Source organism: Apium graveolens, chromosome 5 (genome assembly GCF_009905375.1).
Source record: "Apium graveolens cultivar Ventura chromosome 5, ASM990537v1, whole genome shotgun sequence".
Classification (NCBI taxonomy): Eukaryota; Viridiplantae; Streptophyta; class Magnoliopsida; order Apiales; family Apiaceae; genus Apium; species Apium graveolens.
In genome coordinates this window covers 15,275,864-15,419,612 of record NC_133651.1, presented here as the reverse complement: position 1 = coordinate 15,419,612, position 143,749 = coordinate 15,275,864, and the positions used below count along the sequence as shown (strand labels likewise).

The window sequence follows — 143,749 nt, the reverse complement described above, 5'->3', positions numbered from 1 at the left end:
CTCACCTTCTAAGATGGCACTCCCTTCACTCACTTTTGCCATGCTGGAAGAAATAGCATGCATATGGTGACTCTCAACCTCTCCTTTTGCCTGGGAGCAACCCAGCCTCTCACTCAAATTATCACTCCCTTCCCTCAAACCTAAAAGTGATTGTACAGTAACCATGTCCTCTACAGTTGGAATTGTTTCTGTTATATGTGTAGAGACCATCAACGGATAGGGAGTATCCGTTGAAGTGGAAACTGATGGTATCAACGGATAACTGCTGTTAAGCTTATCCGTCGAAGAAAAACCACTTGTCACGGATGAGAGATATCCGTTGAAGAAGGAAAAGATGTAGATATAAAAAGTGACATAATTGTTGAATCTGTGTGAATTGATTTGAAGTGAGGTGAAACAGATTCTTCAACTATATCTGAAAGAATTGGCTGATGATCCAACAAATCATCTAAAAGATGATGATCATCAGGTTTTGATTGGGGCTCCTCCCTGAGTTTTAATGAGGGAGAATTAGGAAGTGATGTGAATATCATATCCACATCCAGAGAGGGTGATGGAGAGTTTGATGATGGATGTGTTTCTATTATGAGAGAATGGGGCTGTGACTCCACATTTGCTGGAGTCACATCAAGCTGAATTTGAGAAGGCAAAGATACAGGTGGATGTATCTGTGCTGTATGTGCCTCTTGTGTGGAAACTAGGGTCTTGGCCTTCTTCTTCCTTGAAAAGGCTTTGATTGGTGAATTTGTGGCTTTAGTGTCCCTCCCTCTTTTGTTCTGTGTCCCTGGTTGGGGACTATTTTCAATAGTTGCACCCTTTTGGGAGGATGCAACTAGGGATGTGTTTGACTCCTTTTGAACCACCACAGTCTTTTGAGAGACAGTGGCTTGGCTGGCTGGGGTACCACTCACCTCTCCCACCTTATCCTGGGGGGTTTCTTGATGTTCACCCCTCCCCTCACCACTCACACCCTGTTCACTCCCTTCAGGGTTTATGGTAGTTGTTACAAATGTTGTCTTTTGAGAGACAACAGAGGTGGTTTTCTTTGGCTTGTGTTTTGAAATTTTAGTTTTGGTGGCTTTGGTAGGAACCTGTTTGGACAAAGACACAGATTCCATTGCCACGCTGGAAGGCAAAGAAACAATGGGGTTGAAGCCAGTAGGAGTTATAGAAGTGTTTACCTCACTTACCTGTGGTGCATTCATGATTGACAAATATACCAATGGCACCTGGCTGTTGAGGTTCATTCTCAAAAGGTCTGCAAGGACCCTTTTCTCTTGTGCCCAGCATTTGAGTTTATTGTTCCATTAGATATAACCAATCCTTCAGCAACATGGTTAGCCAATAACATAAAGAATCTAGCATAGTAGATGTTATATGGTCTATTAGCTTTGTTACCTAATCTGGAACCTAATTCTAGCATGACACAGTTGCTAAAATTAAAGTACCTATCAGAAACTAGCATATAGAGCATATTAACAAGAGATGAAGTTATGGCATCAAAATTGTTAATCTTCCCAGAGAAAACCTTGATAAAGGCATCTCCAAGAAAAATCAATTCTTTCCTAAGGCCCTTCCTTCTAATACTACCTAAACTAGCAGAATCAAAAGCATAGCCTATGGAATCTAACATAGCAGATACATCTTTATCAGTGTGTGGTGTCATGGCATTATTCTCAGGCAACTTAAAGCAAGAATGTATATCATCACAGTTAATGCAATAATCCTTACCTTTGAGAGAGAAGGCAATAGTCATATCTGTGGAGTTGAACTCTGCAGTTGTCCAAATCTCCTCAATCACCTCACAGTAGATGGTTGGATAGCTTAGTTTGCAGTTTTTGATGAAGTCCATCATCTTGTGATAATCAAAATGGGCTTCATTCTTTTCAACCAAGGCTACGAAATTATTCTTTTCATAAACAAATCCAGATTGAGACATGATTTTCACTACTGGTGCCATTGTTGTGAGTAGAGGTTGCAGAGAAAAACTTGAGAATTTTGGGAGAGAAGGAGAATAAAAATTACAAGAAAGCTTAAAGTGAAAATTAGAATTCAATGGGCTTTTATACTTTCTTGAATTAAAACGTAAATAAAATGATTAAATGATACTTTTAAATAAATTACAGCCGTTTAAGAATAAAGAAAACTGTAGAAATTCTAAAAACTGCCTTTAATACAAATACATACAACGGTGTATATCTGTATCAACGGTTAAGTAAAAGAATCAACGGCTGTGACTCACTTAAAGTAACTGATGTGACACTTCAACGGATAAGGTAAATAGTTATCCGTTGATGATCAACATTATTTTATCCGTTGAGGGATAAAATTACCAGAAATATATTTGTCTTTAAACGGATAATGAACATCCGTTGATAGAACAATTTTGGCTTTCAACGGATAGGGAATATCCGTTGATAGAATAAGTCTTACTTAAAGCCAACTTTGTTCTTGCAGCAAATTCATTTCAGGCTTCAAGGCAAATTATATAGAGGACATAAATTTATGAATAATTAAGCATACCTAGCTCACTTACTAATCTTGTGAATGTTGATTCATCAAGTAGCTTGGTAAATATGTCTGCAATCTGCTTTTCACTTAGAACAAAATGAAGTTCCACTGTACCTTTCATCACATGTTCCCTAATGAAGTGGTACTTGATGTCAATGTGCTTGGTTCTTAAGTGCTGCACTGGATTTTCAGTAATGGCAATGGCACTTGTGTTGTCACATAATATAGGTATTTTGTCAACAGTTAGTCCATAGTCAAATAGTTGATTCCTCGTCCATAGTATATGTGCACAACAACTACCAACAGCAATGTACTCAGCTTCAGCTGTTGATGTAGAAACAGAATTTTGTTTCTTGTTGAACCATGACACAAGCTTGTTCCCTAGAAATTGACAGGTGCCAGTTGTGCTTTTCCTGTCTATTTTACAGCCTGCATAATCTGCATCTGAGTAGCCAATTAGATCAAAACCAGACTCTCTAGGGTACCAAATTCCTAGATTTGGAGTCCCTTTGAGATATCTGAAGATTCTTTTAATAGCCACTAAGTGAGATTCTTTAGGGTCAGCTTGAAATCTAGCACAGAGACATGTAGAAAACATTATATCAGGTCTACTAGCAGTTAAATATAAAAGTGAGCCAACCATGCCTCTATAACTTGAAATGTCCACAGACTTTTCAGCCTTGTTTAATTCAAGCTTGGTGGCAGTGGCCATGGGAGTTTTTGCAGATGAACAGTCCATTAAGTCAAACTTCTTTAAAAGATCATAAATATATTTAGTTTGACTAATGAAAATTCCACCACTAACTTGTTTAACTTGTAAACCAAGAAAATAAGTTAGCTCTCCCATCATGCTCATTTCATATTTACTTTGCATTAACTTAGCAAACTTTTTACAAAGCTTATCATCTGTAGATCCAAATATAATATCATCTACATAAATTTGAACAAGTATTGTAGAGCCATTAACATTTCTGAAGAAAAGAGTTTTGTCAACAGTACCTCTTGTGAAGTGATTATCTAGAAGGAATTTTGACAAAGTCTCATACCAGGCTCTAGGTGCTTGCTTTAGTCCATAGAGTGCTTTCAACAGATAATACACATAGTCTGGAAAGTTTGGATCTTCAAACCCTGGAGGTTGGCTTACATAAACTTCTTCCTCCAATTCCCCATTTAGAAATGCACTCTTGACATCCATTTGATAGACTTTGAAATTGGCATGGGCTGCATAGGCTAGAAAGATTCTGATGGCCTCAAGTCTGGCAACTGGAGCAAATGTTTCATCAAAATCTATTCCCTCTTGTTGAGAATAGCCTTTAGCAACCAATCTGGCTTTATTCCTTATGACAATGCCATTTTCATCCATCTTGTTTCTGAATACCCATTTTGTGTCAATAGAACTCTTATTCTTTGGATTGGGTACCAGCTTCCATACTTTGTTCCTCTCAAATTGGTTTAGCTCCTCTTGCATTGCTAAAATCCAATCTGGATCCAATAGAGCTTCTTCCACTCTCTTCGGTTCCTCCTATGATAGAAAGCTACTATACAGACATTCATCTTGAGTAGCCATTCTAGTTTGCACTTTAGATGTAGCATCACCAATGATCAGTTCAAAAGGGTGATTGTTAGGTCCCAATGTGTTTGTAGAAGGGGGGTTGAATACAAACGTTACCAAATAATCGAATAAAATGCGGAATAAAAAATGTGAAACAAAATTCAAGTTAAATAAAAATATTATTAAACTTGAAATGTGTTACAACAACTGTATCGATTACAAGGTATTAATCTCAAATCAATTATCACAAATTTAGAATAAATTCGACATGAACTTTTTCTATTTTTGCAATAATTAGAATCAAATGCTAAACGCGATTTGAGATTAAGTTCTAGGGATTTTAATCCGCTAGATTGATATACAAGAACAAGATAAAGATTTCTAGTGGATTAGATTTAACATTACAATCTAGAAATTATGATCTTTGAAATAAGCAGATGAAAATAAAATGTTTTGCTGCGGCTGCTGTCTCTTGTTCTTGAATAATGATTGAGATAATTAAAGAAAAGTCTTCTGCTTCTTTTTAAATCAGCAAAACAATAGAATTGAATTGGCATGACAATCCTATAGCTTGTATGACTTTCGGTAGGACAATTGAATGAACTAGCAAGACAATCTGAATGAACTAGCAAGACAATCAGAATGAACTAGCAAGACAATTACCCTCCTAGAGTAACTTTCGGTATGACAATGGAGAATGGCCTAGCATGACAATCGGTATGACAATCCAGATTGTCATGCTAGTTCATTTCCATTTGTTTTGCTGATTTAAGCCTTGAATTTAATCCAATTAAGCTTCTGAAAATTCCTAAAATTCCTAGAATTAATTCAGAATTAATTAATCAATTAATTCAATTAATAAATAAATTATTCTTCGCAGATATAATTTATTTTCTTAATTAAATTAGATGACTTAATTAATTAATAGAGAATTAATTCTAGTCTTGAGCAGCAACCATTCTTCTGCAAACCTTCTGAAAATCACTGAAAATTATGAATCAATTCCACCACTTCAACGTTGACACTCGATGTACTGTCTGGTTCATGAGTGACTAACTTCCGTGACGTTTCTTCATGTCTTGACTCTGACACTTTGATTTTCTTCAGATTAAATCCTTGTAATTTAATGATACCCTGACGAGATCTCTGTCACTTGATTAAATCCACGATCTTGATTTATTATCACTGAGGCATGATCAACTTCTTGAACTTCTTCCAGTGAATTAACTCCTCAAGTCTGTAGATGAACATTGTCTCTGAATCCTTTGACAGATATTACTTTGCGAGATCTCTTTGACGGTCGATCCACTATTTACTTATTACATTCTTATTTGAGTTGAGTTGAATCCTCGAATATACAAATAGGTCTATGACATATGACTTACAATCTCCCCCTATTTGTTTGTTAGACAATAACACACAAATACCTAGAGGATAACTCAACTAACAAATAAGAAAAAGATATAAACATACATGCAAAGTAAATAGCAGAAAATTTCTGGATGAGATTTAACATTTTCCAGATTCCAAGTAGATGTTCCTCTAGACTGAACATATCTTCAAGTAGTTCCATCTTCATTTGTACAACCACATTTCCTGTTGAGAAGCCCATATCTCTTGCTTCTCCCCCTATGAGAATCAACTGATTAAAGAAGATCACCTTCGTTTTACCACCTCTCCCGTACAATAGGATCCGCAGATAAAAATCAATGGTACTCCCCTAACCGCTTCTTCCCTTATCAGAAAATCACCTTGTGTTTACCACCTCTCCTGTACAATAGGATCCGTAGTTACAAACAACAATGGTGTGGTGTAGTGTACATTTTTAGGATCTTTTTCTTCCTCCTTGCTATTTCTCCCCCTTAGTTGAGGAATCCTCCAAACTATTTCTTAAGCTTTTATCTCCCCCTTAAAGAAGGAATGTATGCCGTCGTCTGAAGGAGTTCTCATATTTCACTTGGTTGGAAAAGAAATAACAAGTAGTTTCTCTTTCTTCCTCACTGTGAGTGTGTGATTCTGTTTAGTGTACCTCACATGTGTTTCACTCTTCTCTCCACTCGTGTTTACACTCATTCTCACAAGTGTATCACTCCTCTCATAGCTCCAAAAATCAGCTATACCTGCAAGGAAAAACACCTTAGCCATCCTTAAGGAGGTCACAGGTGGTGCAATGGGAGTTCACAATTCCCCATCCTTGTTAAACTCGTCAGATGAATCTGAGTCATAATTTACAAGTTGCTAGTTTCCCTTTTAGGGTTCCAGATTTGAATTCTGGGAAGGTAAACAATGATCCAACAAATTTAGCATAAGGATCAAAGTTCCCTTCTAATGTCTGTGAAGACATTTCCTTGTGACTTATCAGGTAATATCTGAATCATTGTCAACAAGTTGCCGATCTGCACCTATGTCAGATCCACTATCCGCAGATGCATCCAGGGGATTTAAGCCTGGGGAGGTAGACACTGACCACTGACATATGGCTTTTGGATCAGTATCCTCTCCTAACACCTGTAAAGGCAATTGGTCCACTAACGAACCTTGAACAATCGAATCTGACCTTAAAATGGTCGAAACTCTTATTTCCGTCAACTCATCCTTTGTGTGTGTAACCTCTCCTTGTGCATCAAGAATTGATTATGTTTGAAGTGGTGACACTACATCGGATACCTTGGCCGACAGGCAAAATTTCAATAGACGCACCCTGTTGAGAGAATGAATCTAGTAACTGTTTTTGTGCCTTTTCAGCCATTACATCTTTTTGAGAAGATGTATGGGGGCTAGCAGTTGTCTCGGTTTAAATACTACTCATCTATGTAGGAGACAGAGCTACTGGGTTGACTACAGAACCTTCCTTATGTGGTGCACTAGGCACTATCTCCCTCACGCTCATTCATACTACTTTTAGTGGTAAAAGAGTGTTGGTTGGTTCTGTTTTTGTGTTTGTCTTTACAGTCTGGGATAGACGTTGTGGGTTTTCAACCTCATGACTGTTAATGAAAGAAAGTCATTGGAGACTGAACCTGTAACACAGAATATATGGTAATAGAGAGAAAATGATTTACAATAGTGATTTCAAAAGATTTTACATGAAATAAGAAATCACTAATGTAGAAAGAAGTTTAATTTTTGTTTTTCAATATGAATGAGTTTTTGATAAAACATTGATCACTTAGGGTAAAGTCTAAGTAATTCTCATTCATGTCAAAAGCTTACAAATATCTGCAACATAATGTTAACAAGATATCATTGACCGATACTTGTCAAGTACTTTAGATACTAATTGTTATGTTGCATAATCAATATACCACTGCACATATAAAACAATATGATTGTGCTTATTGATAAGATAGTTATAAATATGACGACTCTACTAGTTCATATAAAATTATAACTTCTGTTAGAGTGCCATACCATGTCCTTGACGATTGCTTGAGCAGTATACTAGTTCATACCAACCTGAAGTGAGATTGTGAAGAAGAAATTGCATAGTCCAATAGATCTGCAACTGCAAAGTCCATGAACTGTGGTGCATTGACTTCCTCTTTTGACTCACCAACCAGGAGTACACTTGTACACATCTTACTAGAGTACAATTCCAAGTGTAATGTGCAGCAAGTGTCTGATATGTCGTAATATTCTCAAGTCTCGTCACTGGTGCTATATGTTAGATACTGCTTCCTGATAATAACCTAGCACAATATACAAAATTACAATGATAACATTCCCAGCTTGCAAACAGCCATATCCCTCAGATAAACCTTTGCTGTTATCTCCAAAGGTAATCAGGGGGGCCAGCTTTCTCAATCCACATTTGATAGCAGGGCTCTATCTCCGGTCATATGTCTTGATGATCCACTGTCAAGAATCCACACTACCGGTTACACCTGTATACTACCCTGCACTTCAAATGGATTAGACCTTCTTCGGAACCCAAACTTGGTTGGGCCCGGCATACTTGTAGAATTGTCCTTTGTCAGGCAAAACAACATTTTTAATTTCAACGATCTCAACATCCTTAATGACTGAACATTTGACCTTGTAAATAGCCTTAACAAATTTCTGTTTAAGCTTAGGCACAAATGTCTCCTTTCTAGCCTTAGAAGGACTAGCAGTCTTAGACCTATCATGCTTCTTGTTATTCACATGCTGACGAGGAGTAGTCTTATTATTAGACACATGCTTACCATTAAAATAAGCATACATCATATTAAAAGCACAAGACATACAATTAGCAACACCACATGCTTTATGAGAGTGATTAATAGCAGGCAATTTATGCATGGTAGACATGGCATTATTGTTATCCAACTCATATGTGTCTGAGTTAGTCTCAGTTGCTTTCACAACTTTGACTGGAACTTTCGACTCACTTGACTTGGAAACAATCTTCTCATAAGCATGATCTTCAGCACGTATTTCTTCTTGAATAACAGAAGAGGTCGCATCAAATGGTTCAGCAATTGATGCTTTATAGAGGGGTTCATCAACACCCTTAAGCACATGTGGTACTTCCCTCCCTTTAGCACATACATGAGGAGGGGAGTTTATGCCTAATTCTCCAATAGCAGCATTGTAATCATAACCTATTCCAGATGTTTGATTAACAGCTTGCTTACTGTAGAACTCTTTAGCCTTCGAACAAGAATTGAAGTAGGCTCTAACCTTAGTCTCAAGACCGGTGATCTTGTCTTTGAGAATAGTTTCGAGTTTTCTATAACAGTCAACTCTATTCTCTAGAAAAGATACCTGTTCTTTTAATTTGTCTTGATTAATGTGCACAAGTCTTAATTCATTGACCTCTTTCTCAAGGTCTGTGATCTGTAAACTTAACAGTTCATTATCACGACGTGCACAATCTAAGTTACCTCTTAGATGATAAACCATTTCAGCATCAGAAAGTTTTACCTCTATTCTTGATGATGAAGCTTTTCCATCAATAGCCATAAGAGCAAGATTTCCTTCATCTTCATCTTCACTGTCAGTATCATCCCAGCTTCTTCCCTTTGCCAGATAAGCCCTTTCAGAGTTCTTTCTTACTTGCTTTGGCTTCCTACATTCTGTGGCAAAGTGTCCCAACTCATTGCAGTTATAGCATCTAATGGTGCTTCGATCAACCATCCCTGTTTTGTACCCACCACTGCTGGTGTTAGAGGATGAAGATCCACCTTTCTGGAATTTGTTGTAGTTGGACTTGTACTTAAGCTTGGGATTCCTCCTGAATCTGACATGGGAGAATCTCTTGACAATTTGGGCCATTGACTCGTCTTCCAATTGCTCCAGCTCTTCCAAGGAATAAAAATCATCACTTGATTGATTTGTAGTAGGAGGATCATATTCTGCTACTAACTCATTTTCCTTCACCCTTGGAAAACTGTACCATTCTTTCTAACTGTTGAGATTGTTGTTGTTGTTGACCTTCAGCTACAAGTGCAGTAGATGTGCTGACCATTCTATCCTTCCCGTAGACTTCCTTCTGTTGAATCTGCTCCAACTCATAGGTTTTTAACACTCCATAGAGCCTGTCCAAAGAAATCTCACTCAGATCTCTAGCTTCTCTAATGGCAGTGATTCTATGTTCAAGATGAGCTGGCAGTGTTAAAAGGAACTTTTTGTTGACCTCCCTGATTGAATAATACTTTCCATTGATGTTCAGGTTGTTGATCAACGCATTGTACCTCTCAAACACTTCAGTAATTCCTTCTCCTGGATTTGATTTGAAATGTTCATATTCAGAGGTTAGGATTTCCAACTTGTTCTCCCTAACTTCCTCTGTGCCTTCATTAATCACCTCAATAGTTTCCCACATGTGTTTGGAATTTTTACAGTTCATCACATGTCTGTTCATCAAGGGATCAAGGAAATCAATTAATATTAATTGAAGGCTGGCATCCAAGGAGGCTTCTTCCTTCTCAGCAGGAGTAAAATCTTCAGGCTCTTTTGGATAGGTTCTAGCTTCAGTAGTCACCACACCATCTATTATTACCTCCGGTTCAATAACCATCGGAGTTTTTATACCCTTCTTTAACAAGTTTGAATATTTGGGATTTGCAACTTGTAAGAATAATAGCATCTTCTTCTTCCACATGATATAATTCTCTTTATCAAATTGTGGAATTTTAACGGTTCCAACTTTATGTGAAGTCATTATGAATTTTTGAATAAATAAAAATTCAAGGAGTTGAAAAATCACAAAAGTCTAGGATCTTGATTTGTTCGTTAATCAGAAGGCTCTGATACCAATTGTTAGGTCCCAATGTGTTTGTAGAAGGGGGGTTGAATACAAACGTTACCAAATAATCGAATAAAATGCGGAATAAAAAATGTGAAACAAAATTCAAGTTAAATAAAAATATTATTAAACTTGAAATGTGTTACAACAACTGTATCGATTACAAGGTATTAATCTCAAATCAATTATCACAAATTTAGAATAAATTCGACATGAACTTTTTCTATTTTTGCAATAATTAGAATCAAATGCTAAACGCGATTTGAGATTAAGTTCTAGGGATTTTAATCCGCTAGATTGATATACAAGAACAAGATAAAGATTTCTAGTGGATTAGATTTAACATTACAATCTAGAAATTATGATCTTTGAAATAAGCAGATGAAAATAAAATGTTTTGCTGCGGCTGCTGTCTCTTGTTCTTGAATAATGATTGAGATAATTAAAGAAAAGTCTTCTGCTTCTTTTTAAATCAGCAAAACAATAGAATTGAATTGGCATGACAATCCTATAGCTTGTATGACTTTCGGTAGGACAATTGAATGAACTAGCAAGACAATCTGAATGAACTAGCAAGACAATCAGAATGAACTAGCAAGACAATTACCCTCCTAGAGTAACTTTCGGTATGACAATGGAGAATGGCCTAGCATGACAATCGGTATGACAATCCAGATTATCATGCTAGTTCATTTCCATTTGTTTTGCTGATTTAAGCCTTGAATTTAATCCAATTAAGCTTCTGAAAATTCCTAAAATTCCTAGAATTAATTCAGAATTAATTAATCAATTAATAAATAAATTATTCTTCGCAGATATAATTTATTTTCTTAATTAAATTAGATGACTTAATTAATTAATAGAGAATTAATTCTAGTCTTGAGCAGCAACCATTCTTCTGCAAACCTTCTGAAAATCACTGAAAATTATGAATCAATTCCACCACTTCAACGTTGACACTCGATGTACTGTCTGGTTCATGAGTGACTAACTTCCGTGACGTTTCTTCATGTCTTGACTCTGACACTTTGATTTTCTTCAGATTAAATCCTTGTAATTTAATGATACCCTGACGAGATCTCTGTCACTTGATTAAATCCACGATCTTGATTTATTATCACTGAGGCATGATCAACTTCTTGAACTTCTTCCAGTGAATTAACTCCTCAAGTCTGTAGATGAACATTGTCTCTGAATCCTTTGACAGATATTACTTTGCGAGATCTCTTTGACGGTCGATCCACTATTTACTTATTACATTCTTATTTGAGTTGAGTTGAATCCTCGAATATACAAATAGGTCTATGACATATGACTTACAGTGATTCTTGGTCCAGTTCCTTAGAGGTGGTAGATTAGCTCTAGATGAGGTTGCCTCAGTATTGTCATGATGTGAGATAGAATGTTGATTGGTTGAAACTCCCCCTGAGTTGTTGATCCTTTGAAAGGAATTTGGAGCTCTATCAACTGATGAAGTGAATTGATTATCCTTTGACAGACTGTGATCAACGGATGCTTCATTATGAACTTCAATGGATGATGCACTTTATCTTTCAACGGATGCTGCATTGCTTCTTTCAAAGGAAGCTGAATTATGACTTTCAACGGATGCAGCATTCTGTGCATTATCCAAAGGTAGATTTTGAATTCTTCTTGAGATGCCTTCTTCATCATTCTCATCTTCACTATCATCACAATATATCTCAATATTGTCAAATTTGAGTCCTTCATGATGTCCCTCATCTGTTAGTCCATCAATCTTTTTATCATCAAACACAACATGCACAGATTCCATGACAATGTTGGTTCTTAGATTGTAGACCCTATATGATTTTCCAGTAGAATAACCAACAAATATTCCTTCATCAGCCTTTGCATCAAACTTCCCTTTGTGATCAGATTGATTCCTTAAGATGTAACATTTGCAACCAAAGACATGCAGAAAGTTTAAAGTTGGTTTTCTTCTCTTGAATAATTAAAAGGGAGTCATGCCTTTTGCCTGATTGATTAGAGAAATATTCTGAGTGTAACATGCACAGTTAACAGCCTCAGCCCAAAAGTAAGTTGGGAGTTTTGACTCTTCAAGCATTGTCCTTGCAGCTTCAATTAGTGATATGTTCTTCCTTTCCACCACACCATTTTGTTGTGGGGTCCTTGGAGCTGAGAACTCATGCATGATCCCATTTTCTTCACAGAACAACTTCATGGTTGAATTCTTGAACTCAGTTCCATTGTCACTCCTAATATTCCTTACTTTGAAATCAGGATGATTGTTGACTTGCTTGATATGATTGATAATGATTTTACTAGCTTCATCCTTTGATCCAAGAAAATAAACCCAAGAAAACTTTGAAAAATCATCTACAATCACTAGACAATATCTTTTTCTTGAAATTGACAATACATTGACTGGTCCAAAGAGATGCATGTGTAGCAGTTGTAATGGTTCATCAATTGCAGATTTAAGCTTCTTACTGAATGATACTTTCTTTTGCTTTCCTTTCTGACAAGCATCACACAGTTCATCCCTTGTGAATTCTACTAGAGGCATTCCTCTAACTAAGTCCTTTTTGACTAGATCATTCATTGTCTTGAAATTCAAATGGGACAGCTTCTTGTGCCGTAGCCAACTTTCAACTGAGCTTGCTTTGCTGAGAAGACAAGTAACAGATTATGCATCTGTAGAGTTGAAGTCAGCTAAGTACATATTTCCTTTTCTAACTCCAGTTAGAACCACTTTATTGTCCTTCTTACTTGTGACAATACAGGCTTTAGAATTGAAGGAAACAGTATTCCCTCTGTCACATAGTTGACTGATGCTCAATAAGTTGTGTTTGAGACCATCAACCAATGTAACTTCATCAATGATGACATTTTCTTTTGAAATCAAGCCATATCCCATAGTGAATCCTTTGCTGTCATCTCCAAAGGTTATGCTAGGGCCAGCTCTCTCCTTAAACACTGTGAGCAGGGTGAAATCTCATGTCATGTGTCTTGAACACCCACTGTCCAAGTACCATAGGTTCCTTCTTTTTCCCTGCACACAACAAAATCAATCAAGTTGATTTTGGTACCCAAGTTTCCTTGGGTCCAGCCTTGTTAGTATTTTTCCTAGACTTCATTCCTCTGCATCTTTTGACTTAGGTAACTTTGGGTCAACCTTGATCTCAGATGTGGTTAGTTGAAGTGTAGGGTTAGTCACAGAATCATTTAGCACATTTGATTGAATTTGATAAGGCATAGATTGTGCAAACATGTTATTCCACATAGGCATATTGTATGGCATTTGAGGCATACTAAATGCAGTAAAATAAGGATTATTAATATATGGCATGTTTGCAAAATATGCATGGGGATTCTGATGAGACATAACAGGCATGGCATGGAGAGGTGACATAGACATGTTAGGCATGGAGGGATTTGAAGGCATGGGAGCATTTTTAACAGATTTGCAATTATCAGATAGGTGATTAACACTTTTACAATGCACACAGCTTTTTCTAGGAGCATACCTATCAGGTGTGTAATTGTTATGTTTATTAATCCCTACCTTCCCATTTCTTTTAGATTTTCTTTTAGTTTCCTTCTTATCCTCAACCAACTTAAGCCTATTTTTCAGCTGATCCAAAGTCATGTGTCCTATATTCATCTTACTGGCATCTTTGGGTGTGCTAGCTCCTTCTTTGACAAAGTTCTTGAAAGTTGAATCATCCTTCTTATTGAGATTTTTATTTTTAAAATTACTTGCCTGTTTTAATTGATGAGCCTTCAACGGATGCTCTTTTTCTTCCTTCAACGGATAACTTTCATCATCCGTTGATTCCACATACGTTGACAATCCATCAATTAATTCTAACTCCTTTTTATTTTTCTTCCAGGCATCCTCACAGAATGATTCAATTCCCTGAACCTTGGCAATCTGAACACTAATATCCCTAGATGTTTTCCAGGCCTTGATTACCTCTTCCTCACTTTTTAACTGTTTAGAAAGAATTTCTACTTTCTTAACAGCTTCTTCTAGTTCACTCTCAACAGTCAAGCATTTAAGTTTAATCTTTTCAAGCTCAATTACCTGATCCTCTAACACATCATTCCTATAACTTAAAAACACATTATTCTCTTTGATCCTAGTATTTTCTTTAGCTAGTGATTTAAGGGAAACACGCAAATGATATAATTCATTGGACATATCATTTATGGCTTCATTGCATTCATTTTTAGAAAGCTGAGAGAGATCAGTAGTAATTACCTGGTTGCTTGATGAACTAGTTTCATTTTCATCAGAATTAGCCATCAGGGCTAGGTTGACATATTCCATATCATCATCTTCATTGACTCCATCTGCTACCCAATCATCTTGAGTGAGAAAAGCTCTTTCCTTTTGTTTGAGCAAATTAAAATACTTCTTTTTGTAATCAACTTGCTCAAATTTCTTCTTATCAGAGGTTGGCTTCCTACACTCACTTGCAAAGTGTCCACTAATGCCACAGTTATAACATTTGAACTTGGATTTGTCCACCATGTTTTTGTTTGGCTTAGTGAATTTTGTATTTTTCCTGAACTTCATCTTTGCAAACCTCCTGGACAGAAAAGCCAGATGTTCAACAACATCATCAGAGTCATCCTGACTGGAATTGTTTTCATCCTCAGCTACTTGCTCTTTACCCTTACTTGATTCTGATTTGCTTGTGCCAATTTTGAGACTTGGCATTGTCTTCTCCTCATTCCTGGCTTCAACCTTCTCACTGTCAGCTACAAGTGCAACTGATCCTCCTTTTCTCTTCCCTTTTTCCAACAGCTCATCTTGCTCCATCTCAAGTTCATATGTCTTCAAAATTCCATATAATCTTTCAAGTGTGAAGTCCTTATAATCTTGAGAATTTCTTAGAGAAATAGTCATAGGCTTCCATTCCTTTGGTAGAGACCTTAGAAATTTTAAATTGGAGTCCTTGACTTGGTAAATTTTGCCATACAGCTTCAATCCATTCAACAGTTTCTGAAATCTGTTGAAGGTATCATTCAATGATTCTCCTTCTTCAAAATGAAAATATTCATACTGTTGAATGAGAAGCTGCATTTTGTTTTCTCTAACTTGCTCAGTGCCTTCACAGATAAGCTGCACAGTATCCCAAATTTCCTTAGCAGTTTGGCTGTTAATGACATTGTCAAACATATCTTGATCTAGGCCATTAAACAGAATGTTCATGGCTTTCTTGTCCTTGTGAACCTCTTCAATATCTTCAACAGTCCATTCTGTCTTTGGCTTGGGAATAGACTGTCCAACAGCAACTGTTGCAGTAGCAGCTGTGGCCACCTTGTGAGGGATGTGAGGACCATTTTCAATGCAGTTGATGTAGCTTTCATCTTGAGAGAGAAGATGTAAATGCATCTTCACTTTCCATTGATGATAGTTATCTCTTTCCAATATTGGAATCTTTACACCAATATCCTTCTTACTCATGATGTTAGCAGAATAGATCTTTAAACTCTTTGTATGTTAAGAGCTAGCTCTGATACCAATTTTTATTCCCAGTGGACTAACAATGAGATTTACAGAAGGGGGGGTTGAATGTAAATCTCAAAACTTTTTCAAGTTTTGAATAGTTTCTAAGGCTAAGTGTTTTAGTGAGCAAATGTGTGTGAATGGCTTGAAGCTAATACAGACAGATATATATTCAAACACAAATGTAAAGAACACAAAGAACTTAAAAACCTTTCTGGTGGATTTGTTGTTCCACCAGAGATGTGTTATTTCAAAAAATCTGTGATTCAAAGAATTAAATCACAGCTGCTTCCTAGTACAAACTGGATGATTTTCTCTCTGGATTTTTCTAAACAGCTCTGGAAAATTCACATCTAATTACTAGCTGCTACTTGGTTTATATATCACCAAGTTTACAAGTGAAGACAAAACTGTAAAATACAATTAAAAAGGCTCTTCACATGTTTCTTCTTCATTTCTCTATTCAATGCAATTTAGGCTTAGCTGTTAATCTTTGAATACTTCCTTGTTTGCACCAGAATGGAATGGTTGCATTTTCTTGATTCCTCCTAGAGGCTTCCACATTCCAGTTTGTCTCTGTCAACCCATGTGCCTCTGTCAACTTATGAATTGTCACTATCAACTGCTAATGAACTAAACATCCGTTGAAGCTTTCATCCGTTGATGCCTTATCCGTTGAGGCTTTATCCGTTGAAGCTTTATCCGTTGATGCATTATCAGTTGAAGTCTTTATCCGTTGAAGCACTTATCCGTTGATGGATATTATCCGTTGAAGCATTAGAGACATCCGTTGAAGCTTTGTTTCTTATCCGTTGAAGGTCTTCAATATCAATTGATACTTCTTCACTTATACAAAATTACAAGGCATGAAATATTTACAATTAGCCCTCCTATTTGCATATCCACTAGTAGTCAACATGACTGATACTTTCCTACAACATCTAAGAATTACAACTTGAATCCAGAGAATGAAATGTGCTACAATACTAAACTTATTGCTAAGTAAAGCTACTCCTTAAACGGATAGACAAGATGGTCTTATCCGTTGAGGCTACAACCAAACATAGTATTATAATTCTTCGATTAGATCGAGATGGTGAATACTTGAATGGAGAGTTTCTGGATTATCTCAAAGTAAATGGTATAGTCTCCCAGTGGACTCCTCCAGATTGGTATCTGAAAGGAGAAATCGAACTTTGTTAGACATAGTTCGGTCCATGATGAGCTATGCAAATCTTCCAGTATTCCTATGGGGTTATGCATTGGAAACCTCAGCATATTTACTGAATAAGGTGCCTTCCAAATCTGTTCCTCAAACTTCATATGAGATATGGAAAGTAAGGAAACCGAGTCTTAAACACATTAAGATTTGGGGATGTCCAGCTTATGTCAAGAAAGTTGACCAGATAAGCTGGAATATCGATCCGTAAAATGTGGTTTTGTGGGATATCCTAAAGAGACTTTAGGGTATTACTTTTACACCGATCATCGGGTGTTTGTCTCCAGACATGCTACCTTCTTGGAAAAGGAGTTTATCCTTGAAGGAAACAGTGGGAGCAAAATTGAACTTGATGAAGTTCAAGAAGCACAAACTACTTCAGATCGAGTGGAAACACCTGTTCTGACTGAAAAACCATTTGTGGAACAGCCCATTCATAGATCAGGGAGAGTGTCTCGCCAACCTGAGAGGTATTATGGCCTTGTCATTGAGAATGACAATGAGTTGTCGATCATTGATGATGACGAACCTGTGACCTACAATGAGGCTATGAGTAGTGTTGACTCAGAGAAATGGTATAGTGCCATGAAATCCGGAATGAAATCTATGTATACGGTATACAAAAGATAGATTATAGCAGATGGCCAGGTGGAGACCTATAAGGCCAGGCTTGTGGCAAAAGAATTCAAATAAAGGCAATGGATTGACTTTGATGAAGCCTTTTACCTGTAGCCCTGTTAAAATCAGTTCGGATTTTGCTTGCGATTGCTGCTTACTACGATTATGTGATCTGGCATATAGCCAGATGGTTTTCTTTCCAAGGGAAATGAAAACCTAGTGTGTAAGCTACTGCGAACCATATATGGTTTAAAGCAAGCTTCTCGTAGATGGAACATTCATTTTGATGAGACAATCAAAGAGTTTGATTTTATCAAAAATGTAGATGAACCATGCGTCTATAAAAGGGTTAGTGGGAGCGCGGTAACATTTCTTGTATTGTATTGAATTAGAGTTGACATACATAACAACACAGCAGGCCCACTCACAAAGCTACTTTATGAAAGTCACTTTGATCGTCATGAAGACAAGATGGGTATTAGATACCAGAGTGATTGGCTTTAGTACAAGTGGGAGATTGAAAGGAATATATCCTAAGTCCAATCAGGTATTAGGATTTAGGAATAACTCTTTATGTAATCTGTTTTGATTTCATTGATATTAATAAAAGACTTGTTTTGTTTTTATTACGGGCTCTATCTATTTAAGTGTTTAAATAAGATATACCATAGTTTAGAGTAAAGCTTTTTATGGATTATGATGAGATCATAATAGTGAGACCTAAAAAGATGATAACTCTAAACTTAAATAGTTCCTGGTCATAGGATTACTAACTGGTAATTAATAATCCGCAAAGATCGGTACATACTATGCTTACTTCATTATAAAGGATGTCTGTTCTCATAGACATTTGTGTGGTGACACTATAGCTAGTATGTAGGTGCTTATTATAGAATAAGTTCACTGAACATGACTCGCCCAGCCGAACAACTGATGGAGTTCACTCACGTGTCAGCAGTTGTTCACATAGTGATAGTTGTACAAGTATCCTTAGACTTGAGGTCATCATAGTCATCTTGTGTACACTGAACTATGCTTTGGTTTAGTTCTTAGTCTCCAGGGACAATTATTAGGGCTCTTCTGGGTATAGGAATTTGTACACGAAGATAGTGTATGATCAATAAAGGATCTACCCCTTCCAGTGAAGGAAGCGAATGTTCAAGGCTGATCCACTTATGCTAGTTCAGGAATCTCTGGCCAGAGTAAATGAAATTAGAAAGGAGTTTCTAATTTGCATAGAACTACACATAGTAAATGGTAAGCAAAGTGATTGAATTAGATAGGCTTGACACGAGATCCATGCCTTGTATTTAATCGGGACATTGTAGGGTAGAAGGAGTTTATTGTACGGTAACTATTCACTGACAGGTTCTTGGTATTCTAAGCAGTGAATTCATATTATCCGGATAGTCGCGATATGTTGAGAAGCATCACTCACGATGTAGAATAAATGTGATTAATTAATTAATCATATTTAATAAATTAGAGAATTTATATAAATAATGATAAAATAGTTTTATTATTATTTATTTCTACTACCGGCTTAATATTGAACCTACAGGGTCACACCATAAAAAGAGAATGATTTAATGGTGGAGGAATTAATTAATAATGGCTAATAATTATTTATTTGTGAAATAAATAATCAATTGGCAAATTTAATAATTGATTAAATGAGATTTAATTGATTATAAATTAATTAAGAAAAGTTCTTAATATTATTAATTAAAGGATTTAATTTTTGGAAATTAAATCAAGAGAGAGAATTATTTCTAAAGTGTTTAGAAAAAGGATTAATAATTAAAAGGTGTTTTAATTATTAATAAGAATAATAAATGGGATAATAATAATAATATTTATGGGAAAATTTCAGCTGAAAATTTTGCCTATAAATACTCTATTATAGACCCTATTTTATTCTAACCCACATCGAACCCGAAAACCCAAAAAGTTTGGAAAACCCAATTCTCTCCACCTCCTTCCTCCTCCTTAACATCGTTTTCTTGGTGGATACCGGTGGAGTGCTTCACACTTGAGGAGCAACTGCTAAGGATCTCTGATCGTTGTCTCCGAATTATTTTTAAAGGTTAGATTCGATCCCTCGAATTTTTATTCACGATTTATATGCTTTTATTTGGATTTTGTATGTGTAAAAGTGTTTTTCCACGCCCCCGCTGCGCTAAAAATCCAACAATGGTATCAGAGCATAGGTTGTATGCATATAGATCTGTGGTAAAAATTTCGGAATTTTATATGCTTGTATGAATTAATTATGATTTTTACAAGTTATATTATGGATTAATTTTGTCTGATGAGAAATCGTTTCTCAGAATAATTTTGAATATTGATCTGGGTTCTACAAGTGTTGTAGATCGTCTGGGTATTTTTTTCATAATTTTATGATGTATAGATTTTTTATTATGAATTTTTGAAGTTCTTGTAATTAAATTCGTAATTAAATAAGTATAAATATATGTATATATAGTATATATATATGTTTTGTATCATCTGCAATATTTGTAATTGTCTGTGTAATCTACTGCTGCTTGTCTGCTGTTGTACGCGGAAAGAAAGAAGGACACAGTCAGTTGTCAGGCACGTTAACCGAGAAGGAATAAGTTGTCGGCTGCTAAAAAAAAAAAATATAGGGGTGTAACGCATTCCGGGAATGCGTTACACACCTGTGGCGCATTCAGGGAATGCGTTACACCCTTTAATGGCTTAAAAGGGGTGAATGCGTTACAGCCCGTCTGTTGATTTTAAAATTGATTTTCTGGGAGTTTCGTAACTCCGTTTTGGGCGTGCAATATACCGTTGGATTCGTTTTTTCGAGACAGATCTAATGGAGTGATCTATTTTAGTTTATATAAAAGTTTTGAACTGTTTATATTCCATGAAGTGTTTTAAAGCTGTTTTTGATCGTTTGAATTGATTTTAAATGCTTCTTGTGATACATAGAGATGTATATTGCTTAGAACAATGTGCTAGATGATGTAACATGACTACCTTGATGTTTATTCATGTTAATATATGTGATATATGCTTAGTTTATCATGCGATGATAGATTTAGGTGAACTTAAATAAACATAAGGCGTTTGTTAGACAACCTAGTATAGTGAAATTGTTTCATAACCTTAATAACAATATTATGAATACAATCATGAGATTCTTGTGTTTGTGAAACACGTAATTGAATATGAATTTTGGATATGAGAGAATGGATGATTATGTCAACAACAGATTTCTATCTGTAAGAAAGGGTTATTAAGTGACGCCTCTTGACAATGCTCCACCCGATCTGGGAATCATCTGATTATTGATTTGAAATATTTAATTTAAAAGGAAGAATTTATTTATAATATGATTATGATTGTAACGTAATATAATCCCTCTAAAATTAAATAATATCAAGTAGTAATTGGCCAATGACACAACGGGCTTGTGTCGGTCATAGCCTTCCAACATGATAGAAAAGTAGTTCTTATTTTTGAATCATTGTCGGTTCGTGCTACAGCCGAGGGCTTTGATTTCGAAATAAGAAATACTTGTCTATTACATAGAGATGTGTACATTGAATAAGAATCTAAAGGTCGGTACGTGCTACAGCCGTGGGCCTTTGGGGACTGATTCAACTGTACGGAATGTTGGGTTAGACTTGACTTAGAATATTGAGTTTGTCATGCTACAGCCGAGACTCAATTATTCAAGAGGCTAAAGTTTGATTAGGGAATAACATGAGATGTAATTGACAAGAGTTGTCTGCCTATTGAACATTACATGGCGGTTCGTGCTACAGCCGGGGTCGTGTAATGGAATGTAGGATCCCTATTCCCACTAGCATTATGAATGCTTAATTTTTCACGTAGGGGGTTGAATAAATTAGGAAAACTAGTGGGAGCCACTTATGAATAAAAACCCGATTCATATAGTATTTTGAAATGAAATCGAATATTTGATAAGTGTTGTTATGTGTTTATCATTTACAGATTTACTTTGTACGTTATGTGTTCTGCACTATCACTCAGGAGCATACTGGATGCTCACAAATTGACTGGTCCTAATTATGCTGACTGGCTTCGAAACTTGAGAATTGTTCTCAGGATTGAGAAGCTGGAATACGTGATTGACTCACCTAAGCCTACTGAACCTGCTAATGATGCACATAATGATGAACATGTTGTGTATCGTAAGTGGATAGATGATGCAAATGTTGCTCAATGCATCATGCTAGCTTCTATGAACATTGAGCTACAGAAGCAACATGAGCATATGGATGCTCACACTATCCTCATGCATTTACAAGAGTTGTATGATGTGGCGGGGAGGACAGCTCGATATGAGATATCGAAGGAGCTGTTCGGTTGTAGGATGTCTGAGGGATCATCTGTGAATGACTATGTACTTAAGATGATCAATTTGATTGAACGTCTTGGACAACTTGGTTTTGCCATGGATGGGGAGCTGAGCCAAGACTTGGTCTTGCAATCACTTCCAAGTTCGTTCTCGCAGTTTGTTGTGAACTTTCACATGAATAAGTTGGATGTCAGTCTGCCTGAACTCCACAACATGTTAAAGACTGCGGAATCGAATTTTCCCCCTAAGAAGAGTTCTGTTCTTCTAATTGGTGAAGGTTCCAATCCTAAGAAAAGGAAGAGGAACTCTTCCAAGAAGAAGAAAGTAGGTGAGAAAATGCCGGTTCCACCAAAAGCTGAAGACCCCAAGAGCAAAGTTGTTTGCTTTCACTGTAACAAGGTGGGGCACTGGAAGAGGAACTGCAAGGTTTACCTTGCAGAATTGAAGAAGAAGAAGGGTAGTGAGACTACCGCTTCTGATTCAGGTATGTTCATGATAGAAGTGAATATGTCATTTCTACTTGGGTATTAGATACCGCCTGTGGTTCTCATATCTGCAATTTGTTGCAGGGACCAAGGAGAAGTAGGACTCTTGAGGAAGAGGAGGTGATTCTACTGATGGGAAATGGAGCAAGAGTTGCTGCTGAAGATGTAGAATTATTTTATTTACATTAGCCTACGGGCAAGACTATTGTTTGAAATAATTGTTATTTTGTTCCCTCGATTGTGAGGAATATTATTCCCATGTTAGACTTGGATGGATTTTCATTTATTATTGAGAATAATGAATGTTCTATTCTTAGAGATAATATTCTTTATGGACGTGGTGCTTTAAATAATGGTCTGTATATATGTGACATAATTTACTTCAGATTGAACAAACTAATAAAAGAAAAGGGATGATGAAAATCTCACTTCATAGTGGCACTACAGTCTCCATTTAGTGGACATGGAGAGAGGGCTGCAGATTTGCTAGGAATGGTACACACAGATGTATGTGGACCAATGTCTACGCAAGCCATGGGTGGATTTTCATACTTCATTACTTTCATAGATGATAGATCTAGATTCGGATATGTGTTTGATGAAACACAAATCTGAAGCCTTTGAAAAGTTCAAAGAGTATAAGTATGAAGTGGAGAAATAACCAAACATAGTATTATAATTCTTCGATTAGATCGAGATGGTGAATACTTGAATGGAGAGTTTCTGGATTATCTCAAAGTAAATGGTATAGTCTCCCAGTGGACTCCTCCAGATTGGTATCTGAAAGGAGAAATCGAACTTTGTTAGACATAGTTCGGTCCATGATGAGCTATGCAAATCTTCCAGTATTCCTATGGGGTTATGCATTGGAAACCTCAGCATATTTACTGAATAAGGTGCCTTCCAAATCTGTTCCTCAAACTTCATATGAGATATGGAAAGTAAGGAAACCGAGTCTTAAACACGTTAAGATTTGGGGATGTACAGCTTATGTCAAGAAAGTTGACCCAGATAAGCTGGAATATCGATCCGTAAAATGTGGTTTTGTGGGATATCCTAAAGAGACTTTAGGGTATTACTTTTACACCGATCATCGGGTGTTTGTCTCCAGACATGCTACCTTCTTGGAAAAGGAGTTTATCCTTGAAGGAAATAGTGGGAGCAAAATTGAACTTGATGAAGTTCAAGAAGCACAAACTACTTCAGATCGAGTGGAAACACCTGTTCTGACTGAAAAACCTTTTGTGGAACAGCCCATTCATAGATCAGGGAGAGTGTCTCGCCAACCTGAGAGGTATTATGGCCTTGTCATTGAGAATGACAATGAGTTGTCGATCATTGATGATGACGACCCTGTAACCTATAATGAGGCTATGAGTAGTGTTGACTCAGAGAAATGGTATAGTGCCATGAAATCCGGAATGAAATCTATGTATACGGTATACAAAAGATAGATTATAGTAGATGGCCAGGTGGAGACCTATAAGGTCAGGCTTGTGGCAAAAGAATTCAAACAAAGGCAATGGATTGACTTTGATGAAGCCTTTTACCTGTAGCCCTGTTAAAATCAGTTCGGATTTTGCTTGCGATTGCTGCTTACTACGATTATGTGATCTGGCATATAGCCAGATGGTTTTCTTTCCAAGGGAAATGAAAACCTAGTGTGTAAACTACTGCGAACCATATGTGGTTTAAAGCAAGCTTCTCGTAGATGGAACATTCATTTTGATGAGACAATCAAAGAGTTTGATTTTATCAAAAACGTAGATGAACCATGCGTCTACAAAAGGGTTAGTGGGAGCGCGGTAACATTTCTTGTATTGTATTGAATTAGAGTTGACATACATAACAACACAGCAGGCCCACTCACAAAGCTACTTTATGAAAGTCACTTTGATCGTCATGAAGACAAGATGGGTATTAGATACCAGAGTGATTGGCTTTAGTACAAGTGGGAGATTGAAAGGAATATGTCCTAAGTCCAATCAGGTATTAGGATTTAGGAATAACTCTTTATGTAATCTGTTTTGATTTCATTGATATTAATAAAAGACTTGTTTTGTTTTTATTACGGGCTCTATCTATTTAAGTGTTTAAATAAGATATACCATAGTTTAGAGTAAAGCTTTTTATGGATTATGATGAGATCATAATAGTGAGACCTAAAAAGATGATAACTCTAAACTTAAATAGTTCCTGGTCATAGGATTACTAACTGGTAATTAATAATCCGCAAAGATCGGTACATACTATGCTTACTTCATTATGAAGGATGTCTGTTCTCATAGACATTTGTGTGGTGACACTATAGCTAGTATGTAGGTGCTTATTATAGAATAAGTTCACTGAACATGACTCGCCCAGCTGAACAACTGATGGAGTTCACTCACGTGTCAGCAGTTGTTCACATAGTGATAGTTGTACAAGTATCCTTAGACTTGAGGTCATCATAGTCATCTTGTGTACACTGAACTATGCTTTGGTTTAGTTCTTAGTCTCCAGGGACAATTATTAGGGCTCTTCTGGGTATAGGAATTTGTACACGAAGATAGTGTATGATCAATAAAGGATCTACCTCTTCCAGTGAAGGAAGCGAATGTTCAAGGCTGATCCACTTATGCTAGTTCAGGAATCTCTGGCCAGAGTAAATGAAATTAGAAAGGAGTTTCTAATTTGCATAGAACTACACATAGTAAATGGTAAGCAAAGTGATTGAATTAGATAGGCTTGACACGAGATCCATGCCTTGTATTTAATCGGGACATTGTAGGGTAGAAGGAGTTTATTGTACGGTAACTATTCACTGACAGGTTCTTGGTATTCTAAGCAGTGAATTCATATTATCCGGATAGTCGCGATATGTTGAGAAGCATCACTCACGATGTAGAATAAATGTGATTAATTAATTAATCATATTTAATAAATTAGAGAATTTATATAAATAATGATAAAATAGTTTTATTATTATTTATTTCTACTACCGGCTTAATATTGAACCTACATGGTCACACCATAAAAAGAGAATGATTTAATGGTGGAGGAATTAATTAATAATGGCTAATAATTATTTATTTGTGAAATAAATAATTAATTGGCAAATTTAATAATTGATTAAATGAGATTTAATTGATTATAAATTAATTAAGAAAAGTTCTTAATATTATTAATTAAAGGATTTAATTTTTGGAAATTAAATCAAGAGAGAGAATTATTTCTAAAGTGTTTAGAAAAAGGATTAATAATTAAAAGGTGTTTTAATTATTAATAAGAATAATAAATGGGATAATAATAATAATATTTATGGGAAAATTTCAGCTGAAAATTTTGCCTATAAATACTCTATTATATACCCTATTTTATTCTAACCCACATCGAACCCGAAAACCCAATTCTCTCCACCTCCTTCCTCCTCCTTAACATCGTTTTCTTGGTGGATACCGGTGGAGTGCTTCACACTTGAGGAGCAACTGCTAAGGATCTCTAATCGTTGTCTCCGAAATATGTTTAAAGGTTATATTCGATCCCTCGAATTTTTATTCACGATTTATATGCTTTTATTTGGATTTTGTATGTGTAAAAGTGTTTTTCCACGCCCCCGCTGCGCTAAAAATCCAACACCTTGCACGGGGTAAAGAGCTAGTATAGTATAGATGGTTAAAGATTTTTAACGTTATATCACATATATCTTTAAAAATTTCAATATAAATCTTTGTTTACGTGCAGTTTTAATCATTTTATGAAAACTATATATTTTATAATAGTTACCCATATTGTTAGAATCAAGAATAAATTCTATTATCCGTGTTTAAGGCTCTGTTTGGGATTGCTGTTAAAAATTGATGTGCTGTTAGAAAAAGTGCAGCTGGAAAAGTGCTGTTGTAAAAATCAGATGACTGTTTGGTAATTTTTTTGATTCGTATATGTTTTGATGCAAAAAATTAAAAATAATGATGCTTTTGGTAAGGTTTGATGGTGAAATCAGCATCTGCTTCCCGCAACAGCTGAAAATCAGTTTTTTTAAAAAGCATGGGGGGACTTGCTTTCTCTAACAGCAGCTTTTAAGCCAAAAGCACTTTTCAGAAAAGCAGCTTTTAAATTTTACCAAACAGTTTTTTAACTTTTTTCAGCGAAAAGCTGTTGTTGCTGTCTGCAACAGCAATACCAAACACACCCTAAGTCTTCAAATACCAGTCTTAATTTTTCCCTTAAAATTTATTTAATCTATCTATATATAACTATTAATTGTTAATATTAAATAATGAAGTTGTATTAAATACACGTAATAATGAGACAGAGTCTTAATATCTACATATTAAATTAGATTTAATTAATATATATGCATATTAAATTAGGATAATTATTAACATACAATTATGAGGGGCATTTTAATAATTTTAATATGATTAAATTGTCTCATGAACCCCCCACTTGCTCTATTATATATATATAATAGATGAATGAATATAAACAAGGTAGTCATTGTACGTTTAAAATGAAACAAATAAACTTAATATGTAGAATGTCGTTGGTATGTTTACAAAAAAAAAGTTTAAAACTGACATATATGTTGAATACAGAGTTGACTAAAAATTTTGAATTTCATTTAAATAAACTATATAACTGGTCTATATTATTACCGAGTTCTCTACTAACTTACAATTAACTTACTCAATTTAAAAATATAAAAAATGAATAACTGAATTCAGAACTACTTGCAATCATAATATAAAATAATATAAAACTTACACTATTGTTAATATAAAAATCGATTTTAATGAAAAATGTTAGTTTTTGAAATTTAACGTATGTATGTTTGGAAAAATATTAGTTTTTTTTACACTACTCTTAACAAAATAAGATTAAATTATATGTGTCTATGTTACCATGTGAATTATCGTATGTTACATTTCTTAGAAAATTACGATAGTTTCAATTATTTATATGCTAAATATCTGATTTTTATACATGTATAATCATTATTAATATCTAGTGAGACAATTGATTACTTAAATAACATGTATTTATAATTATTCAAAAATTAAAATTATGTAATAGATAAATTGCAATAATTTATATATGATATTCACATTATCACTGACAAACAATCCATATCTGTTGTTTACGCGACCGAGTATCAATCATGTAACATAAAAATAAATTATATATTGTAAGACTTATTATTGATGTTCATGATTTTTTTCAAGAATTGGAAGGAAAAATTGTAATTAGATTGTTATTTAAACTATTTTTAAGTTTCTTTCATTACAACTCTAATATTTCTTCATATAATAATTTGATAATAGTATACTATTTTTCTAAAATTAAATATTTTTCAATTCGATAAAGTTTTATAAATATTAGTTGAACTGGTTAATTCCTTCAAATTATTGAACAATATATATATATATTTATTAAATTATATAAAATGTATTGAATCAAATGCTACAATATAGTATAGATATAACTTTTATTTGAATAATTCAAAATATTTGTACAATATTATCTTGATCAATAAATATTGTTTATCTAAAAGAATTCTTTTTAAAATGCTAGTTTTTTTAAAGTGAAAAATTAAAAATAAATCGATTTAATATATCATTGTAGTTTTAACAAATCTCGTGAGATCTCATATCAAATTTCAAATATTTTTAAAATCGGGACAAGTCCCAAAACACTATTGCGCTATCAGTAAAGTTATTAATTTTAATACAAATAATCAATTGACTTCATCCTATAAATACCTAAAACACATTAATTTATATTAATATAAGATATCAAAAAATTTCACATTATTGGTAAGATATTCTCGTCGATTTTGTAATTTAAATTTACTAAACGTAGAATGTGACAATGTTTTTCGGCTAGTCATGTAGTCAAATTTCGAGTATATTTTGAACAATGGGCCAAATTCTGATTTCAAATTCAAAATAAACTAAAATTTATTGACTAATTATAATTCTAACTTATCTAAATATTTAATACCAATCTAGATTATTTATATATAGGCGATTCTATTTTCAATATTTTCTTTAAAAAATATATATATATATACATTTTAATTACTTTTTATAATAAAAATTTATTAAAAATATATGAGATATATCTTTAAACTAAAAAATAATAATAAATAAAATAATAATCCATTTATGTATTATGCCTAACTTTATATCTGGAATTCAGTTCTTTAAAATTAATTGTACAAATATTTAAGTAACTATCATTTTTTTTGCGAAATTCAAGTAGTTATCTTTAAAGTTAAATAAAATATTCATTTAGCAGACTTATGTATTATGTGTTTGATAAAAAACACATGTGACAATATGGTGTGGTGGTACTAGATTATATTAAAGAATGAACAGCCCGAGTTCGATTCCCACAAAGCACAACTTTTATATAAATATTAAAAATAGAGATAGTTTAGTCTTTTTAATGAGACTTTTAATTCACATCCTGCGTAACAAATGATAAATCGCTTACCAAATTATTTATTAGCAAAAGTATTACTCAAATATGATATTTTGGAGTTTCTGATTTGTGTCTGTATTTAATTTTTTTAAAATATAATTGAATCTCAATAAAAATATAAGAAATAAAATAATAAAATTTATAAAAATAATATTTTTTAAAAAAATAAGAAATAATATGTTTTTATTTTTGATGAAATAATAAAGTCGATGAAATATTTTTTCTGCCGGGGTCCTAAAATTATTACCTTAACACGATTTAAGTCTGTTGCGAGATAAAAACCATGAAATGTGGCCTCAAGTCAAAATGCAGATTGCATACACACAATGTGAACGGACCCCATCCGACAAAAAAAAGATGTGAACGGGCCCCATAGTTATTAAAGAGGATGGTATTATGGGTAAATCACAATTAAAAAAGGTTATCCATTTGGGTAGATTAGATTAGTGTGTGTGTCATTGCCCTTGTGGATGATGAATATACAACCATAATTAATCAAGGGTTTGCCTCGTCATACTCACCCACTCAAATCTCGACACCTGTCCTCTCTCCTTTCTTACCCCCCGTTCACGTGTCACATTAAAAACCCTACTCTCTCCAAATGCCCATTGCTTTTTTGTCTGTGTGGGCATCATCGTTTTAAAACCGTTGGATCTACATCTATCCCCCTTTTCAAACTTCAACTAGTTGCTGCTTCAGATCACTACCTGTACTAAAAGTACTTGCCCCCAGATTATTACATCAACTCCAGATTTCAACAACTACTCTCTCCTTCTCCAAACAGGTCATCTCTCTCTCTCTCTCTCTCTCTCTCTCTCTCTCTCCCTCTCTCTCTCTCTCCCCTACCCCCCTCTCTCTCTTACATGTATGTTTAGCTGATTTACTGTGAGATTTGAACTGTGATGATTTAGCTTGTTATGTATTTACAGTTATTGAGTTGATATAATAGTTGTGTATTTCCTGGGATTTGATTTTGTTTGTGTACTTGAACTAGCTTAAGTATGTGACTGTATTTCAGCTGCTAAGTGTTAGCTTTGGAAGATTTAAGTGCTATTTCGTTTAACTTGGCTGCGAAAGCTAGCTCGTAGAGTTTGGAGATTTATCGTATTTATAGGACAGTATAGTTGAACCTAAATGCGGGAATTGCAGGAGAAGAATTAAACGAAAAATGAAGAAGAAATGATAGATTTAAAGTGAAAAATCAGCTATTAGTTTAAAATTGATAATTGTAGAGGAGGAGAGCTTATTTGGCATTCCGTTAAGCTTGAATATTCAGAGTAATTTGGAAGTACTAGTCAAGTCTAGGTTTAAGCCAAACTACTGTAAGCACTAAAACAACTTGCAACATATTTGCGACTGCCAAATGGCATAGAAACCTTTTACTTTTGACGGTATTTGTGGGAATTTTATATGCCTTTTGGCTGTGGTTCCAAACGTGGAAACTCCAACATGTCTGTTTGATAGACTCCGATTCACTTGTGATATTCCTAATATTAATTGTAAGTTAGTATGACAAAAGATTTGACGCAGGTTCCCTGAACATCAATTGGGGGAGCTACAAGTGTAGGAAATGGTAGGTAGTGTCTAAGTGGTTATAAATCTGATTATTGGGGTTCGCTGCCTAGTCATATACGTAAGCACCAAAGAAAATATAGAAGTTAGAGAAAAAGGAAGAGTACTATAAATTGTATGTAAATTTAGTAAAGACTTAAACTATATAGTTAACCAGTTCTGCTTAAAATATAGGAAGCGTCTATTCTGGTACACGTGTTGAGCATGACCGGTAAAGTAAGATAAGAGTTATTCCATCACAGGGATTAGGCGTGAGCGTGACAGCAGACAGCTGAGACAGAGTAACCATTTCCTTTTAAAAAGGAAAAAAGAAAATAAGTTTACTTTAGTCCAAAATTAGCCTTGAAAAATATATAAACCATAATCCTTTAAATATAATTATAGCATGACTGGTATTTGCTAAAATATCTGTTTATAGATTAAAGAAACTGAATTTTGAAAAAACTATAACTGAATAAGCCTCGATCATTGAATTACTGTGACTGCGGATATCTGAATAAGATTATTAATTATTACTTAATCTAAAACTTAGGATTTGGTAAATTTATTGTCAACCCAGGAGTAAATGTTATTATAAGTGAACTATTCCTAGTTTTAGATTTACTATATTAACTTGATATTGCTTTGATGAAAAGAAAACTGATGTCTTTAGGCTCTTCATGGATCTTAGTTGATGGTAATTTGATATACAGGAAATTTAAGGTGGAGTTGCTATTTTGATTCTGATCACATGGGGGCTGGGGAAGAAAACACGCCTTCGAAGCATTCTAAACCGACCGCTCCAGTTCAGGTCCCTCCCTCCCTCCCTCCCTCCCTCCCTCCCTCCCTTCTTACACACACACACATTTTCGTGTGCTAAAAGTATTACGTAGTTTCCACATAAACTAAAAATGACGAATACAAAAATGCTTTTGTTTGCATATTATATGGTTCCTTTATTTGGAAAATATATTTGGTAATAATTAATAAATATTTGTACTCTCCAACTCATGATTTATCTTCCCTGTGAAGTGTGATGAATTTCACACGTTTTCTTATCTAGTTAAGGAAAGATTGGGGAGATGAAGCCCATTATGTTGAAAGTTTTCCTGTTTTCGTCAATAGTTAATTATCTCGAAACTGGCTTGAAGATGTAATTGATATTACATGTCTTCATTATTCTCATTACAGGAGGTACAAACACCACCTTCATATCCAGACTGGTCAAGCTCTATGCAGGTGCATGACGAAAGTTGTCTTTGATTTTTTTTTCAATTTTATATTTTTATTTATGTATCTTGAGATAAGTCGTAAAAAGTTGATAGTTCTAATTTCAATTTAGGCCTATTATGGTGCTGGAGCTGCTCCTGCATTCTATGCGTCAACTGTTGCTCCTCCCACTCCCCATCCCTATATGTGGGGTGGTCAGGTAATTGTCGTATTAAATCTACGTGGATACAAGTGCTTCCCCCCCCCCCCCAAAAAAAAAAAAATTAATTTAAAGATATCCTGCTGTTTGTCTAGAGGACTAATTTATATCATTTTAATGCTCAGCATCCTTTAATGCCGCCTTATGGGACTCCTATTCCATATCCAGTATATCCTCCGGGGGGAATGTATGCTCATCCTAGTATTGCCACGGTAAGAACTGATAGTTGTAATCTTTTGGCATGTAGTTGTTTAGTTTATTGCCTATTTTGTACAAGGGCCCCTTGTGCAATTCATCCTTGATGAACTTGCAGTTTTGAAAACTTTGAAGTTCTCTTTATTCGTTCAGTAGCTTCTGTAAACTAGGGCCTTAAAGAATCTAGTGTCTGGACACACACACATATTTACATACTTATGAATTGTACACTTGCACACACTTCTAGAGTTGTTATTAACTCTATTAATGTTTTCTTCAGAATCCTGGCATAGTGCCAACGGCGGAATCAGAAGGAAAAGCAGTTGACGGAAAGGACAGAAATTCAACTAAGAAATCAAAGGGTGCTTCAGGAAATGGTAGTTCTGGCGGTGGTAAGGCCGGAGACAGTGGAAAGGCTGCCTCAAGTTCAGGAAATGAAGGCGGCACACAAAGGTGTGTATAACTTAATTTAGTACTACTCCCCCCTTCCCACTCATTTCATTACAATTTTTTTCTCATGTTTGGCACGCATTTTAAAGCTACTATAAAGTATAGTTCCATAATTTATTTTTTAAATTTACTTTTTTGTATAAAATTTAAACATTATATTTTTATTTAGAAGAAACAAATTAAAATAATTTAGGGAACTATACTTTTTACAAGCCTTAAAATGTGTGCCGAGCTCCCGTCCCCCAATGTAAAAAACCTGGAGGGACGGAGGGAGTAATACTTATGTTGGAAATAAATTGTCGCCTTATTGCTTTTTACTTTTTTTTGTTATATTACTCACTGACGGAGTATGGGGAGTGTACATAATTGTTCGTTTGCTGATCATTTGATTCTTTGTTAATATGAACCAAACATAGTGCGGAAAGCGGAAGCGATGGATCATCAGATGGAGGAAGTGATGAGAACACTAACCATGTATGTTTTTCTACTTATATATTGAAGTCAAATGATTTGAATTCATAATCTTACATGCCCATCAAATGGATCAACATGCAAATTATTTCGCTTTCTTGTTCAACTAAAAAGTAATTTCCTAAATATAATTAAGCTGAATGTATTGAGATTAGTATATAATTTAGTCAGAAGTATATCTACTTAAAGCTTTGCTTACAAATTTATACTTATCCATGTCTTCAGGAGTTTTCAACTGGTAAGAAAGGGAGTTTTCATCAGATGCTTGCGGATGGTAATCTATTTCACTGTCAAACTGATTGCTTCTATTTTGTTATATATATTTCATAATAATCCAGTACCCTTTTATTTTTAGGAGCCAGTGCACAGAATAGTGTAGCTGGTTCAGTCCCTGGGAATCCTGTAGTTTCTGTGCCTGCAGCCAGCCTTAATATTGGTATGGATTTGTGGAATGCTTCTCCTGCTGGAAATGGAACTCTAAAAGTGCGTCAAAATCCTTCTGCTGCTGTTGCCCCAGGAACAATGATTGTTCGTGATGGCATGATGCCTGATCAATGGGTCAATGTATATAACTTTCCCTAAAATATACAAATTGCTTCAGTATGTCAGCTTTTACATACAGTTTTGAATTTTCTAACACGTCAATCTAGTGTTCTTACCAGTTACCATGTGTAAATGCGAAAGTGAACTACATGAATGTCTTAGATTGCATCCCCATGTTTCTTATTCTCAGCCATTATGATGTAGCATAAAATATGTACTGTATTGATGCAACAAGATAACTGTTTATTGAAGTTAAGATTGATACATAAACATGAATGTGTGCTATATTCTCCGTGGCTGCCTTTATTGTTATTGTACATGGAGTATTCAATTTTTTGTGCTTCACTGATAAGTGATATTATTGTTAAAACTCATATGACTTGTGAGTCACGGGGCATGGAGCCATGGACAATTTCTGTGATTATAGATGTTCTGTTTTATGTTCACACCTCAACAAGGGGGTTCAGGTGATTAGGAACCATGTACCTGATTTGTTTATTAACTCTTGGATTAGCAGGATGAACGTGAGCTGAAGAGACAGAAGAGGAAGCAATCTAACAGAGAGTCTGCTCGGAGATCAAGATTACGTAAGCAGGTAATGTGCTTTATTTTGAGGTTTATAAATATTAATTACTGGATGCTCTCTCAGTTTATGTCACCTTATGCCAAGAAAGTTACTATTACAGAATGTTCTATAGTTGTTTGATTTTATGGTCATTTATATCGGGCTTACATCTCTTACTTAAAACAGGCTGAGTGTGAAGAGCTACAGGGAAGGGTGGAGACACTGAATAATGAAAACCGCAATCTCAGAGATGAGCTGAAGAGGCTTTCTGAAGAATGTGAGAAAGTTACATCTGAAAATAATACAATAAAGGTATTCCAGTTCCTTTTTCTTTTCTATGAGAAACACCTGGTAGTAGATTATCATTTCTATTAGACAACTGCTTTCAACTTGATCCATAGTTTTGGCACGAGTAAATTATAAATTTCTCAAACAATTTCGACATTGATCTGCCTGGAATTGTAGTTTTCAATACAGGATGATAATTAACGGTTAAAAATGTGATTCAGAGAGATTCCCCTGCTGTCTCCCAACTCTGCTTAGTACTATTACATGTTTAAAATTTGATTGCTGTTGTCATTTTGCCACAAGTACACCAGACTGATATTGTATCGACTAATTAAATCTGATCCCAGAAACCTTATTTACGGCAACAAATTATTGTTCTTTTTGAACAGGAAGAATTAATCAGAGTTTACGGCCCAGATGAAGTTTCTAAACTTGGTATTCAATCTTTCGATGATGGAGGTGACAGTTAACACATAAGTTTCAGTTGTTTTACTTCGTCTGGTGAAGCAGAAACTTCTTTGAAGTTCATTGCAGAATCTATGGCTTAGATTTAGTCAGTAGGCAATGCTTGTTGTCCTTACTAATACATGAACTATTCAGTGTAAATTTGTTTTTACTACTCTGAGATCTAACATGAGAGAAAGCTCTCAACTTATGCTTGGTGTTGTAATAGCAATTAGACACGAGAAATGAGAAGACAATCGTCTCATTTTATAACCAATTTTGAAGCATATCTTTGTTGCATCTATTTGATATGCTCATCAAGCATTTGTACCGTTTGTGCCTATTATATGAGTGCAACATGTTGGCCTCTTAAGATGTTGATGACAACGATATGCATTGTTGGCTCAGAGGTTTGGAAATGTGCATTTTTCTGCTCGTGAGTTAATCCGCAGAGTTAAATTTTTTAAAAAAGATATCAGGTCCATGGTTCCAAATATGGACTATGGAGTGCTAAATTGTATTTTTGCTAGAACTGGAGAAAAAAAGGTGTTTCAGCAGGTTGAGCAAATGAGCTGACATGGCCCGTTCTAGAGTAAGGTCTGATTCAGTTAAAGAAAGCCTTTTTTAGTTTTGTGAAGATTTAAAAATTCTAAAAAACAATACTACTATTGTGAAAAGTACTGTCTAACTAGTCACTTGTAATAAAGACAAACCATATGATTTTTTACCTTTGTTACTAGTCCCCCGTAAAATGGACCAAAAGTGCCTCATATATGTTGATTCTATTCACTATAATATGTTAACAAATTTGCAGTAGCAGCAAAAATCAAGTTTACCCTGTTAGTCTCTAGCATAATCACCCGTACAAACACTGAATTCTGAATAGTATGGAATATGTGATAAATTATCATGCTACGTGCCCTAATCACTTGTACACACACTGAATTCTGAATCGTATGAAATATAGTGGTAACAATTATCATGCTACCGTGCTGAGACAGACTTGTCCAAATTCTGGAATGATAATGCATTTCACATTCCATGTTATGAACTCTTCTCGTTTTCTTCTCCAGAATATTCGGCACCAGAAAACGAAGTTGCTGAGGCTGAGGCATTAAGACTAGACATCATCAATGCCGTCAACCTTGTAGTCTCACCATCACCAGCAGCCCTACCCAACCCCAGAAAATCGAGTGTAGTGTGTTTGGGACCAAAGATAGATGAAGTTCCCATCATCAATTCCTTCAAACCAGATACTTCACCATAAGGCACCCCCAGTCCGAGGCCTGCAGCCAGTAATGCTCTATCTGACTCAACTTTTTGTCCGTTCCATTCTTCCTGTCCAGTAGGAGATGCAGACGAGACAATTCCAAATCCCCCAAGTAAAGAGGTATTAGGGGCAGTTGCACCCATCTGAGCAGCTCTCTGTAGTAACGCAGTTGCAGACATTGCTGGTGGGGGTGGCGGCGCATACTGTTTATGCTCTTGCCTGATATTATTGCATATCGATGACTCATGATTGGCTGCAAGGCAAAGAGATATGCTTTCTGCTGATGAAGGTGGTGCTGGTTCAGATTGAGCCATCGCTCGAATTAAATCAGTAAATCCAGTTGTTTGAGACTGCATGCTTCCTGAAAATTTTGATGATGAAAATAAGCTTGCAAACACACTGCTGCTTGTACTTCCTCTGCTACTTGAGCTGCTACAGCTTCCACTTAAGCCAACTACCAGTGGTGGTGCATAATTTGAAACCTCGCCAGGGTTGGGAATTGAAGCTTCTTGCAACTCTGTGACAATCACAAATAGAAACAGAACAATGGGACAGAGATACCTTTCTTAATATGTTAAATAATTCTTGAGGGAAAAGGGCAATCCAAAATTAGTGAGAAGCATTTTGGGATTTTATTTGTAATTTAAAGCATCCTAGATACACCCTTGTAAAAAGCTTGTTCCACAATTTTGTACTTTGAATTTCAAACAAGTTGCTCTAATACATTGAGTACTAAATCAAGACATATAATTTGTTGAGTACCAAGCTCAAGTCCAAAATTCTACTCAAACCCTACAAGGCTACAACTTCAGAGAATACCATTTTGGAAAATTTACCTGGACTATCATTAGGCAAAACAGCTGGAATCTCAGCAGTTGAAGTAGGAAGTGTAGGTGGGGATGGAGGTAATGAACCAACATTCTGAGGCATCAGATTTTCTCCTAAGCTAGAAGTATCGATTACTGGCTGTAGTTTACCAGTTTCTGCTGCTAGTGCATCACAGAATGCTCTGTGTGTGATAAAACTATCCCTCCTAAAACGAATGAAACATTTATTCAGCATTTCAGAATCTTAAATACAAACAAACAAAAAACAAAGATGTAAAATGGAGAAGCAGAACATAATGAACTGACCTCGAAAACAAAGTACCACAGTCACACTTATAGTCTCTTGTTCCACAAACTCTCAAATGAGCCTTCCAATCTGATTGAACAGCATACTTCTTTGAGCAATTGTCACATTTCCACTTCTTTTCTCCATGCTTTCGGAAAAAATGCTTCTTTATCCCAGTGAGGTCACCTAAAGCTCGCAAAGGATCATGATGAACACATGATTCCTCTGGACAGACATAGACCCGCTTGCTAATTTCTTTGCTCGACCTATGCTTTAGCTTCCATGGAAGGTTGTGTCCCCTTCTATGGAGCTGCAGATTTTGGTCCCGCTTAAAGCCCTTATTGCATATCTCACAAATAAATCTATTCGTAGCCATCAGAGACGCTGGGGACATAGCAATAACCTCAGCATCTGGATCTGCTCTTACAAAATAACAATTTGAATAAGTTCTCATTCCATTTTCACTAGTCCTTTGTGACACTCAACAAATGAGAAAATTACTTCAATCAATTTCTATATTGAGCTTAGATGAATCTGCATTACATATCTACATTGACCTACACACGCACATATACAGAATCATGTTTCACTGCAAACCATTTTAGCATACAATCTCAATTAGTTTGTGTAAGAACGAACACGTAGAAATGCATAAACTGTGAGCTACAAAAAAATAATAATACCTGGCATTCCCGGCAGATTTCGCTTCTTTTTCTCTGCTTTTTTAGGAGGTATCTGATTACCGGAAGATGAAATGCTAGCTTCACCAGAAGCTGTGGAGTCATTCATGGCAGATAAATTATCTACATCTACCAGCATAATTGTGATGACTTTATATATGTATTTCAAACTTGAAAGAGAGAAAAAAAACTTTAGGCTAATCTGAACTAAAACTTAAAACTAAAACAAGTTTAGCAAGAGTTTCAGCTCAATCTTGTTTTCTTGAATTGAGTCTACACTCTATTCTAAAAGCTACATATATTCATTCTGTTATCAAATTCCAACACCTACCCAGATAAAGAAACAAGCTAACAAACAAAACCCATGTACAAAAATCAAGTTATTACAAGCTGAAAAAATCAAGTTATAACAAAACTCGCCGGAGACATGTTGTAGCTTATACAAGTGTTAATACAGAGTGAAATACCAAATCTTTGTCTTCATTATGGAATAGTTGGTTATGTTTTTTGGAATGGCATGATGTTTGACCAAATATTCAAAGAGTAAGATGCCAAAGTAGAGCTGTCAAGTAGAAAAAGTCAAACTACTTTTGTCTTTATTAGGGGACTTTGGCTACTCGTACCAGTGATAAATTGACACGTGTTGTAGTTGTCTGAGCTCGTTTGCAAACTTCAATTAAACCTCTTTCATTTTTATCAACCATTTTTTATTTGAATAATTGAGATAATATTAAATACTAGTAAATTATATTTTTGTCAGGCTAAGCTCTTTATTTCTATTTACTTTTCTCAAATATATTTAAGTCCTATTTCAGGTAACTAGTCATTATCTGAAAAAGTGTTGATCTAATTTAAAGTTCAAATATTAGAAATATACATAACATATTGTTATCATATGCTATATTTTATTCCTGTTCTTCTCTTCCCAGTAGAAATATCCCCAACATATTGTTTTATTTGGTAAATCTACAATGGCACAAGCTAATGTGGTGTCAACTAACAAATGGGCCTGTTCGAAATAAAGGTTTGTAGATCAACTGCAGATAAGAACCATTTCATTTTCAGGTTGGTAAGATGAGAAATGACCAAAGGAATCCTGTCTTCATCAACACGGTAAATGATTTCAAATACTATGTATGAACTAATTCCTTAAACTCAATACATACACCATACGACATTAAGAACATAAACAAAACTTGAGAAAACATAAAACAGTACCTAAATTTCGATATAATGTATAGCAGATTGCTCGACATGATAGATACAGTGATGATTTAGTCAACTTAGTTACAAGCTTTGCATATAAGAACAGATTGAATTGTCTAAAACTGAAACATTACAAGCGCGAGAAATTGCTTTGGCACTACATGGCACATGCACCCATCAGCGTCCACGCCAAGCAACTACTAAATTCACCATAGATACCTGAGATGAAAGAAAAAGACCAATCAACAGAAAAAAAAACATTACCAGGTGGAGAGTTCCGAGATCAAGCGAGACTATGAATTAAAATCTTCAAGATAATAAATTATGCAGAAAGCAAAACTTACAAACAAAATTTATCTGCAATAGTAGTAACATAAATAACAGAAGAGAATAAAATTATTTGGGAATTCATTTCTTGGAATTCTTTTATGATAGGTAATCACATATGCATTTATCAGGTTTCAGTGATATCATTTATACGTTTAGTCCTTTTAGCTCTAAGTCAAATTATACATGCCTGGTGGAGAAAACAATGCAAGACCAAGAAAAGTTTTATTACTTCTATTATAAATTGATTTTTTTTTTTACTTTATTAAATATTAAATTAATTTAAATTACTTGCTCAAAGGCTTTGAATTCATGTAATTGTAATGAATTTTGCCATAATTTCCTTAAATCTCAGATGGACAAAAATTGTTTTATACTGATGAGTTTGGAGTGCATTAGTTCCGCAGGAAGTACGGCATTTTAAGTAATGGATTGGAAGCTAAATCAAGAATAGTTATTGTCCTCGCCTCTAACCCGACTATTAGGGGCAGATTGGCCCCTACCACGACTTCTGAGATCTGCCCCTATTTCATTAGAAAACATTTTTTAAAAAAAATTCTTGTTCATTTTTAATGATCTCAACAATAACCATTCAAGCATTATTCCATGAGGGTCAGTTACAATGCTATTTTCTCACTAATTATAGCTTAAATTAAGGTTTCTTACATTTCTAATTAGCTGTATCTAAATAGATATAGAGATATTGAACTAAAATATCATGTTTCTATAAAGCTTCGGTTCAATTAATGGCGAGACCCTTCTAGTTTTATGCTTTATTCTCTTGTTCTTCAATTCTATATCAACTGCTTCATTAATTTGCTATCGGATTTAACTAATATGTCTATCGACTAAAGACCAAGCTTGACTTTCGTCTCTACAAAGAGACTCGGCTATAAATGACAAATTTATTAATTCCTAGTTCTATGATTTATTGTCTCGTTTAACCTTTAATTTAACTCATATGTTTAATTATACTATTGAATGTGTCATCTAGTCTCTGGAAAATTCTTATTACACGTGTCATAGATTTGGTGAACTTGGAGCATATAATAAAAAAAAGAGACGTGAGATGTGGCATACATTGCTTTTAAACCAGTAGAAAATACAGATTTTAACAAGAAAATTGTGAGCAAATTATTACATTGATTGATGCTTGCATGATCCTTAGATCTACGTTGAGTTCAATTGCTTTCATCTTTGTTTTCTTAATTAAATTTCATATGCACCGCTGCAGCTATGCCTACTACATCCCACCAAAGAAAAAACTTGAAAATCATGGCTTACATAGCTAAGATCCTGATCCCTTGTCCGATTCTACATTCCCACTTGCTTACTGCGTTAAGCTCCCCTATAGTATTTTAAAGTTGTAATTTGATTTGCAATTAAAACAAACACTACTATCTAGATAATAATTTAATGAGGGGAAAATTGATTTAACTTTTAGTTGTATATGTGTAGATCAAGGATATTTAGTATTAGGTGTGGGATACTATTAATGAATTGGAACAAGTTCTCATCATTCATAATTCCATACAGATGACTCTGGTACTCATTATATGTAAATTATGCCATAATCCACTCACCAAAAATGGCTTTCATGAGTATTATTCCTGAATTTATTGGCATCCTTACTCTTTTACACGTTAAGGATCCTATTATATTTCTAATTCTAACTGACTTGGGTTTTTTGTTAATTTCAGGTAATTGTTAATTTCATTTGTAACTTTAGATCTAAATAGTGTTCTACATCATACAGGCATATGAAAATTATCTTGCATATCTCACAAATCAATAATCCCTATTCAAGACTTGATCCTATTTGCCTAAAAAAGCTGTAAACAGAAAATCAATACCCTCGAGATCCTAAGCAAAAAACAATATTACAATGTCAAAAACACAGAAATAAGCAAACAATCTATTATGTCGAGACTACTAACTCCAAATCCCAGCCTAATCCACTCCGCAACATAGCTAATTATTTGGTTCTCAGGTACCTAATTTAAGTATAATACTTGCATCGATGACAAAAAACAAAAAACAAAGTACCTGGTGCCGAGCTGAGAAAAGAAGCGAATCCCATTGTAACACATGAACCACAAGAGCACAAGCACAATAGTATCTAATCATAAATCAAGGATCCACAAAATGAACAACACCTTTTCACTTAAACACTCACTTCAACAATCAATTATAAAAATCAAACCAGTAAAAAAAGAGGATACTAAAAAGACAACGCTCCCACCAATCTAACATGTAGAGGCCGAAAGTAACATTGTAAAGATAGATTTTGCGTTGAACCCAGTTCATCCTCTGTCTGGAACAAAACAAAAAATAGAATAGCGGATTGATTAGTAAAGATAGATATACATCAGTAAATATATAGATGCGTGTGTATATATAGGATCAGTCAGAACAGAGTAGAATGTTCTTACCCCTTTGAAAGTTCCAAGTTTCAAATCAAAACAAATCTGTAACTGCGAGTAACTCAGTTCATTGAAACAGCCGGCTCTGTCTTTTACTTCTTTTTTTCTTTCTGATTAGTTCTTTTTTAATATTAAAAAACTAATTAACACGAGAAACAAAAAAAAACTAATAAACATAATTCATTTAAATATATATCTTCTTTTTTTAAGTGTAAATCATGTTGATAGAAATCGGTCGAGTTTTTGAAAAATTACCGGTAAATCGGTCAAAAATATATGACTGATTATTTAAATTCATGATAAATTATGTGATTTTTAAAAATCACCCGATAAATTGTAAATCAATAATTGAGTCAAATAATTCTGATTTGTAAAATCTGTAAGTAAACACTAAACTATACGAAGAAACTATTTTATTTTATAAAATGAAAATTATAGTAAATGTTAAAATAACAAAATAATTTTTTAATTATACATGATTTATAGTTAAAACTCGTTAAAGTAATATGATTAATACTCATAAAAAATATTATTTTAACAAGTTTATTGTTATATTGAGAGTTAAAATACACCGCGTCCATTATGTTGAAATCAAAAAAATTATTTTATCAAGATTATTGCTTTATTTTAGCGAGGTTCAATTGTAAAATGATGATACTTATTTTCCTAAAATATATTTTACCATTAAAAATAGGATTTGTTGTTTCTAAAGGGTACAACATAAATTTTTTCTATTAGTACGGTCTGAAATTACATTTATCGAAGATTTTTACACAATCCAACCGCACAAATAGGAAAATCTAAGTCAAAATTTTATTAGAAAAAAGGTTCATGCAAATACAAGGGGTATACTATCAATTTTATAATAATTTTATTTTTTATATAGTGTGAACGGTAAAAATTAAATGATTATTTTTTGTTATAAATTGATTAATCCAAATAACAAAATAAGTTAAAAATTTATATACTTATCTATTTTTAAATGATATTTATATTCAACTTTTTTGAATTTAATATGTAAATATTGTGAATTCAAAGTGCACTAAATTTTTTTTTTGTGCTGCGACATTCTTTTTCCCCTAAAATAATAATCTTTTACTGATTGAGTCATAGAAATATTTTGATGAATATCTTGAGCTCTGTAAAAAACAAAAACTGCCAGTAAGAAGAGTGTAAGCAGGCAATTACCACTCACCAACGCTGGTCTCAAGTAAGAACCTCTGACATCCTTCTATCTATACTTTCATGTTTTATTTGAAACTATAGACTCATTTGCGTTGATTAATCTATGAAATGATCATTAAGGTTACTTGTTAAGGTTCTACTGTTAGTTTGCGACAAGAGTTTCTGAAATTGATGATGCCGTCATCTTTATATTGTTATAACGAACAAAACAGACTTAATTCGTGGTATTTTTAATCACAGACGTTAAGTATTTGATGAAAGTTCCCTGAGAGATTACTCAACACTTAAAAACAAACTGTTTAAGGACTACGTACTTTACTACTTTCATTGCATTGCTATCGATTATGGAACGGACTCGAGAACATTAGGCCAAGATATTTATATTTTATTTAATGATATATGCAGGGATTAGTGCTTTCGGTGCTTCGATTATTATTGTAAAGGTTTATACCATATGTTTCTCTGAAATTCTGCTGGTTCTGTTACTCCTCGGTTTGGTTGAAGATAACAGAATCGGTTTAGTTTATGCCATAGATTTAAATTTAGCCGTCACATTTAGAAGTATTGCACCTTGATCATAAGACATATTAGATATAAATGTAATATTGTATATTCATTGTTTGATTTCAATTTTGTTTGATTTTTTTTTTAAAATCAACTGAACCAAACTTCGTTTTTTAGTGCTTAGTTTTACTTCCAGCTCACATTTTTATGCTTGCCTCACTCAGTTTTTTTCCCCCGATTAGGCTGTCAAGATTGCTCTTCTTGGTACTAGCTATTACTCGTATGCAGTGATGAGATCAATAAGAGCACCTAAACCTCTCTTGAACCTCGTGTACTCCCTCCGTACTATCACAACTGAGGTAAACACCGGTTCCCAACTCACCACACCCTCACTCGCCCAAGTTAACTCAGACCATCTACTCCGAATCTGCACAATTCTCTACCAACAACAAAACTCCCCAGTCTCCAAACTCCACTCCTCTCTAACTCGCTCTGATTTCCAACTCACCCACGAGTTTTTCCTCCAAGTATGTAACAATTTTCCTTTTTCTTGGAAGCCTGTTTATAAATTCTTCCATTTTACCCTCTCAAACCCTGATTTTCAACACACTACAGTCACATTTAATAAAATGTTGGATATTTTTGGGAAGGCTAAAAATGTTGATATATTGTGGGACTTGATTCAAGAAATGGGGCGTCGTCGTTTGGTTAATGATCAGACGTATCGTATTGCGTTGAAAGCTTTGGCTTCATCGCGAGAAATGAAGAGGTGTGTTGAGTTTTTTCACTTGATGAATGGTTATGGTTATGATTATAGTTTGGTGACATTGAATAGAGTGGTGGAGAGTCTTTGTGGGGCTAAGTTGGTTGAGGAAGCTAAGTACATTGTTGCGAAAATGAGAGATTGGATAAAACCCGATGGGGTCACTTATAAGTGTTTGATATTTGGGTTTTGTGATAAGGGTGATTTGGTTGAGGCTTCAATTGTTTGGAATATGATGGTTGATGAAGAGGGCGTGGTGAATGTTGATGCCTTGGATAAAATGATGGATACCCTTTTTAAGACTAATCAGTTTGATGAAGCGATGAAGCTTTTTCAGTCGATGAGGGCAAAGAGTATTGATGTTTTGGGTGGTTCTAGTTATAGGATTGTGATTAAGTGGTTGTGTAAGAATGGGAAGCTTGGGGGAGCTCATGTGATGTTTCAAGAAATGCAGCAAAGAGGGATTGAGCCGGATAGTGAGACGTTGGGATCGCTGATATATGGACTTGTTTGCAAGGCGCGAGTTAGGGAAGCGTATTTGCTTGTGGATGGCATTGAAAAACCGAATATAAGTATTTATCATGGGTTAATCAAGGGGTTTATGAAGTTAAAAAGGGGGAAAGATGCTACCAATGTTTTCAGAGAAATGATAAAGAGAGGTTGCGAGCCTATAATGCATACATATATTATGTTATTACAAGGGCATTTAGGAAAGAGAGGTCGAAAGGGTGCGGACCCTTCAGTTAACTTTGATACCATTTTTGTTGGTGGCATGGTGAAAGCCGGAAAGTCTTTGGAAGCAACTAAATATGTGGAGAGAATGCTGAATAGAGGACAAGAGGTACCCAGGTTTGATTACAATAAGTTTTTGCATTGCTATTCAAATGAAGAAGGCGTGGTTATGTTTGAGGAAGTGGCGAAGAAACTTAGAGAGGTTGGATCGTTTGACTTGGCTGACATTTTTGCAAGATATGGTGAGAAAATGGCTACCAGAGATAGGAGGAGAAACAGAGGTATCGAGACATGAGAAGAGTTCATTTGGTGCTACTGAAGTACACAGTCGAACATCAGTACTTAAAAGTATCTTTAACTTGTAAATACGTCTGATTTTGTGTTAGAGCAATTTACCAGGGGCCTCACACCCTGTTTTATTGTTTATATGGTGGAATTACTACACAGTTGTTGGAGTAAGATGCATTATCTGTATCGCCTGTGCCTCACGCTGCTATATGCCACTACCTCCATCCTCCAATAATGGATTACAATTCTTTCTTTTACTTAACAGACTACACTTTTAATGTTATATATTTTCGAAATTCTAAAATTCGATTCAACACTAGTATTAGTTTATTCATGTAACTAGTTTAACTTTAAAAATTCGTTTTTTAATATATATTAAAACGGTATGGTAGTCCATATGAAATACTACAGTCCGAATTAAATTATTCTGAGAGAACTCTGTTATATAAATTTTATTCGGCTTTACTTTATGCAATATCCATTTAAGGCCTTTTGGTGTCCTTACGAGCTGGTTGAACGATGACAAGAAGTCTGTATGGATCTTCTATAGCATTTATTATATACAGAAACAAACACACACATATATCATGTCTTAATGTTAGAGCTTTGCTTCTGTATTTTATTGTAGGTAAAACTGAAACCAGCATCCTACAAGTTAAGATTGATTTGTTAAGTGATCTTGATTCAAAGAACTATGTCCCTGATTCAAATACCGGAGTAAGGTTGACAAAGCAGGTCTTTCTTTTACATAACAAAGTTATGCTGCCGAATCTTCTTCCCTTTTGTTAAATGTGAAATTTGTTGTTAAATGTGAAGTTTGTTGTTTGCTACCGTAATTTGCTTAAATTTGGTATAACTAATAAACCATTGTCTATATAACAGTTGCTTATGTTAGACAAACATGCTGTAGATGGATAAATAACTTTGCAGTTGATTTGAACCCTTTTTTCCAAAGCACTTGCTACTAAATACAACTTATTTTTCTATATGGTGATTTTCTGTTGGAACACATCAGAAATTGGTTATACTATTATGTTGATGCCTAATGATTTAATTACTCGATGTTCAAAAGATTTCTTGAGAGGTCTGCTTGTAATTGGTTTGTGATTTAGATTTTAAAATATTCACGGAGCTGTGCGTGCTTTGACAAACTATTTATTAGTAACTGCAGTTTCATAGTCCATACTAGCTGGCCACTGCAACCCGCAAAAGTGTTTACTTTTTAGGCATAATGTGTGTTCTAGCTCGTTTAGGTATATCAATGGTGGCAGTGGGTATGGGAGGATTGAAAATTGTATTTATGATATATCACTATTGATGCAAAACATGTCTTTTATGCACTGAGTACCATTTAGCATAGGTCCTCTTGTTAAATTTTCAGTCATCCTGAAACTGTATAAGAGACTACAAGTTTATCACTTTAATATCCTATTTTCGTAGAAACATCACATCAACCAGTATTTTATAGCAACAATTTTATCTTCCACTCCAAAATGAATGTTTTCTTTTTATTGACTCTTTTTAAAATTTATTCTTTGTAATAGCAAGGAAAAGAAATGGAAAGGTATTTTCGACAAACGATAGTTGATGGCATAATAGGCAATGATATATTCACTGTCTCGTATTTGCCAGTATTAGCGCATGACATATTCACTCTCATCTTTGCCAGCATTTATTGCATGACATATTCACTCTCATGTTTGCCAGCATTATAGCATTATACTATATACTAGAATTTTTAAAAAAGAGAGAATGCACAGACAACTATCAAAGCTCCCAACTGGGATTCCTCATACTCAATATTTTGCACGTCTGCTTCCCTAAGCTATTCACTGGGGCCCAAGCCATCTCCCTATTCATGGTGTTATTTGGTAAGCATACACAGTTCTTTCATTTGCATGTGCAGTAATAAGGTCATCCATCCATTCAGATATATCTTTTTTTAGTGAAATAATTATGAAACTAAGAGAATTTTTGTTTGTCTTGTGTTTTGGTGTTTGTTTTATTTGTTCTTTGTCTTGTTTTTTAAAGAAGGCATTTGGCTACTGGTCTCTCTGTGCAATGGGGGTGAGTTGACCTCTATAGCTTATATGCACAAGGGAGAATTACTGATCTGGTTTGATGGATCGTACAACCGAGAATTGCTTGGTTTGATAGTTTAACGAATATTTCCGCTAGTACTTGAATATGATGTATTTTCTTCATAGAAAGGCTTTGGCATTAAGATATTAAAATTTGATTAATACTGAAATGAAAGGTTGGTTATTTGTATCAGTTGTGTTCAACATAATGAATTGGAGAATATTAAAGATTATGCTTTAACACTCTTTACCCTTTTACAGGCCAGATTATGGGGACCACCCCGGCCATTCCTGGAATGTTACCAAACATGTTTCCTATAACACCAGGACAAGTAAATTATCAGTATAAACTATAAAGTAATGGCTCATAGTATCTTATTGAATGCTTTGGATTGTAATTTCAATTTTTTTGTGCAGTTCGGAGCACTTCCTCTGCTATGCCAGTTCAGGCAGTGACTCAGCAGGTTAGCAAGGAAAAAATTTACTGATCTATGTTATAAATTAATAATTGCACTATTCTTCTTTTTTGCTAAAAATAATTGCACTATTCTTCAGTTAGTACCATCTTGAGTTATCTCTTAGATTTGTTGGCTTGATCCTGGCTATGTTTACATTAGTCATTTAGTAGTGATGTGTTATTTTACTGGTACCGCTGCTAATTTACTGTTCACGGTTTTAAGCACTATAGCTATTAGTATCTTGAAGGAGCAGTGTTAGTATGGCAACATAGTATTGAAAGTGTAAAATGTAAATTTGCTTAATGCTTTTTCCTTTTTCAGTCGGGTGGCTACCTTATTCAGTCATGTAACTGCAATTGGAGGAAACACAGCCGGTCCAAATTAGTAAGGGTATTTGTTATCATTTTTTCTTAATGTAACCTTTAGTTTGCTAAAGTTTTATTCTCTGCTTCTGTCGGAATGGTCAGGAGATGCTGTTTTTAATGTTTACATGAACCATGAAAACAATTTGCTTTTGTGGAAGTGAGATCTGTCAAGGAGGCGAGTAATGCAATGGCATTAGATGACATTATCTTTGAGGTATTTCAATAGTTAATTTCTCTTATTTTTTAGGTGTAGCATACATTTTTCTAAAATTTGGTTGATGGTATGTATTGACTTGTTATTACAACTAGTGGCTTTTCTTCTCTTATTGTGGCAATTTTTATATCCGTTATCTTTGAGTAGAAATGGTACCTTTACTGCACAGGACACTACATTTTTCAACTACATGATGAGGCACCTGGGTGGTTGACAACCATTGAACCCTTTTCCACCATTACTCAAAAAAATTCGCAGCCTATGGGAAGCGTGCACATCAGATGCCACATTTTTAGTAAAAATAATGTTGTGGCATTGTAGTAAGAAAAGTATATCTGATCTGTGATGCTCAGATGCTGGGTATATTTAGACGAGTTGTTAGAGAAAAGTGGTAGATATTTTGATTGTCTTGTATAAAATGAACTATCCTAAGCTGACTGTAATTCCATAACCAGGGAAGAGCACCTGTGAAGGTCAGGGGACCTAGTGATTACAACCCTTCGCTGGCTGCTACTCTTGGTCCAAGCCATCCTAATCCTAATCTAAATCTTGGTGCTGTAGGATTAACACCTGGTTCAACAGGCGGGCTTGAGGGTCTTGATCGTAGTTTTGTTAGTGGGCTTCCGTATTATTTCATGGAGGCACAGATTAGGGAGCTTTTAGAATCTTTGGACCTCTTCCTGGTTTTGGTTTGGTGAAGGACAGAGAAACTGGAAAGTGGAAATTGTAAGTGTTATGCATTCTGTGTCTACTAGGATCTTTCTGTTACAGATGCTTGTGCCGCTCTGACTGGGATCAAAATGGGTGATAAAACTCCTACAGTTAGGTGTGCTAGTCAGGGTACCATACGAGCTAAACCTGAGCAAGAAAGTGTATCATTGCATGCACAAAAATTCGTTTGCCGTAACAATTCTTCGACGGGTTCCCTAATTTCTGTTTTTTTATTTATATAAAAAAAACTTTTTTTTTGTGTTGGTTTGAGGTTTTAGAGGCTTATGTTACAACCTCCTTCGGTCTGCTGCTAGCAAGGTTCTATGCTTCAGCTTAACTCAAGCGGTTACTGAGGATGAGCTCGATGATGAGGCCTTCAAGGAGACGAGGACATACTGGAAGATATGAGAACATAATGTGGAAAATTTGGTAAGCTTTAAGCAATGCATTCCCTTTCAGTTATATCTATCTAATCTATAAAGCCTGAAGGCTGTTTTAGAGTGAAATTACCGTTTTGTCCTTCTGTTCTATCGTGAAAAGACGGTGCTGCCCTCCTGCTTTATAACCGCTCGCGCCTCCTTCTCCTTCTTCCGCCAACTGTTTGCTCCTACCCCTATTGTCCAGCTGCAATTTTGTTCTGCTACTGTTTGCCAAATTCTTCCCGGTCTTGAGCTACAGAGACGGTTGCCTTGCGCTACAGAACCGGTGAGTTTCCAGCTACAGTTCCGGTGATGGACCGTTTTGTTGACTTATCTGTGGCCGAAACAACTCGGCTGTTCTTCTTGTGCCTCAGATTTCTTGCAGCTGTCCATCTGTGCACGTGTAAGGGAGGGATGTTAAGGCTGTTCTTCTTTTGGTGGGCACCTCTCCTCTCTTTATTTAGATTGTTCTTTCTTCGCTGCCTCCTTTCCATTTATCTCTCCGTGAGTCCGTGTATAATATCACAAATTTTTAGACTTACTATAATACAATTGCTTTGTTTTCAGGATCTAATCCCCATGCTCAAGGTGCAAGATTTATGCAAGATTCGGGAATCTCTTTTTGCAGTCGAAAAGAGGTATAACAAAGGTATGATTAATTTTGTTTCAAAGTTTTGGGATGACTACATATATGCGGATCTGAGAATTTTGTACATTAGTTGTTGAGTTGAAGTTTTATGTATATCTAAAAGTCTGGGAGAGCTTTCAACTGTATCTTGTGATAGTTAGGACATAGTTTAGAACTGATGAAGTACTCTCTCCACCAAGTGTTCGATACAATGTGTCAAAGAATTATAATGTGTCATATAGTTTAGCATGCCTTTAGTTTCATAAGTGTATGATTTGCTCAGTTTTTTAATGCTAATCTTATAGGTTTTATAGCATTCTAATTCTATAATTTATTTCTTAGAATTGATTCACTGTATTTAAAAAAATTGGTTGAAAGTTGATATAATTTTCTTTAGTATTTTGATGTTAAGCTTATAGATTTTATAGCATTCTATTGTATACTTTGTTTTGTAAAATTGATTCACTCTATTTTTGAAAAGATACAATGTTGAGAGTTGATGTAATTTTTTTGATTTTTCTGAATTTTGCAGGAACTTAGTGTCATAGCCATGTAATTTACAATAGTGCCATCATACTCATAAAACCTACAATGTGATTTAGCAATGCTGAGAAGGTACAAGAAAATATGCACTCTTTGTATTTCGTTTGAGTCAACCATTTAATTTTATTGCTAATTTCTATTTCATTCTTTTTATTTTACAACTTTTTATATTTTATTCTTTACAATTTGATTTTGTAATCTCAAACTACTGTGGTTTCAATATTTCCTTCTCCCATGCACTATGCTGGTCCAACTGAGGTGCAGTGGCATGCAAAGGGACGAATCAATGCAGGTGCAAACTTCTACATTGAGCGGATACGATGATTATGTTTTCATACTCTAGAATACTATCAGCTTTGCCCAGTATGCTCCTTCATTTTCAGCTGTGATACGATGATTATGTTTTCATACTCTAGAATACTATCAGCTTTGCCCAGTATGCTTCTTCATTTTCAGCTGCTACTTGATTTTATTATTATTCTATCAAATATTTCGCAGTTTTTGCATTATTAAGCTGTCAGATATATAGAATATAAGCTACAGATTCTGTTTATAACTGAAAATATTCCAAACTTTGTACTAACAGGATGTTTTATCCACAGTTAGTACAAGAAATGAGTTAACAACAACAAAAAAAGCAAAATATGAATTAACATCTTCTATTATTGTTAACAGAATTTTATATATCTTAAGGCTCCACTTGCTCAAAAGCTCAATTCTGGGTCGAAAACTGAATAAAATTTTTATATTATATCTTAACACTTCGCTCCCTCAAAAGCTCAATTTTGGGGTAAAAAGTAGCATGTGTAGGATACTATGTATACGTCAGTTGCCAACTGCTATGATAAGAAAAAAGCCTGTAGCATCAAGGAGTAAAATCGACTAGAGTCTAATATACACAATGGAAACTAGAGTTTATGGTATAGCTTCAACATTATTTCTGTTCAGTGTTCATCACAAACTCAACATGAGTTTATTCAGCATCTGCCAAATGATACCTGGAGAGAACCTAATTATTTATACATCTACAACTACCCAGTCCAATTTAATTCCTAACCAAGCTTCCTAACGAATCTAAGTCAGGTGTACATGAAAAAATGAAAACAATCATTCATCTAACCAGGGACCGGGAAAATAAATTAGATAAGCTGCGGAAGCAATGGTTGTCAAATGGGCATGGTGAAAAGAGTAAATCTGTAAATAATTCGTCTCAGCAACAAGGTATGTGCTGGAAGTTATTGATACATACAAGAGTTTACCTGGATTCATACTTGCATAAAAATCATTGTGTCTCTTGATTAAGGTGTGACAACAAACATACCCATGGCTGTTTAACTTTTAAAGCCTGAAGGCTTTTTATTTTGCTCTTCATTCTCATCTCTCATCAAATTGCAAGCAGTAGTAAATTAATTACTGCTGACATGATATGCTGCCAAAACAATCTTCATTAGTCATTTAATTGTGATGTTAATTCTCGTGGTTCTCAATTTGATACTGTGGTTTTTAATTGTATAAGGTTTTGAGTGTATAAGGTTTTCGTTCTTGAGTTTCCCGCTGACAGGATTGTGGACTTTGTGCGATTACTTATCGTATAAAGGATCAGGCTCTTTATACATATCTGCTGGTTTTTTTGGTTCATTTTTTGGTTATTGCAGCACAGTATGAGGATTGTAAGTTATTATGATCTGTAATTGGATATTCTACTTATATATGTTCGCCTGATTAAGTACTTCAAACTTGAATTTTTAGTTCAACTGCACTAACAATTAAGAATTGAGACATAGGCTGCTACTTGAAATATTAAGATTATAGGAAGCTTTTTTTGTTTGTTTTTACTTAATACGCTGAAATATGCAGGTTCACTTTGTCGGATTGGACCAACTCCAGAAGAACCAATCATTGAAGACGCCCATACAAGCTCAGAATTCTGTACGCTGTGATGAAGAAGGTTTTGCGCAGATTTAAAATTTTCCAGCATATTAAGTAAATTATATCAACTGTGAACATGGTTCCTCTTTGTTACGATCTCTGTTTTATTTGCTCTCTCTTTTGTAGATCATTCTTTTTGTTTACAGTGAAATCATAGTCTATAAACTCATGATTTTTCATTGTTCCAAAGGATATGATATATAATTATACCAAATTTTTGATATAATGTTTCTGATTGCTTAATATTTAAGTTCTGGATTAGGGAAATTTCTTGACATGTAAATAATATATGTATCATTTGCTAATAATGATCGTTCATTATTTCCGAATGATGCTGATTAAAGTTTAGAGGATATTTTGACGTTAATAGGTAATTCTATCCATTCGTTCTTCAATTTTTTTGTTAATTTTTTATTGTAATCTTTAGGTTAGTATACCAATCACAAGTGTTTGATATTATGCCTAAACGAATTTTGTATAGTATTCAGATTTTGTCGCAACTTTTAATGATTGATTGTTTGATTTCATATCGAAAATTGTGCAGGATTCAGTCTATTACATTTGGTTAGTTTTTCTGATTCTTATCCCACTTTCTGTTTCATAAAATATGGACTACACATTTCATATCTTATGCATCTACATGTTATGCACAATATGGACTATAGATTTGATAACTTCAATGATACTTTTGTGATATATGTGATATACTATTGTTGTTGTATGTTGATCACGATTTGGTAGGAAAAGGTTAGATGCCCTTCTATTTTACGTGTTATACTGTATTAGTACATGTTATACCGTAAACATATATTCAAAACTAATATTAGTGCTCCCAGATTTCTACAGCTTCTCACACGCATTGTCGATGAGCCCGTTCGCAATTCCTCTGCACAAGTATCGAGTTGTCAATTTGAAATTTGAATCGAAAAAAAGTACAACGGATGCCAATACAACCACTTTCTTTTTAATTCAAAATTTACGTATGCCTCTCTTCTCTCTCTTTCATATTTTTATGTGGTTTGAATTTTTGATACCATTTCTCTCTCTATTATCTCTTTACACTTCATTTATTAAATTAGTTATACTGAAATCATAAGTTAATTTTGATTGTAATGTTATTTCAGATGATTATATTTAAAGATTTGCAGCCATCTCGGATTCTATAAGATAAGTATCTCGAATGTTCTTGATTTTTTTTTAATACTCTGAACTGCTATTACGTGTTTGTATATCAAATGATTGTTTTTCAGTATATTCATTTACATTGTGGTTTTAACAATTATTTGAATGATATTCTGATTATTGAATTTGTTGTGTTCTAAATGTATGGCAAAAGTTCTCTAAGAAGTATAATAATAGGTTTTTAATAAACACCTTTTTTTACATTTTACCAAGCAGCAAACTTTTTCTTATTTCGTGTTTGCAACTGATCTAAGATAATGTATTTCATGTATTTGTGTTCGAGTTAAATGTGCCTAGATATATTACAAATGTGTGTTAAACTCAGAGTCGATGTTGATGCTTATTAATGTATTAATGTATGATGTCAACTACAAAATGCAATGTATTGATATATTTGTCAGGTAATATATGACGTTGATTACTAAAAATGTTTATTTTTAACTTGCACGGGGTGGAGAATTAAAGTCTTCGTTGATTTAAGAACAAGCAATCTGATTAGCAAAAGGTTAGGCTTCAAGATATGTGTTTACGTTTCATTTTGATCCTGCAATGTGCTTTACACGCTATTATGTTACATCAGCTATATATCTTTTGCTTTAATCCTTAGTAGAGTTGTATATGCAAGAACATTTAATTACTTTTACATAAGGTCTTGCACTTTAATCACTTGATATATAATTTATTGTTCTTTATTTGATTATAAAAATTTGTAATGGCGATTGTTAAAACTCTGATTGAAAGTAATGTTTTTTATTTATTTGAATGATGTTTATAAATAGATTTGTGATAAGTTTAAATTAATTTTATTCGATACTGAAACTTTGGATTGACGTTTAAAGTTGATAATGGCTATATCACGCAGATTCGCGTGATACATAAAGTCGTAGATGCCCATCAAACTAGAAAAGTCAGAGATTTGAGTGCTCGGGATGGTGGAAACTCTGAAGGCTCGGACTCTGAATCAAATGGTAAAAATATATAAAGTTTTCTCTTCACATTAATGTATTGGAAATACTGATACAGTAGCATCAGGACCTAACCGACCAAATACTGATGCACTAGCATCAGGAACTGACCGACCAAATACTGATGCTACACTAGCATCAGGACCTGACTGACCAAATACTGATGAACTAGCATCAGGACCTGACCAGCCAAATACTGATGTCATGTTAATGTAGCTGGTTTGCTTTGTATAAGTACATTTAGCTTAGACAAAGTGCAGCAGATTGTTGCAGTTAGCTTGCAGACCTCATAGCTGAATTGCTGCTGAAATTAATTATTCCCTGAATCAGTGAAGTTGTATTTTTTATGTTTGCATACCCATCCAATTAATAAGGTCTTAAGCTATGTAATATGGTGTTACCTAAAGTGATTGGTATAGTTACAAACTATTAAACTACTCTTTTTCTTGTAGGGATAAATTCTCTTTTTTCAGAAGGATTTAAACTGGTGCATTAAAGAACCAAAAGTGTTAATAGTTGAAACAAGGTAAACCAGAGTTGGTTGCAATTCTAGAATAACTAGGTTGGTTGTGTTGACTACAGTTTAATGGTTCCTCAATTATAATCTGCCTAACCCCTAGAGTGATTTCAGTGAACTGCAGAAGAAGCAAGTTGCCAAATTGTACACACTGCAAGCTTAGGTTTTCTTATTTGTTTTCTTTTATATGGGAGAACATGTTATTCTCTAGAAAGTGCATATCTAGGTTGCTAAGTTTGTGGCAGAACTTCTATTCCTATGCCGTAATTTTGCAATACATGTTTTTAATTTTCTACTAGGTCGTATTTATGTGTCATACATTAAAACATGTTTAGTTTCATTTTAAAAGTGACGCACACTATAGATGTTTTACCTTTTAATTGTGTGGTGCATGTAATATACTGTGTCGTGATAATTTGGACTCCCTGCTCCTGAAATGATGATATTAAGGTCATTTTCTTATATATGTAACAGTAGAATCTACTTGCTATATTACCTGGAGAAGAATATAGAAATTTCTGTCTTGGCTCTGCACTTGAAATATAAAATCCTCGACATTAGATAGTTAATATCTTAAGACTTCTCTGATCCGATTGAGGAATTGAACAAAATTATATCAAGTCTGCAAAAGGTACAGAGATCCTCATTTCAGCATTAATATCCCAAAATTTAAAAATGTAGCTGAGTGCATAGAAACTTTCTTTCAGGCATGTGATTAAGGAAGCATACGGATGTTCTGTTATTCTTGCTCATATGCCATTACATATGGGCTTTCCTCTCAATCATGAAGTCATCTGTTCTTGAAAATCCTCCGGATAAACTTGCACCAATTCTGATTCGAGATATGAGGTAACTCTTTTGATCTTGCTGCTTAATGTCTCCATGTCACAGGATATTAAGTATCTATTCTTGGGATTTTAGGCTTAATATTTTAGGTTAATTCCCTTTTGATGTACATTAAAAAGAGTTCACAAAATTTGAGATAAAGACAAAGAACCGCATTCCTTACAATCTTTCGAGCGAAGTTTCATTTTTCGATGTTCTGTATCTAAGTGAAATTTTACATGATATTTGTGTGGTGTTGTTGCACATCTATTCTCTATTACGCATGAATAAGAACCTACATTCATTTCCCAGACCTATCTTGAAATTTAAGAAGTTATTTTCTGTGACTGGACTATTGTTGTGGAAGGATAAGATGAGCTCCGCTATGGAGGTGTTGCACTTTTAGTTTGATGATCCATGCTCTTTAAGTACGAAAAATAGTTGTAGAATTGCAAGATTGTCACCCATTCACAGAGATGTGAGTTTTCTATATTATGCCAGAAATATATCCTGATGTATTGTTGTATTACGATTTACATTATCTGTTTATGCGAATGAATGATACAGGCATCGGAATCAGATTTAACTGTCTACTGTAATTGTGATGATTATTCTGGCCAGGGTGATAACGCTGTTGAGACCGACCAAGTACCGGAATATTTACAGGTCAACTTCATGGACCAACATTCAATGTTGCTTCAGATTAATAAAATAATAGTCAAGTAGTATGATGATAAATGGTTAGATGCAATTTAAAAACTCATTTTCAAATGCTTAGATGCAGTATTTACTTTGACTCGTGTTGCAAGGAATTAAGGTGGTTAATCCAGGTGATCCAGATCCAACCATCAAGCTCTGTGTTGAAAACCAAGCAGATCATGCAATGTGACTTGCATGATCTGCTTGGTTTTCATCTGTCCAATCCACTATGATTTTTGCAGAGAAGCTGTCTCAGTTTTAACCAGTTTAATTATCTGTAAGTACAAAAAATACCCATTTTTGCAGATTATGTAAGTGTATATCATTATAAAGGCATCAAAATTGATTTGATAGAGTCTCTGCTGTCTTGAATTTGCTAAAGTTTCTAATTTACTACTGACTCAACTTTTTATTTGCTTATCCCTGTATGGAATTCAGTGTGAAGATCAGGAATGTAGGTTAATTTGGACATGGGTTTTGTTTTCGTAAACAATTGTAAATAAAGTTGACATTGATAAATTAAGCTGCGGTTTCTTTAGGGATCTTCATATAATATTACTGTGTTCAAGATTATTTATACATTCATTATCTATTGCTGTTTCTGCAGAAAAATCTATTTATATTTTTAGTTTCTCTATCGTAATTCTCCATCGTTTAAGGTAATTTGTGTTGATCAAGTACCTCAATTGGGTGTACTTCATCAGGAACTTACTTGATCAGTTGGTTTTATGCATATAGTGCAAGTTTCCATTTCTGATCATATTTTAAAATTTGATCAATTGTTTCTTGATGGAAATTTTGTGTTTTTATTAGTCTTTTGATAGTTTTGAATCATGGGGTTGTTAAAATTTTATGTGTTTATGAATGGATGATGTTTTTAGTTCACTTTCTTTTGTTTCTTGATGGAAATTTTGTCTTTATTAGTTTTTTGATTGTTTTGAGTCATGGGGTTGTTCAAGTTTGTGTGATTAAGAACTGTTTTGGTGTCAAATTATATGTTCTTTGGCTATGTACCGAGGAAAGGTGAATTTTTAATGTTGTAGATGAGGTGTCTGTCAAGTGATACTTTTGGCTAGATAGGTGGTTGCTGATTATTTATTGATGGATCGTCGGAGCTGGTTGTGGAGGAGGAAGTCTTCCGATAAAAGTCTAGGTGAAACCGAAAGCTCTGGATTGTTGTCATCACACTCCGAAAGATTTTCTGATGAACAGGTTGGTTGGTTTATATCAAATTGTCTTCATGATGATTGCTTTTTGTTTGCATTCTCATTGATTGCCTTGACTTTTATGTATCTCGAAACATTGTTATTTGGCATAGTCCTGTTTTATGCAGTAAGAATCTTTTGTTCTGTATTTTGATTCATATTCATCTGCTTCTGCTAATACTACAGTTGCAGAATTGTTAACGTGCTTTTACTTCTTCGATGGAGTTCTAATGCTGTCATGTACGGAAACACAAGTGGCTACGTGATACCAGTGGGTGCAATTATACCATCTCAAGAAGGGCATCATCCTAATGTGGGATTAGGAGAAAGCAACGAAGGATTTGATGACTGCTTATGATTAAAACAACAGAAAACAACCATTTGGAAACACTGTATACTTCCAGCCAAACTTGGAACCATATTACGGATTATAGAAAAATAATCAAATACGTTAGAAATATAATACATATAATGTTGTTTCAAAATGTTTACTATAGCAAATTTAATACACTTACTAGAGCATTTTTTTATTATTTTATGTTCGGTTACTTTATTACCGCATTTTACACGACAAATTTATTTAAAAAAATTATTTTCATCGATAATAACCTTGCGAAGCGGGCAATACTTCTCGTTATATATATATATCAAGTTCTATATGATCATTATGTGCATTGATTGTCTTAGTGGCAAACTTTTCTATTTTACAGTGTAGTCCCTACGTTCTGCTATATATAATCAATTCACTACTTACATACAGAAGACAGATGACTTCTAACCCTGTAGTCATTCGCATACTTGTTTACCCTTACGCTTTATATTTTGTGTGTTGGGGATCATGACTTTGTATCTTTGTATGCTTATACTTCTTGCAGGTGATTTGCATAATGTAGTATTCTGCGCCAAATCCCAATGGGGAACCATCCCCATGGGTGGAATTAAAGTGGTTGACATAATTTTAGCTTTAGTTTTGATTTGTACTTCTACTAATAACTTTACAGTTTTTACTTTCTACGTTGTTTATACATATTACAAAAACGTATTCATTTCATTTGTCTAGTGTGATTCTATGGTAAATTCAAATACCTTTTGGGATATGTATGTGCAATTTTCTCGAACTAGTGTGCATTGCATCACACCAGGCACAATAACCACCGTATGAATGAAAATATGAAGCATAAAAACGTGTGTATTTTGGAATTAGTTACTCTTTTTTTTTGACAAATATGGTTTATAGCCTTACAAATGAGTATCTGTTCTCATAAATTCTCGGGGTGAGCGAGGACCGGGGACGTTAGGGGATAAACTTTTAACCACTTGAGTTATCAAACCGTGCTAACTGGCCGCATAATTTGGCTGAAGTAAGTGCAGTAAGGTATGGAGTAGAGGTAGCAAGGTATGGAGTAGAGGTTGCCAGACGATTAAGTTACGGCAATGTGGTTTTGGAATTTGATGGGTTAAATGTAGTTTATGCTTATATGCAATTAACAAGTGGGACTAACCTATATATATTCTTAATTCTCGATGAAGGGCTGACAGTTACTTTAAAAAAGTAACTTATTTATTTATATTTATGGACGAGTGTTTGTCGACCCAACTTATAAGCTTGATAAGTTGAATCTTAGTAACGATATACTTTTTCTCAACTTATTTTATTATTTTTTCACTTTTTTATTAATTTTAATTTTAAAATATATGTTTTTAAATGTTTTTCTAATTTTAAATCCACAAACTAAGTTAATTGTATTTAAACATTTTTTATTATAAATTATTTAAATAAAAAAATTCTATCTTTTAAGTAAAATTATCTAAATACTTATATAACTTATAAATATTTATCTACCTAACACTTATAATAATAATTATAAATCACTTATTTATTTTAAGTCATAAATTACTTATTTTAAGATTTTTCAAACGGGTAGGAAGTCTCGTGTATAAGTGGGGAGTTCAACCGGTCTAGATGTTAGTTATGTTAAAGAGCAAAGAACACAGCTACACATTTAGTTACTAGGTGGGATATGTTTTTGACGAAATGCAAATATATATTACTCAAACTTATCGGCCAACAAAGTATCCATCATTTCAATAGGAACAGACCTCCTATCGAACACTCGACCGGGGAAAGAACATGACTCCCTCGCTAAATAGTGAGCAGCCATGTTAGCAGATCGTCTAATAAAGAACAATTCAATGTTTAAATCACGAAGCATCCTACGACACTCCATAATAATGCTACCAAAAGAGGAGTTCAAACGAACATTACTTCTAATAGCCTGGACTACTGTTAAACAGTCCGTTTCCAGCACTACCTCCCTCCACTCCATTGCCTGCACCCAGCTTAAAGCTTCTTTTATTGAGATAGCCTCTGCATACTCCGGCCGTGCAACTCCATTGAACAAAGCTGATCGACCCTGAATCACCTCACCTTCATCATCTCTAGCCAACAAACCAATCCCATATTTAGATTGTTCAGTAAAAATTGCAGCATCGACCGTTACCTTGACTACATTCCGTTTTGGTTTTACCCAAGAACCTGCTCCATCACCATGAATTACATCATGATACAGGGCCTTAGTCGAATGAACTTGAGCATCTCTCCATTCTGCAAGGTACTGCTTCGTCGAATAAACTACAAAATTCACCTCTCTTTTGATAGTTCCAGACCATATTATTTCTAGCCTGCCAAATCTTCCAACACAATGTAACAATCTCCCCATGCTCGCTCTTTTCTGTTTGATTCAGCATTCGCTTCAGCCAACTTTCGAAGCTAACCTCTCCACCATTTTGATATGAATTACTCCTCTGTCTCCAACATTGAGCTGCAAACGGACACAGAACGAAAACATGCAAAATCGTCTCCTCCTCGCCATTACAGACTGGGCACACAACATTTACCGGAACCCTCTTTGCAGAAAGAACTGTCTTCGTTGGTAAACACTGAGACAAAGCCCTCCATATCATATTTAAGACTTTTGGAGGGGCCTTTATCCTCCATATATATTTCCACAGGTTGCTGTCATCAGAAGTGTATCGTGGTCCCTTTTGAACCTGTAACAACCGATACGCACTCTTGACTGTATATTCTTCCGTAAAATCCTCGTGCCAGTACAACGCATCCTCCTCCCCAACATCCCTTATCAGCGTATTAAGAATACAGTGTTGATCTCTGTGATTAAACAAATCCCCTATAATCTCTCTGTCCCACTGCCTACCCTCCATACTCATTAACGAAGAAACCATTGCTTGATCTAATCCCTGCAACTCGCTTGTTATACACGGATTCCTATCATCATTCAGCCATGGATGCCCCAATATTCTTATCTGACTTCCATCTCCTATCTTCCACCTAGCTCCTACCATCACCACACCTTTAGCTTCCCAAATACTCCTCCATATAAAAGATGGATTATCACCCAACCTCGAATCAAAGAAGTGACAGTCCGGAAAATAACGCGCTTTAAAGACCTTGGCTGACAAACTCTCTGGCCTCTTAATCAATCTCCAGCCTTGTTTTCCCAGAAGTGCTAAATTAAAATCACGAAAATTTCTGAATCCCACCCCACCATTCAACTTGTGCTTGCTTAACCTCTCCCAATTCATCCAAATAATACCCGACTTAACATTCTCCTTAACACCCCACCAGTAACGTGATAAAATTCTCTCAAAGTCTTTGATAATTTCCATAGGCAACAGAAACATACTCATAGCGTAAGTTGGTAAAGATTGCGCCACATTTTTAATCAGTACCTCCCTACCTGCTTGTGATATCCAACTTTCTTTCCAGGACATAACTCTTTGCTTCATTCTATCTTTCAAAAAACCCAACACTTTAGACTTGTTCCGACCCACCATATTTGGCAGACCCAAATATGTTGTTGAGTCATTTGCCTCGTCCATCTGCAAAGTCTCACAGACCTTCACCTTACAAGCCCTGTCAACATTCCTGCTGAAAACCACTGAAGACTTTGCAAGATTAACCTGCTGCCCCGAAGCTTCTTCAAAAGTCTGAAGTAATTCCATCATTCTTGAAGCTTCATCATCATTCGCTTTACAAAACAAGTAACTATCGTCTGCAAAAAGAAGGTGGCTAACTCTGGGCGCATTCCGACAAACTTTTATACCTTGAATTAATCTTTGAGATTCATACTTTCTCAGTAAGGCAGACAAACCTTCAGCACAAAGTATAAACAAGTACGGGGACAAGGGGTCCCCTTGGCGCAGCCCTCTACTTGGCAAAATTGGTCCCATCTCTCTCGAGCCATGAATTATATTATATGACACTGAATTCACACACTGGAGAACCAGATGAACCCACCAGCTATGAAATCCCATTTTGCTCAGAAGCTCTCTAAGATAGTCCCATTCAATTCTGTCATAAGCCTTGCTCATATCTATTTTAAGGGCCATACAACCATCCTTACCTCTCCTCTTCCTTTTTAGATAATATATCATCTCATAACCAACCATAATGTTATATGTTATCAATCTTCCTGGTATAAATGCATTTTGACATTGCGAAACAACATTATCCAGTATAGTCTTCATTCTATTAGCCATCACTTTAGTAATTATCTTAACCAATACATTACATAAAGATATAGGCCTCAAGTCCCCCACACTAATTACACACTTCTTTTTTGGAATGAGAACCACCTGAGTTTCATTTATATCCTCTTGCATTATACTGTCCTCAAAGAATTTCCTCACTAGCTGCACCACATCATGACCCACAATCGACCAATGTTTCTGGTAAAATGCTGGAGTCATCCCATCTGGCCCAGGAGCTTTGTCTGGGTCCATTTGAAAAATAGCATTCCTCACTTCTTCTTCTGTTACTTGCTGCAACAACTCCATATTATTTGCTTATGTTACTCCAGGGTCTATACAGTCGATAACTTCATGCCAATTGGTTCTTCTAGACTTAAACAAATAGCTAAAATGCTCTGCAATATGATCAGCTAAACCATTATCCCAGTCAACCTAGTTCCCTTCCCCGTCTTTTAGCCGATGAATCTGATTACTCCTTATTTTAGCTGTTGCTGAAGCATGAAAGAATTTACTATTCTTATCCCCTGAGTGCAACCACAATTGCTTCGAACGTTGCCTCCAAAAAATTTCTTTTTGTTCCAGAATTAACAACAGCTGCTTCTTCACCTCATCATATGCACGAACTGAATCAGGATCCCTGTACTTTCTCAGTCTACGCATTTCTATCTTGCATTTCTTTAATCTTTCACTAAATCTGCCTGTTACTTCCTTGCCCCATTGATACAAATTCTCACCACACTTTTTAATTTTACCCCGAATGTCCTCACCGCCACTCCCATCCCAGCTTTCTATAACCAATTGTCTACACATTGGTTTCGTTAACCACGCATTCTCAAACCGAAACCTCCTTTTCCAACCAACTTATTATCCACCTCAGGAACTACCAGTATCGGACTGTGATCTGAAACAGCACCTTCCAAGTTATATAACTTTGCCAACGGAAATAAATTAAGCCACGATACCGTTGTTAAAGCCCTGTCCAACCTCACCTCCATCCACTCTGCAGTACCACGTCCTTTTCCCAAGTAAATTGGTGTCCAACCAAATCCATATCTATGAGTCCAGTATCTGCTAACGTCTCATTAAAACCTTCTATCAACCAGTCAGGATACGGAGCACCTCCTTTTTTATCTTGGTGAGATATCACATTATTGAGATCCCCTATAACACACCAAGGAAGATTCGAGTCTCTCGCCAAATTACGGAGTAACTCCCATGTTTTTCTTCGTTGAGTTCTATCTGGTTCCCCGTAGATCCCAGTCAGCCTCCATTTATCTTTACCTTCCATGCTAATTTCCACATCGATATGATATTTAGACAGACTACGTAACTGAACCTGCTCTTTATCCCTCCACATTAGAGCTAAACCGCCACTTTTACCTATAGCATCTACTGAAATTACCCCATCAAAACGAAGAGATCTTCTCACTCTCTCCACTTTGCTTTTATTATCAATAGTTTCACATAAGAAAACAAAAGATGGCCTCTCTTGTCTCACCATTTTTTTAAGGAACTGAATTCTCGAGGGGAGACCTATACCTCGACAGTTCCAACTAATAGCACTCATAATTCTTGGCGGGCCTGCCTTGCAGCACCCGCCTCTAACTCATTTTTTTTGTTTTGAATGTTGATATCTTGTGAGTCCAACATCGTAATATCCAGCTGTGTATTTTCTACAGTCAGCCCATTTGTTTCACTCACCCTTCTCCTTTTTGGATCCCCAACTTGAAGCCCATGTTCAATTACATCTGTAAGCCCAATTCCCAAATTATTATTTGCCGCCATCTTATCTTTTGGGACTTGTCCACCTGTTTTTGAATTGAATCCCGAAATTGCCGTTATATCACTCCCTGCATAACCTCCCCCTCCTTTCATTCTGTTATCCTCAACCGTTACGATCTCATTGCCTAAAATTATGGGATTGAGTTTACCACTTTCCTTTCTCTCACCATCAATGTTTTCCCGCCCAGTTTTTCCGTCCACCACCGTGTTTGTTCCCGGAAACTGCCTACCCTGATTACCCCATTTCGACCCACTTCCTTCTCAATATTACTAGGTAACGGTTGAGGATAACAGCATGCTAGGTGGGATATGTTAATTCAGAGAGAACTGTGTGAACTCTTTTTCCCAGAACATACATGATGGATCTTGATTTTAGTTTGTGAAATGAAAGTTTGGATTTTGAAAAAAAATAGTTTAGAAAACTTTGATTTTATTTCACATTTTTTCTTACTATTTTTTGTAAGGACCGACCCTAAGTTTTGAGATATCATATACCATCTCATTTGTCCCAACTGAATTTACTTGGCAAAAAAATAAACTAAGCAAATTTTTTTTTGATAAAAATGAGTATAGAAAAAATACTAAACTCTAGAAAATAATGGAACTCGTAAAGAACTCATTTGATTATGAAAAAATGCCCCAAATGTCACTATTTGGGTTGAAATGTTCATCAATATCATTTTTTAAATAATTGGCCCCAAATATCACTCTATAACAGAGTTTCGTTTTCCGTTTTTATATAAACAAAAAACGTTATTTCGGTTACCGATTTCATATAAACAAAAAAATTGCATCATGAGAAAAAAACTCAGATAGAAACTGACGTTTTTACGAAAAACTAAGTTAAGTTTGAAACCCCGTTTTTATATTCATAAACTAAAGACGAGACTGCGTTTTTTACCAAAACAATTTATGAAATTGCGTTTTCATAAAAAATACAGTTTGAAACCATTTTTCAAACAAAAGCCTAAAACGAAATTGCGTTTTTTTTAAAAAAAGAACAGAGTTTATTTATCGCTTTAAAAAAACATGACTTCAAGTTGTGTTTTGCTATAGAAAAACTCAACACGAAACTACGTTTTCGTTTATTTTAAAAAATTTCAACCGAAACCCCGTTTTGAAGTGACATTGGGGGCAATAATTTAAAAAGTGACATTCAAAATCATTCTACCTCAAATAGTGACATTTAGGGTCAAACACCCTTTGATTATATAACAAAACAAATGATGACTTAACACTTAAAAAATTATTTTTCTAATATTTTACTAGTAAAATCTTTAACTAGTACTTTAAGAATCTGTTAGTATTTCCTTTCGATAAATTACATAACCAACTTATTTAGTCATTCTTATAACATAGAACAGATATTCGACCTAATCTACCTCAAATTTAAAACCATAATTTTTATTTTCAATTTTATGATCGGAGAAATCTCGCTTACAAAATCATAGTGATCGTATCCATTATCAGAAGATTTTTTTTGTTTGTTGTGTGTATGTGTTTTTTTTCTCTCTTTGGGTTTTATCCACTTATATATATGACTCATCTTGAAGGATTTTCGGAAGGAAAACCAGGTTTGTTTGGCTAAAATTAGGATAGGTGACGAGGATAACCTAGTGAACAGATGTGTTATTTCCCGAAATTTTGAGGATAACTGAGATAAAACGATTAACAAATAACAAGTAGGGGACGTGAATTTCAGAGTCTAACAGGAGGTTCATAAGTCGCAGGGACGAAGTCCACAGGAAGGGAGGCAGTAGGTTGTAGAGATGCACAAAAAGCCCGGACCCGAAAATCTGGCCCGGTCCGATCCGGTCAAAACCCGGTCAAGCCCGGCCCGGTCAAGCCCGGCCCGGTCCCGGCCCGGGCTTCGGGCCTCGACGGGCCCTATATTTTTAGGCAAAACCCGGCCCGGCCCGGCTAAAAGCCCGGGCTTCTGCCCGGCCCGGCCCGATTAAAAGCCTGAAAAAGCCCGGTTATAATCTGATTATTCTAATATATTTTTTATATATTTATAAATTCACATTTATTATAAATATAAATAATACTTTAAACACATATATATTTACATATTTGTGATTAATAATATTATTTATATACTTCGTTGCATAAATAATGAAAGAAGATATAATAAGTACACTTTATATATTTGGATATCATTGTTATCATAACAATGATATCATTGTTATCATAACAATGATAAAATATATTATATAAACATGTTTATTTTTTGCCGAACTTAAATATTTTCAACGAAGTAATGTTTTCATAAAATATTCCATGTAAACTAATACATTTTTACGATGATCTAGTTGCTAACACATATATTCTTCGGAATCTCTAATAATACTCGATCCGATTTAAATTAGAAAAAAGCCCGGCCCGAAAAAAGCCCGGTTAGGCCCGCCTCGAGGGCCCAAACGGGCTTTGACATTTCCGGAAAGCCCGGCCCGGTCCGGCCCGGCCCGGTCAAAGTCAAAGTCCGAAAAACCCGGTCCGGTCAAAGCCCGGTCTTTCTAAGGCCCGGTTAAAACTCGGCCCGGTGGGCCTTTTGTGCATCACTAGTAGGTTTAGAAAAAAAGTGATTACACCTTCGTTGCAAGAATTTTTTTCTAAAAAAGTTTGGTTTAAAAAATTGTTTGCAGATTTTATTTAGGAATTGTGAAGTTTTTTAAAAAAGTAAAACATTTGTTAAAAATTAAATTTTACTGCAATTAATAGGTGTACGTGTATACTTATTTTTTGATTTAAGTTTTTTCTTAAACCCTTGTAGCTCTTTAAAAATCATACACAATTTCAACTCTTAAACCCTAAAAATGTCTTCTTCTTTCGCTCTCCGTCATGTCCGTCGCTTATCAATCTCCGCCGTCACTAACGCCGCCGTAGAATCCCCACCCATCTCAATGACCCGAGCCCAGTTCACATCCAAGCTCCGAAGCGAACACGACCCGAACAAAGTCTTGGAAATGTATGAAGCTGTCTCTAAGCTCGACATTTCCCCTCTCTTTGCTCGCCACGCTCAAGATTTAACCGTCAAGCGTCTCGCTAAGGCTAAGCGATTCGATGACATCGAAAAGCTTATCGAGTCGAAAAAAAGTGATCCTAAAGTGAATCAAGAGGCGTTTGTTAGTACTTTGATTAGGTCTTATGGGCTTGCTGGTATGTTTGATCATTCTATGAGAATGTATGAGCAATTGGGTGATTTGGGTGCGCCGCGGAGTGTGGTTTCGTTTAATGCTTTGTTGTCTGCTTGTAATCATTCGAAGCTGTTTGATAAGGTGTGCCTACTGTTTGATGAAATGCCGCAGAGACATGGGTTTTTGCCCGATAAGGTTTCGTATGGGTTGTTGGTTAAGGCGTATTGCGATGATGGGAAGGCTGAATTGGGGGTTGAGAAGTTGAAGGAAATGGAGGAGAAGGGGATTGAGGTTACTGTGATTACGTTTACGACGATTTTGCATGCTTTATATAAGAAAGGGAGTGTTGATGAGGCGGAGAGGTTGTGGAGTGAGATGACGGGGAAAGGGTTTGTGCCTGATGCTGGGGCTTATAATGTGAGGGTCATGAATGCGCAGAATGGGAAGGTTGAGGATCTGGTGAAGATGATTGAGGAAATGAAGGAGGCAGGGGTTAAACCGGACTCGATTAGTTATAATTATTTGATCAATTGTTATTGTAAGAATGGGATGATTGATGAAGCAAAGAAGGTCTATGAAGGACTGGAAGGGAATGGTTGTAAGCCTAATGGGGCAACATTCGGGACTATGATTCATTATTTGGCTAAGAACGAGATGTTTGATTATGGATACAAGGTGTTTAAGGATAGCATGAGGGCTAATAAAATGCCAGATTTTTGCATTTTGAAGCCTTTGGTGGTTGGGTTGGTGAAGAGTACGAGTAAGAAGCGTGCCAAAGAGATTATCCGCTCTGCTAAGAGAAATTACCCCCCAAGTTTTATGGAAACATTAAAGAAGGTTGAAGAAGAGCTTGGATTGGTTAGTGATAATTCTGTTGACGTAGGAGAAGCTCCGAGTGAGACCTGTTGAATGTCTTGTTATATCCCCTATCAAGGCCCTATCTTCCCTGCATTTTTTTTGTAATTTTTCTAGTTTGAAGTTCAGTTTATTATAAACCTTAAGAGACACTAAGGGGAAATTAATAACTTCAGCTAGGCAGGATATGGCATCAATTTGATTTACTTTTGATGAAAAAGCTTTGCTCTATTGTGCTTTTACTTTCTAACATCTAATTAGCTCTGAATCTGCAAGTTTTATTTTGTGTTATGAATCTTTTCTGTTGTTTGATATAATAAAAGTTGTCGTACCAAATGCTAAGCTAACTATCTTAAGACATTATGCATGCTAAGTCTCGTCAAATGACGGGTTTTCTCTCTGTCTCATCTATATTTTAGTAAGTTTTATCCCCATTAATTTCAAAAAGCATTCAATCTCTCTACTATTAGTTTATTTCAACAGGTTTTTAGCATGGCATCCTTGTATCTAGAGCGTGATGTGCTGGAAGGGTATGGGAGGTTAACAATCAATGATGATGATCAGGAAGGTCTCATTTTAGATGAAGTTCCTTTGGAGCATCAGAACGTTGGATATGAACACTGTTTGGTTGGAAGTTTCTTGACAAATAGGAAGGTGAATTTTGGAGCTATGCAAGAGACTTTATCATCAATATGAAGGCCGGTTAAAGGAGTCTTTATGGAAGAATCAAGCCATCCCAATTTATTCATCTTTAAATTCTTTCATGAGTTAGATGCCAAAAGGGTGTTAAATGATGGGCCATGGACGTTTAATCAGCAAGTTTTATTATTGAAGAAATTGGATTTGAATGAGCAGTTGAAGGACGTAAAGCTTACGGATGTATACATGTGGGTGCAGATATATGATCTACCCATTGGCTTTAATTCTGAGTTTATATTGAAGTCGATAGGGAATTATGTGGGTAAGTTTTTGGAGGTCGATCCAAATAATTTCAAGGGAATGGGAAAGAACTATCTCAGAATCAAGGTGGCTATGGATGTTCATCGTCCGCTGAAAAGATGCATGAAAATTAAGAAGACGGGTGGGGATTGGTTATGGATAAAGTTTAAGTATGAAAGATTGCCTTCGTTTTGCTTTTACTGTGGGTTAATAGGGCATTCTGATAAGTTCTGCGAAGCGTTGTTTGATAATCCTCAGGGCGGGGAGGAGAGAAGATATGATAGCTCACTGAGAGCCCCAAACAGGGGACAAAGTAACAATAAAAGTAATCAATGGCTTAGGGATGCTAATGGTGGATATGGTGGAGTTCTGACTGGAAGTGGAGAAGGAAGTGGGTCGAAATGGGGTAATCAGGGTAGGCAGTTTCCGGGAACAAACACGGTGGTGGACGGAAAAACTAGGCGGGAAAACGTTGACGGTGAGAGAAAGGAAAGTGGTAAACTCAATCCCATAATTTTAGGCAATGAGATCGTAACGGTTGAGGATAACAGAATGAAAGGAGGGGGAGGTTATGCAGGGAGTGATATAGCGGCAATTTCGGGATTCAATTCAAAAACAGGTGGACAAGTCCCAAAAGATAAGATGGCGGCAAATAATAATTTGGGAATTGGGCTTACAGATGTAATTGAACATGGGCTTCAAGTTGGGGATCCAAAAAGGAGAAGGGTGAGTGAAACAAATGGGCTGACTGTAGAAAATACACAGCTGGATATTACGATGTTGGACTCACAAGATATCAACATTCAAAACAAAAAAAATGAGTTAGAGGCGGGTGCTGCAAGGCAGGCCCGCCTAGAATTATGAGTGCTATTAGTTGGAACTGTCGAGGTATAGGTCTCCCCTCGAGAATTCAGTTCCTTAAAGAAATGGTGAGACAAGAGAGGCCATCTTTTGTTTTCTTATGTGAAACTATTGATAATAAAAGCAAAGTGGAGAGGGTGAGAAGATCTTTTCGTTTTGATGGGGTAATTTCAGTAGATGCTATAGGTAAAAGTGACGGTTTAGCTCTAATGTAGAGGGATAAAGAGCAGGTTCAGTTACGTAGTCTGTCTAAATATCATATCGATGTGGAAATTAGCATGGAAGGTAAAGATAAATGGAGGCTGACTGGGATCTACGGGGAACCGGATAGAACTCAACGAAGAAAAACATGGGAGTTACTCCGTAATTTGGCGAGAGACTCGAATCTTCCTTGGTGTGTTATAGGGGATCTCAATAATGTGATATCTCACCAAGATAAAAAAGGAGGTGCTCCGTATCCTGACTGGTTGATAGAAGGTTTTAATGAGACGTTAGCAGATACTGGACTCATAGATATGGATTTGGTTGGACACCATTTTACTTGGGAAAAAGGACGTGGTACTGCAGAGTGGATGGAGGTGAGGTTGGACAGGGCTTTAACAACGGTATCGTGGCTTAATTTATTTCCGTTGGCAAAGTTATATAACTTGGAAGGTGCTGTTTCAGATCACAGTCCGATACTGGTAGTTCCTGAGGTGGATAATAAGTTGGTTGGAAAAAGGAGGTTTCGGTTTGAGAATGCGTGGTTAACGGAACCAATGTGTAGACAATTGGTTATAGAAAGCTGGGATGGGAGTGGGGGTGAGGACATTCGGGGTAAAATTAAAAAGTGTGGTGAGAATTTGTATCAATGGGGCAAGGAAGTAACGGGCAGATTTAGTGAAAGATTAAAGAAATGCAAGATAGAAATGCGTAGACTGAGAAAGTACAGGGATCCTGATTCAGTTCGTGCATATGATGAGGTGAAGAAGCAGCTGTTGTTAATTCTGGAACAAAAAGAAATTTTTTGGAGGCAACGTTCGAAGCAATTGTGGTTGCACTCAGGGGATAAGAATAGTAAATTCTTTCATGCTTCAGCAACAGCTAAAAGAAGGAGTAATCAGATTCATCGGCTAAAAGACGGGGAAGGGAACTGGGTTGACTGGGATAATGGTTTAGCTGATCATATTGCAGAGCATTTTAGCTATTTGTTTAGGTCTAGAAGAACCAATTGGCATGAAGTTATCGACTGTATAGACCCTGGAGTAACATAAGCAAATAATATGGAGTTGTTGCAGCAAGTAACAGAAGAAGAAGTGAGGAATGCTATTTTTCAAATAGACCCAGACAAAGCTCCTGGGCCAGATGGGATGACTCCAGCATTTTACCAGAAACATTGGTCGATTGTGGGTCATGATGTGGTGCAACTAGTGAGGAAATTCTTTGAGGACGGTATAATGCAAGAGGATATAAATGAAACTCAGGTGGTTCTCATTCCAAAAAAGAAGTGTGTAATTAGTGTGGGGGACTTGAGGCCTATATCTTTATGTAATGTATTGGTTAAGATAATTACTAAAGTGATGGCTAATAGAATGAAGACTATACTGGATAATGTTGTTTCGCAATGTCAAAGTGCATTTATACCAGGAAGATTGATAACGGATAACATTATGGTTGGTTATGAGATGATACATTATCTAAAAAGGAAGAGGAGAGGTAAGGATGGTTGTATGGCCCTTAAAATAGATATGAGCAAGGCTTATGACAGAATTGAATGGGACTATCTTAGAGAGCTTCTGAGCAAAATGGGATTTCATAGCTGGTGGGTTCATCTGGTTCTCCAGTGTGTGAATTCAGTGTCATATAATATAATTCATGGCTCGAGAGAGATGGGACCAATTTTTCCAAGTAGAGGGCTGCGCCAAGGGGACCCCTTGTCCCCGTACTTGTTTATACTTTGTGCTGAAGGTTTGTCTGCCTTACTGAGAAAGTATGAATCTCAAAGATTAATTCAAGGTATAAAAGTTTGTCGGAATGCGCCCAGAGTTAGCCACCTTCTTTTTGCAGACGATAGTTACTTGTTTTGTAAAGCGAATGATGATGAAACTTCAAGAATGATGGAATTACTTCAGACTTTTGAAGAAGCTTCGGGGCAGCAGGTTAATCTTGCAAAGTCTTCAGTGGTTTTCAGCAGGAATGTTGACAGGGCTTGTAAGGTGAAGGTCTGTGAGACTTTGCAGATGGACGAGGCAAATGACTCAACAACATATTTGGGTCTGCCAAATATGGTGGGTCGGAACAAGTCTAAAGTGTTGGGTTTTTTGAAAGATAGAATGAAGCAAAGAGTTATGTCCTGGAAAGAAAGTTGGATATCACAAGCAGGTAGGGAGGTACTGATTAAAAATGTGGCGCAATCTTTACCAACTTACGCTATGAGTATGTTTCTGTTGCCTATGGAAATTATCAAAGACTTTGAGAGAATTTTATCACGTTACTGGTGGGGTGTTAAGGAGAATGTTAAGTCGGGTATTATTTGGATGAATTGGGAGAGGTTAAGCAAGCACAAGTTGAATGGTGGGGTGGGATTCAGAAATTTTCGTGATTTTAATTTAGCACTTCTGGGAAAACAAGGCTGGAGATTGATTAAGAGGCCAGAGAGTTTGTCAGCCAAGGTCTTTAAAGCGCGTTATTTTCCGGACTGTCACTTCTTTGATTCGAGGTTGGGTGATAATCCATCTTTTATATGGAGGAGTATTTGGGAAGCTAAAGGTGTGGTGATGGTAGGAGCTAGGTGGAAGATAGGAGATGGAAGTCAGATAAGAATATTGGGGCATCCATGGCTGAATGATGATAGGAATCCGTGTATAACAAGCGAGTTGCAGGGATTAGATCAAGCAATGGTTTCTTCGTTAATGAGTATGGAGGGTAGGCAGTGGGACAGAGAGATTATAGGGGATTTGTTTAATCACAAAGATCAACAGTGTATTCTTAATACGCTGATAAGGGATGTTGGGGAGGAGGATGCGTTGTACTGGCACGAGGATTTTACGGAAGAATATACAGTCAAGAGTGCGTATCGGTTGTTACAGGTTCAAAAGGGACCACGATACACTTCTGATGACAGCAACCTGTGGAAATATATATGGAGGATAAAGGCCCCTCCAAAAGTCTTAAATATGATATGGAGGGCTTTGTCTCAGTGTTTACCAATGAAGACAGTTCTTTCTGCAAAGAGGGTTCCGGTAAATGTTGTGTGCCCAGTCTGTAATGGCGAGGAGGAGACGATTTTGCATGTTTTCGTTCTGTGTCCGTTTGGAGCTCAATATTGGAGACAGAGGAGTAATTCATATCAAAATGGTGGAGAGGTTAGCTTCGAAAGTTGGCTGAAGCGAATGCTGAATCAAACAGAAAAGAGCGAGCATGGGGAGATTGTTACATTGTGTTGGAAGATTTGGCAGGCTAGAAATAATATGGTCTGGAACTATCAAAAGAGTGAGGTGAATTTTGTAGTTTATTCGACGAAGCAGTACCTTGCAGAATGGAGAGATGCTCAAGTTCATTCGACTAAGGCCCTGTATCATGATGTAATTCATGGTGATGGAGCAGGTTCTTGGGTAAAACCAAAACGGAATGTAGTCAAGGTAACGGTCGATGCTGCAATTTTTACTGAACAATCTAAATATGGGATTGGTTTGTTGGCTAGAGATGATGAAGGTGAGGTGATTCAGGGTCGATCAGCTTTGTTCAATGGAGTTGCACGGCCGGAGTATGCATAGGCTATCTCAATAAAAGAAGCTTTAAGCTGGGTGCAGGCAATGGAGTGGAGGGAGGTAGTGCTGGAAACGGACTGTTTAACAGTAGTCCAGGCTATAAGAAGTAATGTTCGTTTGAACTCCTCTTTTGGTAGCATTATTATGGAGTGTCGTAGGATGCTTCGTGATTTAAACATTGAATTGTTCTTTATTAGACGATCTGCTAACATGGCTGCTCACTATTTAGCGAGGGAGTCATGTTCTTTCCCAGGTCGAGTGTTCGATAGGAGGTCTGTTCCTATTGAAATGATGGATACTTTGTTGGCCGATAAGTTTGAGTAATATATATTTGCATTTCGTCAAAAAAAAATCTTAAGACATTATGCGATTCATATGTAATTTCCATTGTTGTTTGTATTCAAAAGAAACCGTATTTCTGATAGATCTTCAAATATTGGAAGTGATGTGTTATTTAGTTAAGATCAGGTTATAAGACTGAGTAACTGTTTCGCGATCATTGTATTGTTATTTCTGTGTATTAAGAAGAATTGACGAATGTGAGCAATGCCATATTGGTTGTGCAATGTTTCATCCAGGGAATGGGGTGTGCGCAAAGTTGCATATCTATTCTGTCTGCCGTTTGTTTACTTGGCAGGTAAATTTTGCATGAAACGGCTCGAGCTGTTGTCAGTTCTACAAAGCCCCACAGTTAGAGCAAGTCCAACAGTGCCTTAAATTGTTGTCTTAAACTATAGTTTGAGGCATTTTGATTAATTTGATACTCCAACAATGCTCCAGTGGTGCCTTAAAACACTAGGACATCCATGCCTTAAAACACCAGGACATCCATCAAATGTCTCATTTTTAAGGCTCTACTAGAGATGCCTTATTTCAATTTTTTCAATAAAAAATTTGTTTCCCTCTTTTTTTAAACATATCTTCTCTCTCGTCTTTTCCATTCCCTCTAAATATAATTCAAATATAATATTATTTTAATGATAAGACACAACTATAAGATATTGTTGTTGGAGTGCATACATGAGAATATTGTCCTAAATTAATAGGACATCATATTTTATAATATTTTTAAGGCATCTCTTAGGACACTCTTGGACTTGCTCTTAAATCCTGTTTTGATACATTTCATGTGCTATTTATAATAATGAAAAGAAAGTGCAGTGGAAATTTTACATGTCCAGATTATATTTTTAAGACCTACCGGCTACCACAGCAGAGGACCCCTTTACCACTAGGCCCTTCGATAGGAGGATTTGAAGGCCGTCAGTTAAACTGAAAATCGTTAACGGTTAAACTATATGTATTAATTTATTATGTAGTGTGTTGGCTGAAAGTTCAATTTTTTTGTGACAGACATTCGTTTTGTTGATGGCCGAATTGTGAAACACACTTAATTCTTCAAAATTAAGGCTCCCGTGTATTCATTCTAAATTATGGCTCTGTTCTATTTCTTGTTACTAATTTTCAGATTTCAACTGTCATAGATGGAAATAATGATAAAATTATTGATTTTAGATCTTCGGCGACAATAAGCATTTATCTTCTTTTTTAAAAGATATTTTTTAATGATGGTAAAAAAATTTCTCTCTCGCACGAGAATCGACCGCCCTAACTTCACCTAACCCTAGCCGCCCTACCTTCTTTTTCACCCTTTCTACCCATCTCTATCTTCATATTCATCTTCATCTTCTCCTTTTATTCACTTTTCTTTAATAAAATCGAGATTTGTTTTACAAAATTCGAAAAATCCATTACAATTCTTCACTTTAGTTTTCAGATCTACTAAGGTAAGAGCGGATTTTAATAAAATTCAGTTTTTGGATTCAAAATCTCTGGTCTAGCAATATATTACAATTTGGTGTTATTCCGAGATTTTTGAATTTTGGGTTTTTTTCGTATTGTTCTGTTTAAGTTATTATTTGTGTGTTTGATAGTCTCGCTTTATGCGACGTGTCTCGTTTTGTGTGATGTGGTGGTTGTGTTAAAAATGAATTGGATGGTAAATTGGAAGATCTGGATATCTCGTATCAACAACACTTTTGGCATGTCTATAGCCGGTGTCCGGCTGGTAGATAAATCACACGTGCTCATCTCTCATGAAAAATATGTGTTCATAAGGCCTCTCTGAACATTGCAATATCAATCGAATTAATCTGAGAGTCAAATGTGAAGTTACTGTTTTCCGGTGAGATGTGTGCTAGATTGTCCGGAAAATTATTACCTTCATTTTTTATTTTCAGAATATTTATATTCAGTTTGTTAAGTAATCCGGAAACAAAACGATTAATTATTTAGCACTATTTGTTTTTCAACATGGTTGAATTATCAGCCGTGGGTTTGTCCCAATTGAATTTTTTTAAAGTTATTAATGAAATCTGCTTTAAATTTGACAGAAAAAATAAATAAAATTTGTCACACATACCTAAATTTTTTGAGGTAATTTTTTTTTTTATAAAAACACGATGATATTATTGTAATTTCATAACATTACGTATATTTACAAAAATGTCACTAATATTTTATACTAAAAATGTCACTAATATTTTATACTAAAAATGTCATGTATGTTAGATAAATTTGGTGAGTTAAACCGAGAAATATTATTCTCTTCGTCACAAGAGTGGAATACTCTTTTCACCGATGCATATATTAAATTCTTGTTGATTTTTTCAAAAACATCCGATTTCAGAATTGTTTAGGAAAAATATCATTATTTTGAAATTTTCTGAGAAAATGCTTTATTTTTAAAAATTTTATTTATAAAAATATGATTTTCTAATTTTTCAAAAATACGATCTTTTTTTGCAACTCGGCGCTATTATATCCAACCTCGACATGTTTCACAACTCTATGCAATTAAATGCAATTTCAAATGTATCCAAAAGCAGCAAAAAATTCGATATAAGTAATTCTATATGTGCTTGATTGTGGTTGTACCGTATTTTTGCAAATATTCTCAAAATTGAGTAAAATTGCAAAAAGACTTAAAAATATAATATTTTGGGAATTTGTAGAAAATAATATTCTTGCCCTATTTTAATGGTATGAGATAACTCGAATTGTTAAAAGTTTATCTCTTTTAGTTTCAAATTATAGTTTTGATTATCGCTCATCACAAAATTCGTTAAAATAGATTTGTAAGATATTTCCCAAAATTTGTTAGAAGATATATTGAGTTACGAGTCATACAAACCAATTTAGTCAAAAAAAGGAAGAAGTTAAAACGAATAATTTTGTTGATTTTTTAAATATTGTTATTTTTATATAAAAATAGAGGGGAGAAAGTGCAAGAGAAGGCCTCAATGCCCCCAATGCCATTTTAATAGAATATAGCTTCAAATGTCACTCATCTTTCGTTTTCAACAAAAAGGAAAAACGTAAAAATATCTTCCGTTTTTCAACTTTTTCTTTCTTTCTTTCTTTTTTTTTTGAAATTTATTATATTACTTTAAATCACATTTGAATACCCTAAATAAAACTTAATATTACGTTTCAAACAGTAAAACACAACTTAAAAAAACGTTTTCATTCATTTTTAATTAATATTTTATATTTTCATATATTTTATTAAATTTTAACAATTTTTAACATTTTAGGTTTCGTCAATCACATTTTGGATTTTAAAAATATTAAAAAATAAATTAATAAAATGTCACCTAAAGTCCATAAACCCTATGGTCTTAACCCTAGTTTAATTTAGGACCCTAAATTCTAGGAACCAGACTCTTATTATTAACCGTTTTTATTATTTTAGGATTCAATAATTTCCAATTTGAATTTTAAAAATATTAAATTATTTATATATATAAATAAAATACGAAAAAAATTGCTCTTAGAATAAAGTGTTGAGTTTGAAAATATAATATTATTAAGTATTTTATGAAAAATAAATAAATAAATAAAATGGAAAACACTAATACATTTTGCGTTAAGATTCAAAACAAATTTTGGAATGACGTTTCTCATTTAAATAATGTCCTGTTTGGAAACCTCTATTTCATTTGAAATTTTGGATTTGATCAAATAACATGTTTGAAAATTTGGATTTGAATTTTATTTGAAATTCAAGACATTGAAATATTAGTATAACACATGAAAATTTGAAATGACAACTTAAATGCTGTTATTTGAAATCTGTCATCGGAAATGAAATACATGTTTCCAAACACTTCCTAACATTATTTGAAATTATATTTTTTAAAAAAGAAAATAAAAAATAAAAAAAATGTCGAACACATTTGTGTTTTTTAATTAGTAACAAAAATTTCAATAGAAACTCCGTTAATTGATTTTTGTCGGCATTGAGGTCATTCTCCCAAACAGAGGAATTTGGGGAACACCCAGAGATATTGTACGAGATAAAAGGAAAAGAAAAAGAAGAGCAGGAAGAGGGAAAAAGAGAGAAGCAGCGACTCTGGCCGCCAAGAGTGGTGTCTGTAAAGCTTTAATTTTAGTGAGATTAAGACTTGATTAACAGAAAGTTAGAAGATGACTACTCGAATTGCACCCGGAGTAGGAGCAAACTTGCTAGGTCAGCACGCCGCCGAGAGGAACCAAGACGCCACCGCTTATGTCGGCAACCTCGATCCTCAGGTCTCTCTCCCCCCCTCTCTCTCTCTCCCACTCATATATATCTATCTAATTTTACATTATTTCCATTCGTCAGTTCTTAAATCTGAATTTAGGGTTTAAGTTACAATTGCAGTATTAGATTCCACTATACTCACATATTCACATACACACTACACTTAAACTTTAATTATGTATTTTTTTATGTCAATATGTGAAAATGGTCCTCTGATGTTGTGTTGTGTAATTGTGTTTGATAGTTCATAAATTAGAAAATTACATGTAAATATACCGAGAAAAGGAAGATGAATATTGATTTCTAAATGACTGATATGTTGTATTATGTATGCATTGCGGACACAATGGGCAAATATTTTTGTGGGCAAAAGATAAGTTCTGTTATAACTACCATTAGCGCGATAATAGAAAAATGATTTTGATTATATGAGTAATTACAATCAAATGACTGTGTTTAGTTATCACCTTTTAGTGCTACAAGACACTATATAGAAACAAACGGTAGGCCCATTAACTACCTAGCGACTTTGTTTTATAAAAAGGATTTATTTCCGCTCACCTCTTTGATTAAATTTGGGGCTCTTGATGAATTTTCCCTGTGTTTATGTGCAGGCCAGTGAAGAGTTGTTATGGGAGTTGTTTGTTCAAGCAGGCCCTGTTGGTAGGTTCTTTTTTCTTTTAGCATTTATTTCATTTATACCAATTTTAACTGTACAGCGTCGCTTGTAAAGACGATCAATTATGGAATGACATCTATTCCGTCTTGATTTAATGGGGATAGGCGTAGCCTAGTACATTCCGGGTTCTCCTTTAGGTGAATCAGGCATCTAGTAGGCATCCAATAAGCTTTCAGCTATATGTATCAATTCTTTTCTTATTTTGTACTTTAAGTTTGCTTATTTTCCTATGCATTGTGTCTTATAGCAGTGTCAGTCATAGACTTGAACCACTACCATTGTAATCAATAGTAACACCCTTAAAATTGTTCTTAAGAAAAGTAAATGAAGTTTACTTAATTTTATTAAGTGAATTAATCATCTGATTTTCCAAATATTTAAATTATTTCTACGTAATCCTAGGAGCCTGTTGTTTGGTTGATAGCTTCTGGCTTCTGTTGCACCTGGACAAGTATGTCATAGCTTATATTTTCTCTTGCTTATAATAATCTTTATGTTCCTGGTTTTTAAATGTTCCCCCTCCCTTTTAAAAGAATATGCTGTATTACAATTGATTAAAACTTACAAGTTACCATGTGTTGTTTAATTGGCTTTATAAACTCCAAATGTTGCGTTCTCTATTGGGTTGTGTTTCCACATCCTATTTTGTAGAGCACTCTCCAAGACAATGTAGCATGTATATACTATCCCAAAGTGAACCCTGATAGTACTGCCCATATTTATCATGTTCAGAGTGATTTTTTGAGTGTGTGTGTAACAGATGTTGCGATTCTACCTTCATTTTCTGTAGTAATTTCTTGTATTTGACTGTTTGATATTTCCCCAGTTAATGTTTACGTTCCCAAAGATAGAGTGACTAATCTTCATCAGGGTTATGGATTTGTTGAATTTAGAAGTGAAGAAGATGCCGACTATGTAAGTGATTTACACAGCTGTTCTAATGCTTTCACACTGTAACTATGTGATATTATCTTTTGAGTATTGCAAATTGATTCCTCTTTTTTAGCTAGTTTCACTGCTTATTTCGTCTCTTTACTACATTGCAGGCTATCAAAGTTTTAAACATGATCAAACTCTTTGGAAAGCCTATACGTGTGAATAAGGTACGGATTTCTATCTTTTGTACACCATCAATCTATGTTGTTAAGTGGTTGTGCAGTATTTAAACTTATCGAACATGTATCCTCTTCAGTTTTTGGCCTTAATTTGGTTGTGGTATTTTATTATATCTGTTTGTGTTTTCATTGTCCAGGCATCTCAAGACAAGAAGAGCTTGGATGTTGGAGCAAATCTTTTTGTTGGAAATCTTGATCCAGTGAGAATATAGTTCATAATTGCTTTTATTTTTCTGCTCTGTTTTTATTGAACCCTTTTTCTGTGTTTCATTGATTGGCATCTTTTCTTCAATCTATTACGTCTTGAAATATGACCCTGTGTTTTTCTGCAGGACGTTGATGAGAAACTCTTATATGATACTTTCAGTGCATTTGGGGGCATTGCTTCAAATCCTAAGGTAAATTTTTGTACTTTATAAAGGAACTATAACTCTATATCTTTTTAAAATTACCACGAACTCCTGTTTAAAGTATCATTTATTCACAAAGTTATGATGCTTTCGTTCAGTAAATGCAAACTGTGATGCTTGTTCTTTTGCTGAATGGTTTTCATTAATCCTCCAGACACAATAGCTTGTCTATTTGTCGGTCATGACTCATGAGGATCCCTTTTCATTGGAATACTTATAATGTTAGATACTTAGATTACTGTTCATGTCCAAGAGATGGTCTATTTGTTGATGTTAGATAAAATCTGGCGGGATTTGGATTCGTAATTACCTGTTGTATGCTTTAAGTAGTGATTTGAAATATGTTTTGTATGTACAATATACTTCAAGAACAACATTATATATTTCTCGAACTGTATTGATTCTGTATGATTACTTCCCCCCACTACCAGATAATGAGAGATCCAGACACAGGGAACTCCCGTGGATTTGGTTTCATCAGCTATGAATCTTTTGAGGCGTCTGATGCTGCTATCGAGGTTTGTGCTTTTGCTGATTTTTAACTCGTGAGATATTAAGTGCATCATGGCGCAATGTACCCCCCCTCTCAATACTTTAATCAAATCAATTGTTTCTTAATTTTTGCAGGCAATGAATGGTCAGTATCTTTGCAACCGTCAGATAACAGTGTCATATGCATACAAGAAAGATACAAAAGGGGAGCGACATGGTACCCCAGCAGGTTAGACTTTTCTTGTATAGTTTTCCATTTAAACAAAAGTAGACATACTTTTGTTAAGTAATTGAAATAGTACTAGTCGTTCACATCCAGAGTTGGATTTGGAGCTGTAACTAGCCCATGTAGATTTGTCTCTGTCGTTCTACCTACATCCAAGTAAAAAGAAAAAAGTTGTGCTACATAATAATATTGTTAAAGGAAGCTCACACTATGTTGAATGCAATAATTCTTGATCACACCATAGTTTGTAGAATGTATACAGTAAATAGCTAAATACAATTATGTTGGTGGGCACAAATGTCTATAACCAAATCTGGCCGGATCCCTCCAGTCCCTCTATTTATTTGGAGAGACATTAAAAGGTTCGGAGTACCTCAGAAATATCTGTAATTGGTACTGATAATCGGTCGGCAATATGTGTACCCCTACAACATTACATACGACTATTCAGGGCTTTAGGGTGAATAATATGTTTAAATGAATCCAAGTATACTGTATGTGCAATTACACAACTCACAGGTATCTTTACTGACATTACTCTTTGTTACTGATAAACTCCAGAGCGAGTTCTGGCTGCAAGTAATCCTGGCATCCAGAAAAGCAGGCCACACACTTTGTTTGCAAGTGGACCCCCTTCACTTAATAATGTAGCGCAGGCTAATGGTGCTATTGGTGCCCCAGTTCCTCCACGGCCTTTTGCAAATGGGGTTGTTCCTTCTGGCCAAATCCCGGCATTCCGCCCGGCATTCCGCCCACCACCACCACAAGTCTTTCCACAAATGCAAATGTCTGGCCCGCCACCATCATGGCAGGGCCATCAACAAGGCCAAACACTTGCACCACCTCCCATGCAGCAGCAACCACTTCAGCATTACAGGCCGCCTCCACCTAACATGCCACCACCGCCACAGCAGATGGCACAGATGATGAATAGACCTCCCCCTCCTCCAGCTGCAATGGGTGCCCCACAATATTGGAGGCAGCCTCCGCCCCCTCAGCACATGGTTGGCGGGCACCATGTAATGCAGCAAATGTCCATGCCTCCACCTCCACCACCTAATGCGCAGCCACCACCACCTCCTGCATCAAGTTAAGCTTGAATTATTTCATCTGTGTTTCTAACTAGAATTTCAAATATTTTGAATCTTTGATGTATATTTTTTGTTTTTCGATTACAACTATAGCAAATGTAGAATTTTCTGTTCAACAGCCTGCACCGCAGTAGAATTTTAATTCTAAGAGACTGGATTTTCAAATGGCTAAAGTTTGAAGGCCTATAGTTTCATATCCAGATTATGACATGTTTCTATCATATCCAGTCTTTTCCAGTTTACTCCATTGTCCTGGAAACGCAAAATGTGTGACCTAATTGTGCATACTAGTGTTCTCAGATGCCCCTTGTAAGCTGAAAAATACATACATGATTTTGAATGATGGACCCCTCGTATTTTTTGTAGCCTTGTCTTGAACTCATTCTACCTATAACAGCTGCATTTTATGCCTTTTTTAGTGATTCTTGGATGATATAAATAGATAGATAGATAGGAGCTGATCGTTTTCTTCTTCTGCTCTTTCTCAGTATGCTGGTTTAATTGGTTATTGTATAAATTTTTATTTATTTGGTCCATTCTTTGTTAAAATAAGAATCACCCCTGGTCATCCCAGTTTAAAAGAAGTCGAATCTGATAAAAAAAAATGTAATACTGTTCTCGTTCTATTTGTTTTTTCATTTCTTACATAAATTCCCCCTATGAAAACTTTAACCTCTCTTTCCAAGTTCACAATATATAACTGGAAAACACTTGTGAATTTTGACATGTAAAGATACTCCGCATTATTGTATCTCTAGTGTAGCAGCCAGGACCCAGGAGTGAAAGGAATAAGAGATGCTCGGGCATGCCATGTAATTTACTACCTCCGACCTTTTTTTTTTATTATTATTATATTTGACTTTTGTGTGATCAAATTAATCAAAACTTGACTGAAATTTATTAAGTTTTTATAATTGAGTAAAATAAAAATAATATCAATTGAAAATAATATTTAATCTACTTTAATATATAATTTTCAATTTTTTTAAGATAGTAAATTTTTTTTTAATTCATTGGTAAAAAAGTTAGTGGGTTTGATCGATAAAAAAATGTGGTACTCCCTCCATTCTAAAATGATCTTCCTGTTTTGACTTTTCGTACTGTTTATGATAAACGACTGACTACTAATTTACGTCTAATCTATAAGATCAAATATATGAGTGATTTTGTTGGATTCGTATTTATGAGTATTTTAATACAATAAAGATTTTATATTTAATATTAATACGAAATTAAAGATATTAACAATCAAAAATGTGCATTGACAAACGTGTCCAACACAAATGAGAAATGTTTTTAGGGACGGAGGGAGTAACTAAAAAGGCGGGAATAATTTTATTTCTTTTGTTCAGTTATGCCAGCTAATGTAGATTTCTAACTGATATGTAATATCAGTAATTTTAGAGAATAATAATAATACACTACACCATAGATGGCCTACAGCAACACCCAAAAAATATTACAACAGGCCAAAAAAATGTTACCATAGCCACCCAAAAGACCTAAGGTAACATAAAATTTAAGTTGTTTTTTTTCGAGTTACCTTTGGCCCCTAAGGTAACATTTCATTTGCCCTGGTGCAACATGGACTTTTGTGTTACAATAGACACCAAAGGTAACATCCATGTATATCTATGGTATCACATTATGTATGTTACCTTTGCACTTTGAATTTACAAAAAAAAATAGGGCCCACTTGTGGGCCCCATTTTTCATAATGATTTGTATTATATTAATTTGATAGGATTTGTTTGTAAATTGAACATATATACCATTAACATATTTTTCATACTTAAAAAGCAATACTACATGAAATTATGCTATTCGAAATCGACAATCCCAAAATATCATTACATACCACAAAATGTATTATATCTAAACCAACTCAAACATTCAAACCATCACATGTCTAAAACTACGACAACAACAATTATTTTAACTAAACAAAATAGTTCAGGTTCTTTACTAAACATTACGAAAAAAAGATAAACTTAAATAGTTTGATGATGTCCATTGATATGTCAGCAGGGAACTTGACACCGCGATCAATCTGTAAAGTAAAGACTTAAATATTAGATGTGTAGGGAGCAGAGGAAATTGATATCCAATTAGGTGAGTCTGATTGATTGAATGTTGTGTGCTTTCTGGCAAGGGCACAACTCGCACAAATGGTTATACAGAAGTGTAAACAATGATATGATGACTGAGAAAGTAACTTTAGATTAAGGGTTCAGTGTTTATGGTGGACTTACTAATGAAGCCGATATTGGTTTGTGTAATGAACTTTTATAACCTCTAACTGCAACTTTCTCTGCCATTTGGAGCCGTGATAGTCTGTCTGGCCCCCCAACATTCAGAACCAGTTGCATTTCATTACATCTTGGACATAACACAAACATAGTGTCATAACAAACATAAAGATAATAAAAGAATGAAACAATGGAAAATGGACCAATTGAATCATATGCACGAAGGTAAATGAGTGATGTTATAGTGAATTGTGACTAAAATTCAATGCAAGTTATATAGTAATATTTTAACAAGGCATTTTCATGTACAATAACCACATTATCAATCAGATTAGCTACATGTACCATATAGTCCATCACCTAATACATTTCCGTACAATAACAACATTATCAATCAGATTAGCTACATGTACCATATAGTCCTTCACCTAACAAGGCAAATAGGTTATTTCCGTGTAACTCAAAAAATTGTGGAACTTACAAATAGAAATCAAAGTTAAGCAAAAAAAACTCATGCAACCACCTTTTTCTATAAATTTTTCATACCTGGGAAAAATTCAGCAGATGGGGAAGTAGACTTTCGTTAGGATTTGTACTTGAATATTATCTGCATTCTAAGAACTGAAACTTTTAAAGAAGCTAATATAGAAAGTCCAACAAATATTTAAGTACTGTAAAATATAATTTGGCACTAAAGCCACTATTTTACACAGTGCAGGTTTGATTTTTTGTGTAATCTAATTACCTCCTCTATAGAAGTAAATGTTCTGATGTCCCTTCCCTGAATCCGTTACAACCCCCACCAAGTTTCTCTTTTCCAAGTACAACTGTAGAACATATAAGTATTCACTGAACTTTTGTCTATATATGTAAAATTTATTTAAAATACTTTACATATAACAACAATTTGGGTCTATCGGAGCAATTTAGAAGTTTAAGTTTTAGAATCACTTTAATACTAAATAATATAAATTGTCAGAAGTATACTCTTACACCAGTTCCAGATGGAAGGTATGTTGTATACCAAAAATCCCCCTATATCTTTCTAAATAAGCAAATATATGAAGAGATACATGTTGAAAATTCTACAGACAAAGGATACAGAAGACCAGTTTATTTTTTATTTAGCATCATTTATCTCTAAAAGTCAGCTCATCACCTGACCTATCATTTAGTTCTTGAAAATTCCCAAAAAGGGTCAGACTTACGCACACAGGTAGTACACGCACCCATGCAGTGCACACACAAAGAGAGAGAGGATCTATTCACAGTTTACTTGACTAGAGAACAAGGTATGGCTCAATGAATAAGGTTCTGTACACAAAATTATACTAGTACTTCAATAAGAAGTCAATTAAACTGTTTAGCTAATATTACAGCTGTCATAAATACCCGTTCATGTTTGTTCTCTACAAGATGTATTTGTTGTTTCTCTAGCGAAACAAAACTAGGAGCAATGATCTTCATATCAAGAGGTCCTTTTCCTTTGTTCTGAATTAAAAGTGCGAGCTCCAGAGATTTGAAACACGGGAAGGAGACATCAAATAATGAACAAATTTCAAGCAAGGGACTAGATAGTAATAAATTACAAATATAGAAAATACAAACACCAATTTCGAGAGCATGAACGAGAAAACCGTCGCTAAAGGCCCACAAATAAAACTGATCCATCCATCTGCCAAGCAACCGGTAGAACTGGTCAATTGGATGAAATTATTTAATTTTGCTGACCCACTCCTATTAAATCATTTTATACTGGAAAAGATGCAATATATGACTGCAGGGTAATGGTAGTATCTAGGTTAAATTTTATCTAGAAGATTAGAAAAAAGCTGGTAAATACAGACTAAGGGGTGACAGACCAAGGGATGAGTGGTCTCCACTTACTAAATACTTCTAAGCAACAAGGTTTTATGAAAAAAACTCAGTTAAATACTTTGAGTAATAAGTAATAACTAACAAGCATCTACAACAGACAACTAGTCACAATTAAAACAGCAGGTTACTACTCAGGGAACATAGAGTAAAAACATTCATACAAGATGCTGTAAAATTGACTACTATGTTTCAATAAAATTAACAGTATCTCCTTGTAGATTAGCTCATCTTCTCCACATTCTTGTATCTGCATTCAATTATTCAAATAGATAGTTATAACATTGTCCATAGTCCCGATGTCAGGTATATATGTTAATCAACAAATAGTCTTCAAATAAATGTACCTAAACGTCGGGTGTACCTCCTTGAAATCAATGTAACTGTTGCAGGTAAATGTTTAAGCTTCAACTTACCAGTCTTGAAACTTAGATTAGGTCAAGTAAAATACCATTATATTAGGTTAAGAGAGCATAACTATTAATCTGATTTATCTACACATTATCAAGCGCACACACAACTATAAAATTATTAAGGATATTCCCTTGTAGTAGAGGCAAAATGAACCCATCAAGCTGCAATAAAAAGGCATGATACATTAAGAAAGAGCTGAAGTTTACAAGTCAACCTGGGAAATTAGTAGAACTCTGTTTAGATGATTTAAATGCATTACAAAACTCTTGCAAGATACTTTTCTACAAACAAAAAGAATATCTAACCTTATTTTCAATAAGCTCCTCTATAATGTATCTGTTCTAAACATATTGTGGGTCAGACTGAAACACACATATGGACCCCAAATTAGAAGCCTGTTTGAATATATGATTAAAGTGCTAGCCTGGTAAGAGAATAGATATTTAAAAAATAGTCCAAGGAATGGGAAACTCAATATGCAAATTACGACCAATGAGAAATCAATAAACCAAGGAACCTCTACACTACGCCATAGATGTAGAGGTTCATTCGGGAAGTTCTGTGTGCATTTTTCTTAACTTTCCTTGTTATGTCACCTGATATTTACCTAATACATATATCCCTGAGGATCCTCCATTTGAATGAAGTGAAGATCGTGGTGGTTTTCCTGCTCTTAGAGGAGAAAGGCTGAATTGATGAACTGAACAAAGAAAAAGTAATATTAAAAGATTGTAATAACATTGCAAATAACCATGCAGAACTGTTCAACATATCATACACATAAATCTGTAGAGGTATTGCAGGAAGAGCAAAACTTTTTTTCTGCTCTGCATCATTCTGGACCGTATTTAGCAATAAGCTTCTATTTACAGCTCACTTTTCCTGTCCAACTTCTCCTTCTTCTAGTTCAACTTCTGTTTCTATTAAAGTAAAGCCTATGTTAGAACTCAGATACAAAAATCAGTAATATACTAGGTTATGCATATCACTGATTTATGTCAACATGGCACAAAAAGGAAAAAAACCAGGCAAACTATTATTTTTAAGTAATGAACTGATCAATGAAGGGGATCAAACTGAACCATAACTACTCAATCAAATATAAAAAATGAATAAATTTATAAAGCACTTAGCTCTAGGGGCCACCACAATATGCTTCAAACAGCTGAACTGGTATGTGTTGTTTCATTAATCTCCATTCCTGAAATAATAAGTGCAACATATTTAAATACCGGGGTTTTGGCCTTCCTGATAGTTCAAATTTCATAATTCCCTAGATATGTTACTCTTACTGGTAATTTTGATTTCGATACTTAACTGCCATATCATATTAATGTACAAGCTACCAACAACTTTAAATGCCAATAGCAAGCTAGTATCTCCTCCCTGGCTATGGGTAATACCTGTCGAACACAAATTGCAATTGTTTCCATTTTAGTGATCTCAGCATTATGGCCTTTACAGATATATGTAGAGTAAAGTCACATAGCTATCTATAAATAATAATAACAGATTAAAAAGATTTATTAAGTTTTGGAATTAGTTGTAAAACATTACTCCTTACATTCTTGTCATGCCCTGCACCAACTAAAAGCTTCCCCTCTGGAAAAAAATGGCAGCATGTAACTTTGTTTCTGGTCCGTATACAGCCAAATTCTTCAAATGAGAATCTTGAAAATAGGGGTGAAAACATGATAGAGTCAACATCATTATGCAAAACAGTTCACTTAATAGAAGTATAAAACATATTCAACAAGTATATCATTACCTTTGGAAGACTCAGTTTAGAAAAATTAATAAATTTCACTTGTATTATCCAATTTTATAACACAAACCCCAACATCATAAAGCAACCAACTGCTTGAACCTAACAATTGACCAACGTCTATAAAAAGCTTAATTACAATCATTACTCTTATACTTTAAAACAAGCACATTAGAAAACAAAAATAAATCAAATAAAAAACTATAAAACGAAAAATTTATAGAATCTAAATAGATTTATATATATAACAACAATCCTAACCTAAAATTTAGTAGTTTGCAGGTCTCTTAACTAGTCATCGACTCGTACTAGTTATTTTAAAGAGTTAAAGTTCATAAAGTTGTAAGTGTAATTACAAAGTTCTTTTGACTGCAAGATACAAACACATAACATAAAATTTAGAAATCTGCAAAATAGACATGGGAGAGCAGGGAAGAAGGGAGAGAGGGGGCAAAGGTAGTATATTCATATACACATAAAATGAGAGAGAGAAAGAGAGGTAATACCTTAAAGTAGAACCCCAATTCCAATTTAAAACCCTAATTTTGTTTGAAACTCGAATTTGTGAGATTTTATCAATATAAAATCCTAGCTTGAATAATCGATCTGTGAGGCAGTAGTTTAGAATGATTAGATTCGATTCAATTGAATTTGAGAGAGAGATAGCGTGTGAGAGGAGAGAGCGACCGAGAGAGAGAGGGAGATTCTGGAAGCTGAGAGAGTGTTTTGACTTGTCTACAAAATTGCCGCTTCTCCAAAAATTTTAAGCCTATTTTAGCCCGCCTGATGAGAGCTAAAGCCCAACATTGCTAATTTCACTTTATTTTTATTTTTTTAATAAATTTTTAAGTTTAAATAGTGTTCAAATTTTTAATTAATAAAAAATTTGAGTTACTATATACTACAGTTTAGAAAATATAACAAAAAGAAAATATTTAATCAATCTTAGCTAATATTAATATTAATGGTTAATTATATTATCAAATTAAATTAATTTTGAAGTCAAATAATTATATATTGTTAATTTTTTGTAAAATGTTACTTTTTTATCCATTGACACCCTATTGTAACATAAGTTTTCACATGTTACAGTATGTAACACTTTAGAACTATAGTAACAAGTTACAAAGGCTATGGTAACATTAAAAATACTATGGTGCGGTAGGCTAAGATGAACATAGCTAAGGTAACATAATTTTGTAACATGCATGATTAAACCATTGCGATAGGTCATCTATGGCGTAGTGATAATAATAATAATAATAATAATAATAATAATAATAATAATAATAATAATAATAATAATAATAATAATAATAATAATAATAATAATAATAATAATAAGTTTTGGATTAGATTTGGAATAAGAATAAGTTATAAAATATATTGATGGTTAAATTAGAAAAGGAAAAGGAGTGATATTAGTATTAAGTTAATTAATAAAATTCTAATTCTAATAGTAATAATATATTTTGGACGATATATATATATACAATATTCTGGTCATTATTTATTGAGTCTAATAATAAAACCCTAAGGTTGTGAGATCGGGGAGAGAGGAATAGAGGAGAAAAAAAATAGAGGCGCCTGGTTGATCTTTAGCTTGTTGGTTCACTCATTTTCTACCCGATATATCATCAAGAACAGGTACAATAATTAAGTAGCCAAGTTGCGTTGATTTAGAGTCTGTATGCTACTGTGATGAATTATATGATTAATTAATATGTTAGTGGGGCATATGATTTTCATACCGGGTAGTAAAGTACAAACAAAAAAAAATAGACAAAAGCCTTAGCATTAGTACAAAGTATGATAATATTTTATTAGTTGTTGTCTGCGTGTTTATTCGAGGGGAGTAGTTTTGTACAGGTTAGTTATCAACATGCATATAACACATCATGTGTTTTCTTATTTCAATTTATAGTACATATGTGTGATTTTGATTTATTATTTATTTTATGTTTGTTTGATGTTGGTTTACTAAGTGTGTCAACAGGATCCAAAAAGATGTCAAAGCATGTATATTTGTTTTAAGTCATGTACAAATTAATGTCGAGAGGATTGTTGTAATATTTTATTACAATATTATTACTAGTGTTTTAATTAAATGTTATTGTTATATACATCTAGTTATATAAGTTGAATTTCTTGTCTGTTAAATCACATAAATTCCGTAATTAAATGTGAGATGGTTTCAGATATTGTGGTGATTGTTTTTTTTTCTTAATATTTTAATATTTAATTATTTGTCTACTAGAACACATGGTTATACATTAGTTTGATTTTATAATACTTTATATTTGGATTACGATCCTTATCTATTAATTACTATTTTATTTTTATTGTAATGTGAACTGATTAGTTTAATAAAGAATGTACACATGTGTTTAAGATTACTAAATCATACCCAGATGAATAGTTTTGTCTATTTAATTAGATAGTGGATCGTGCACTGGTGTTAAATATATATAAAGAATTTATATTAATAATAAATTATAAATTTGTTATTAGATCGGGGCTCGAAAATTTAGCGAGGGAGCGTTTGCGGATTTCGTTAGTATTATAGTTTACACTATTCAAGGTACGGATTCTATCCCCTTTTATTCAGCGCTACTCCTCTTGTCCATTATATATATTTGATTCATTCCGTTCTACTTTCTGTTCATTCTGTTAATATTTGCTTTGACCGTTTTAACTTTCAAAAATTATTTTAAAATTTGATTTTGAAAATTTAGATATCTGTTTACGCGGTTTTCAAAAATTATTTATGACACCCACCTGCTTTGGAAATTTGTATCATTTGTCTCAGGTGAGTTTTAAATTTTGCGAGAATATTTATTTTGAACCCTTACTGTGATTTAGGGTATACCGAGTTAACCAGTTGTAAGGGGTACTACAGCCATGTCATTGCGGCACCAGTGACATGACACTTCCGTGACAGTGTGATTGGTCACGGCGTATCCTTCTGTTAGCTCTTGGGAGGATCTTTTGCGCATTTGATATTTGTTTCAGGATATGTGGGTGCACCCAGAGTTTGATTTTTGATTTGATTTATGGTGACGTTGTATATGCCGTACACGTTATCCATTCTGTTGCACGCATTAGGTACCCTATAATGTGTGTATTTGTATCTGTTCTGATCTCGGTATGAAATATCCAAACCCCTCGTTGTTTCAGCCTTACTTATTTTAAAATTGTTGATTTATTATAAATTACAGATTATTTATTTCTGATCTCTTTGTTTTGTAAACTGTATTCCAAATCCGCACTGGGCATTTGGCTCATGCCGTATTCTTTTTCTGGCAGGTGCTTAGGGGGATCTGGGACTGTGTGATGGAGAGCTACCCCAATTCGTTGATTAGGATTTCAGAATTTTATCTTTAATTAGACTTAATTATTTATTTGTAGATTTCACATTTATATTATTGGTTTAGACTGTTTGGAGATTTAATATTATTTTGGAGATTTCGGTCTGTTTAATTATTGTTTAGAAATATATTAGTGCTCTGTTTGCAGGTTTTGGATTTTAAGTAATATCTCCCTTCTATTTAAAGAAGGGGGTGTTACAGAGATGGCATCAGAGCTTAGGTTCTTTTTTGTAGAAAGCCTACTTAGGTTGACCTGTGAGTTTGGGTAGACGATAGGATGAGTGTTCCATTTAATTTCGTTTCATTATGCTCTTTATCGTTTCATCTTGCTTCATCATTTTGAAATCTGTTTGTAATTGCTTCATCATATTTATTCTCGTAATCTTCATTCGTTCGCTATCTTATGTTGTAGATGCCTCATAGACGTGATCCTTTTCATATTTACCCCGCTCAACTTACTGAGATGATAGGGCAAGCAGTGGCTCAGGCTGTACAGCAGGCTTTGGCAAACCAAGAAAATCAGAATGGCGAGGAAAATCAGAATGGACAAGGAAATCAGAATGGCGATGGAAACCAGAATGGACAAGGAAATCAGAATGGCAATGGGAATCAGAATCAGAATGGTCAGGGCCATCAGCTGGAGCCGTTTGTATAGTTGGAGAGGTTTGTGAAGCAGAAACCATACTCTTTTAGTGCAGCACCGACTCCCATTGATGCTGAAAATTGGATTGTTCATCTCGAGAAGATTTTTGATGCACTGGGTTGTGATGAGATTCAGAAGGTCAGGTTAGCTGTGTATAAGTTGGAGGGGGATGCTCAAAGGTGGTGGAGAGGAGTGAAAGCTACTAAAGGGGAGCAGTATGCAGAGGCTTTGGAATGGCAGGGATTCAAGGAAGTATTCTATGAGCAGTACTTCTCTAATGCTGATAGGGAGGCTTATTTGAGGGAGTTTCATTCTATTATGCAGCACCAGGATGAGAACATTACTGATTATATGGCGAGGTTTATAAGGCTGGCTGGATTTGCTGGGACAGTTGCAGGGATTGCTGCGCAGCAGGCTGATAAATTTAAATGAGGGTTGAAGTCTCATCTGAGGGGTTCCATAATTTCTTTTAAATTTGATAATGTGGCAGAGGCGGCTGATGCAACAAAGGATGTTGAGAAAGACCGCATAGATTTCAGGACTTCTAGGTCTAACAGTGGTAGTAAGAGGACTAGGGATGATCAGGGTTTTGTACAGGGTAGACAGTTGTATGGAGGTCAGAATGGTCAGCAGGGACAGTGGCGTGAACAGAATCAGAATAGGGGTGGTCAGTCATTCCATGGCCGGAATCAGTATGTTGGTCAGAATCAGAATCAGCAGTTTTAACGACAGAAGCAGCCTAGGCAGTGGCAGAATCGTCAGCAGGGGCAGAGCCGTTACTCAGTATATGGGGGAAACCCCAATATGATTTCAGTGGCTCCTTGTGCTACATGTGGTGGACATCATCCAGGTAGAGCTTGTTACAGACAGACCGGAACTTGTTTCTTGTGTGGTAGCATGTCCCATAGGGCAAAGGATTGCACAGTGTCACGCAACCCTGGTGGAGGAGGAGCTGGCGGTTGTAGTGGCAGTGGAAGTCAGCAGAATCCTACAGCCAGAGTGTTTGCATTGACTGCAAATCAACCAACAGCTAATTCAGGTACCGTTTCAGGAACACTTCTTATTGGTAGACGTGATGCTTATGTGTTATTTGATACTGGTTCGACCCATTCTGTTGTGTCTTTATCATTTGTTCGTCATCTAGGCGTTGCACCTCCATTATTATATCCTCATATGTCTATTTCTACCCCGATGGGGAATTATGTTGTTATTTCTGATGTGTATCAAGAGTGTCCGATAGCTGTTGGAGATAGAAGTTGTAAGGTTAACTTGCTTCCCATGAAGATGCATGACTTTGACATTATTTTGGGCATGGACTGGTTGAGTGAACATCGTGCCACAATTGATTGTCAAGGAAAAAGGGTGATCTTTGGGGATGCAGATAAACCAGAATTTGTATACCAAGGGTCTCAGCCGAAGGGGGATGTTAAGTTAATTTCTGCTCTAAAGGCGAGTAAATTATTGTCTAAGGGCTGTGATGGCTACCTTGCTTTCGTGAAGGATACATCGAAGGATGAATCTCGCATCGAGGATTATCCAATTGTGAGGGAGTATGAAGATGTGTTCCCCGATGAGCTACCAGGTTTGCCACCACATAGAGAGGTGGAGTTTACTATTGAACTTGTTCCAGGTGTCGAGCCTATTTCTAAGGCGCCTTATCGAATGGTACCACTTGAGTTGCAAGAATTGAAGGAGCAGTTGCAAGAGTTGTTGGATAGAGGATTTATTAGGCCAAGTGTGTCTCATTGGGGCGCTCATGTGCTGTTTGTGAAGAAGAAGGATGGTTCCATGAGGTTGTGCATTGACTACAGGGAGTTGAATAAGCTGACTGTCAGAAACAGGTATCCTTTGCCACACACTGATGACTTGTTTGATCAGTTACAAGGGGCGAAGTACTTTTCGAAGATAGATTTGAGATCTGGTTACCATCAATTACGAGTTAGGGAGGAAGACATTCCGAAGACTGCATTTCGCACTCGTTATGGTCATTATGAGTTTCTTGTGATGTCCTTTGGGTTGACGAATGCACCAGCGGTATTTATGGATTTGATGAATCGGGTCTTTCATGATTATCTGGATAAATTCGTGGTGGTCTTCATCGATGATATCTTGATATACTCTAGGAGCAGAGAGGAGCATGAAGAGCATTTACGCACTTTACTTGAAATTTTGAGGGAGAGGAAGTTGTTTGCGAAATTTTCCAAGTGTGAATTCTGGTTGGAGGAAGTGGCATTCTTGGGGCATATTGTATTTGGTAGGGGCATTGAGTTGGATCCTGTGAAAGTCGAGGCTATTACTAATTGGCCCAGACCTAGGAATGTGACGGAGGTAAGGAGTTTCTTGGGTTTGGCAGGCTACTACATGCGTTTTGTGGAAGGTTTCTCTTCCATAGCTTTACCATTGACTCAACTAATGAGGAAGGGAATTAAGTTCGAGTGGAATGATGATCGTGAGAAGAGCTTTCAAGAGTTAAATAAGAGGTTGGTGTCAGCTTCAATACTTGTGTTGCCATCAGGGAGTGGAGGTTTTCAAGTGTATAGTGATGCTTCTAAGAGAGGATTGGGGTGTGTTCTTATGCAACATGGGAAAGTGATTTCTTACGCTTCTAGGCAGCTTAAACCATATGAGGTGAATTATCCTACCCATGACTTGGAGTTAGCAGCAGTGGTCTTTGCTTTGAAGATCTGGAGACACTATCTTTATGGAGAGACTTGTGACATCTTTACTGATCACAAGAGTCTCAAATACATCTTTACTCAGAAGGAGCTTAACATGAGGCAGCGGAGGTGGCTTGAACTTCTTAGGGATTATGATGCAAATATTCAGTACCATCCGGGGAAGGCGAATGTAGTGGTAGACGCTCTTAGTAGGAAGAGCTTGGGGAGTGTTGCATCTCTCATTACTCAGCCGCACCTTATTTCAGATTTGGAGCGCTTGGGTGTTGAGTTGTATGTTAGAGGATCAAGTGGTAGCATTGCAAATTTGAAAGTGGAACCGAATCTTGTTTCAAGGGTTAAAGAAGCTCAGAAGAGTGATACAGGTTTGGAAGCTATTAGATCTGAGGTGGCAGGTGGAAAGCAAACACAATTTCATGTCGATGATGAGGGTGTGATATGGTTGGGTAGTAAATTGTGTGTGCCCGCAGACCCGACGATTCGTGAGGAAATTTTGATGGAGGCTCATAGTTCTTCATTTTCTATTCATCCAGGTTCCACCAAGATGTATGGAGATTTAAAGAAGCATTTCTGGTGGAGTGGAATGAAGGGAGATATAGCAGAATTTGTGGGAAAATGTCTTACATGTCAACAAGTGAAGATAGACCATCAGAGGCCTAGTGGATTGTTGCAGCAGCTAGATATTCCAGTTTGGAAGTAGGAAAACATTACTATGGATTTTGTGACTCATTTGCCGAGGACTTTCAAGAAGAACGATGTCATATGGGTGGTGGTTGATAGACTCACTAAGTCCGCTCACTTCTTGCCTATTAGAGAGACTACTCCTGTTCATGAGTTGACAGAGATTTTTCAGCGAGATATTGTTAGACTGCATGGTGTGCCTGTGTCGATAGTTTCTGACAGAGATACGAGGTTTACATCGCGTTTTTGGAAGGGATTCCAGCAAGCTTGGGGTATGAGGCTCAATTTCAGTACAGCTTATCATCCGAAGACCGGTGGACAGTCAGAGAGGATGATTCAGACATTGGAGGATATGTTGAGGGCTTGCGCGTTAGAGTGGACAGGTGATTGGGATAAATATTTGTATCTTGTTGAGTTTGCGTACAATAATAGTTGGCACGCAAGTATTGGTATGCCACCATTTGAGGCTTTGTATGGTAGGAGGTGTAGGGCACCATCTTGTTGGGATGAGGTTGGTGATAGAGTCATCGAAGGGCCGGAGTTAGTTAGAATTACTAATGAGAAGGTAGAGAAAGTTAAAGAAAGTCTGAAGGAAGCTCGATCTCGTCAAAAGAGTTACGCGGACCAACATAGGAAGTTTGGGGGATTTGAGCCAGGTGATCATGTGTTCTTAAAGGTGTCGCCTTGTAAGGGTGTGAAGCATTTTGGTATGAAGGGAAAGCTTAGTCCGAGATATGTTGGCCCTTTTGACGTTATGGAGAAAGTAGGGGAAGTATCTTATAGAGTTGCGTTGCCACCACAACTATCTCATGTGCATAATGTGTTTCATGTGTCGGTTTTGAGGGGCTACAAATATCATCCATTACATGTAGTTCAGTATCCATTACATAAGATTAGAGAGGATCTTTCTTGTGAGGAGGAAGCTGAGGCTATCTTAGCTCGAGAGGAGCGAGTTTTGAGGAAGAACACCATTCCGTTTGTGAAAGTTTTGTGGAAAAATCATTCGGAAAGAGAGACTACTTGGGAATTAGAAGAATCAATTTGTGAGAAATATCCACATTTGTTCGATTCAGGTACGAGTTTTAGTTTCGTTTGATTCCGGGGACGGAATCCTTTTTAAGGGGGTATATATGTAATATCAGTAATTTCAGAGAATAATAATAATAATAATAATAATAATAATAATAATAATAATAATAATAATAATAATAATAATAAGTTTTGGATTTGATTTGGAATAAAAATAAGTTATAAAATATATTGATGGTTAAATTAGAAAAGGAAAATGAGTGATATTAGTATTTAGTTAATTAATAAAATTCTAATTCTAATAGTAATAATATATTTTGGACGATATATATATACAACATTCTGGTCATTATTTACTGAGTCTAATAATAAAACCCTAAGGTTGTGAGATCGGGGAGAGAGGAACAGAGGAGAAAAAAAACAGAGGCGCCTGGTTGATCTTTAGCTTGTTGGTTCACTCATTTTCTACCCGATATATCATCAAGAACAGGTACAATAATTAAGTAGCCAAGTTGCGTTGATTTAGAGTCTGTATGCTACTGTGATGAATTATATGATTAATTAATATGTTAGTGGGGCATATGATTTTCATACCGGGTAGTAAAGTACAAAAAAAAAATAGACAAAAGCCTTAGCATTAGTACAAAGTATGATAATATTTTATTAGTTGTTGTCTGCGTGTTTATTCGAGGGGAGTAGTTTTGTACAGGTTAGTTATCAACATGCATATAACACATCATGTGTTTTCTTATTTCAATTTATAGTACATATGTGTGATTTTGATTTATTATTTATTTTATGTTTGTTTGATGTTGGTTTACTAAGTGTGTCAACAGGATCCAAAAAGATGTCAAAGCATGTATATTTGTTTTAAGTCATGTACAAATTAATGTCGAGAGGATTGTTGTAATATTTTATTACAATATTATTACTAGTGTTTTAATTAAATGTTATTGTTATATACATCTGGTTATATAAGTTGAATTTCTTGTCTGTTAAATCACATAAAATTCGTAATTACATGTGAGATGGTTTCGGATATTGTGGTGATTGTTTTCTTTTAATATTTTAATATTTAATTGTTTGTCTACTAGAACACATGGTTATACATTAGTTTGATTTTATAATACTTTATATTTGGATTACGATCCTTATCTATTAATTACTATTTTATTTTTATTGTAATGTGAACTGATTAGTTTAATAAAGAATGTACACGTGTGTTTAAGATTACTAAATCATACCCGGATGAATAGTTTTGTCTATTTAATTAGATAGGGGATCGTGCACCGGTGTTAAATATATATAAAGAATTTATATTAATAATAAATTATAAATTTGTTATTAGATCGGGGCTCGAAAATTTAGCGAGAGAGCGTTTGCGGATTTCGTTAGTATTATAGTTTACGCTATTCAAGTTACGGATTCTATCCCCTTTTATTCAGCGCTACTCCTCTTGTCCATTATATTTATTTGATTCATTATGTTCTACTTTCTGTTCATTCCGTTAATATTTGCTTTGACCGTTTTAACTTCCGAAAATTATTTTAAAATTTGGTTTTGAAAATTTAGATATCTGTTTACGCGGTTTTCAAAAATTATTTATGACACCCACCTGCTTTGGAAATTTATATCATTTGTCTCAGGTGAGTTTTAAATTTTGCGAGAATATTTATTTTGAACCCTTAGTGTGATTTAGGGTATACCGAGTTGATCAGCTGTAGGGGTACTACATCCATGTCATTGCGGCACCGGTGGCATGACACTTCCGTGACAGTGTGATTGGTCACGGCGTATCCTTCTGTTAGCTTTTGGGAGGAGTTTTTGCGCATTTAATATTTGTTTCAGGATACGTGGTTGCACCCAGAGTTTGATTTTTGATTTGATTTATGGTGACGTTGTATATGCCGTACACGTTATCCATTCTGTTGCACGCATTAGGTACCCTATAATGTGTGTATTTGTATCTGTTCTGATCTCGGTATGAAATATCCAAACCCCTCGTTGTTTCAGCCTTACTTATTTTAAAATTGTTGATTTATTATAAATTACAGATTATTTATTTCTGATCTCTTTGTTTTGTAAGCTGTATTCCAAATCCGTACTGGGCATTAGGCTCATGTCGTATTCTTTTTCTGGCAGGTGCTTAGGGGGATCTGGGACTGTGTGATGGAGAGCTACCCCAATTCGTTAATTAAGATTTCAGAATTTTATCTTTAATTAGACTTAATTATTTATTTGCAGATTTCACATTTATATTATTGGTTTAGACTGTTTGGAGATTTAATATTATTTTGAAGATTTCGGTCTGTTTAATTATTGTTTAGAAATATATTAGTGCTCTATTTGCAGGTTTTGGATTTTAAGTAATATTTCCATTCTATTTAAAGAAGGGGGTGTTACATGATAGCAGTGTCATTATTAAATTATACTACATTGAGTTGCTATATGTGATTCTTACCGTTACGGTTCCCAATTCCCAACCGCTGTGGCCTATGTAAAATCTAATTTCCATGGAGTTAAATCAAGTAGTATTCCTGAAACGGACCATCATAATATGTACTCCGCACAGAAGCCCAGAACATGAAGGGAGTTTTCTTAATAAATTTGTCTGACTTGAACTGACCTGACACTGCAACTTTTCACCTGACGGTCCAGTGTCCTGTCATGTTCGTGTCATTTCCAACACCACTCTTCTAAAGCCTTTCTTCCCAATCCAATTCTATGACAACTCTCTGACCCCCCAAATCCTTTACTTCATTTCTTGCCCTGCGAGACACAGATATATTTATATATATCTAGTACATTTACAGAGAGATTTGTCAGAGAGAGGAGGGAGAGAGACAGAGAGAGACTTGTTACTTTTAATTTCATCGCATTTCACTCAGCTGTCCCGAAACACACAATCTCAGTTTCGAAACAAATCCCAATGCACCCCGAATCAAACGGTTGTTGTTACTTTAAACAGTCACCACCACCACCCCGTGACTGATGATCACCAGGAACAGACAATACATAATATAGATAACCTAAATCCAGGTATTATTAAATCTGAACAGATCAAGTTAGGGAGAGGCAAAACTGAGCAAATATTATACATCAGATAGATATAGCTACTGTCATGTAGGAATGGCTTATTATGGATAGCTAATCTCTGAATCCTTAAAGTAAAAACGTATAAATAATGCAGTACACTGGAAGCTGGGCTAGATTTAAGCTCTGCATCAGACGAGAATAAATATTAGGGGAATAGGCTTTTGCGTACACTTCAAAATAAATAAATACTACACTATAACCCTGCCATTTAGATGGAATCTTACAGGTTCCCAGTAGTGTCACTTTACAATTATTGCTCTTTTTATTACTCATAAATTGTACACTAGTACAATTTTTCAGAATTTTAGCCCATTGCTTGGTTCATCATTGCCGAGTGGAATAGTGGCTTCCTAATACAATGAGTGCAGACATTTTTTATACTATGTACTATGTAGTAGTATATGTACTGAGATTTTTCGCATTTTTTCTAGCCATATAGGCATATAGATATAGTACAAGAATTTTAAAGGACTAGGCACCATGGAAGTCTCCATAAATTAGTGATAAAGTTGATTAGCATTGCTTCAAGGAACTAGTGAACTACCTACCATATGAGAATTTGTATTCTTATTTCTTAACATGAAATTATGCTATGATATGTAGCAGTTTCGGCCCATTTTGCAAAATTATACTAATCAACTTCTATTGAGCTACTTGGTTAACAAAAATCTGAGTTTCGCGGTAGGAATCGACGTCTACTATAAGGGGTGCATAAAGGTCAAAACCCGGATCGGACTGATCCAGTTCGGACCGAAAAACTGTTTCTTTTCAGAATTAAAGACCGAAGACCAGACTGGTTCTATTCCGTTTAAACCGGACCGGACCGGAAGAACCGGATTGGACCGGACCGATTTAGTTAATATTTATATTAAAAAATATTTATATAATTTATTTTAATTTTCTTTCAAATTTATATACATTAAAAAGTTTGTTACTTTGTACATCAAAAATTTTTTAAAAGTAAGTACATATTTTATTATTTTAAAAATAAATATTAATTTTTTAAGTGTATGAATATCAATATTCTATCACATAAAATACGAAATTTAGTAATTTAAAGTATAGTATCGATCTATTTTTTTATATTAATTTATTATCTATTAATTTGTATCAATGAAATATGATATAGATGAATGTTTAATATTTATGTATGATCTTATAAGACTAAAGTAAAGTTAAAATGATTATATATACGAATTCATGTACATTCAAGTATGGACCTATTTTTTCAGGTCACCGAAAATCGGATTTTTTTAGTTATAAGGACCGGGGACCGAACCGGATATATTCGATACGGTCCAGGTCTTGGACCGGTAGATCGGTCCGATCCGGGTTACAGGTCCAGACTGAAATTATGTGCGGCGCGGCGCTAGCGCTATTTATAACAGTGATTGGTGATTAGAAAAATGAAATTTTATGTTATTCAGTATTCTACGTGATAAAATATACAAATAAAAGAATAATATAATTTTAAAAATTTGGAATAAAACAATATTTGTTTGATTGGGTTTATTATACGATATCGACATTCCGGGAAGAATGGAGTTAAATTATTGGATTCTCAAACATTTTGAAACGAGAAGTGTTATTCACACATTTCATCTTTATCAAAATTTCAAAATTTAGTAGTACTAGGAAGGAGGGGGTTTGTGCCCTGGGGTCAAACGACAAGAAAGAAACTAAAATGAGTAATAATATTTGTCCCACTGAAGGCAGGCAAGTAGCAATTCAATTGGGGGATGCTCCATGTTTGTTGTTACTGTAACAATAATTAGTTGTGGGTTGTGATGATGAGTTTCAAGATGTGGAGCGGCTCCGATCGATTTTAGATCCCCATGTGCTGCCAACAAACTCATCATCTTCTCTCCCATTCTATATTGGGTCAGCGACCACGCGATTCCCAAAAGACTCTATTCTTATCGAGTATTACAACTTTCTACTTTTTCAATCGAATTTTTCATTTTGAATTCAATTATGTGTGCTAGCTTTATATATATATACGAGTGGTAGCATGCATGCGTATATATCATTACATTGCATCCTCTATGTCTTTCATTCAAATTTCTGTGTTTCAAATTGCCAGAGATCATTACGTCAAAAGAGTAGTTATTTGGTTCATGGTAAATGATAATCAAAACTTTTAAATTAAAAATCGGAATGTTAAATTTAAGTGATACCGTTTAGATCAATAATTTAGTAGCGTGTAACGAGAGAATCACATATTTTAGCTAATAAATAAAACTAGGTCAAACTTTTTAGAATTCCCTTACATTATCATTAATACTCATTTCCGTCATACTTAATTTTATGATTTTCGTTTCTCATATTATGATGCATCGAGACAATTAACCCTCATTTTTATTATACTCTATTTTGTCATTCTCGTTTCTCATATCACGATGGCCCGCCTAGTGGTTATAAACAACTCCAAATAAGTACTAACACAAATTTTTCTTGCGGTGCTAAGAAAAATATATGAGTACTAATTTAGGCAGGGAAAGAAAACAAAAGGATAACGATGAGAAACAGAAAAGCAACAAAAATAAAAAAGAAGGTGGCCCTGGGGGCCTTGTACTACTGAATGGTGGTGTCTGTATTACCTACTTCCCGTGCCTACATATTTTATAACCCAATTTAGTAATCCTCAGTAGGGTTCAGATGCACTGCTAATAGTTCTTGCCGTATATAAAAACTCCGATTTGTGATTGTGAGGTTCATGTTACATGCAAATTGCTATCAATGCACATGCCCCCGCCCGTTTTCTCATCTTCATCAACTTATCAATATCTCCTGCAATCTTTTTTACCCCCTTTAAAGTTGCTTCATCCTGTTTACTTACTTTTATACAAGGATATATCATATCATATATATGCTAGTAATATACTCCCTTTTCTACGCGCCTAAGCACCAAGTGGAGGTGAGTAACATCTATATCTGATAATTATGCACAAAAATATTAGAATTAGATGGAGTGGAGACACTGTTGTAGCTCTCACACAGAATATTTTTGCACAAAATATTAATCACAATTTGATCTGGTCGAGATCTTGGTTTCACTAAAAAAGTTTGAGAAGTTCGATTTCTAGCGTGTAAGTGAGTTTAACTAAAAAAACGATTAGTTCCCTTATACTAACTGATGTGATTAATTGCTCGAAAGGACCATCGTTCTTGGTTTGACAAAAGTTCACTTTCAATTTACAAAACTCGATCAAATATGTGAAACTTCAGTACATATGATATTACTATATCATAAACCATAGTGAATTATTCATATACATATCATTCGAACGTACATTCGTACAGCAAGTAGCTAGTAGCACAGAGAGACATTGAAGCTAAACCATGTTCAAAGAACCTTAATCACAAGTTGATGAATATATTATATATAACTGCAGTACAGCACTACTAAATACTATTAGAGTTTGTCTAGTGTGTGCCCATAGACACATAACAGAAAAACGATACTATTACTCATAATTAATTAGCTACTAACAGCAGCCGCAGTGGCGGCAGTATTAACAGAAAACATAGAGTTCCAAATCTCAGCAAACGCCTGAACAATAACACCATGATGTTGTCTTGAATTCAAGCTCAGAAAACACTGCAACAGCTGCTCCAGCTCTTTCTCCTCAAACATCTCCTTCTCCAAAATCATATCACTCATCGATCTCTTAAAATCCTCGTATGGGTCCACAGACTTCTTCACCACCGCAAAGCTCTCCTTCACCTTCCCTTCCACCGCACACGGTATCAGTTTCCTGAACACCGACAGCCTCGCCGGTGACTCACTTCCCGAGGACAACGTCACGCTACACCTCGACGATGACGTCATCGCCTCTAGGGATTTTTTCTTTTTAGGTTTTTTGTGACGGGTGGGCTTCTCGCGGATAGTTTTGAGCTGAGGGTTGTACTCGGTGGATGAGTCGTCAGTTGAGAAGCTTCTAGAAGATGAGGAGACTAGGGTTTCAGTTTCTTCGGGGGAGAAGCTTCTAGAAGATGACACTAGGGTTTCTGTTTCAGCTGATGATGTACTAATACGTGTGTGTTTGAGTGTCGTTTTCTTCCTTCTACGACGTCGTTTTTTGTGTGTTGGCGGTGGGAGGAGAGTTGGGGCCAGTATGTCGGTGTCGTCGGAGTCGCCGCCGGAGACGGAGGAGTTGTAGATTTTCTGACGAGGTGATTCGTCGTCGTTTTGGAAAGTCACGTTCCATTCTTGGGGATTGTTTTGCCAGTGGAAGTCGAGGGGTTTGGCGGTGGTTTCATCGTCGGAATAGTTGTCGAAGTTGGAAGAACAGCGGCAGAGTAAGGCGGAGGAGAGGCGGCGCTTGAAGGTGGAGAGACGACGGCGTTTGGATGGTTGTGGGAGGGTGTTTGAGGTAGGAGGGGAGTGTTTGGCTCTGAAGACGCGAGTTAGACGTAGTCTGAAATATTTGGCCATTATGAAGAGTGAGAGTTGAGAGAGCAGAAATTATATAGAGCTAGCTATATATGCACAACAATGTACCTATTTTTCGAGATTTGCAAAAATGGAGGATTTATATGGAGAAATATTTAGAAACGTAGTCTATGACTATGCTCTTTTCTTTTTCTTTTTCCTTTTTTTTGTTTTCGAACATGCTATTTGAATTTCGATTTGACTGTGTCAGGTTATTTGGGTTATGTTTACTCCAATTCTTTTGGAAATATTGATTTAATTTAACTTATTTTTTTTTACGAATAGTGATTGTACTTCCTTAATCTGTACATTTAATTAATTCACATGCCTTTGGAATTCATCAAGGTAGAAAAGAAATCAAGTTAAGAACTTGCAAGTTGTATCCTGTAGATGCTCAAAGTTTTCATGAATTTATATACTTATACCAAGTTCACGCTTATGAGATGTTTATTAATGTTTTAAATGAGATGCAAGTTATATTTCTTGAAAAAACAAAGTTCATACACAGTTTATTTTCTATTTTTTTTAATTAATAAAGATGTATAATTTTGTTTAAATGATACGGAGATGGGGGAGGAAACTAATTAATTACAATAAAAAATTAGTTGGCATAAAGTTGTGGTGAATTAGAAATCCTCATAGATAAAATGAGCGTTTTAAAATGTAAATAAAGAAATTTTGAATTCAAGAATCATAGGTTGCATGTATTTATTCTATTAAAAAAAATTTTGTAGCATACATTTCAGTATAAATATTGTTGGATTTGTAAAGTCTATTAATTAAATTAATGAAAATAGATTATTCAGATTTAGATTACTTCATAAATTAGTCTAGCTTCAGACTTGGACTATAATTTGATTTAAACTCAGTTTTTTTTCTTATAAATATTCATGTAATTATAAAATTATAGTACAACAAATTGTGAGAGATCAATATAAAATTAGTGCGACCTGGAGTAGAAATTTTCGAATCACGTAAATTTTTGTCTTATGTGATTGTCGTTTTATTTTCTTGTTCTAATTTATTCATTTTGTATTTTGCTTTCGTTGTTGTATACTCAATAAATGGCATCAAGAGCCTAGGTCTTCAGACAAGTGTGAGCGATGGCAGAAGACGGGAAGTTAAAGATCGATAAATTTGATAGCAAAGATTATGAGTTTTGGAAGATGCAAATTGAAGATTATTTGTATCAGAAAAAACTACATGAACCGCTGGAAGAGAAGAAGCCAGCTTCAATGAATGATGGAAACTGGAAGCTATTGGACATGCAAGCTTTGGGGGTTGTCAGATTGACTTTGGCGAAGAACGTTACTTATAATAATGTCAAGGAAATGACAACTTATGTTTTGATAAAGGGTTTGTCAAACATGTATGAGAAGTAGCCTTCTTTAAATAAGGTATATTTGTTTCGCTTGTTAGATGGCACGGAATTGAATAAAGGCGATTGTGTTACCGATCATGTGAACGAGTTTAATTCTATCCTAGCAAGATTGACATGTGTGGATATTAAATTCGATGACGAAGTACAAGCCTTGTTGTTGGCATCCTCATTACCAAACAGTTAGTCATGATTTGTCACTGCTATAAGTAATTCATCGGGGAGCGGTAAGAAGTCTTTTGATGGAGTTAAAGATTCGATTATTGGAGAAGATATTCGTAGGAGAAACTCAGGAGAGTCTTCAGATTTCTTGTTCGAAAAGGGGCAGAATTAGGGGCGTAGTAGATCGAAGTCACATAAGAGAGGACAATCCAAAGATCGCAAGGATATCGTTCGTTGAAATTGTCAGAAGAAGGGTCACTTCGAGAATCAATGCACGGCTCATGCGGCTCCTAAAGGAAAGAGTAAAGTGGATAATTCAGCTAATGTAGTTTAAAATTTTGGTAAAGTCTGTCTTGCTGATGATGAGACTTTGGATATTTCAGGCATGGAAGATATTAATATCAGAACCTTTTTGGGAGCTAGTTGGACGTTGAAAGATGTAAGTTACATTCCTGGACTGAAGAAGATGTTGCTATCCGGGGGTCAGTTAGATAAGGAAGGGTATCGGGTTACTTTCGGAGACAGATAATGGAAGGTTATAAATGGGAATCTAGTTATTGCTCATGGAGAAAAAAAAGGGACTTTGTACATTGTTGAACAAGCTCGATATAAAGCAAATGCAGTTACTGATGAGATTAAGTCTTCAACTTTGTGGCACCAAATATGAAGATGTTAACTTCGAATGGGAAGATTCCAGAGTTGAAGAATATTGAAGTTGGTTTTTGTGTGCCATGTGTTCTTGAAAAGCAGTAACGTGTTACTTTTATAAAATCGGGGAGGACCCCCAAGGCTAAGAAGTTAGAGCTAGTTCATGCAGATGTATATGGTCCAACAACAGTTGCATCGTTGGGCGAATCTCGCTACTATGTCACTTTCATTGATGATTTCTGTTAGGAGCAATTGACGATATCAAATAGAAACTATCAGAAGCATCAAAGGATGATGATTACAAGCATCACTGGATGATGAGTATAAGCATCAACGGATGATGATGACATCGACGGATGATAAAATCAGTATTTGTCACATCAGTTGATCTTTGAAGAGGAAAAAGACACAGGAATTTCAAGTCGGTGGAGGACTTTATCTCAGAAGCAATAGTATAGGTTGTTAGTGTTTGTGTCCTAGAGACAACACTATGATGTTTTAGTTTAAGACATTAGGATTATTAATGTTTATGTTCTATCGATTATTCCCTTTATAATTTATTAATTCTTAATTTACGACGATATAAATGTTAGATTAATAAATGTCCTTGGAATATGATATATAATTCTATATCTCTAAGTACGTGACTTAGAAATGAGATTATGAGAATAGTATTAATATTCCTAAAGGTCCATAGTCGGGTATTATTATTAAGGGACAATAATAATGCATTAAGACTGGTGTATTTATTGACTGATGATCACATCTCATTGATCATAGGTATAGTGATACTAAAGTCAAAAACACATGCAGATGTATATGTACATGGTGCTGGACAGACCCAATGTGAGATTTTACATGTCTGTTGTGTCATAAGTAATTCTCACAGTGATAATGATGTAATGGTCCTTAGACCTGAAATCATTATATTTCTATACGAGAATTAACATACATTGATTCCATTAAAAGTTATCCTCGACCTGATAATGATAAAAGTGGATGTTAGTCCCAAAGTATCGTAGAGGGGGGGGGGTTGAATACGATAACTACAATCTTTTTCGATTCGTTTACAAGTTCTTCGTTATAAGAGATGAATCAAAATAGTCACAAAACAATTCTAGAAATATATTATTTTATTAATATAATCCTTGATGTTGCTACAATCTAATCAATGAATTGATTAGCTACAATAAATTCAGAAGCATAACACTATATTTACAAGCTTAATAATGAGGTGCTTTAATGGAGTTCCCATAAACACTCCGTTGAAAGCTAAAGAAGATAACTGAATGAACTGTATTCATTTTATTGCATATATAGACTTTCAATTCCTTTGGACATGTGGCATTTCTGCGTCCACACAAATCTTAGAATTGATGCTGTTTAATTCACTGGACAATCACCCAACTGTTCTATGGCGACTGGTGTATTCCTTGACTTTTCTTCTTTGGCGACCAGTGTATTCCCCTTGAACAAGGGCTCTATGGCGACCACAGAGTTCTCCCTGTACAAGGGCTCTATGGCGACTAGAGTTCCCTGTACAAGGGCTCTATGTCGACTAGAGTTTCCTGTACAAGGGCTCTATGGCGACCACATAGTTGCCTTAGTGGGAAGCTCTATGGCGACCATAAATGCTCTTTCTTCTAACTCTCTTGTGGCGACCCCAGGGGCTTCTCCAGCAGTCCTTACACCTTTATGGCGACCATAGAGGTAAGTTCTCTGCCTTAGAATGTTTTTGCTTCTGTTTTTCCATTCTTCACTGTACCAACACTTTCTTCTGTAACTGAATTAAAATCCCTTCTTGACTACTGATATTTGGTGCACTGGTCTGGTTCACAAACAACTAGCATTGAGAGAACCTAATTCAATTTATCTTGTGTTTCCGAGCTGATACAGATTGGTGAATATCCATTACTTCTTTGACTGAACCCTTGATCTGCAATACTTGAAGTCAATTGATGTAACTGATGATTAAAGTCCTTTGATGTCTTACTCTTCATGGCTGCTTGAACATGTTAATGAACTTCTTCCCATGATCTGTTTTGAGGACTTAAAGAGTCAATTGCATCTTTTGGTTCTTTGTATTTATCTTGTCTTCATCTGTAGGGTTCCTGTGCTTCACAGTTTAATATTGTTTATCTGTTTTTGTTTTCATGTTAAGTTATAATTCCTCGATTACATGTTACATTACATTATGCTTTACAATCTCCCCCTATTTGATTGTTAGAGTTCGACAAGCAAATCCCAAAGGATAACTCAACCGATAATACGAAAAAGTATAACCTAAAAACAGATAAAGATATTAAATACATTCTGGATTACATATTCAATTTCAGATTTCTTAAGTTACAAGTTACAAAGAAGTGTTCCTCTAGCCTGAACATATATTCTATGTCTTCTTTGTCCTTGTTCTTTTCTGCTTCCTTCTCCTTCTTGAGTTTGATCATATTTTCTCTTAGTGACTTTCTTCTTAGGGTCTGAAGGTTTTGGAGGAGATTTTTTCAGCTCATTCAATCTAGTTTTCACACAATCACGAGCTTCTATTTCAAGTATATTGACTGGAGGTGGATTGTTCAGCTCATGAAACATTATCTCAAGATATTTGACTTTGGTGCATTCAGGAACAAGATCAAACAATAGTGATGATTTTATGGATATTACGAAGACTTTTATCCTTTTTGGATGTCCTCTTACTCTTTTAGTGTCATTGATTGATTCTTCTTCCATTACTTCATCAAGTATCTTAATGATATGAATCAAAGTAACCTTGTCCTCCTTACATGTGGATAGTTTGACATCCATTAAGGCTTGCTGTATTGAGTCTGATTTACTTATCCTGAAGTCTTTGATTCTGATCTTGCTCTTGTTAATTTTGAAGACTAGATCCCCTTCACTGTCAGTGCTGATTATGGGTTCATTGTCTTTCAGAAGATTAATTTCTGGTTCTCCATTAATAAACACCATCTCATGATACGCTCTTATAACCTTCTTCATATCCTTCTCTGTATCTCTGATCATTTTATCATTGAGCCTATAAGCATATAGAACTTCAACAACTTTATAATCTGCTTCTGATCTTTTAACACCCGGAGCTTCCAGTTTAGCTCTTTTGCTCCTGAGTTGACTTTCCAGGAAAGTAAGTTGTAGAAAACGAATGGTTCTTATGTGTTGGTCAGACATGGTGATGTTTTGCATCCTGCCACCCGCAAATACTTTGATCACGAATGGATACATAAAGGTTTGAGGGGATACATCCATCATCATTCTCTAAAGTTTGTCTATGAAATATTCATTCTCATTTGATTTCAACCGTGGGATTTTTGAGGCTAAGACAAAAGTTTAACAATGTTCAACTTCTTCAGCACACTGGTAGACACCTTCATCTGTAGACCATCTCTGTGATTGATAGTGATCTTCCATCCATTCTTCAGAATGTTCACAGTAGTTCCACTAATTAAGCTACTGAACTGATCATAGAACTCATGAATGTTTTCATGGTTCTTTCTGTAATGCTCCACAGTTCTCAACAGATTAGAGTTACCAGGGTCTGAATAGTGATATGTTTCTGATTTATCCATTTTCTTCTTTATTTCTTCCCATTTGCTTTCTTTCCTGTTAGCTCGAAGATATGCTTCTCTGTTCTCCCTTCTTTGAATGGCTCTCTGAATTCTTGTTCTTTTTCTTTCCATTTCTTCTTGAATCTCTATATAAGAACGATTGATTTTCTCTGGCAGTTCATAGAATAAACGATCTTTTGAGAAAGCATCTTCATCTTCAAACTCTTCGTCCTCAGTAATGATCTTTCTTTATTCCGTAGCCACTTCTTCAAATCTTGGTTCACACCCTATTGGAACATCACTTTCATCTATTTCACCTTCCTCCAGTTCCTCTTCAGAGAATAAGGGTCTTGGAGCATATATCTAAGATAACAGATTTTTCCGAGTGGTAATGATTTGGCTCAGATGTACTGATTGCTCCCCCTGAGATGTAAATTTCTTTTTAGTGAATCTTGACTTGAGGAGCACTCTTTCATCAATTCTCTCTTCTACCTCTTCCTGTATCTCATCTCCAAACTCATCATAGGCAGCTCTAGTAGTCTGAAAGGCATCTTGAAGTAGATCAATAGCAATGGCTACTTTCTCTTGTTCTTCTACCCTTTTCTCCCCCCTCAGTTGGGTTATCCTTCAGAGCTGGTGTTGATCGAGCATGTAAGGTCGAGACAGGGATCTCAAGAGAAACATGCAATTGCTTTCTGACTGAGATCATTGGCCCAGTACTGGCAAGAGCTGCTTCAGAAGAGACCGGGATCGGCGCTTGCTTGCTAACTGAGAGCTTTGGCTCAGTATTGGCAATTGCCTTTCCTTTTCATGTGTGAGATAGAGATCGCTCAACGAATTCCCATAAACTGGTGAATGCTGCTTGCTGATGTTCAAGTTGATCGGAAAGAGTGGCGATTTGATGATCCCTGAGAGATAATTCTTCCTGGAAATGTTGGGCTTTAAGATCCAACTGTTCTTTGAGATAACTGTCTTTGAAGGCCAACTGCTCTTTAAGATAAGATCTAGTGACATAATTTGATAGATCTATAGGTGAATTTTGGATGGTGGGTGTCTCACAGGCTTCTCGCAGTGTATCACTTATCACTCTAGCACTCGGTTTGGGGTGATGTGTGTCTCTCGTTCTCACATGTGCACTCCGCTCAGAGCTTCGAGTTCCAATTATACCTGCAGAAGACACTGGAGCCATCCTTAAGGAGGTCAGCAGTGTTGCGATGGGAGTTCGCAGTTCCCGATCCTTGTCTGAGACAAGTTGTCTGTCATCACTAGATGACTCATCCAGAGTTGAAATCTCTGGGAGGAGCACTGGGGCCGTCATATTTGGCATATGATCCCCAGCTTCCCCTTGTATCTGTGAAGATACATTCCCCTTATGCTCACTAGTTAAATCTAGTTCATTGCCAATGGGTTGCCGTTCTGCGCCTATGTCGGATCCACTATCCGCAAATGCATCCAGGGTTATCAGTCCTGGGGAGGTAAGTGTTAAGCTAGATTTGGCAGCGATTACAACACTCTCTCCTAAGACCTGTGAAGGCATATGGTCCGTTGAGGGACCTTGAACAGGATATTTTAACCGTAATATAGTCGAATGTCCTGTAACCATCAATTCATCCTCACCAAATATTGCTCTTCTAATAGATGCATTTAAATCTTGTAGATCTTGGACAGTTGAGGGTGTGTTTGACTCGTTATAGAATACCATGGTTGATGTGCGAATTTCAATAGATCTACCTTGATGAGAAGATAGATCTAGTAACTGGTTAGTTGTCTTTTTAGCCAGAGAATCCCGTTGAGAAGACACTTGGAGGTTTACAGTTGTCTCAGGAGATATACTGCTTTGCTTCAATGGAGACAGAGCTGTGGGTTCTCTCAAAGTACCTTCCTTATTTGCTGCATCTAGTGCAGTTTCTCCCTATATATGCATTGGTTCCTTGTACACCAGGGTTTGGGCTAAGAGAGTTGAAGGTGTTTGATTTGGCTCTAGAGGGTGGTTATGAATTTGTGGTATATCAAACTCACTAACTCTCCTATCTACTTGTTCAATAAGTAGCTGTGTGTGATGAGTGTCAAGATGTAATTGATCTATACTAATGAAATCATAGCATGCTTCATAAGTATTACTCGTAGCAGATGCACCCATACATGAGAAAGCTGGTATGTAGACAGATGTATTAGAGTGGGTAGACTCAACAGCTTCCGGAGGTTGTTCAACAACTTCAGGTTGAGGTTGTTGAGTATTTTCTGGTTCAGCTTCTTGTTGTGGTTCAACTTCAACCTCTGCTTGATCAACATCCTCGGGCTCAGGTTGATCTGCTTCTTCATTTACATTCTCTTCAGGTTCATGAGCATTGTGCTCCTATTGTGCAACATCAACTTGAGGCTCACCTTCATTGTCTTCATCTTCATGTTGAACATTGATAATGGCAAAGACATCTATCATGTATTCCGTTAGGTAAGCAATATTTGCATTTGTATAGTTTCCTTTTCTGAGCAGTTTAGACACTATCAACGGGGACATGATAGGGGAATCTTCCAGGATGTCACTGTGAGTTGATGCCTTTTATGCTTCTGACAGTTTTCCATTGAGCACAATCTGAAGATACCTTGTATATAAGATAAAGTTTTGATGCTGAGATTGGTTCTCCAGAATGTGCTTCATGAATGAACGCCCAAAGTTGATGCGAAGATTATTTGCGACAGCAACACCAATCACTTGATTGAAGTGAGTCAGTCCATGGAATCCGGCAGTCTTGCGAGCCAAGCAGTGAGATAATATGTTGAAGAACAAATTCCATTCTTTGGGAAGATGACTTTTGTTGAAGTGTTTAGGAAAATCATCATCCCCTATTAATGTGCTTCTTATACCTCGGAAGAAACTGAATATTTCCCAGTCAGGTGGAAGGGCATCAAAGTTATCACGAGGTAGCTGAAGGTGTTCATTTAAGTCATCTTCTGTGATTCTGATGGTCTCATTGCCAATAACAAAAGAAAAAGCCAGTTATTTGTCATCAGAGGAGTTTGTTGTTATTTTGTGCACAAGCCTGAGAAGCTCAACATTTAATTTGACATTAGTAGTTAACGCGAAGCGCATAATGGAGTGTTCGTTTAGAAAACAGATCCACGGTTCAAAATGGGCCATCTTAACTGGATCACGTTCAATAATTGAAACAAAATTTGTTTTTAGAATCTGAATATTATCCGCCATTTAATTAAAAATGAGAATAAAATTTGATTTAAAATAAATAAAATTGTGCCCTTCGAATTACAAAATAAAACAAATTGAAACAAACTTTTAACACACACTTGATAATTTAACCAAACAAAGCCTTAAGGAATAATCAAATAGAAATCAACTCCAATTAAAAGGTTATGCCAAACAGTGCCTTAAGCTCAAGAACTAGGTCAATTCAATCTCTTAAAATCCACGATGAAATTTGTAGATTTTGATATCAAAATACTCCTTATGATTTGGGCTTTTAAAAACTATAAAAATTATGAAATTTGGCAGCACTTTGTTATGGTTTGGATCGAAAAAAATTTCCTTTCTCCCTTGCGACTCCGTTGCTCTGTGTGTATACATCTGAAATGAATGAACCTGTGTATATATACTCACAAACAACAACAATTCAAAATTATGCAAGTGCTGTATTGCGACCAGAGTACAGGGTAATCTCCTGTAATCTCCTGTGGCGACTACATGAGATACATACTTAGAATTTTCTTAGTGAGGTTCTCTGTGGCGACCACAGGAGAAACTATACTTAGAGTTTTCTAAGTTATTTCTCTGTGGCGACCACAGGAGAAACTATACTTAAAATTTTCTAAGTTATTTTTCTGTGGAGACCACAGGAAAAACTATACTTAGAATTTTCTAAGTTAATTATCAGTGGCGACTACAACACTAGATAAATTTGACAATTACAATTCCACATAATTTATTCTTTTTAACAAAAGAAAATTTTATGCTGCTAATATTACAATTTTAATAGATTCTTTTAAATATTTGTAAATTTAAAAGATATTAAAATTGATAAATCATAATTATTTTTCACCACTGTACAGTTATTATCATTGAATTGATAATACCATATTATTGTGAAAAATTATTATGTTGTAATTTAACTTAATTTTAATGGACCCCTTTAAATATTAATTATTTAAAGTCCACTGAAATTAAATTTCATAGCTTTATCAACATGAATGTGTCAAAACATATATCTTATTAGATGCAAGCACATAAATATTTGAATTACGAGAAATAAATAATGGCATGTAAATTCAGATGTCCTCAAAATATTGAAATTAACTAACAAGTGAATTTAATCAAGACAAATTGCAGTTTCTGACTTCCAATTTATTAATTAGAAATATTTAACATCCCAAGTTCACTAACCAACTTAGAGAAAGTGTTTTTATCAAGTGGTTTTGTGAAGATGTCTGCAATTTTATCCTTAGTGGGTACAAAATGTAACTCCACAGTGCCATTTGTGACATGCTTTCTGATAAAGTGATACCTGATATCAATGTGCTTTGTTCTTGAGTGCTGAACTGGGTTGTTTGAGATTGCTATTGCACTTGTATTATCACAGAATATTGGAATCTTCGATACCAACATACCATAATCCCGGAGTTGGTTCCTCATCCACAAGATTTGGGCACAACAGCTTCCAGCAGCTATGTATTCAGTTTCAGCAGTTGATGTGGATACTGGGTGCTGCTTCTTGCTATGCCAGGATACCAATCTTCTCCCAAGAAACTGACAACTTCATGAGGTACTTATCCGGTCAATCTTACAACCTGCAAAATCTGAATCTGTATAGCTAACTAGGTCAAAACCCGTACCTTTAGGGTACCAAATACCAAGATTTGGAGTTCCCTTAAGATACCTAAATATTCTTTTAACAACTATAAGATGAGACTCTTTTGGTTCAACTTGAAATCTAGCACATAAGCATGTTGCAAACATAATATCCGGCCTACTTGCTGTGAGATAGAGTAATGAGCCTATCATACCTCTGTAGCTTGTGATGTCAACTTTCTTACCAGTTTTGTCCTGATCAAGCTTAGAGGCTGTTGGCATGGGAGTCTTTGCTGGAGTTGAGTCTTCCAGATTGTACTTCTTGAGAATATCTTTGATATACTTGGATTGATAAATGAATATACCATCTTTCCTTTGACTCACTTGTAATCCAAGAAAATAGTTCAACTCTCCCATCAGGCTCATTTCATATTTACTCTGCATTAGCTTAGAGAATCTCTTGCAAAGATTATCATTAGTAGAACCAAATATAATGTCGTCAACACATAGTTGAACTAATATCATATCAGATTTATGCATTTTATGAAATAGAGTTCTATCTATAACACCTTTAGTAAAACCATTTTCAAGTAGAAATTCAGAGAGAGTGTCATACCACGTCCTTGGAGCTTACTTGAGACCATAGAGAGCTTTAAATAGAAAGTATACAAAATCAGGCAGATTTGGATCTTCAAAACCTGGAGGTTGTTCCACATACAATTCTTCTTCTAGCTCCCCATTCAGGAATGCACTCTTCACATCCATTTGATAAACTTTGAAATCTGAATGTGCCGCGAATGCCAAAAATGTCCTGATTGCCTCAAGTCTAGCCACTAGTGCATAGGTTTCATCATAATCTATACCCTCTTCTTGAGAGTAACCTTTAGCTACCAATCTAGCCTTGTTTCTTGTTACAATTCCATCTTCATCTAACTTGTTCCTGAATACCCATTTAGTGCCTATCACTGACTTGTTCTTTGGTTGGGGTACCAGCTTCCATACCTTCTGCCTCTCAAATTGATTGAGTTCTTCTTGAATAGCAATAGCCCAATATGGATCTTCAAGTGCCTCATCCACTTTCTTAGGTTCCATTTCTGAAAGAAACCCTAAAAAATGACATTCATTCTGAGTGGCATGTCTAGTTCTCACTCCTGTGTCAGGATCACCAATGATCAACTCAAAGGGATGGTCTCTGTTCCAAACTCTTTGTCAAGGCATATAAGATCTTGATGTTTCCCCTTGTTCAGCATGATATTGAGTGTGAACTGTAGATCCTCTTCCCGCTCCCCCTGTATTGCTGCCACCATGACTAGATGATTCTAATCTTTGTGTAGTATTTCTTGAAGGTGTTCATGTATGATTATCATAATCATTGTTTCCACCATTACCACCACTTGATCCTGAATCAACATTGCCATGTATAGTAGGTATAGCTCTAGCAATCTTAGGTTCTACTATATCCAAAGGATCATCTGATAGATTTTTAAATTCCAGAGGTTCAGAATCCTTTTCTCTTTGCAGGCTTGCCAACTTGGTGTCGTCGAATGTTACATTAAGGATTTCAATCACCTTCTAATCAGTAATCATATAAACCTTGTAAGCTTTAGATTCCATAGAATAGCCAAGAAATATGCCTTCTTCTGCTTTATCATCAAACTTTCCCATATGCTCATTTCCTTCCTTCAACACAAAGCATTTAGCACCAAACACATGAAAGTATTTCAGTGTTGGTTTCTTGTCAGCCATTATCTCATAAGGAGTCTTGTCATGATCTTTATTAATCAGGGTACGATTTTGAGTGTAACACGCTGTGTTGACAGCTTCAGCCCAGAAGTAAGTAGGAAGTCTTGATTCACTTAGTATAGTACTTGTTGCTTCAACCAAGGTACGATTCTTCTCCTTTTTACTATGGAGTTCTTGGGGCTGAATACTGTCTCGAAATACCTTTCTCTGTACATAATTCATTTAGAAATTCATTCTTGAATTCTGTCCCATTATCTGATCTGATCTTCCTAACAGGTAATTTCGCTTCCAACTCAATCTTCTTTATATGATCTACTATTAGCTGAGGTGCTTCATCCTTGGATTGCAAAAACAACTTCCATGTGTATTTGGAGTAGTCATCAACCATCACTAAAGCATATCTTTTCCTTGATAGTGACAACACATTTACTGGACCAAATAAGTCCATGTGAATTAACTGAAGAGGTTCAGTTATGCTTATCATTTCCTTGCTTCTGTGTGATGCTTTCTTTGATTTCCCATTTTCACATGCTTCATAGAGTCCTTCTTGACATAATTCCATCTGTGGTAGTCCTCTCACTAATTCTCTCTTAACCAAAGAGTTCATTGTCTTAAAGTTCAAGTGCGAGAGCATCTTGTGCCATAGCCAACTTTGTTCCGATGAAGCTTTGCTGTAGAAACATCTAATTACTCCATTACAGGTAGACTTTAAGTCAGCTACGTACAAATTACCTTTCCTCACTCCCTGTAAAGCAAGCTTCTCATCTTTCTTGTGAGTGATCAAACATCTTTCTGGCCTGAAATAAACATTGTATCCTTTGTCACAAAACTGACTCATGATCGGTAGATTATGCTTCAATCCTTCCACAAGAGAGATGTTTTCAATGATGACATTGCCAATTTCCAAATTGCCATATCTCTTAGTAAATCCTTTGCTGTCATCTCCAAAGGTAACTATAGGGCCAGCTTTCTCAACCACACCTGTGAGCAGGGACTTTTCTCCGGTCATGTGCCTAGAACAACCACTATCCAGAATCCACATGATCTTTTCTTTTCTTACCTTACCCTGCAAACACAAATTGATTAAGAAGACTTTGGTACCCAAGCTTTCTTGGGTCCTGAAGGTTTAGAGTAGAAACAAGATCAACAAATGAAACCTTGACAGGCTTAGCTTTCACTTTGACTGACTCCTTCTCAGTGCTAGTCTCATCAGAGTTGTTAGACTTAGAGATAAGAGGTACTACAGTCTTAGCTTGTGTGTGCTCATTACTCATGATTGTCTTAGTGTCAGTGCAGGTGCTATTAGTTGCATGAAAATCTTTGAAATATTCAGACATGGTAACGAATGCACATGGCATACATTCAACTATGCCACATGGCTCATGAAAGCTAAGCATGTTAGGCATGGCAGGCATACTAAGCAGATTCTACTTTAACTTTTGTGCATGCATGTGTAAGGTGTGCAGCAGAATTACAATTATTACATAACTTTCTAGATGCAGATGAGGAAGATGCAAAATCAGATTTCTTGTTAATACCTACTTTGTCATTCCTGTTTTTCTTAGCTTTAACCTTAGCACCCTCACCAGTTTTAGAGTTAACTATTGGGTCTGGTTTCTTAAGTGTGTCAGGTTCTTTCCTATTCACCTTATCACCTAGGTCAGCTATAAATTGAGCTTTACTAGCTGGAACCTTAGATGTCTTAGGGGATTCCTCTACCTTCTCTCTATCTTCAGCAATCAATTCCTCATTAATTAAAAAACTTACTTCATCCAAAGGTTCTGAAACAGACTCAGTGAACAATGGAGATACAACATCCTTAATAACATATGGAACCTTTCCTGAAACAAACATGTTTATCTCAGATGTACCATTATGTTTCTTACTGTTCAACTTAGAATAGTCAAGTCCTATTGAAGTCTTAGATTTAAATCTTTGACTATCTATTATCTCCTTCTGAGTCAAAGCTGCATTCTTAAACGCATGTAACTTCTTTTCTAAGTCAGCAATTTGGGTTCTAAAAATGGCTTCTATGTCTGCATTGCACTTAACCTTATTCTCTAGATATTCACTCTTTTTTTTAAGGTCTTCTATTCCAACTACAAGCAATTCTAGTTCTTCATTCCTAGAGATTAAACTCTCAGATTTAAGAACTAACTTATCATTTTCAAGTTTATATGCAAGCATGCTAGTATGAATATTATACAATTCTAAAGTAAGTTCATGCACAAAAGATTTGTATTTAGACACAAACATATCTATAGTGGTAAGTTTAGGAACCTGAGATGATTGTGATGATTCCTCTACAGAGTCTGCCATAAGAGCCAGATTTACATACTCTTCCTCTTCATCTGAATCAGTATCATCCCAGCTTTTTCCTTCAGCAATGTACGCTCTTCCCTTTTCCTTCACCACATAAGCATTCAGCTTCTGTTTCAGCTTCTCATTCTTCCTTTTCAAATCTTCATAAGTTTCCTTCTTTTCATAGGCATCATTTACTTTTGCTGCCTTGGGCTTTCTGCAATCAGATGCAAAGTGCCCTAACTCATTGCAGTTGTAACATCTTGTTTTGCTCTTGTCTACCCAATTTGACTTGTAGCCTCCTCTGGAGCTTGACCCTGATGAGTAGCTTCCTTTCTAAAATCTCCCTGATGAACCCCTTGGTTTATAGTTGGGCTTCCTTCTAAATCTAACATGACTAAATTTTGCAGCCATGTATGCCATAGATTTGTCATCCAACTGTTCAAGTTCTTCCTGAGTGTAGAACTCATTTTCATCCTCTGGTTCACCATGAGCAATTTTAGTTACGACAATTTCCTTGATTGTTGAGGAGGGTACAACCTTGTCTTCTTGAGCTTCAGGTTCACTAACTACAAGTGCAATGGTTTTTACAAGTGCCGTACTCCTACTGTCAATAGAACCAGGTAGCTCTCTGCTCTTGCTCCAGCTCATGTGTTCTTAACTTTCCATAGATTACATCTAGGGACATAGTAATAAAATATGCTCTTTCCCTGATTGATGTGTTCTTTTGTTCCAGGTGAACCGGGAGCGTCAACATAAACTTTCTGTTGACTCTCGTATAGGGTAAACTTTCCCTTGCAGCTCTAATTCACTTAACAGTCTTGTATATCTCTCAAAGAATGAAGACAGTGCTTCTCCGGGTTGAAGTTTGAATGCATCATACTGAGTCATCAGAATATCCATCTTGTTTTCTTTGACTTCTTCTGTACCTTCCATTAAAAGCTCAATGGTATCCCACATATCCTTTGCACTATTACACCCTAGAAGTTGATGACTCATATCATTATCGGTCGATTCCACAATTATGAGTTTAAGGTTTGTGTCCAAATTTATCAACTCCTTGTCAGTCTCCGTATATTTAGACGGATCCCTGGGAGTGGATGAGGAAGGAATTCTCACACCAGCCGTGGTTGTGGATTCAACAACTACTTCCATCGGAACATAAGGGCCATTCAGTAATATCCCAATGTAAAGTGAATTCAAAGCTTTCATAAATAACATCATCTTTTTCTTCCATAGGTTGTAATTATCTCTATCAAATGGGGGAACATTTATACTTCCAATTCTTTGGTTGTTCAACATCTTGGCGGAATTAAATTATTTAAAGTTCAAAAATTTCAAGAAATGAGAATTTTTGAAAATTAAAAAATTCAAGAAATTTTCAAGAACTTGTTTCTTTCTCCGGATCTTGATTTGTATGTCAATCAACAAGCTCTGATACCAATTGTTAGTCCCAAAGTATCGTAGAGGGGGGGGGGTTGAATACGATACCTACAATCTTTTTCGATTCGTTTACAAGTTCTTCGTTATAAGAGCAGAATCAAAATAGACACAAAACAATTCGAGGAATATATTGTTTTATTAATATAATCCTTGATGTTGCTATAATCTAATCAATGAATTGATTAGCTACAATAAATTCAGCAGCATAACACTATATTTAGAAGCTTAATAATGAAGTGCTTTAATGGAGCTCCCGTAAACACTCTGTTGAAAGATGAAGAAGATAACTAAATGAACTGTATTCATTTTGCTGCATATGTAGACTTTCAATATGGATTTTATTAGTCAATCAAAGAGATTTTAACATCTGCAATAAAGTTTTATTAAAGGACGTCTTGTTTCCAAATTGTTTTGATAATCATACAATAAATGATTAATCAAGTAAATCTGGTTTGGATAAAATGTGTGATACAGTTTTAATTCAGTTTCTGATTGATGTTGATACTTAGGTTGTTATTAAATATCGAAAGTGGTATTAATATAGATGATTGATGTTTACTTCAGAATGGGATGTTGTGAGCATCAAAGTTCGTATTGATATCTAATTTGATATGACATCAAAATGAGTATTAATGTCAAGAGTTCGGTTTTGAATAAGATATGAGAATGAAGAACGAAAATAGGAAAGGAAGTAAAATAAAAAAGGATGATAAAGAAACTTTATAAGATGCCAAGATATAGGTAAGATATGGGTATTATGTGGGACAGGAGTAAAGTGAAGAGTTTGAGGAAAAATTTGTAAATTGAGATATGAAATGCATCTCAGAGGTACGATTAAATACAGAGGGCTGAAAGAAAATATCTAGTGATCAGACATGATGAGAAAATGGGAGAAACATGTAAGTAAATGTTATACCTACCTAAGAATTAGGACGGAGCATCAAAGGCGAGATGGATTATTATAACCGTTGACTTTTAAAAATAAAGATAGATATATTTTGCTAAGAAACGTCGTAATGATGTCACCTAAGAACCAAAGGTGAGGAAAGCGTTAATTGCATTATTATTGATAGGTTATTCAAACCTAATCATTCTCGTTTATTGATAAACAGTTTGTCCAATAAGTGGGTTAGTTGCTGCTTGAAGAAATGGTGGTACGTCATCAGATCCAGAAATTAATTGTAGATGATCAATATTGTATGATTTGAGATTTGACAGGAGTATTCAGAATACGATGAATTATGTCGAACTAGAATAGTATGTACCACTCCTAGATGAACGGGCATTAAGTAAGGCGGAATTAAAAGATAGGAATTTGGTTAAACATCGATAACTCAAGAGATTCAAGCTACTCCGAGGGTATGATACGAGACATAGATGTCAAAGAAGACTTTCTGATAGTATGGCATAAAGAAAGAATAAACGTTACATGTGACTAGACGTCAAGGAAAGCATTGCAGTCGGTTTCGTATGAGAACTCCTTAGAACCAAAATAAATGATAATATGGGTTAAAAATATGTCGGTGATGCCTGGGTTAGTGTACTTTCTTCAAAATGGTATGAGATCTTTGCTCGAAAAATATACTCGATTATGATTCAAGGAAAATAAGATATGGTGATAAGTTTGTGCGTTAGTCATATTCAGTCGAGATTTTCTCGTTAAATTCTTAACTATGGAGTAATTTCGAGGACGTCAGGAATCAAATACGCCATGGTTTGAGTATATCATTCGCAAATGGGCAAGAAGATTAAAAGAATGATTAAAGAGCCTCGAATGCGATTGGGGGCGATTACAAACTAGGTTAATTAAACAGAGAAACATGTGGGAATGAGATTCAATAACCAGTAACTTTTGGAAACGTTCATGAACACGAATTACTAGAATTACAAAGAAAAGATAATTAATATGCATTATTCTGGTCCTTTTGAGACAGTAAAATAGTCAGGATAAGTGTAAGTAAGTTGGCTTCACCGCCACACGTTTGGCAGATTCATAGGGTATTTATATGTGTATAGTCAGGAAGAGTAATTTAGCTCCATTATATATAAAATGGAGACTTGAGTCGAGTTATTTGAGCAACAGATAAAATATGATGTCAGCAAGAGGCTGTTAAGCAATGAGTGATGCGGTGAGTAAAAGTTTATGAAAAGTTGCAAGGGTGAGGGATCAACCCGAGAAAATGAAAGTGAGATACTTGAATGTATCACTATCTGATCCTTAGAGTGATTCTGAGGACAGAATCCTTTTAAGGGGGGAAGGATGTAATATCCGAGACATAGCGTATAATTATTTTACAGTCAAATTCGGGTGTTAGAACTTTATTATTTAGTTATAAAATGATTCGGAGACCCATTTTAATTCCGAAAAATGTTCAGAAATTCGTATTAAATACCTGTAAAATCATTTTAACCCTAAATCTTCTTTGAATAATTATTTCAATTGAATATCTTACGTGCTACGTGTTATATGTGATCTAATTGATGCATAATATGATTGTACGTGCATTGCTTGACTGTTTTATTCATAACTTTCAATCCGTAAATCGGATTTGGGTGAAACGAAGGTTAGATAAAAGTTTATGACGTCTATGTGACGATTAGAATGATATGAGATTGAGTATTGATAGATACTTGTGATGCCTAGCAGAGTAAGAAAGGCATAGAAAAGAAGACCAGTGATCAGTAAATAGAACTAAAGTGTAGAAAAAGAAAGCAAATGATTGATGAATAGAGGCAAGGCATAGAAAAAAGGGAAAGTGATGGAAAAGTAAGACTGTTAAATGGGTACAAGTAAAGATGGAAATCATCTGTGATAAGGCAAGTACTTCTGAACCTTCCTCAAGATATATTGCAAATATTTTCGAACTATCTCATAACATGTCGCTATTATTCAAAATAACTCCTGTTTGATATTGCAAGCGCTTTAAACTACTCAACCTTGAACCCTGAATCTTATTGATATTGGGCCATAAGCTTTATTCTTCATAAACTATTGATTGTTGAATTCTCAGATACGAGCCAAATAAATACAATACTACTCAACAAATACATATCTACCACATACTGATTTCTAATACTGAACTGCTTGACGTATCAACCCTTATTCCTTGTTTAACATAAGACCAATCCTTGGAACCCTTGGTCTTCTACTTTCTGATTCTCTCCTTGATTGAAAGTCAATCTCTTTTGAAGTTCTTATTATACCTTCATGGTATTGTCACCCTATGCTTCAAGATAAATGTTGTTTATGAGTCAGCTCATTGGATTACATTGTTTATCATATTGCTATGCTGGAATTGTATTGTTTTTAAATGTGGACCAGATTCGTGGTCGGACCAGATTCGTGGTCATAATAGGCCAATGTGTGCCTTGGATCCAGTATATATAGAGCAAAGCTGGGAGCCTTGCTCGGGGTTAGTGTGTGCTGATCAGCAGCCTAACCTTGGTTTTTAAAATAAAAAGTGAATCCAATTCTAATCATTGCTTATTCAGAAACTTGATTCTTCTGAATCATTTCAATTGGTCATTGTTTAACCTCAATGGTTGTTATCACTACAAGAAATTTGGTGTTTACCTGCCAATTATAACCGTAGGTAAAGATAACTAAACCGTAGATAAATATCTTTACCTACCAATACATGATGGTAAAAATTTGTAGGTGTTCGATAGTAAGCAAAACCTTTTTACTTACATTTATTAACATTGGAAGGTAAATTTTTAATGGACCCCACTTGGTTGAATTGGCTTAACAAGTCATCATCTGATGCGTCACTTTCATGTGTAATTTTCTAACTCGTACACGTGGAACTTGGTAAATGGTCCACATGTCAGCTCAATGATTAATCCATGTGGTGTCTTGTGATAGGTATACATGGCATCCTAAGATTTGTCAACATGACACCTTTTTGATTCGCCACATGGCACCTTTTGTTTAGCCCACGTGGTGACATTTAATTTGTCCATTGGCATATTACAAATTTTATTAAATTTTATAATAGCTGGTTAATGCCCAACAATGGCAGCTTAAAATTTACTAACTAATAAATAGAATATTAATTATGATTTATAAGATTTTTTTGAAAGTAAAAGGTAGAACAAACATATGTAAATAGTTTTAGCCAGACGGGCCTTTAAATTAATTACTAACTGAAATAAAAATTTACAAATCATCCTGATTTTCTGAATTTGTAGCAGAAACTTCATTAGTTGAAGGAGTTGTAGGAGCTGGCATCAGATTGTTATTCCGTAGAATGTCAAAAATTTCACAAACACGATTATTGGCTGCATTAAGTTGTTGAAGTATCTCTTGATAGCTTGGAAGATTTGGATCACTGGCTGGTTCTTGACTCAGATTTCTAGTTGCACTTCTAAGAGATCTCCCCCATCCCCGCAAATACACTGACCGACGACCAAGTACACGCTCCATTATATCTTTGTCAGACAACTCTTCTGGAGAATGCTCATTCCTTAGAGCCACCATTTGGTCCTAATAAGTAAATGTTTATAACAAGTATTAAAATAGATACATTATGCAATAATCATGTAGTGAAAATAAAAATACTAAATAACCTGCATATTCACTATAAGAACTTGAATGTAAAATAAAAAAAGAATGTATCTTACATATAGTTTCTCTAAATCTGGACCTGTCCATCCATTTGCGTCAAAGTGTTTTTGGCGCCAAGTCTCTATTTGTCCAGTAAGAGAAGTAAGCACCATCCCGCGTCAAATATGATGGCGTGCCGTGGAAACAGAGCCATTCTTAGATGTCCACTTTCTTTTAGAGTTATTTTCAGTATTCTTTACTGCCCTTTCCTAAGAAATAACAAATAAAATGTAAATATACGTGCCAATTAACAAAATATTAATAAATGATTGTAAAACTAAAATACTAATTACCTTAAATTCATTTGTGTACCAACGATCGTACAACATCTCCCGATCATTTTGTTGGTCATCTTTTAACTCTGGATGACATTTTTTCTTAGCCATTTCAACATCGTTTTCTCCTCCAATGCTTTTAAAATGTGAGTATAATTTATACTTGTAATTCTTCCATGATCTCCTCATTTGATCATCAATACATTTTATAGTTGTCATGTCTGACAAGTTAATGTCAAAATTTTCCTGCAATTGACAAAATTATATAAATGACATTTTAGAGTAGAAAAATCAGAAATAACATAAATTATTATAAGAAGGCGATGTTGAATTATATCTTTTGATACTCAAGAATGATCTAAATAGGGATTATATCAAGATATTTTTACGAATAATCTTTAATTAATATTCGTCTGTTAATCCCATGCTAAAACCTTTCCTGGACCTAAGTTCTATATATGTTACCTCTTATCATGCTACTGAACAATACATGGGAATCAACAAAGAAAAAAATATACATCCAGCAACTAGCTTCCTGTTAAGCATCACACGTTTCACTAATATGTATATATAGTGCATTATCTAAAATAAAAATAGATGAATGGAATCAAATATATATATATTAAAAAACGTACCAACAAATAATGTCTCAAGGGTGCTCTCACAGCCTCTGGAACTAGTCTCCACTCTTTGTAATGAAATGTGGCATGATTGCGGACAATAAATCCTATTTCATTATTGAACTTCTCTGCATTTGCACAAATAGGTTGAAGACAATCTGCATCAAAAATTACAGATAACTTCCCACTCGAGGCTGCCTTGGCAATCTTGGAAGTTCCTAAGCCACGAGTTGCTTTACGTGGTTTGTACGGCATATTTTGTTCTGCATTAATTTCAACTTACTTGGTTACCAAAAAAGCGACTAACTATGTAGATAAGAAATTATCTATGATGAACTATATGATTAAATACAATTTACCAGATCGCGCTTGCGAAGATCTTGTGACCTTCAGTATTTTCATCCGGAACATCATTTGTTGATTGAGGTCGTTCAACTGGTACATTAAATCGTGTGGTTCGGCGTCCAGGTGACATGATGATAAAAATATTGAAAAAACAAAACTTTAAAATAATTCAGATTATATGATAACAAAGGACAAAAAATTTAGTTAAAAGGTTCCACATTTAACCGGTGAATTAATAATGATCACATTATAATATGTTCTAGACATGATTTCATCAGTCATATTATCACAAATAAGCTTACACTATATTTGAATAATAAAAGTTCATCGGCTCAGGAAATTAATTGCGTTCGTTATAAACCAGATATAATGCAAGTATAGTACCTCACATTGAATCAATCTCCCTGTATCTCACAGCCCCTAAATTATGGAAAATATAGTGACAAATTCTAAAATCTATGCATATCATGTCAAGCTGGACCCAGGAATTGTTGAAATACAGAGACTAAGTGGGACATATGATCAAACAGTTTCCAAACACAACTAACAATATCTTATGTACATGCTTTGGGCATATGGATTCAACACATATAAACCGAATAAGAGAGATATTAATTAACCAGCTTCCACACTTAATTCAAAATGTGCGAGTATTGAATCAAGATTACATCTAACAAATGAAATTCACATTAATGTCAGGAGATTGAATGTGCTCTAACCACTGGTTACTACACAAACACTTTTACATATATTACACATAACATATTATAGGGTAAATTACCGAGAATGAAAAATATTTGATTTGGACGATGGTGGGTTGGATATTTGTGTTTGCAGCACTGAAGAACGTGACTTATGTTTGTGGGAAAGAATGATAAGGTTAAGGGAAGTTTTATTGGATAAATAAATGCATAATTAGTTATCAAGATAACTTAAAAAGATTAAAAAATTTGGTGGCAAACTTGAGCGCCAAACCCAAAAGATTTTATTACGTGCAATTTTTTTTCCCCTTGTTTATACCTAAAAGTAATAAAATAAAAAATAGTAATAATTAAATAGTATGTTATCATGAAAATAACTCAAGAAGGTTAAGAAAAAAATGTATGTTAAAAATAGGTAAGAATCAAGGTTTTCGTGATATTAATATACTTTATTCGTGTTCTAAAAATTGGTGAATTAATCTGTAAATAGTCCATACTTGGATTGAGCGAAAATCTGGTTAAAAACTGATTTTATAAATAATCGCTTAAAAGCAGTGTTCTAAAAATCGATACTCAGTTGAACTTGGCGAAGCTATGGAATAGTATCGAGGTACTTGAGTACTCGGAAAAAGTACTTGAATGAAATAAAATACTAATTTTCTATGTTAATATCTATTCAACTTAAAGTGTTTTGTAAATGATATACAAGATAATCTAATTAAAGATATTATCAAAAATATTAACTTTACTAAGTTTTCTTGCTATTCTAGTATATTCTGTTTTTTTTTGCAAAAATACGGAATCAACTAAAATCAAACAAAATCAAGCAGATATGCAACTAATTAAATCGAGTTATTTTTGTTGCATTTGTGGTTATACGAGGTTACATAGAGTTGTAGAAACTCATCGAAATTTGCATCTAGTTGAATCGAGTTGTAGAAAATCGTATTTTTCCAAAATAATTATAAAAATAGTATTTTTGCAAATAAAAAGACATTATTGAATTTTTTTTAAAAATGACATTATTTTCGTAAAAAGGTTTTTTGATCTTGAGTATTTTTCAAAAAAGCTCTAGTAATTATGTATTCGAGTATTTTGGAACAGTCTTAGATATAAAACTCAAAAACTTTGAAAGACTTATAACTTTTAATTTTAGTATGTTTTTAACTTGCAATATTTCATAAATGATATGCTAAATATTTAATTATTTTCTATTATTTTTTATCATTTTAACACTATAAATACTTAAAGGTTATTTTCTTTATTAAAAACTACTACTCACTTAGAAGGTTTTTTTGAATATTACTCTTTATTTTAAAATTATTATTCTAAAACTGATTTTTTCTAAGTAATCCGAGATTTTTACGAGTAATTCGAGTTTTGTCTGAGTTTGAACTGAGTCAAGTAAAAAAGCGTGTTCTGACTGAGTATATCAAAACTGGATCGAAAATAGGCCTGAATCCGAGAAATCCCTTAAAAATTATTCTTCTCCAATACACCACATTCAGAAGTTATAAGTTAGATCTTGTAAAATAAATTTATTGAATGTATTTGTATAATTTATGATAATTATATATTTATAATAAACAAAAATTATGTATATAATAATAGTTATATTTCAAAATAATACAAACAATTTTTCATTAATGACCCGATTATTTATGATCAATTCTCGATTATTTTAAATATATTAGTATTCTAAATGTCAATTATTGTACGAGTATTCGGTCCGAATAGTCGTTTTTAACAATAATCAATAATGTTTCGAGTAATTAGGTCCAAAAATAATATTTTAAAAAGTCGGTCAAAACACGATTTCACTCTAAGTCAAACAAAGGTTTGATTCTCTCAATTGTTTATTGTTTCGATTTAAATTTATTTTGAATAAATGAATTTAATAAATGAGCAAAAATTTAAATATATGTCCCGCTAGTTAACCAAGTACATCCACAAGCAAATTTTAACGGTACTTGTAATTTTTTTTGATTAAAAAATAAAATGTGAAAAAAGGTGAAAACTTTAAATACAATTATTAGTTGTCGAGATTTAGTAATCGGACAAATAAAATAAAAAGAATTGAGACACACTCTTGTACAAGAAATAAAGAGGAACTCTGCTCATCCCCTGCTCTGTTAAAAGTTTTAAAAGAATATATTGAGGACAAAACCCAAGAATAGGCAGCTCCATCTCAACCTCTTAGGAGCAAACAAAGAAAAAGGCAACTGCTTCACAAGAAATAGATAAACTACTAGCATATATTATTAACTAATAAGTTGTTAAAATGTTGCAACATTAGCAAGCTATTGAGTTGTTCTTATCAGGTCTTTAGTAACATTCAGCTCTTTATAAGCAATATTGATTGTATACCACATCAAACGGAAAATAGTCTTGAGTTCCACCTAAACTTCTACTTTGCCTCTCTAAAGCTGCAGTTATAGAGGTTGGAATATCTAACCACAAACTCAAAAATAGCTAGCACATATAGCCTTCATAGAGAGCTAAAATTTACTCAAACATTTTTGGTTAACATTCCATTCACACAAATGTATGCTGTAGCGTGCCCTGCTGAAAACGTATCAAAGAGTGGCAGTACCAGACAAATTAAATCACACAGCATATATATATATATATATGTTCTCGCTGATAAAATAATACATGTCCATATCCAAACGTAAATATAAAACTGGTAGCAACTTAAAAATTAGAGATAAATTGGAGAATGTTGTATCCGGAAAATACCATAATATTCCATTGGAGAACTTCAAAAACTTTAGAGACCAGCTTCATAACAGTATCCTGAAAATGAAAAAAAAATTGGACAGACTAACTCAGCTGCTAAAATGAGGTAGTATCAATGTATAATATCAATAACCATAATAAAGTAAATGTTTACCTGATCATGCATCAGATTCTGATTTGGCACAAGAGAAATTTTCACTGTCGTCGTCACTTGAGTTCAGTAGTTCTTCATTTAGGAACAAATTTCCATCATCATCTTCAAATTCATCCAATTCATCTTCATTTAGATTAGCCTCCACAGAAGTAGGGGGACTTCGACGATTAGAAAATAAATCGACAACAATTTGGCTTGAAATAGTTAATGATGCAACATCCTTTCGAACTAAAGAAGAACTTTCAATCACATCCTCAATTGGTTGAAAAGGTGGTAATTGAAATACATCATTATTTGGCGACTCATCTGATGCATGACATACTTCAGGAATGTCATCGATAGACCGATGATTAACTTTTTGAACAATCCTCCAATTAGAACCTCGCTTCATATCAGGCAAATAAAAAACTTGCTGAGCTTGACTTGCCAATATAAATGGGTCATCAGGATACCAATTGCTTGAAGTATTTATTGATGTCAAATTATTTTCCACAAAGACTCATCTACCTTTTGGATTAGAGTTATACCACTTGCAACGAAATAAGAAAACTTTTCGTTCAAAAAGGAATGACAACTGCAAGATCTCAACCAAAACACCATAATAGATAATGTCATTATCATCATGGTCACCTTCTGTGCAAACTCCAGAACATTGTGTGCCAAGAGTATCATCATAAATTTTGCAACGAAATCGAACTCCATTTATAACACAACTTTGATAACTACTATATCATTCCAAAGGTCCTTGAGATAAAGAGTATAAATCATCATTCACACCGTCTGAGTTTTGTACTTTTATATCAGATATCTATACTATTAAAACAAAAAATATTATGAAGAATTTTTACAAATAATTTTGTAATAATTGACGATAAACTTTTACCTTCGTTTTGAACCATGAAGGGAATTCCTCTCTTTGCTTAGTGATAACATCTAAATCGGATAGTCCTCTTTCTACCAAAAATTTTCTGTGCTTACTACAAAAAGTTAAAAAAATGATACATATATTAAACATCAGCAAAACATCAGCAGGTGACATAACTATATTTTCAAATTAAATAAAAGAATCATAACTTACTCGAGGTATTCCTGGATATCATCAGCAGAATTATTCAGGATATACCATTGAATCACATTTTTCCAATCATGCAGCAACTGAATAGATGGTGCCCCTATTGGACGAACATTTGATTTGAAAATGTCCATACTATAATTTGCAGAAGGTAAATCCCAGTTGCGCTCAGGTTTATTAAATCTTGTCTCTATGTTTGAAATATATCTTGATAAGAAGCTTATAGCTTCATCAACAATAAAAGTTTCGGCAATTGAGCCATCTGGTCGAGCCATATTTCTTACATATCGCTTGTATAAACCCATGCGACGTTCCGTACCAAACATCCATCTCATAGAAACAGGATCACCTAGCAAAACCTGATCCGGTAAGTGCACGCAAAGGTGTACCATTATGGTGAAAAATGCTGGGGGGAAAATCTTCTCTAATTTACACAAGATGATTACAATTCCGTCCTTTAGTTCTTCGATATCTGATACTCTCACTATTTTGGCACATATTTTTTGAAAAAATTGACATAGCTCAATTAAAGTGCCTCGAATATTCTTAGTAAGAAAGGGTTGTATGCCAACTGGTAATATCTTATGTAGTAAAACATGACAGTCATGAGTTTTCATCCCTCTTAACTTGTCATTATCAGTTACACATCGACTTATATTTGAAGCATATCCATCTGGTAGTCTTACACTTTGAATGAATTTACAAAAACTTTTACATTCTTCTTTCGTCAAAGTATAACTGGCTTGAGGTTTTTCAAATTTATCATTAGTGGACTTTTTCAACCAAAGCTCTTCACGAATCTTTAAATCTTGTAAATCTTTACGGGCTTTCAAATTATCTTTTGATTTACCTTCGATATCTAAAAGTGTACCTATAATGTTATCACAAACATTTTTCTCTATATGCATCACATCTAGATTATGACGCAATAAAAGCGTTGACCAATATGGAAAGTCAAATAGAATACTCTTTTTGCTCCAATTTAATTCGTTCCCCCCACACTTTCTTTTTCTTGAAACATTAGTTGGTGCTTTACCAGTTGTTCGAATCGGAACTTCATTCAACTGTTTTAAAATGTCTTCACCACTAAAAGTTCCAGGAGGCCCACGTAACTCACTAGATCCATCATATTCTTTACTCCTTCTCCAAGAATGATTAATATTCAAATAACACCGATGACCCATAAAACATTGCTTGTCAGTTATTCTTCTAGATCTTGTATCTTCCAGACATACGGGACATACTAATTTTCCAGCAGTGCTCCACCCAGACAAATATGCATAAGCTGGGAAATCACTAATGGTCCATATGACCGCAGCTCTAAGTTTGAACATACATTTTCCAAATGAATCATATTCATCAATACCATCCCATAGATCTTTAAGTTCATCAATTAATGGTTTCAAGAATACGTCATAGTCTTTTCCTGGAGATTTTGGCCCTGGAATTAATAAAGACATGAGGTAGTTTGTCCCGTTTGGAGAAGCCCAAGGTGGCTTGTTGTAAGGTATCAATATCACAGGTCATAAACTATAGGTTGATGTCATATTGGAAAAGGGGTTAAATCCATCTGATGCTAACCCCATTCGCACACTCCTGGAATCCAATGCAAAGTCATGGTACACACTGTCAAAATGTTTCCAAGCCTTTCCATCAGCAGGATGCCACAATATCCCATCTTCACTTTTACGCACTTCTTTGTGCCATCGCATGTCTTTAGAACTATGTTTAGAGCTAAACAACCTCTTTAATCGATCCTTGATAGGGAACCATCTAAGTCGTTTATGTGGAATTTTATTTCGAACATAACGACTAGACTTGCACACTGGACATGCCAAGAAATTTGCGTTCTCACCATAAAATATAACACAATCATATTGACAAACGTCAATTTGCTCGTACTCTAAGCCCACTTCACAAATAAGTTTTCTTGTTTGCTGATAATTTTCTGGACAATGGTTACCATCAGGCAATATTTCTCTTAAAAGTTTTAGAATATCATCAAATGCTTTATCTGTTAATTTATTAAGAACCTTTATATTCATCAACTTAACCACTGTACTTAAAAGTGAAAAATCTTTACAATTTCCATACAAAGGCTGATGTAGAGATTTGAACAAAGTATCATATTTGTCATCCACGTTGAATAAAGTTTGGTCAACAAAATCACTAGTTGGACCTATGTTAAAATACTTAGTTCCAATGGCGTCATGAAGACCCTCAGCCAAATCATTATGTTTGTCATTTACATATGCATCCTCATTATTAATAAACATTTCATCTTCTACTTCATCAATTTGTTCCCCGTGATAATACCATCTCTTATAAGTATCAAGAAAACCATTGGAAAGTAAGTGTACCTTAATCACATTAATATTCTGCAATTTCTTATTCGTACATCGACAACAAGGACATAACACCATCCCTTTGGCGTCCACACGCTTCTCTGCCACATATATGAATTCGATGATACCATTCGCATAATCTGGAGATAACTTATTTGGTATATCTATCCATGATCGATCCATGTCCCCCTGGTTTTATAAGAGTTGACAAATGAGTTATCTGGTGTAATTTTAATAGCATTAGTATAACTAAAACAAATGTCAACTTAATACATGTAGGTTGTCTATTTTAAATAAAATATTTTCGCAAGGCTAAAGTTCACATATATTCCGGTGGCCAGGAATATATAACTTAATGATAAGGAATTAACAAATGAAGGAACTTTACATGGATCTCGATTTTCTCACTTGATTAATCTTTATAATATATAACTAATTAACATGTTACACTTTTAAGACACTGAGTAAAACACATTTATAATATCTACATCACATTTTTAAAATAATTAAACAAGCGATTTAACAGAATTAAGGTGTCTGTAACTATTATGCCTTATGCAACAGTCTCCAAACTCAAAATCTTTTAACATAATTATTTCAACCAGCCAAAGCTTCTAAGATTTAATACACAATTTCTGATTATAGATTTCTTATCACCATGCCTCTTTTAATTTCTGTTGTTTGAGAAAATACCTAAATTTCTTAATTTACTTCAAAATTGAAATGAGCCCAAACTATCTGCATATATTTTAAAAAGTTCAACAAAATATAAGTGGTTCCTCACAACCTCTTGGACCATTGATTTTGAAGGATAATGGGTGAAATTATATTAAATAACTTACTTTTGTTTTCTCACAACAATATTGTGACAGTGTTATGCTAATCATTTATTTGGTTGTGTTATGTAGTTCCTTCAATTTCTAAAGAAATAAACTCTTATATTTGTATATATATTATCACAATTCATGACATGATATTAAAAAGAAGTAAAATTGTCTCATTTATCACATTCTTTGTCATTTAATAAAAGGCTAGAAAATTTATGGTTAAACATCTTAAGGGCCTTCATAGTAAAAACCAAACTAAGTTACTTTTGATATTGATAAAAGTTTTCTAATTTGTTTTCAGAGCGGTAGAACTTGTTGAATTCCTAAACAAAATCTATATGACATAGTCTATTAACACACTTAGTAGCTTATACAAGATGATAACTACTAATAATTTGAGTGACCACATTCTCTTATTTGTAATTCAGAGGTCTGGGATCCAAATTGACTTTAAAAACAAGAATCTTTATTTGGAATTATCAATTCCACTTCTTTACATATATTTCAAGAATCAAAATGGATGATCTTCCCATAAACATTAAACTATTTATAAAACTTGACTATTTATAAAAATTCAATTATGTATGTGGTATTCTTTCGGACAATACGACAAACACTTGAAATGCAGTAATAGTTGTCCACATCTAACTCACATCTAACTCAGGAGAAAACAAACATATATTTCAACTAACTTGAATTGTAATATATCAATCAAAAATGAATAATATATGGAGACTGACCTGGTTTATCCACAGAAGAGAAGCAGCAAAGTCAGAGCAACTAGCAACAAAATAACTGGGTAAACACTCTTACGGGTAAAATAATAATAGAATTAGGATCTCAATTGGAAATCTCACATTTAGATGGTTTTATTAATAATAACCTGAATATAAAAATATAAAAATAATGATGTGTTAATTTTTTTTAAACAATGTGTTAATTATTGTTAACAGTCCCTTGTGAATGACCCATAAGTAAGCGATGCCCGGGAGCAGTCTGGACAAGTCAGCATATAATTTTTATTAATGAATTTTGAATTATAACAATTTTATTTATACCCACTAACAATTGATACCTTTAAAAATTGGTAGATAAAAGTAATGTTTTATTTACCAATTTATATTGGTAGGTAATATATTGGTAGGTAAACGTCAGATTTCTTGTAGTGTATTATTACTTGTTGAGCTAGTTAGCTCACTCTTGCAAATATTTTTATATTTTCAATAGTTGAAAAGGAAATTGTTGGTAACGAGGATTCCCTGTCCAGTGTGCGAACTAAGGTTTCCGGTTAAGTTGGATCGAGCCAGTAAGAGCTTTATATTGTAAATGAGTTATGTAAGATTATAAGAACGATATCATTATCAGTTGTAAGTTGAACTAGTTGGGATTTGGTATGATGTAATAAAAGTTAAGGTTGTGGCTTATTTTCATACTTTAACCTGTTGCGATCCGTGGTTGGGTAAAGAAGGGTCAATGCATATAATATTTTATTTACAGGTTTATATATTATGTGTGTGTGTTGTGAGCCCCAAACTTCTGACCCGGGTTTGGAGGGCGTTACAGGTTGGAATCAGAGCCACAAGTTATAAGTCACTGAAACAAGCTTAGAATGTCGGGAATGGATCAAAAGGGTTAGGATTATGACTAAAAAATGGAAAGATAGAATGTCGAGAGGTTGAGTGCAATTATACAATAGGTTTCAGTATAATTCGTGATGAGATTCGAGATTCTTATCTAGCGACGCGATTTCCAGATAGTGGCGATGGCAGATTCTTTTATCCCGGGATCGTCTGATCATTCGGAGCCCTCAGGCGGAGGACCCTCATCTGATTCACGCCCTGATTGTTCACCGGTGTTAGCCATGTCACATCCTGTTGCGATGGTTGCACCTTTTCACGTTATTATCCCATCCCCTGATGCGAGACTACCTATTCGAGAATCCCCCACATGCTAATTCTGGTTCTACCAGATATTCAACTGTAAGTGCATCTTTTCTGTCTACTCTATACCTTTTTCTATAACATCCGTTTAGAACTCGTCTTATGAAGTAACAACACCTATGAGGATGGATTCGAGAGCTACAACATATGGTGAGTGTACGAGGTATTAAGAAATGTGAGAAAGAACCTAGAGTGAGGATACGTGTGTTCCGGAAGATATCCGCTACCAGGTTATATGGAACTACTAGTAAGTTTGCCACCCATGATTATCTTGTGAAGTGAGCTAGATGGATTTTAAAGAAGTTTGAAAAGATTGAAAATCAAGAATTTTCTTGGAAGTAAATGATAATATTATGACCAAACATGATGCGTATAATAGTAATGTGATGTGATATTAGTCAACCTTGTTTTATAAAATAGATTTGATAGACCTATTTATACTTAGTAATCGTAAGAGATAATGATGGAAGTGTTACCGATATGAAAGACTAGAAGTGAAGTTATGAGTAAGATAATATGCAACGATAACTGGAGTTTTTGGTCGATCAATGAAGGCAACATGAACCCAATAAGGGGTAGAAGGTATATGGAAATGAATGGGCTCTTACATGATTGTTTTCCTAATTAAATTTCCTTGTGATAGTTGAGAAGGACGACAACCAACTCATATAGTAATGACTACCAGGTGTATGATTTTCAAAATTTTAAACCATTTTAAAAGAGATTTTCTTAACAAATTTTTTCTAAAATTCCTTTGAACAAAACAAGTTTTAAAAACTTGGTTGTGCAATTACTACTTGAGTTTCTCAATTATTATAAGATTTGGATTACCTAGAAGAATACTGGTTCTAGAAGTTAATATGGTTCAATTAGAAGGCCAAGTGGACTCGCTATTATGGAGAAGATTTGATTGTTCCTTGCAGAAGAGTGCAAATCTTGTTTGATAAGTTTAACGATGAAACCAATGTACGGAGAAACTGTTCATCCAATTTCTGAGACGATTAGAGTTCGAAGAATATGTCAATTCACAAGAAGCCGAGTAGGAGCAAAAAAAAGATTGAGGAAATCTCCAGACTTTCTAAAGGAAGAACGTTAATAGCAAAAGAGGCGATATGTTGAACAATCAGCAGCATAAGTGAAATTTGAAGTTATGATTGTAAATCTCGTAAGACTGCAAATAGAGTCGAATTATAATTATGGAAGCGCGACGCTAAAGATACAAGACCCAATACATGGGAATTTTTTCTAATGATCGATTAAGAAGGCGTGTCAGAGAACTTTCTAAAGTTAATATATGACTCAGATTGGAATATATTGATCGAATCAGCATTGAAGCTGTAAATAGATGAAATATGGATGGCGACCAATGTTATCATTCTTTCCTATAATACCATTCGTTCTTATGAATCTTGAATAAAGTATGAACCTCGTTCATAATCAGCTCGATGAAGTGATAAGAAAATTGTTGTATTCCTTTCAAAATCATTTTCCTCTCAAGTCTTATCTTCTGATTGAGACAAATAGTGTTATGGTATGACGTTTTGTCGAAATGACAAAGAGTCTGGTGGGACGCCACCTAATCATGTGCTGTATGCCATATAGTATGAAAGACTGGCCATCTTGAGTACAAATATGGTTGTCTCACTCATATCCAAATCATCATTCATTCTTTCCTCTTCAAATATGATTTGTTGATTCATGGATCTTTGCGATTGTTTCCTTGTACTTTTATTCCTTACAAAAGGTTTCCAATCAGAATCATATACACAAATCCCTTCTTGTGTAAGGTCTATCCTTTGAATATTTTAAAAAAGGACGTGAAATGAACCCGTGTAGCAAATGGAGTTAATATGATGAGTATGGATAATTGCAAGCCAATAAATGGTGGATATTTACGTGCAGAGAAGAACCATTATGCCAATACCGGGATTGTTGCGAGGACATCACATTAGAGGCGGAAATCTGTATACATGATACGTTGCAAGTATGAGATTTTGGCATGAATTGGAGTAGTTAGCAAACCGTATGAGGTAAATTCACTAGAGGAATAAGAAAGTAAAGATGCGTATATCGGATAAGGCAAATGATTGATTGGACAACGGAAGCGAATGAAGAAATTCTTAATAATACCCAGATACTCAATTAATACATTGTGAAGATGAAACATACCTCACTCAGGTAGGAGATATTTGTCATAAAGAGTCAAGATCGAAGAAATGCTAGTTACGAATAGACTTTGAGTGTGTTCATTAAAGGATGGTTGGGCTTTCCCACTCAAGTAAGTGAGTTATGGTAAAATTGATGCTCATAACTGAGACAACGAAGAAGGTGCAGTATAGAAAAGCATAAGTGGAAATGAAGATATGGTGGTTTGACTGCAATAATTTTTAAGATGTGATGCTTTAAAACCAAATGAATTCTTTCACAAGATTATAATAGTGTTGGTTAAGACCACGTGCTGGTTATTAGAAGTTGAACAAGTTGACTAATAGGAATAAGTGTATGTTTTCAAGGATGGATAAATTGATAATTAGATAGCTTGAATTGGAGCACGAACTAGAAGAATTTTAGAATAATTTGTAAATGCACTCATTAGTTATATTCTGCTATAATCAGAAGATATAAGAAAATGTATGGCATAATAAGAATTGTTCGCTATAATCTTAAGTTGAACTAAAATATGGGTTATACCGGCTGGTATGTGATGGTGAAATGGTGAGTTTAGAAGGTGGAAGTTGATTGGTCTACTTCTGGGTTGATTGTTGGTTGTGTGATTGATTGTTGGTGTCACCTTGAGTCCGGGTGGTAGTCAATAATATAAAGGAGATGTTGCCCAAATTTTTGGAAAATACCCTACTTTTAAAGATAGAAAGTATACTTCCACGTGTTATTGATATTCCTGTTGATACTTCTAATAATTGTGATATCGGTTCTTGAAAGAGGTTGTTACAGTCAATCTGACTATATATAATTGGTCTTTGATTTCATTTAGCTAGTCATCACTTGGTGCAATTGATCGATTAAGTGAGTTAATTGGCTAATTTTACCAATTAATGGCCAGTTAGATGAAAATCAATTCCAATTAGATTAAGTCAAATTTTGATGTGACTTTCGAATCTGAAATCAAAGCAATGAGAAATTTGGAGGAAGTAAGGACATCAGTAGAATTCAGGAATTTCTGCAAGTGTGTGAGGCTTTACTTGGATGAATATTGAGTAAATAGAACTTCTTCAATAAAGTTATAAAAATTTCCATTTTTGATGAGATACAAAAAAAATGGGAAGCGGGCGACGGAGGACCGCCCGGGTTTTACTAACTCCAGAACCGTACATGAGATTTTCATCTCATACGGTTCGGCATCCAGGGGTCGCGGACCGACCATAGAATCCTGCTCAATAATCAATAAGTGGAACGCATTAGCTGTTTGCTCTCAGGTTGGGCAGTAAGGGTCGGAGAAAATGCCCTTTATAATGGACAAGCGAAATAAAAATTTATTTGTATGGACAAGTAAGGAGAACGTTTTAGGAACTAAAGATTTAAGATAGAGCAAAGAGAAGAAAGAAAAGAAAGAAAAAAAAGAGGTGGAATGAAGAAGAGATTAGTACCTACACCAATATGAATTTTATTAGTCAATCAAAGAGGTTTTATCATCTGCAATAAAGTTTTATTAAAGGACGTCTTGTTTCCAAATTGTTTTGATAATCATATAATAAATGATTTATCAAGTAATTCTGGTTTGGATAAAATATGTGATACAATTTTAATTCAGTTTCTGATTGATGTTGATACTTAGGTTGTTATTAAATATCGAAAGTGGTATTAATATAGATGATTGATGTTTACTTGAGAATGGGATGTTGTGAGCATCAAAGTTCGTATTGATATCTAATTTGATATGACATCAAAATGAGTATTAAAGTCAAGAGTTCGGTTTTGAATAAGCTATGAGAATGAAGAATGAAAATAGGAAAGGAAGTGGAATAAAAAAGGATGATAAAGAAACTTTATAAGATGCCAGGATATTATGTGGGAAGCTATGGGTATTATGTGGGACAGGAGTAAAGTAAAGAGTTTGAAGAAAAAAATGTAAATTGAGATATGGAATGCATCTCAGAGGTACGATTAAATACCGAGGGCTGAAAGAAAATATCTAGTGACCAGACATGAAGAGAAAATGGGAGAAACATGTAAGTAAATGTTATACCTACCCAAGAATTAGGACGGAGCATCAAAGGCGAGATAGATTATTATAACCGTTGACTTTCAAAAATAAAGATAGATATATTTCGCTAAGAAACGTCATAGTGATGTCACCTGAGAACCAAAGGTGAGGAAAGCGTTAATTGCATTATTATTGATAGGTTATTCAAACCTAATCATTCTCGTTTATTAATAAATAGTTTGTCCAATAAGTGGGTTAGTTGTTGCTTGAAGAAATGGTGGTACGTCATCAGATGCAGAAATTAATTGTAAATGATCAATATTGTGTGATTTGAGATTTGACAGGAGTATTCAGAATACGATGAATTATGTCGAACTAGAATAGTATGTACCACTCCTAGATGAACGGGCATTAAGTAAGGCAGAATTAAAAGATAGGAATTTGGTTAAACACCGATAACTTAAGAGATTCAAGCTACTACGAAAGTATGATACGAGACATAGATGTCAAAGAAGACTTTCTGATAGTATGACATAAAGAAAGAATAAACGTTACATGTGACTAGACGTCAAGGAAATCATTGCAGTCGGTTTCGTATGAGAACTCCTTAGAACCAAAATAAATGATAATATGGGTTAAAAATATGCCGGTGATGCCTCCAGGTTATTGTACTTTCTTCAAAATGGTAAGAGATCTTCGCTCGAAAAATATACTCGATTGTGATTCAAGGAAAATAAGATATGGTTATAAGTTTGTGCGTCATACATATTCAGTCGAGATTTTCTCGTTAAATTCTTAACTCTAGAGTAATTTCGAGGAAGTCAGGAATCAAATACGCCATGGTTTCAGTATATCATTCGCAGATGGGCAAGAAGTTTAAAAGAACGATTAAAGAGCCTTGAATGCGATTGGGGGCGATTACAAACTAGGTTAATTAAACAGAGAAACATGTGGGAATGAGATTCAATAACCAGTAACTATTGGAAACATTCATGAGCATGAATTACTAGAATTACAAAGAAAAGATAATTAGTATGCATTATGCTGGTCCTTTTGAGACAGTAAAATAGTCAGGATAAGTGTAAGTAAGTTGGCTTCACCGCCACACGTTTGGCAGATTCATAGGGTATTTATATGTGTATATTCAAGAAGAGTAATTTAGCTCCATTATTTATAAAATGGAGACTTGAGTTGAGTTATATGAGCAACAGATAGAATATGATGTCAGCAAGAGGCTATTAAGTAATGAGTGATGCGGTGAGTAAAAGTTTATGAAAAGTTATAAGGGTGAGGGATCAACCCGAGAAAATGAAAGTGAGATACTTGAATGTATCACTATCTGATCCTTAGAGTGATTCTGAGGACAAAATCCTTTTAAGGGGGGAAGGATGTAATATTCGGGACATAGCGTGTAATTATTTTATCGATAAATGATTATTATTTGATTATTATGTGATTTTTGTTGAAATATTTGACGATTGGTATTGTTATGTGGATGTTGATATGTGGTAAAGTATAAGTATGTTAATTTTATTATGACCAGAATAAAATATAGATAATTAAGGTATTTTCAAGTAATTTTTGGACTGTTATGTGATTTTATATTGATTTATAATTTATTAATTATTTTCTGAATAATTACAAAATTATTTTATAAAGCCGGGAATCGCCCGAATTCAACCGTTTTTACGTTTTTACAACCTGAAACTCTTCCGAAAGCTCCTTCCTAACCTAATCTGGTAATTCCAGACATTTTCCGTGTTTTGACTTTTCCAATCCGGATTACGGTTTGACCCGTGCGCGGCCCGGCACACAATTTTCGATACGATAATCATTTCGGTGAATCAACAAAATCCGTATTCTCGAAAGACGGGATAATATTACATTATTTTCGTATAAAGTGTTTTATAAAAAGCCCGGTTTGGATAATTATCCAATACGGGTACCAAATCAGATCATTTTTGCAGTTACTTAGCGGCTAAGCAACTAATTTAACGATCCAAAACGAACCAGTATTCCAAAAAAATATATATCCCTTTTATCATTTCATTTTATTCGTATAATCATAATCAGTCAGTAAAACCCCGTAAAATACAGAGAAAATGTCGAATTCATTTCGCGTTCTTGAAAATCAAATGCACGAACGAATGCATTATTGAACTCCGATTCGGGTGTGCAATATATCAAATCGAAGCTCTCGAAAAGACCTTTTTGAATCAACCATCACTTTTGGTGCATAAATCAAGGCATTTATCTGATTTAATTATTTTAATTTGAATTATTTATGAATTAAAATATAAATTTTTGTTCTTGATGTTTTTGATATGATTTGAAGGCATAATCATGTAGATCTTTTCTTCCTGATCATTTTGGTATATTATATGTCAAAAAATGAGTTCAATAACATGTCCAAATTGTGGTTTGATTCTCAGATTGTAAAAATTAGGGTTTTTAATTATTTGAATGTTCTTAGTTCGATTTGGGGATTTTTTTTGGTTGATTCTAGGTTTGATTGAGTTGCATCAGCTGATAGATCGTGTTATAAGCGGTCGAACCATGTAAACAAATAAAAAATTGGAGGCCTGGAACAAGTCGTTGGAAAACTCCGAGTTCATCGGTTTTAATGGTTATTTTCGCCGGAGTTTGTGTTCAGGTCGTTGTTTGTTGTATTGAATGATGCTAATAGAATCCTGGAAGAATTTAGAGTGCAAACCACACCAGAATTCGGCCAATCGATCAAGTTTTGATCAACGTCGGAGCTCGCCAGAAACCCCCCCGGCCGCCTTGTTCTTGAGGATTTGGGTGACCCGATCGGGTCAATTTTGACACGGGGTTTGACCCGGTTTTAATCCAAAATTTTCCTAAATCAGTTTTAAAAATCCGTTTTTACACTTTAGTCACCGAAGTTGTAATATTTTAATAAAAACTGGATTGCTGTTTACTTTATTTTAAAAATGATATTTTTATTATTTAAAAATTTATGAAAATGTTTATTTAATTATTTTAATTTCAGAAAATTATTTTAATTATTCAAAAATAAATCGAATTGATTTTTTTAATTAATTTTAATTTGTTTTTAATTATTTTATTTAATCGATTAATTAATCGATTAATTAATTTAATTAAT

The 143,749-nt window shown here is 34.9% G+C and overlaps 13 protein-coding genes across 21 annotated transcripts; 6 read left to right on the top strand and 7 right to left on the bottom strand.

Moving 5' to 3' along the window:
- Window positions 1-29,554: 29,554 nt before the first annotated feature.
- Window positions 29,555-35,149, top strand: LOC141723501 (light-inducible protein CPRF3-like). Of its 2 annotated transcripts, none has more exons than XM_074525321.1 (12): window positions 29,555-29,720; window positions 31,201-31,298; window positions 31,679-31,726; window positions 31,830-31,916; window positions 32,042-32,128; window positions 32,392-32,564; window positions 32,978-33,035; window positions 33,258-33,306; window positions 33,388-33,596; window positions 34,093-34,170; window positions 34,327-34,452; window positions 34,818-35,149. In XM_074525321.1, exons 2-12 carry the CDS (start codon window positions 31,239-31,241, stop codon window positions 34,896-34,898), a joined length of 1,056 nt encoding a protein of 351 aa, XP_074381422.1. In that variant the 5' UTR covers window positions 29,555-29,720; window positions 31,201-31,238; the 3' UTR covers window positions 34,899-35,149. The 2 variants fall into 2 exon arrangements, with proteins under 2 accessions (XP_074381422.1, XP_074381421.1); XM_074525320.1 differs by having other exon boundaries at window positions 29,556-29,720; window positions 34,090-34,170.
- Window positions 35,150-35,635: 486 nt separating this feature from the next.
- Window positions 35,636-38,623, bottom strand: LOC141723500 (zinc finger protein GAI-ASSOCIATED FACTOR 1-like). Its single transcript, XM_074525319.1, has 4 exons — window positions 37,939-38,623; window positions 37,276-37,672; window positions 36,979-37,175; window positions 35,636-36,659 (listed from the first exon to the last, which is right to left on the bottom strand). Exons 1-4 carry the CDS (start codon window positions 38,072-38,074, stop codon window positions 35,917-35,919), a joined length of 1,473 nt encoding a protein of 490 aa, XP_074381420.1. The 5' UTR covers window positions 38,075-38,623; the 3' UTR covers window positions 35,636-35,916.
- A 508-nt stretch (window positions 38,624-39,131) lies between these two features.
- LOC141723502 (uncharacterized) lies at window positions 39,132-42,031 on the bottom strand. The gene is made up of 4 exons (XM_074525322.1): window positions 41,901-42,031; window positions 41,691-41,782; window positions 41,515-41,587; window positions 39,132-39,360 (listed from the first exon to the last, which is right to left on the bottom strand). The coding sequence occupies exons 2-4, from the start codon at window positions 41,773-41,775 to the stop codon at window positions 39,348-39,350; spliced, it is 171 nt and encodes a 56-aa protein (XP_074381423.1). The 5' UTR covers window positions 41,776-41,782; window positions 41,901-42,031; the 3' UTR covers window positions 39,132-39,347.
- Window positions 42,032-42,983: 952 nt separating this feature from the next.
- LOC141661357 (putative pentatricopeptide repeat-containing protein At1g26500) lies at window positions 42,984-45,665 on the top strand. The gene is made up of 2 exons (XM_074468347.1): window positions 42,984-43,101; window positions 43,823-45,665. The coding sequence occupies exon 2, from the start codon at window positions 43,871-43,873 to the stop codon at window positions 45,368-45,370; it is 1,500 nt and encodes a 499-aa protein (XP_074324448.1). The 5' UTR covers window positions 42,984-43,101; window positions 43,823-43,870; the 3' UTR covers window positions 45,371-45,665.
- Window positions 45,666-47,664: 1,999 nt separating this feature from the next.
- On the top strand, window positions 47,665-58,637 carry LOC141723498 (uncharacterized). 7 transcript variants are annotated; one of them, XM_074525316.1, is made up of 19 exons: window positions 47,665-47,776; window positions 47,862-47,908; window positions 48,224-48,286; window positions 48,370-48,481; window positions 48,937-49,621; window positions 49,733-50,048; window positions 50,179-50,260; window positions 50,772-50,854; window positions 51,047-51,074; window positions 52,640-52,730; window positions 53,548-53,691; window positions 53,836-53,878; window positions 54,342-54,398; window positions 54,756-54,861; window positions 55,311-56,006; window positions 56,083-56,224; window positions 56,768-57,176; window positions 57,943-58,111; window positions 58,291-58,637. In XM_074525316.1, exons 8-12 carry the CDS (start codon window positions 50,844-50,846, stop codon window positions 53,847-53,849), a joined length of 288 nt encoding a protein of 95 aa, XP_074381417.1. In that variant the 5' UTR covers window positions 47,665-47,776; window positions 47,862-47,908; window positions 48,224-48,286; window positions 48,370-48,481; window positions 48,937-49,621; window positions 49,733-50,048; window positions 50,179-50,260; window positions 50,772-50,843; the 3' UTR covers window positions 53,850-53,878; window positions 54,342-54,398; window positions 54,756-54,861; window positions 55,311-56,006; window positions 56,083-56,224; window positions 56,768-57,176; window positions 57,943-58,111; window positions 58,291-58,637. The 7 variants fall into 7 exon arrangements, 3 of the variants coding, with proteins under 3 accessions (XP_074381417.1, XP_074381416.1, XP_074381418.1); XM_074525315.1 differs by having other exon boundaries at window positions 47,666-47,776; window positions 50,772-51,074; XM_074525317.1 differs by having other exon boundaries at window positions 47,666-47,776; window positions 50,772-52,452.
- A 4,450-nt stretch (window positions 58,638-63,087) lies between these two features.
- On the bottom strand, window positions 63,088-64,156 carry LOC141659850 (uncharacterized). The gene is made up of 2 exons (XM_074466777.1): window positions 63,645-64,156; window positions 63,088-63,457 (listed from the first exon to the last, which is right to left on the bottom strand). Exons 1-2 carry the CDS (start codon window positions 64,154-64,156, stop codon window positions 63,088-63,090), a joined length of 882 nt encoding a protein of 293 aa, XP_074322878.1.
- Window positions 64,157-67,191: 3,035 nt separating this feature from the next.
- LOC141723496 (small ribosomal subunit protein mL103 (rPPR7)-like) lies at window positions 67,192-68,697 on the top strand. The gene has a single exon (XM_074525314.1). The coding sequence runs from the start codon at window positions 67,254-67,256 to the stop codon at window positions 68,481-68,483; it is 1,230 nt and encodes a 409-aa protein (XP_074381415.1). The 5' UTR covers window positions 67,192-67,253; the 3' UTR covers window positions 68,484-68,697.
- Window positions 68,698-78,277: 9,580 nt separating this feature from the next.
- Window positions 78,278-82,726, top strand: LOC141723495 (uncharacterized). Its single transcript, XM_074525313.1, has 9 exons — window positions 78,278-78,571; window positions 79,178-79,226; window positions 80,069-80,157; window positions 80,289-80,345; window positions 80,495-80,557; window positions 80,690-80,755; window positions 81,199-81,285; window positions 81,395-81,488; window positions 82,047-82,726. The coding sequence occupies exons 1-9, from the start codon at window positions 78,467-78,469 to the stop codon at window positions 82,577-82,579; spliced, it is 1,143 nt and encodes a 380-aa protein (XP_074381414.1). The 5' UTR covers window positions 78,278-78,466; the 3' UTR covers window positions 82,580-82,726.
- Window positions 82,727-93,694: 10,968 nt separating this feature from the next.
- Window positions 93,695-97,332, top strand: LOC141659849 (uncharacterized). Its single transcript, XM_074466775.1, has 5 exons — window positions 93,695-94,653; window positions 95,014-95,358; window positions 95,902-96,111; window positions 96,379-96,615; window positions 97,320-97,332. Exons 1-5 carry the CDS (start codon window positions 93,695-93,697, stop codon window positions 97,330-97,332), a joined length of 1,764 nt encoding a protein of 587 aa, XP_074322876.1.
- A 6,384-nt stretch (window positions 97,333-103,716) lies between these two features.
- On the bottom strand, window positions 103,717-104,874 carry LOC141659667 (uncharacterized). The gene has a single exon (XM_074466593.1). It carries the CDS (start codon window positions 104,807-104,809, stop codon window positions 103,853-103,855), a length of 957 nt encoding a protein of 318 aa, XP_074322694.1. The 5' UTR covers window positions 104,810-104,874; the 3' UTR covers window positions 103,717-103,852.
- A 20,047-nt stretch (window positions 104,875-124,921) lies between these two features.
- LOC141661468 (uncharacterized) lies at window positions 124,922-127,561 on the bottom strand. 2 transcript variants are annotated; one of them, XM_074468484.1, is made up of 6 exons: window positions 127,464-127,561; window positions 126,697-126,772; window positions 126,353-126,600; window positions 125,736-125,963; window positions 125,460-125,651; window positions 124,922-125,322 (listed from the first exon to the last, which is right to left on the bottom strand). In XM_074468484.1, exons 2-5 carry the CDS (start codon window positions 126,749-126,751, stop codon window positions 125,562-125,564), a joined length of 621 nt encoding a protein of 206 aa, XP_074324585.1. In that variant the 5' UTR covers window positions 126,752-126,772; window positions 127,464-127,561; the 3' UTR covers window positions 124,922-125,322; window positions 125,460-125,561. The 2 variants fall into 2 exon arrangements, with proteins under 2 accessions (XP_074324585.1, XP_074324584.1); XM_074468483.1 differs by having other exon boundaries at window positions 126,697-127,536.
- A 3,445-nt stretch (window positions 127,562-131,006) lies between these two features.
- LOC141659848 (uncharacterized) lies at window positions 131,007-132,808 on the bottom strand. The gene is made up of 3 exons (XM_074466774.1): window positions 131,355-132,808; window positions 131,160-131,253; window positions 131,007-131,084 (listed from the first exon to the last, which is right to left on the bottom strand). Exons 1-3 carry the CDS (start codon window positions 132,806-132,808, stop codon window positions 131,007-131,009), a joined length of 1,626 nt encoding a protein of 541 aa, XP_074322875.1.
- Window positions 132,809-132,871: 63 nt separating this feature from the next.
- On the bottom strand, window positions 132,872-133,876 carry LOC141659847 (uncharacterized). The gene has a single exon (XM_074466773.1). It carries the CDS (start codon window positions 133,874-133,876, stop codon window positions 132,872-132,874), a length of 1,005 nt encoding a protein of 334 aa, XP_074322874.1.
- Between the last annotated feature and the right edge of the window lie 9,873 nt (window positions 133,877-143,749).

What these genes read in the sequence shown, in the direction of transcription:
- LOC141723501 (XM_074525320.1), top strand. Translation starts at nt 31,239, where the DNA reads ATGGGGGCTGGGGAAGAAAACACGCCTTCGAAGCATTCTAAACCGACC. An exon ending in GATCAAGATTACGTAAGCAG is followed by an intron (nt 34,171 to 34,326) that starts GTAATGTGCTTT and finishes TACTTAAAACAG; the next exon opens with GCTGAGTGTGAAGAGCTACA. An exon ending in CTGAAAATAATACAATAAAG is followed by an intron (nt 34,453 to 34,817) that starts GTATTCCAGTTC and finishes CTTTTTGAACAG; the next exon opens with GAAGAATTAATCAGAGTTTA.
- LOC141723500 (XM_074525319.1), bottom strand. Translation starts at nt 38,074, where the DNA reads ATGCTGGTAGATGTAGATAATTTATCTGCCATGAATGACTCCACAGCT. An exon ending in TGTGGTACTTTGTTTTCGAG is followed by an intron (nt 37,176 to 37,275) that starts GTCAGTTCATTA and finishes CATTCGTTTTAG; the next exon opens with GAGGGATAGTTTTATCACAC. An exon ending in TTTGCCTAATGATAGTCCAG is followed by an intron (nt 36,660 to 36,978) that starts GTAAATTTTCCA and finishes TGATTGTCACAG; the next exon opens with AGTTGCAAGAAGCTTCAATT.
- LOC141723502 (XM_074525322.1), bottom strand. Translation starts at nt 41,775, where the DNA reads ATGAACTGGGTTCAACGCAAAATCTATCTTTACAATGTTACTTTCGGC. An exon ending in GTGGGAGCGTTGTCTTTTTA is followed by an intron (nt 41,588 to 41,690) that starts GTATCCTCTTTT and finishes ATTTATGATTAG; the next exon opens with ATACTATTGTGCTTGTGCTC.
- LOC141661357 (XM_074468347.1), top strand. Translation starts at nt 43,871, where the DNA reads ATGAGATCAATAAGAGCACCTAAACCTCTCTTGAACCTCGTGTACTCC.
- LOC141723498 (XM_074525315.1), top strand. Translation starts at nt 51,024, where the DNA reads ATGCTGGTCCAACTGAGGTGCAGTGGCATGCAAAGGGACGAATCAATG. An exon ending in AAAGGGACGAATCAATGCAG is followed by an intron (nt 51,075 to 52,639) that starts GTGCAAACTTCT and finishes TGAAATATGCAG; the next exon opens with GTTCACTTTGTCGGATTGGA. An exon ending in TGTACGCTGTGATGAAGAAG is followed by an intron (nt 52,731 to 53,547) that starts GTTTTGCGCAGA and finishes TAGTGCTCCCAG; the next exon opens with ATTTCTACAGCTTCTCACAC.
- LOC141659850 (XM_074466777.1), bottom strand. Translation starts at nt 64,156, where the DNA reads ATGGTGAGACAAGAGAGGCCATCTTTTGTTTTCTTATGTGAAACTATT. An exon ending in GTACTGCAGAGTGGATGGAG is followed by an intron (nt 63,458 to 63,644) that starts GTGAGGTTGGAC and finishes ACCAATGTGTAG; the next exon opens with ACAATTGGTTATAGAAAGCT.
- LOC141723496 (XM_074525314.1), top strand. Translation starts at nt 67,254, where the DNA reads ATGTCTTCTTCTTTCGCTCTCCGTCATGTCCGTCGCTTATCAATCTCC.
- LOC141723495 (XM_074525313.1), top strand. Translation starts at nt 78,467, where the DNA reads ATGACTACTCGAATTGCACCCGGAGTAGGAGCAAACTTGCTAGGTCAG. An exon ending in AGCCTATACGTGTGAATAAG is followed by an intron (nt 80,346 to 80,494) that starts GTACGGATTTCT and finishes TTCATTGTCCAG; the next exon opens with GCATCTCAAGACAAGAAGAG. An exon ending in TTGTTGGAAATCTTGATCCA is followed by an intron (nt 80,558 to 80,689) that starts GTGAGAATATAG and finishes GTTTTTCTGCAG; the next exon opens with GACGTTGATGAGAAACTCTT.
- LOC141659849 (XM_074466775.1), top strand. Translation starts at nt 93,695, where the DNA reads ATGATTTCAGTGGCTCCTTGTGCTACATGTGGTGGACATCATCCAGGT. An exon ending in CGTGAGAAGAGCTTTCAAGA is followed by an intron (nt 95,359 to 95,901) that starts GTTAAATAAGAG and finishes TCTTGTTTCAAG; the next exon opens with GGTTAAAGAAGCTCAGAAGA. An exon ending in CATCCAGGTTCCACCAAGAT is followed by an intron (nt 96,112 to 96,378) that starts GTATGGAGATTT and finishes CTTGCCTATTAG; the next exon opens with AGAGACTACTCCTGTTCATG.
- LOC141659667 (XM_074466593.1), bottom strand. Translation starts at nt 104,809, where the DNA reads ATGGCCAAATATTTCAGACTACGTCTAACTCGCGTCTTCAGAGCCAAA.
- LOC141661468 (XM_074468483.1), bottom strand. Translation starts at nt 126,781, where the DNA reads ATGTACCAGTTGAACGACCTCAATCAACAAATGATGTTCCGGATGAAA. An exon ending in CCTTGAGACATTATTTGTTG is followed by an intron (nt 125,964 to 126,352) that starts GTACGTTTTTTA and finishes TGTCAATTGCAG; the next exon opens with GAAAATTTTGACATTAACTT. An exon ending in GGTACACAAATGAATTTAAG is followed by an intron (nt 125,652 to 125,735) that starts GTAATTAGTATT and finishes GTTATTTCTTAG; the next exon opens with GAAAGGGCAGTAAAGAATAC.
- LOC141659848 (XM_074466774.1), bottom strand. Translation starts at nt 132,808, where the DNA reads ATGTCTTTATTAATTCCAGGGCCAAAATCTCCAGGAAAAGACTATGAC. An exon ending in GATATCCAGGAATACCTCGA is followed by an intron (nt 131,254 to 131,354) that starts GTAAGTTATGAT and finishes AACTTTTTGTAG; the next exon opens with TAAGCACAGAAAATTTTTGG. An exon ending in CTTCATGGTTCAAAACGAAG is followed by an intron (nt 131,085 to 131,159) that starts GTAAAAGTTTAT and finishes TTAATAGTATAG; the next exon opens with ATATCTGATATAAAAGTACA.
- LOC141659847 (XM_074466773.1), bottom strand. Translation starts at nt 133,876, where the DNA reads ATGGATCGATCATGGATAGATATACCAAATAAGTTATCTCCAGATTAT.